At 42.2% G+C, this 137,877-nt stretch overlaps 1 protein-coding gene across 5 annotated transcripts; it reads left to right on the top strand.

Moving 5' to 3' along the window:
* The first annotated feature begins 33,997 nt into the window (after positions 1 to 33,997).
* CEP120 (centrosomal protein 120) lies at positions 33,998 to 110,733 on the top strand. 5 transcript variants are annotated; one of them, XM_074995010.1, is made up of 21 exons: positions 34,185 to 34,343; positions 36,080 to 36,236; positions 37,484 to 37,598; positions 40,530 to 40,671; positions 42,826 to 42,974; positions 44,572 to 44,769; positions 46,160 to 46,387; positions 46,641 to 46,857; positions 55,133 to 55,246; positions 57,350 to 57,521; positions 59,858 to 60,007; positions 61,363 to 61,545; positions 65,122 to 65,218; positions 65,305 to 65,454; positions 66,866 to 66,955; positions 68,057 to 68,149; positions 68,981 to 69,142; positions 70,700 to 70,822; positions 95,273 to 95,371; positions 106,928 to 107,073; positions 108,056 to 110,733. In XM_074995010.1, the coding sequence occupies exons 1-21, from the start codon at positions 34,295 to 34,297 to the stop codon at positions 108,294 to 108,296; spliced, it is 3,075 nt and encodes a 1,024-aa protein (XP_074851111.1). In that variant the 5' UTR covers positions 34,185 to 34,294; the 3' UTR covers positions 108,297 to 110,733. The 5 variants fall into 5 exon arrangements, with proteins under 5 accessions (XP_074851107.1, XP_074851108.1, XP_074851109.1 ...); XM_074995006.1 differs by lacking the exon at positions 55,133 to 55,246 and having other exon boundaries at positions 33,998 to 34,343; XM_074995007.1 differs by lacking the exons at positions 55,133 to 55,246; positions 95,273 to 95,371; positions 106,928 to 107,073; positions 108,056 to 110,733 and adding an exon at positions 87,438 to 88,095 and having other exon boundaries at positions 33,998 to 34,343.
* The last annotated feature ends 27,144 nt before the right edge of the window (positions 110,734 to 137,877 follow it).

The raw sequence follows: 137,877 nt of genomic DNA, 5'->3' as shown, positions 1-137,877 counted from the left end.
AATGAACGTAGTTGTGGTGGTGGTGGTGGAGGGAGGGGGAGCTTTTAGAGAGACTATGGAGTGCCTTTCAATGGCTGCGTCTACACTAGCCCCAAACTTCGAAATGGCCATTTCGAAGTTTACTAATGAAGCACTGAAATGCATAGTCAGCGCTTCATTAGCATGCGGGCGGCCACGGCACTTCGAAATTGACGCACCTTCCACTGTCCGGCTTGTCCCGACGGCGCTCCTTTTTGAAAGGACCCTGCCTACTTCGAAGTTCCCTTATTCCTATGAGCAGATGGGAATGAGGGGACTTCGAAGGAAGCGGGGTCCTTTCGAAAAGGAGCCGTGTCAGGACGAGCCGCGCGGCAGCGAGGTGCGTCAATTTCGAAGTGCTGCGGCCGCCCGCATGCTAATGAAGCGCTGAATATGCTTTTCAGTGCTTCATTGGTAAACTTTGAAATGGCCATTTGCGTGGCCATTTCGAAGTTTGGAGCTAGTGTAGACGTAGCCAATATGTTTCATAATGTTGCTTGATTAACATTCTTCCTCAATTACAGTCTTAGGTGATCAAATGAAGCATAGGAATACTAGTGGCTAATGTATTCCTGTACTATTTTTAACCCTTGGCTTTCTGTGGACAACTATTTTGCTGCCTTAAGGAATCACCTGCATATATTCTGTTTTCATCTGAAAAGGGGTTGGTTTTCCCTGCAGTAGATTTCCATTGATGAACTCCCCTTTTTGCCAAGAGAGCTAATTTGGTAAGATTATAGTTGCTTTGTATTCTTTGGAATCACACCTTAAGAAATAATTCAAAAAAAAAATCTTGGACTCAAAGATTGTTGAGAAAATCAGGTTTCATCAAAGTCAGCAGGAGCTGCAAGCACTCAGCATCTGTTTGAAAGCCAAAGGCTTGGCTTAAACAGTCCTATTCCACATTTCAGAGCTACACTACTATTTATCCAATGAAGTTGCAGCGTGCAATAAAGTTTCAGTAGACTCACATAATCATAGCTTCAGACTTCAAGGTCAGAAGGGACCATCTAGTCTGATCTCCTGCACGTTGCAAGCCACAGAATTTCACCTACCAACTCCTGACTACATTTCTCAAGTTGTCAAATCATGATGTAAAGTTACACCATTTACACTCGTTTAAACCTTTGTGACCCAGACCCCATGCTGTAGAGGATGCTAAAAGTAGATTTTTATTGAAGTTGGCATAGATCTCTTACAAATTAGGTTAACATATTTACAAGCTATATTCAACATAAACTGTTTATATTTTTGCCATATTACACTGACTTTTGTAAGATAAAGTATTTAAATATAATATTGTATTATAGAGACACTATATTATGTAATGAAATAGAAAATTTCTCTCATAGCCAATATGTTACCAGATTTGCAAAAACTCTTGCTGCATCATAGAAGGTGAAAGGTAGTAAGAAAGGTTTTTGGTGAGTATAAACAAGTTATGTAAAATTATTGTTGGGGGGAGGGGAAGTACAGAATGGACTCAAAAGAATCATTGAATGCAAATTTCTCTGAATTAAGACTTTCTGATTTGCAGCTTTCAAAGCGCAGGATGAGTATACAAAATATCTTAGCAAGTGACTAAGATGTCAAGTGAGAGGAACTATGCGTTATGAACAGGGTATTTTAATTATTCAAGGTTGCCACTCTTCCCGAACATTGATTTTTCTCAGAAATGACTCACCTTGTTTCAGGCCTGGTGACAATTGGCTTGCTGGTGACAGTGATAATTAACCAGTACATCACATGCTTTTAGCATAGTTACAATCCCGAAGCTCCATGGAATGACTGTATTTACAAGGACCACCTCTTCATTTGTTCCCAGGAAAACAGCTCACTTCAAGGAGAGCCCATAGGAGATTGAGGTGCCCCCAGTTCTGGCATGGCTCTGAAAGATTGCTAGCCAAAGGATTTTATAATAAGTGAAGATGAAGTGGCCCTTTGTGAACTGGTTTATTAAAACCAAAACCATAAAGCTGAGAGAGTCCATAGTGGAAACACATGTAGTTTTTGGATGACACCATTAATACTCATTAAAGTCAGCAGAGAAGGTTCAGATCCCAATCTTGCAAAGAATTACACCAGAGCTAATTATGTGGAATCTGTTGGGAGTGACTGTTTGGCCATATGTAAAGTTTTTGCAGAATCTAGTCCTAATGTTTAGTTTCTGATTTTATTTACTGTTATCAACAATCTACAGTAAAAGAAAAACATACAGGGATCAGTGGAATAACCATTCCAACTATCCAAAGAACAAGCAGAACTGACCATGGAGTAAAATAGCTTTATTTGGTTAAACAGCAGAAACACATATTTTGTTTTTCCAATATGTTACTGTGCGTCTTTCATCACTGAAGAAATTGATATGACTACTGCTGCTGCTTCCCTGATGTTATTTACCTTTCACTTGGGTGTCCATATTTTTTCTTCCTGTAAAAAGGAAAACTCTAGTACTACTCTCTTTTGTCACTGAGCTTATAATTGAGGTGCTCATGCAATACAGTTTCCACCTGAGCATTCTTTCAAAACTTTACCATGTACTACTCCAGTCATGAGTAAACTTTTTAGGTCATGCCCACCCCCACCCCCTTTAGGCTCTGCAATTAGCTGTGGGCTCCTCAACTTGTGGAAGGACCACAGGAAGGGATGGGGCAGGATCAGAAAAGGACTGCTCACATGCGTTAAGGCTTTCAGGGTTTGCAGGATCAGGACCATAGGTTTTTATTGTTCTTCTCTTTTATTTAAACAGAGAGCAGGAATTTCTAGAACTAGGAAATATGAGCTGCAGCCATGGCAGGGTTGGGAACCAGAGCCATGCCAGCTATGGTGGGACTGGGAGGCCCCTGCCCCCAAGAGAGGGACAAATAAAACAGTGTTCTTTAAAAGGTAAACAATTCTGTACTTAAAATAATTTTTTCCCTTTGTTACACACAACCTTACTACAGCTTGCTTCTCTGCCATGGGAGGAGGCTTTTAAAGGTCAGACACTCTCCTTAACTGGACTCAGTCATCTATAATTAACCCGTAGGAATGTTTTTCAGTTCACAGGTGGAAAAAAAGGCTTTTACCACTGTAAAACTGAAAAATGTGCCTTCAATTTCCATTTCAGAACAGTCAGGTCTGGTTTCATCACTGTATATGTGGACCCTCTCTTGCTAGACCATCTCTCTTTGTAGACACAACCATACTATAAATTAATTTATATTAAGTTAATGTTTAAGGATCCCATTTTAAAAATAAGAGTCAGAAACAGATCTAATAACAATCATACTTCTTCCCTTTCTGATCTTGAATAATAATTTTTCATTCACGTTAGAAAGCTTTGTTTTACACGTTATTGTAATTTTCTCTGTTACTTCACTTGTATAACACTTTACCATTTGATTCTTTATCAGGGAAAAAGACAATCACAAACTGCTGTGGAAAGAAATCGTTTACAAATTAATAAGATGGAAACATGATACCATCTGGAAGAAAACTAGTAAATAAGCTGTTAAATGTTTTCTTTCAGACACCAAAGCTGCATCAATTTTGTCCAATTGTTTCTTTGGCCTGGAATATCAAAGTTGTTTCTTTGGCCTGGAATATCAAAACATATGTCAGAAGATATTAACTCACAGTTCAAATATTTTCTCAAAAGCTTCTTCCACTTAAATAGTCAGAATAGTAACAGAGGGGAAGCTGTGCTAGTCTGTACACTATCAAAACAAAAAGCAGTCAAGTAGCACTTTAAAGACTAGCAAAATAGTTTATTAGGTGAGCTTTTGTGGGACAGACCCACTTCTTCTTTCCCAAAGAAGTGGGTCTGTCCCACAAAAGCTCACCTAATAAACTATTTTGCTAGTCTTTAAAGTGCTACTTGACTGCTTTTTGTTTTGATAGAGTGGAGTTTCTTTGGAAATATCACAAGGAAAGTATCTTCTCCGTAATTTTTAATGCTATTCCATTTAACTATGTAAAATAGCTCCAGCATTTTCTTGGTGCTGAGGGGCAAACATAAATGTGGGATTCATCAGAAAAAGCTATAGTGTACTAATGCTCATATAACAATACTCCTCTGTGGTCAGTAAGATGAAGATGATGATGATGATGATGATGATTCACATAATAGAAGTCATGGAAGTTTTTCACACAGTTGTATTTAAAATCTTTTGCCAACCATTCCTACATATATAGGGCAAAATTGTAACTCTAGCAGCTTACTTAAATTCTAGTTTGCTTAAGTACATTGTGCTTAACTGAAAGTGTCTTTGTGGCTTTAAATGGATAAGGTATTTCTGTTTTGTAATCTTTTGTGCTTTTGAACAGTTGCCAGGTTTTACTCGAGAGAGGTAGGATCCTACATGTAAATTTTAGATTGATTCTTGCTGCACTTTGGATCCTTTAAAGTGAAAGTGCTATATATATGTGTGTGTGCAATTATTAGACAAGACTATCACACAAGTGTGTATTTTAATCTGTGGTCTGTGCTCATGCCTGGTTTCAGACAGTGTTGAGGACAACCTGAGCTTTAATGCCTTGTGATTCCTGCTGCAAATACAGTCACAAACACAGGAAAAATATTACAGTGTTTATAAAAGACTAGTTATTTAAAATTGACAGAATGTTTTAACTGTTTTTCCTTGAGATTTTTACATGTTTTTCCAATTTGATTAAACCCGGTGTGTTCAGTTATTAACCATTTAGGTATGGTTAAAAATTGTATGTAAAATGCCTCATGAATTCATAGTCTGTAAATACTTTAAACACACACAATGAATGTTAAATAATTGTACAAATATTTATCTATAAAGCTCCCTTTGAAGTCAAGGGAAAGACCCCTCCTGATTTCCAGTGGGAGTTGAAGTGAGGTCCTTTAATCCCTTCTTGCTGGTATGGGGCAAATACCAGGTGCTAGAGTAACTTCAGTTCTCAATTCCAGCCCAGGACTGATATCCAGTCTGTCTTGCACCCAGAAAGAGATCCATTCAGTAAGATGTGGTAACAGCACAAGCAACGATGGCATAAAATCATTGAGAGCTCCAAAGGGGGTTTGGGAACTCTCTCACTCAGGCACAAGTACAGTTCCAAACCACCATAATAAAAATAATACTTATCACATCTTAGCCGTGTCTACACGTGCACGCTACTTCGAAGTAGCGGCACTAACTTCGAAATAGCGCCTGTCACGGCTACACGTGTTGGGCGCTATTTCGATGTTAACATCGACGTTAGGCGGCGAGACGTCGAAGCCGCTAACCCCATGAGGGGATGGGAATAGCGCCCTACTTCGAAGTTGAACGTCGAAGTAGGGCACGTGTATATGATCCGCGTCCCGCAACATTGAAATAGCGGGGTCCGCCATGGTGGCCATCAGCTGAGGGGTTGAGAGACGCTCTCTCTCCGGCCCCGGCAGGGCTCTATGGTCACCATGTGCAGCAGCCCTTAGCCTAGGGCTTCTGGCTGCTGCTGCTGCAGCTGGGGATCCATGCTGCACTCACAGGGTCTGCAACCAGTTGTCGGCTCTGTGGATCTTGTGTTGTTTAGTGCAACTGTGTCTGGGAGGGGCCCTTTAAGGGAGCGGCTTGCTGTTGAGTCCGCCCTGTGACCGTGTCTGCAGCTGTGCCTGGCACCCTTATTTCGATGTGTCTACTTTGGCGTGTAGACGTTCCCTCGCAGCGCCTATTCCGATGTGGTGCTGCGCAACGTCGATGTTGAACGTCAACGTTGCCAGCCCTGGAGGACGTGTAGACGTTATTCATCGAAATAGCCTATTTCGATGTCTCCATATCGAAATAGGCTACTTCGAAGTAGGCTTCACGTGTAGACGTCGGTCTTGAGATTGCTTATAAACACTAACATGTCCAAGTGGCAGGTAAATACATATTATCTCCTTTTGAAAGGTGGCAGGAGGCAGACAGGTTGCAGCCATTGGAAATTAAAACTATTTTTAGGATGGAGCTGCTGAGCAGCACCTCTTCCGCATCACCAGCTGTTTGTACCTATCACTGTCCCAGGCTCAGCTCATGAGGACTGCCAACTCTCCTAGACTGTATGGACCAGCCACTATTGTTACAAATGATGTCCGGTCCAGGATAGTTGGCAACTGAGCCACAGCTGGAGGCAACAACAGAGCCCCAGGTGGGTGGCAGGATCCCAAATGGATAGTGGCTGGACTGCAGGCAGCACACTCCAGGTGTGTGACGCAACAAGTGAGACTCAGGAGGAGCAACCCAGGGCTGTTGGAGTCAACTTTAGGTCAGCAGCAGGGATGGCCCCTGGGTGCAGGGAAACTGGGGTGGAAAATATGGGGGTGTTGCAGCGCTTCTGCACCCCTACTTCCCATGCCTACAGTTAAAGCAAACATTTTCAAAAGTGGGCTCTGATTTTTTGAGTGCCAAGCTTGAGACACCTGGGCCACATAGACAGATCCTAAAACCCCCCCAAGGAACTCAGTGAGAGCTGTGGGTGCCTCTGACAAATGAAACAGTGTCTGGAAATTGGGGTTCCTATAACAAGAAGCTAATTTTGAAAATGTCTCTGTATGCAGTGCAACCCCTGACAACAGAAAGAATCATGATCAGTGAAGATGAGGGGACTAGAGTGCAGACTTCTTTCTTAGACCACTTGACTATTAATTCCTACTGCCTATTACACAAATTGTGAATTACTGAGAATCATCTATGGCCCAGTATATTTATTTTGAACACTGATTTACTGGAATTTTTCTTATGATAAAATACTGAAAAAATCATTTGAGTGGAAACTTCATCTGAAAATTTCCAGCTGATTTTTTCCCCCCTCTTCCAGCTGCCAGTTGTTTTTTAGAACACAGCAATAAGTCTACTGGGTGTCCTAGTCCTCCACCTAAATTCCAGGGAGATCACAGGAAGAATTCTGAGACTTTTTGAATTTACTACCAGCAAAGTGAAAAATTTGTTGACATTTAAAAATAAAATCTGAATAGTCAACTGAGCTTCTGCATATATAAGAGAAATAGATACAAGATCCCCTCACCTTTATGTGTATTATAATTATTGCTGTGGCCAGTTTTGAATGCAAAAATCCTTCCTACATGACTTATTTTTAGCTCCCAAGTGATAAAAAACTACCTTGTATTCTTCAGGAACAAGAATTCTATTAGTTTCTAATATTACTATGCAGAGAACTAAATGTATTTGATGTGTTTCACTTTTGAAGAGAGAAGATCTACCACTGGCATTTTCACTGTAAGACAGCTGGCATAGAGCCAGGGTGTGCCAGTTACCACAACTGTCTTATCTCTGTGAATAATGAGTTTTGAGGAAGCTGCATCCAGCTTTTATTCCTACAGCTAACAGACTAGTTAACTCCACTGCTGTCATCTCTTATTTATGATACGTGTTCTATTCCCACCACATCCCCCCCAAAAAAAAATCTCATATCCATGTCAAATGTGTCTGGCATGCAACACTACAATAAAAGCAGCCTGGAGTCATCATAACTTTTCCCTGCAGTTTAACTGCATATGACAGGTGATTTCTACAAGGTCACCTACATTTAAAAATACTTCATTTGCCTTTCTGTTCATTTAAGAGTGCTAAAAATGAACTTCAAATTTCCTAGACCAGATTAAGATATTTTTAATAATTTATTAATAAACAGTCTTGTCACACTCAAAATTATAAATATCTAATGAAAGCAGCAGTGCTTTTAAAACATATATGCATGCATTTATATTGCTGCTACTGCTCTGCCATGCAGGGACATGGCATCCTAGTAGATTCAAAATGATTGCATATTATTATGCAAGCAAGAAATTAGTAAAGAGGGAAGGTATAACTAAAGGTTGCAAAGGACTGGAGAGCAACTATGAAAATGTAATATGAAAACAAATATATATAATCATTAGATTACCACCACCAATTTCTGAGTAGGACAGACATTTTTCAGAATCAAAGCAATGATTATCCCAATCAAAACAAGGTTTACAATGGTGTCAATAGCACCATGGCACCAGGCCCACGCTCAGAAGGCACTCTGGAACCCAGACTATGGTCCCACTCCTGTTCTAAGAGGTTATGCCCTTATTTGGCCCCTTCCACCTGAGACCTTGCCCAAAGCTTGCTCTTCTCTGTCCTCTCCCCACCATGTGAATGGCAAGTGAGACCTCAGGAGGAAGAGGTTGAGTGAGGGACAGGACCACAGGCCAGACCCCTGGGCTCACAAAAGATTAATCCAACTCTGACCAGAATGAAAATTTGTTAGGATGCCAGTTATTTACTGGAATCTTCATGTAAACACAGGTTGAATCTCACAGGTTCACCACATTTGAGACCCCACCAGTCCTGAACCAAGGAATTTGCCGGACTCGGGGAGGTCAGTGCTGGCCTCAGGCTCTGCTTTCCTGGTTATACCACTGCCCTGCTCTACCCCTGGGAACCTGGGGCTCTGCTTTCCCCTTGGACACTGGGGTTTCCACTTTCTCCATGGTAACACTGCTCCCAAAGAGGGCTCCACTCAACTCCAGATGCCCAGGGCCTCCACTTTTCCCCTTGATATCTTCACCCCCCCCAGGCCTCTGTTCCCCCCCCCCAGAGGACTGGGGGCTCTGTTCTCCTAGCCCCCTACTCTGAAAACACTTCTGGCCCCAGCCTCCAGGTTTGCCCCATGAGTGTTCGCAGAGCGTTGATGGTGGACAAAAGGTGTTGCCGGATAAGGGAAGTCCAAATTAAGGAGATCCAACCTGTACTAATATTCACATAAGTCATTAATCTAAGTCAGTATATATAATTCTATCAACCTTAATTCTTAGATAGCAAGAACTGGAATAGCACTATTACAGAGTAACACATTAGTTATCATGGGCTGCCAGTTCCATTTCAACAAAAGCTGGGGAGGGAAGGAGGATTTAGCCCAAAATAAGTATCAATGCTGCCTGGATCAGAACTCCCCTTTTGTGAAAAATTTATGAAGTGAAGAGTTGACATATTCATCTGTTTACCTTGAGGAAGCATGTTGATGGGGAAATACAGAGAAGTTAGTAGTGAAATGGGGGGGTGGGAAAGTGGTGGTGTTTTTTCTCCACCTCATAATGAAAAACACAAACAAACCTGGGGCATGTTTCACTAATGGGCAGTGTGAGAGGAAACAGTATTTATTGCCATTTGACCCATTCTCTGCCAGTCTTTATCTTGACAAGCTAGCTTTCACCTACCATATTTCTGTCTCCCTACCACATATGACACCAGTTCACCAACACCTCATTCTCTAACTGACTCACTTTCCCCCTTTATTCAGTCCTACCAGTCCAACCCTTTCTTGGTTTAGAACCTTCCCAAGTCTCCTCAGTTTCCAGTCGAACACAATTTTCCCTGACAAAACACCATAAAGGTGTGTTGTGGTAAATGGGCCTATATATGGTTTTCTAAAAATTGCAAGATCAAATATAAAAAAATATGAAAATCATAATATATTTGTAAGCAAGTTCAGCAGTGAGTGGTAAGCCACCCTTGTGATTTAACAGTACACACTACGCACACACAGCACATTCATCAAGAATATTATTAGTTCTTGCTTTATACTTCTGCTACAGCACAAGGGAACAGCAGATAAATTGGGCCTCCATCCTGCTCGTTAGCCCACCTTTTCACACAGTTTGCTTTCTTCTCTGAGCTAGGCAGCTAATTAGCTCATTAGACTCTCTACAAATACAAGCAATTCTACTCAGCTTTTTAACCCAATGAGACTATCACGTTCCCTTGTCCTCTAACTATACTCAGTCCTCTACATGTTCTGAGCAGCCAGGGCAGTGGGTCCCAAAAACAGCTCTAAACGTCACCCTAGGTCACAATTACCTAAATAACCAGTACCGGGAAAAAATAAATCAAGCTGTTTTCAATAATGAATATCATAAACAGATGCAAGAAAATGAGCAGAGAAACTGACTTACTCTAAACAAAAAAGGGCCTGATAATTAAACAAAAAGGACCTTAGTCTAAACAAAAAAGGACTAGGCTTGGTAACAACAGGAAATATGAAACCAGAAATTAATGAATCCAAATTTGTGCGTCAGATATGAGGCTTAATTGATGATCACCATAATGAGAGAATGGGTGAGTCCACCCATTATTTCCATTTTCTTTAGAGAAACACAGTGTAAGGAAGACAGAAGAACAGATGGAGGTTATTGAAGCCAGGTGCACCATCATGACTGTCACTCCCACTATCTCCTGTGACAATGAGCCGTTGTCATCCCAATTATAAAAGTCATCTTAATCAAATGGAGCCAGAGAGAACATGAGGAACGCAGGTGGGCCAGTCTGTGTTCCACCTTAGTCCCACCAATCACAGAATCCATTTAGCTTCTATCAATATGTCTGTAAATTTATTTTCTAGGTTCTGATCTGATTTTTGAGGTTGCAATGCTAGCTAATTAACTAGACTATTAGGGATTAATTCATTAGATGATAATTAAATGATAAATTATGTATGACCCATTTCACAGCAATTTGCATATGTGTCTCATGCTATATGCACTGCACTTAGTTTCAAAGGGAAACATTATGTTCAGTTTAAGCATGTAGCAAAATTGGTAAAAATATAGAACCCATAAAAGTAATGTTTTATTTAACTAATCTAAGACAGGATGCTATATTTGATAAACTGAGCTTTGCTTACATCTTACAATATCCCTGTTTAATAAGGGATCACCTGGTCTATAAAATAGGTTAGAAATACAGCATCTCATGTTTGTCAAGTTGTTTCTTTTCCAATGAGGAAATAACGCTCTTTGGAGTCCATTTTTTTCTGACACCTGTGAAGTTGAGAGAAGTAAACATACGATGTGCACAATATTCAAATTAAGCCATAAATAAATTATTTTGTTCATTGGCAGTGTGACAACATGTTTAAATCCATACTGCATCTAAAGAAACCCCTGGTTGATTTATGGTTAGTAATTTTGGAATGGGAAATTATTTAAAATATAAGATTCATTCTAGGGGGAGGTTTGGTTTTTTGTCAGCCAGCTAGATGTTAAAATATAATTGGACCCATCTGTACTAAAATTCTAACACGTCTTTGTTAAAACATTTTAAATATTAACCCTTTATCTTAGCCCTAGCAAACCCATACATGGCATCCTGAGCCATTTTGTACCTACCCTTACATAGATTTAATCCTTTCACACTCATATTGTCACAAAGAAAATCATTCAATTTTTTAGAAAATGTACAGTCTATATAATTTATTATACCTAATTCATAGTTGATGAACACAGCACTTTAGATACTCCAACTGCTAGGAAAGGGTATTCTCTACTGTTTCTGTTGTCATAGAAATCTGTTGGTATGAGAGCTTCATGTTTCAAGTACAATCATGTTTCAAGTACAATTTATACAATCTAGTAATCAGATCTGATTTAATCTAGGATTACATTAATTGTTGAGTTCCTGCATTGACCTGACATTAAATCTACAGAACAGAGATTATGAACTGACTCCAAATATTCTCTGGTGCACGTAGTACATAGCTATCAAAATAACCCCTTCTGCATAAATAAAAAAATCAATGTATTAGTTGGCTAAACCACAGAAAGACACACACTTAACTCATGTAAGCCTGCTGAGATTTGATTTCTTGCTAAGTAAATTGAAAGACCATTTTATGAGAAAAATGGAAGAAGGAAAACCACTTTGTGAACTGTTGATAGCAGTGCCATATTCCTGAATGGACTTTGGATAGTTTAATAATCAGTTGTACAAAATCATGACATGAAAGAAAACTGTAAAGTGAGCACAGTAGTGATACTAAATCAGCTGAGCTACTCAGTTGCCTAATACACCTCTTATTTCAGGTGAATCAGAATCAGGTTTTCAACTATTATCTATGTTCAGCAAAGAATTTAAGAACTATGATTATTCTGAAGTCCCTTTTGAAATAATCCTAGTTTAATATCTTATTACTCAAGCATTTATCATGAACTCATATGGAACCATGACCCCAAACTCACCTCAGCTAAGAAGGAATCAATAGGGGTGTAGTACTGGTTTGCAGTTTGCTCAATCACTTGCAGCCTAACACTAATTATCTTGGTGCCACTCTTGCGTAGTGTAGTCTGAAAATCCTTTCCATATACAGTAGATTAGTCTGGTTTGTTAAAAACAAAGATGATTGGGGCCAAATTCTCATCTGGTAAAGCTCAGCGTAGTTCAACTGAAGTTAAAGGAGCCACGTTGATTTAAATAGCTGAAGATATGGTCATTCTCTATATTGGTTTTTGGCTCAGGAAACCAACCCAGACTCAAAATTTCATTGACTTCATTGTAAATCTCTTTAATGGCCAAAGAAGTCAATTAAAACATTTATATTGACTGCTTTCTTTTGGAGAGGCCATATACTTTGACTAATATACGCTTGATACTGCATTTTAAGCCATCAGTGCTGAATCATTTCCAAAACATATCACCTTCTGAATGATTCATAGAACAGAACAGAAACCGAGGCAACACAATAACAGTCCTTCCTTTTCAGATAATGATGTACAGAAGACAGGGTGGGCGTGTGCATTTTGGACCTGATCCACTGACAATTTCAGTCAATGAAACGAAACCCATTAACTTCAGTGAGCATCAGATTAGATCCTAAATGAATTGACAAAATAGCATTAGCCAGTCTACTGAAATAGGAGTGACCTTTTGCAATTCTATATGCAAATGTCTTGTGAACACCCTGAGATGTTAACTAGAAAACTTTTTTCTGAGAAAAGGCCATTTTCTTTTTTGGGAATGCGCTCTCACTAGAGCCTGAAAATTAGGGAGCCTAATTGTCTGGCTTCCCTGATTGGCTGATGGGAGACAGGAGGCTTGCTCTGAAGTGTTTGTAGCTATAATTGCTGCTGTATCTGCCTTGTTTCAACTTTGCTTCATTTTTGCTCTAGCACTTCTTACGCTTGATTAAGGCTCTGACTTTTGACTCTGGTTCTTGGCTCATGTTGCAACCCCTAGTAATGACTGCTCATATCTCAGGATGATGTTATTAGATCTTGAGATGAACATACAAAACATTGTTGCAACCACTGTTCTATGACTGCACCAAATTTTGTGCAAAATGGTCCAAATGAGGTGTCTATTGAAAGCTTATGATTCACTGCACCTGTTTATAATGCTCATATGATTCTATCACTTTTATATTTGGAGTTATAAGAATTGCCATTGTATTTCAAATTTTTGTTTCTAGGAGACCTCAACAGGAGAGTTGGCAACTTACTGTGAAAGGGTTACTAGTTAAGTGAAGCAGTACTTGACAGAGAAAGGAAGGCTTTATCTGGTTTCAATCAACATCTGAGGAATATGGCTGTGAACATGCAATCCAGTAGACAGGTAATGGCTGGCAGCCTAAAAAGGACTTAGACAGGTGACCACATGTGACAGGCTCCATCTTGGATATGCTTCCACACAGTGAGAAAAATGGAATTTCCTCTACACAGACAAGCTTATAAATCAGGCCACAAGATCTCTTCTATGTGTCTTCATTCCAGCTCACCACTTCATAAGCATCTTTTCTATGAACTTGGACCTAGAAGAATTGATGACTCATCCTAACAAGGAATGTATTCCAGAGGCTTTTAAGTTAGCAGCCTACTCAACCTCTGCTGCAAGCCTGCATCAAGAACTTCGTATTGGTGTGTGTAATTTGATTGCTTTAACAATTTTACTCTTAACCTTTTATTTCTTCTTTTTTAATAAACCTTTAGATTTTAGATTCTAAAGGCTTGGTACAGTGTGATCTTTCAGATAAAATCTGAGCTATACATTGATCTGGGCATGTGGCTCTTCCTTTGGGATTGGAAGAACCTGTTTGGATCTGGTGAGTTTGGTTTTTATAACCCGAGTGCGGGTTTTGGAGGTCAGGGTGGCTGAACTGGAGAAGCTAAGGGAGGCAGAGAGCTATGTTGATGAGGCTTTCTGGGACATAGTAGGGCTGTCCCATCTCCAGCCTGACAGCCCTGATGCTGTTAAGGAGGATGAAAGGCTTGGGGAAGGAGAGCAGTCAATGAGAGCAGAGGGAAACCATCCCGTAGTTGGAACCCTCCTTTCAGAGGGTGCTATGTTATCCTCTTGTGCCGAGGATACCTCTCCGTGGGAGGAAACGCCAGTTGTTAGAAAGAGGCAGGTGTTAGTAGTGGGGGATTCGATCATTAGAAATATAGATAGTTGGGTTTGTGATGACCGGGAGAACCGTATGGTGACTTGGCTGCCTGGTGCGAAGGTTGCGGATCTTTCGAGGCATCTAGATAGACTTATATGCAGTGCTGGGGAGGAGCCGGTTGTCGTGGTACATGTAGGTACCAGTGACATAGGGAAGGGTAGGAGAGATGTCCTGGAAGCCAAATTTAGGTTACTAGGAAGGAGACTGAAATCCAGGACCTCTAAGGTGGCATTCTCAGAAATGCTTCCAGTTCCACGCGCAGGGCCAGGTAGACAGGCAGAGCTTCAGAGTTTCAATGCGTGGATGAGACAATGGTGTAGGGAGGCAGGGTTTAGATTTATTAAGAACTGGGGACACTTTTGGGGTAGGGGGAACCTACACAGGAACGATGGGCTCCACCTAAAACAAGGTGGATCCAGACTGCTGGCATTAAACATTAAAAAGGTCGTAGAGCAGTTTTTAAACTAAGAGATGGGGGAAAGCCGATTGGTGCAGGGGAGCACGTGGATTGGATGGAGACTTCTCTTACGCGAGACTCCATTGATAGAGATTCTCTAGAACTCAGTCAGAAAGAGAAGATGGGAGATGGTAAAGTATGGGCCAGATCAGATGAGAAACAGTCACATATAAAAAAAAATCCAACGCATCAGGGAAGGGCAGACATATAGATAGTGGTAGTTTTTTAAAGTGCTTTTACACAAACTCCAGAAGTCTGTCTAATCAGATGGGTGAACTAGAGTACCTCATATCAAAGGAGGAGATTCACGTAATAGGCATCACAGAAACCTGGTGGAATGAGGACAATCAGTGGGACACAAGCATACCGGGATATAAAATATATCAGAAAGACAGAACAGGTCATGCAGGTGGTGGAATGGTACTATATGTGAAAGACAATATACACTCAAATGAAGTAAAAATCCTAAATGAATCAAATTGCTCCATAGAATCATTATGGATAGCAATTCCTTCCTCTAATAGGACTATGGCACTAGGAGTATATTATTAACCACCTAACCAGGACAGCGATAGTGATGCTGAGATGTTAAGGGAGATTAGAGAGGCTATCAAAATAAAAAATTCAGTAATAATAGGGGATTTCAATTATCCCCATATTGGCTGGTACATGTCACCTCAGGACGGGATTCAGAGATAAAATTTCTCGATGCCTTAAATGACTGCTTCTTGGAGCAGCTGGTACAGGAACCCACAAGGGGAGAGGCAATTCTCGATCTAGTACTGACTGGAATGCAGGATCTGGTCCAAGAAGTAACTATTACAGGACCGCTTGGAAATAGTGACCATAATATAATAACATTTAATATTCCTGTGTTTGGAAGAACACAGCAGCAGTCCAACACTCTGGCATTTAATTTCAAAAAGGGGAATTATACAAAAAGGAGGAGGTTAGTTAAACAGAAATTAAAAGGTATAGTAACTAAAGTAAAAGCCCTACAGACTGCATGGAAACTTTTCAAGAACACCATATTAGAGGCCCAACTTAAATGTATACCCCAAATTAAAAAACACAGTAAGAGACCTAAAAAAGAGCCACCGTGGCTTAACAACCATGTAAAAGAGGCAGTGAGAGATAAAAAGGCATCCTTTAAAAAGTGGAAGTCAAATCCTAGTGAGGAAAATAGAAAGGAACATAAAACACTGCCAAATTAATGTAAAAATGTAATAAGAAAACCCAAAAAAGATTTTGAGGAACGGTTAGCCATAAATTCAAAAAACAATAGTAAAATGTTTTTTAAGTACATTAGAAGCAGGAAGCCCGCTAAAAAAGCAGTGGGACCCCTGGACAATAGAGATATATAAGGAGCTATCAAGGAAAATAATGCCATTGAAGAGAAGCTAAATGATTTCTTTGCTTCAGTCTTCACGGCTGAGGATATTACAGAGGTTCCCAAATCTGAGCCGTCCTTTGTAGTGACAAATCTGAGGAACTGTCTCAGATTGAAGTGTCAGTAGAAGAGGTTTTGGAACTAATTGATAAGCTAAACAGTAACAAGTCTCCAGGACCAGATGGCATTCACCCAAGGGTTCTGAAAGAACTCAAATGTGAAATTGCAGAGCTATTAATGGTGGTTTGTAACTTATCCTTCAAATCAGCTTCCGTACCCAATGACTGGAAGACAGCTAATATAACGCCAATATTTTAAAAGGGCTGTAGAGGAGACCCTGGCAATTACAGACCGGTAAGTCTAACGTCAGTACCAGGCAAATTAGTAGAAACAATAAGCCGTGTCTACACGTGCACGCTACTTCGAAGTAGCGGCGCCAACTTCGAAATAGCTCCCGTCACGGCTACATGTGTTGGGCGCTATTTCGAAGTTAACATCGACGTTAGGCGGCGAGACGTCGAAGTCGCTAACCCCATGAGGGGATGGGAATAGCACCCTACTTTGATGTTCAACGTCGAAGTAGGGAACGTGTAGTCATTGCGTGTCCCGCAACATCGAAATTGCAGGGTCCTCCATGGCGGCCATCAGCTGTGGGGTTGAGAGACGCTCTCTCCAGCCCCTGAGCTCGATGGTGGCTGCGTGGAGCGGCCCCTTAAAGCTCCCCGCCCCCTCCCTTCCTGTGCAGGAAGCTGAGAGAATGTGCAGGCAGGAGCCCAGACTCGCGGCCAGCCTGCATGTCCCTCAGCCGCCACAGACACCACCCCCCAGCTGCAATGGCCGCACGCCAGCCCCCTAAGCGCCCACAGGGGACCCCCCCCCAAGGGGAACCAGGGCTCCCAACCCAGCAGCCAGGCAGGGAAGCGGCAGCGGGGCTCCTCCTGGACGGAGGCTGAGCTTCAGGACCTGCTGGGGCTCTGGAGTGAGGAGGAGGTGCTCCAGGTAATGGGGAGCAAGAGGCGGAACACGGATGCATTCGCTCGGCTGGCCGAGAGCCTGGCCACCCGGGGTTACCCTGCCCGCACTCCAGATCATGTCCGGAGTAAAATGAAGGAGCTGCGGCAGGGTTACACCCGGGCCCGGGATGCGGCCGGCCGATCTGGGGCCACCCCCGTCACTTGCCTCTTTTACAGGGAGCTCAGGGACATCCTGGGCCCCCGGCACATCTCCTCCCCTCCGGCCACTCTTGATACCTTGGCCAAGGAGCCCCAGCAGGCCCCGGAGGTGGAGTCCGCCCCGGAGGCAAGCCCTGCACCCCGGGGGCCCCCCCAGGAGCCCACCCCCGGGGCACCAGAGCAGGAGGAGGAGGAGAGGGACTCCTCCTCCAGCGACACCGGCCTCCAGATCATCCTGCCATCAAGGAGCTCCAGCCGGGCGTCCGCCCCCCGGCTGTCCCCCAACCGTGGGAGTAGACCGTCAGGTATGTACCCCCCCGGTGCACACCCCCGGGGTTGAGGAGCGGGGGTAATAGATATGACCAGGGCCCTCCACATGCCCAGATGACCATGGCCCCAAGGACAGCAGTGGCATGTCCCTCAGAAGAGTGCATCAGCCCCTGCCCCCCCAAGCACGACAGTGCCATGCCCCATCCCTGGGGCTGGGGGGAGCGGAACCTCTAGGATCCCCCAGGGGGAGGGGGTGGGACACCCAGCAGCAGCAGCAGCATGTGATGGAGTGGGGGGAGTGCAAATGCGAGACTCAGGCTACATATGAGAAACAAGCAGAATAGCGCCCAGTGGCTAAGGATGATCCTGGGGCTACAACTGGCAGGTTACACCTCTGCCCTGAACAAAGAGGAGGGAGGAGCCGAGCTGGGTTTGAATCGGGGGCAGCAGTTAGAGGCTAGGGGAAGGGAGAGCTAGAAGGCAGCCAGCCTGAGGAGGGGGAAAGCTATACCCCAGAGGGGCACCCCTCAGGGTCTTCTCCCCAGGACGGGTTGGAAGGACTGTATCTGACTGCTGTACTGTCGCTTCTGTGAGAAACTGGGCATCTGTTGCCTAATAAACCTCCTGTTGTACCTGCTGAGTGAGAGTCACTCCTGCCAGCGGACAGGGTGCAGTGCAGGGGGACCACTGAACCCCATCACAGCAGCATCTCCCAGGGACGGGGATGGGGAACCTGCAGCAGAGGGGTGGGGGGACAAGGGCCACGGCTCGGGGCCCACACTAACGGCTGTCTCCATTCTTCTTCCCCCCCCTCCTGTGTTCCACAGCTGCACCATCGGAAGGACCGGAGAGCGCCGGCGAGGCGTCAGTGGTCCCAGACAGCCCTCTGGGGCCATCACTCCAGGCCAGCCCCTCGGCAGAGGACCGACCAGCCCCACGGCGGGGAAGACGGCGGACCCAGCACCACCAGCCGACAGCGACCGACCCCCAGCTGCTGGCCCTCCACTGTCGGCAGCTGGAGGTCACCAAGCAGCGGCTGCAGGTGGAGGAACGCCGCCTCCAGCTGCAGGAGCGGGCGCTGGCCTGGCACCAGGAATCATGGGGTGCCTACATGCAGACTTTCAACCATATCGCGGACTACCTGGCCCCCCATGCCGCGCCGGCCGCCACTGTGCCCACCCTGCCTGCTCCACCCGCTGCTCCACCCGCTGCGCCGGCCGCCGTCGCACCGCCACCCGCCACCGAGGGCCCTTCCGCCGCGGGGGACCTGGGGCCAGCTGACACCCGCTGTCCATATCTCCTGGTCCGCCCGGCCCCCAGCCAGCCCCGGCCAGGGCTGAGGCCAAGGCGGGGATCCCGGCCGCCCACCCCCAGCGCTGGACTTTAGGGGATGTGGGGCCCAGGACGTGGCCCCCCCCCTTTGTATATATTCCCCCCAGTTTTAAGTTAGTTTGTTGTAAATAGTTTGTATATTTGACCCCGGTTACTATGCTGATCCTTACCCCCCCATGTAAATAGTTCTCCTCTTCCTTGTCTTCCCCTTTCATCTTATCCCTATTTATAATACATAATATATATATAAGTTAGATTTTGCCTGTAAATAGTTAGTCTTGTTGATAATAATAATAAGAGTTCTACAGATATTTGAGTTGACGAACAACTGTCTGCTTTTATTTACAAGAAAAGTCGGTGGGGGTGCTCTTGGGTGCTCTGTGGTGTGGGCGTAGGGGCAGGGAGTGTTGTGGAGGGTGGGGGGCCTGCCAGCGTTCACCCCGTGGCCTCATCAAACTGGGCCCGCAGGGCCTCCCAGACCCAGGTCCCTTCGGGGTCCACCTGGCGACTGGGGGCAGCGGGTGGCTGCACATCGGCCCTGCTGGCCTCCACAGCCCAGCCCTGAAAGAAGGCCTCCCCCTTGCTCTCCACCAGGTTGTGGAGGGCGCTGCACGCGCCCACAATCTGGGGGATGTTGGTGGGGCCCGCATCAAGGCGGGTGAGGAGACACCTCCAGCGCCCTTTGAGGCGGCCAAATGTGCACTCCACCACCTGGCGCGCGTGGTTCAGGCGCTGGTTGAAGCACTCCTGGCTGGCAGACAGATGGCCCATGTACGGGTGCATGAGCCAGGGCCAGAGGGGGTATGCCGCATCTGCGATGACGCAGAGGGGCATGGTGGTGTCCCCCACAGGGATCTCCTGCTGGGGGATGTAGGTCCCTGCCTCCAGCCAGCGGCACAGGCCCAAGTTCCGGAATACCCGGGCGTCGTGGGTGCTGCCAGGCCAGCCCACATAAATATCCAGGAAACGGCCCCGGCTGTCCACCAAGGCCTGGAGGACCACCGAGTGGTAGCCCTTCCTGTTTAGGTAGCATCCTCCACTGCGCTCCGGGGGGCAGATGGGGATGTGAGTCCCATCCAGAGCCCCGAAGCAATTGGGGAAGCCCAGGGTGGCAAAGCCCGCGATGGCAGCATCCGGGTCCCCAAGCCTCACGAGCCTGTGGAGGAGCAGGGCATTGATGGCGCGGACGACCTGCAGGGGAAGCACATGGGAGAGCACCAATGAGGGGTGTGCAGGGTGTGTGTGGCCCTCCCCTGCCAGGGCCCCCCTCCCCTCCCAGGGCTGCCTCCCTCCCCTCCCCTGCCAGGGCTGCCTCCCCCTCGCCCCGTGGGTCCTCTTACCTCCACGAGGACAGCCCCGACGGTGGCCTTGCCGACGCCAAACTGCTGGCCCACGGATCGGTAGCTGTCTGGAGTGGCCAGCTTCCAGACAGCAATGCCGACCTGTTTCTTGACGCTGAGGGCACGCCGCATGGCAGTGTCCTGGTGCCTGAGTGTGGGGGTGAGCCACTGGCATAGCTCCAGAAATGTCTGCCGGCTCATGCGAAAGTTCTAGAGCCAGCAGTCATCGTCCCACTCTCCGAGCACCAGCCGTTCCCACCAGTCAGTGCTCGTGGGGTAGCTCCACAGCTGGCAGCGTGTGCAGCGGGGGGGGTGGGGGGTGGGGGCGGGGTGCTGCAGGGTTGGAGGTTGCGTCCTCCTCCCCTGCGGGCAGCTCCTCCTCTGTGGCAAGGAGGTGCTCAGCTGCCTCCTGCATGGCATGGAGCAGGGCGATCACTGCTCCTGCAGGGGTGGCTGGGTGAACCTCTGGCTGCTGCTGCTGCTGCTGCTGCTGCTGCTGCTGCTGCTGGGGGTCCATGACTGCGTCGCTCGAGGTGTGCGTGCCTATGGCTCGGCAGACCGCGTGCTGTGCAGGCTGCGTGTGTCTGGGAGGGGCCCTTTAAGGGAGCGGCTAGCTGTTGCCCCGGAAGCACTAGTCAGCCCTGTGACCCTGTATGCAGCTGTTTCTGGCACCCTTATTTCGATGTGTGCTACTCTGGCATGTAGACGTTCCCTCGCAGCACCTATTTCGATGTGGTGCTGCGCAACGTCGACATTGAACGTCGACATTGCCAGCCCTGGAGGACGTGTAGATGTTATTCATCGAAATAAGCTATTTCGATGTGGCGTGCACGTGTAGACGTAGCCATAGTAAAGAATAAAATTGTTAGACATGTAGAAGAATACAATTTGTTGGGCAAAAGTCAGCATGGTTTCTGTAGAGGGAAGTCGTGTCTTACTAATCTGTTAGAGTTCTTTGAAAGGGTTAACAAACATGCAGATGGGGGATCCAGTGGACATAATATACTTAGATTTCCAGAAAGCCTTTGACAAGGTCCCTCACCAAAGGCTCTTATGTAAATTAAGTGGTCATGGGATAGGAGGAAAGATCCTTTCATGGATTGGACACTGGTTAAAAGACAGGAAACGAAGGGTTGGAATAAATGGTGAATTTTCACAATGGAGGGGGGTAACTAGTGGTGTTCCCCAAGGGTCAGTCCTGGGACCAATCCTGTTCAACTTGTTCATCAGTGATCTAGATAAAGGGGTAAGCAGTGAGGTGGCAAAGTTTGCAGATAATACCAAGCTGTTCAGGATAGTCAAAACCAAAGTAGATTGTGAAGAACTTCAAAAAGATCTCAGCAAACTGAGTGATTGGGCAGCAAAATGGCAAATGAAATTTAATGTGGGTAAGTGTAAGGTAATGCACATTGGGAAAAATAACCCCAATTATACATACAATGTGATGGGGGCAAATTTAGATACAACAGATCAGGAAAGGGATCTTGGAATTATAGTGGATAGTTCTCTGAAAACATCCACGCAGTGTGCAGCGGCAGTCAGTAAAGCAAATGGGATGTTAGGAATTATTAAAAAAGGGATAGAGAATAAGACAAAGAATATCATACTTCCCCTATATAAAACTATGGTACGCCCACATCTTGAGTACTGCGTGCAGATGTGGTCTCCTCACCTCAAAAAAGATATACTGGCACTAGAAAAAGTTCAGAAAAGGGCAACTAAAATGATTAAGGGTTTGGAAAGGGTCCCATATGAGGCGGGGCTAGAGAGACTGGGACTTTTCAGTCTAGAAAAGAGGAGATTGAGGGGCGATATGATAGAGGTATATAAAATCATGAATGGTGTGGAGAAAGTGAATATTGGAAAGTTTTTTACTTGTTCCCATAATATAAGAACGAGAAGACACCAAATGAAATTAATGGGTAGTAGGTTCAAAACTAATAAAAGAAAATTTTTCTTCACACAGCGCAGTCAACCTGTGGAACTCCTTGCCAGAGGAGGCTGTGAAGGCCAGCACTCTAACAGAGTTTAAAAAAGATCTTGATAAATTTTTGGAGGTTAGGTCCATAAATGGCTATTAGCCAAGGGTAAAGTATGGTGCCCCTAGCCTTTAGTCAAAGGCTGGAGACAGATAGCAGGAGACAGATCGCTTGATCATTGTCTTCGGTTCACCTCCTCTGGGGCACCTGGCACTGGCCACTGTTGGCAAACAAGATACTGGGCTGGATGGACCTTTGGTCTGACCCAGTATGGCCGTTCTTATGTTCAGTTTTCCCTTTCCCTAAGTTATGAGTTTGCTCTTCCTGAACATTAGCATGAACCCTAGTTCCTTGCTCGAGGATAGTATTTATATCCTATCACATTTAAACTGTACTTTATATACACTGTGTAACATGTTATTGAAGTTCTCTCTACTTTATGAAAACAAATAGAACAAATCTCAGTTTCTTCATGAAGCTGTAAACAACCCATGGCAGTCTGAAACAGCAAAAATTGTCCTTCACATTTTTTGTATCAACAGCTCTATTCATAAGCACCAGAGCACAAAGCAATTTACAATGTTCTGTGCAAGGAAATTGAAAGTTAGGACAGACAAATCTTACTGGTCAAAGTGATCTATAAAAGTTAAAGGGACCTGAGACAGGTTAAATAAGAGCTAAGCACTAGATAATCAATTAATATCTAGGCAGTGGTAACTTACTCATTCCAAAACAAACACAGTCAGCCTTGGAGCTGAAAACAATGGGGAACAATGTAAAATTAAAAGCATCAGCATTCAGTGTGGATTTGCAATGCTGATATCTATGTCATCCATTGTGAATGAAACTGTATACACTTTCAAAGCAGAGAGGACTGTAATGCTAATTACAAGACAGGTGAGTAGAAATAGACTAATACAGCTCAGTTTAAATTTGTAAGGTGCCTATTATCAAGTATGATCATGAAGATTAGTATATTCTGCTCCTTTTTAAGTTAGAAGATTCCATTCCTAATTGTAAATTGCTTCCAGGTGGCTACTTCACCATCTTTTTTTTCTTTTTTCTTTTTTTTTTTTTAATTTTTGAAGCATCAACTATTGGCCACTGCAGGGGCACAACACTGTTGCTGATGGATCAATGATCTCACATGTGATGGAAAAAACAATGTTTCTAATTTGTGAAAACTAATAAAAAATCAAGCTCTGTAAGGGAAAGGTCAGCTGCCTATAGAAATAAATAGCATTAACAGATTTTGGGGTTGGTTGTTTTTTGGGGGGAGAGATTGGTCAAAATAAGGGTTGCTTATGCTCTTCCAGAACATCAAGTTCAGTCAAACTCAAATTTCTGAAAAACTAAAATACACAGTTAAATTAAATGTTTGTGCGACCTTGACTCTGCACTTGTCCATGAACCTGTCCAGAGTTGGGGATTATCTGCATGCATTCTAGGCACATTCAGTGTGCTAGGTATAGCTGTGTTGAATAGTAAAAAAATCAGCTGGAGCCGTTTGAAAGAGATAGGGTTGTGATATGAGGAGATATGGGTCTGTGTGCTCCTCACTGTGTGATAAACAAAGTCCCAATCTGCATCATTTCAATAGAGAATTGGGTACATTGTGTCAGTAGCAGGGCAATTGGTTCTTCTTTTCACTGCTGTTCTCAGGGGTGGTTGATCTTCCTGAGTTCAGTTTTGCCACATGTGCGAAAACGTGCCAAAATCGATCTCTCCAGGCTTAGTCATCAACCCTGGTACTCCACGCTATTGCATGGAGTAAGGGACATTGGCATGAGCCTAAAGAGCCTGGATCTACACGGGCAGGAAGTCAATCCTGATACATCACTTCTAGCTACACTAATGGTGTTGCTAGAATTGTGTATCTGGGGTCGACTTTCTGCCCTTTTGGGCTGCGTCTACACGTGCACGCTACTTCGAAGTAGCGGCACCAACTTCGAAATAGCGCCCGTCACGTCTACACGTGTTGGGCGCTATTTCGAAGTTGAAATCGACGTTAGGCGGCGAAACGTCGAAGTCGCTAACCCCATGAGCGGATGGGAATAGCGCCCTACTTCGACGTTCAACATCGAAGTAGGGACGTGTAGACGATCCGCGTCCCGCAACATCGAAATAGCGGGGTCCTCCATGGCGGCCATCAGCTGGGGGGTTGAGAGATACTCTCTCTCCAGCCCTTGCGGGGCTCTGTGGTCACCGTGGGCAGCAGCCCTTAGCCCAGGGCTTCTGGCTGCTGCTGCTGCAGCTGGGGGTCCGTGCTGCATATACAGGGTCTGCAACTAGTTGTTGGCTCTGTGTATCTTGCACTGTTTAATGAAAGTGTGTCTGGGAGGGGCCCTTTAAGGGAGCGACTTGCTGTTGAGTCCGCCCCGTGACCCTGTCTGCAGCTGTGCCTGGCTCCCTTATTTCGATGTGTGCTACTTTGCCGTGTAGACGTTCCCTCGCTGTGCCTATTTCGATGTTGGGCTGAGCAACGTCGAAGTTGAACATCGACGTTGCCAGCCCTGGAGGACGTGTAGACGTTATTCATCGAAATAGCCTATTTCGATGTCGCAACATCGAAATAAGCTATTTCGAAGTTGGGTGCACGTGTAGACGTAGCCTTGTAGACCAGGCCTTAGTAGTGAGGTTGTTTGGAGGTTTACTGTAGGGTAGGGGAAAACATAGGTTTAGATAGTATCTTGTGTGCAAGTGTGAAGTATTACAAAAGGATGTCAAATTTAATAGCCACCTCATATTTGTGGTATATTAAAAGTATTATGCTCAGTGACTAAGGGTGGGACAGGCACAGGAATCAACTATTTGTTACAGTGGAAAGGCAGCATGAAAAGTTGGGGGTTGTGGAGCATCACTCAAAGAGGGCAGGGATGTGGGTGTTAAAGTTGTATGGTTATTTCATGAAGAGTGCTTCCTGGTTTTCACAGATTTGAATTTGCCAAACTTTCTATCATGGGACAACCTTAACTCTGTACTGCTAAAGTGTTTATTTGGGGGATTTTTGCCATTTGATTTCCTAGTTTTTTTAAACAGAAAAATATGTTTGTTGGTGGGAGCTGGTATTCATTTGGACAGTTGTAGTTCTTGCCCAAATTTGCAGTTCATATGCTATTGTAGCGAAGTAATAATGAACAGACCTAGCTCTTACCAGTCACAGAGCAATGAGGTGACTTGACTAAGGTCACCCAACAGACTAGTAGCTGAGTGAGAAATGGTGGCAGTGCAGCGGTCTTTTCACTAGCCCAGATTAAGATTGGTGTGTATCTTCTCCTCTACCCTGCACCCCCAACTTCCTTAAATAGGTAGCCGTCTTGCAACTTTCCCAGGTCTCCTCTCCTTTCCATCCTATGAAGACATTAGTTGGCACAGCAGGAACTGCTGGCAATTAAGAAGCAGCTCCTTGTTGTCTCTTGCCCTGTGTTGCTATGTATACATAGCACAGGCAGCACATTACAGGAGAGCTGAACACTACCTTGATTATGTAACCTGAGCTGAGCTCCTCATTTGCACTCTTCATCCTCAACTGGAATTCTCACTCCTGCCTCAGCCAGATTCCCTAGCCATGCCCCAGGTCCATCCAGTCCTCTGCTCCTCAAAACTGAGCCCCTGTCACACACACTCTGGTAGTTCCCTCATCTAGCCCAGGGGTGGTGTCTATCTTAACTGCTCATTTTCTTCAGTTCAGCTGTTTCAATTTGTGTTGTCTTCGGTCCACTCCTCACTCCGATCCAAATCACATAGAGGGGCAGGAGCACACACAACTCAAAAGGAGCAGGGGTCCCCCAAACAAATGCCATGAGAGGGGATGAGGTCCTGTAAAAGGATGGAGCTCCCATATATTTCAAAGCGCATACTGCAGGGACAAATTCACACACACACACACACACACACACACACACACACACACACCCCTAACCTCATCTTGCACTTCACATGTTCCAACCCTTGCACCCTCATTCCCTCTCCATAACTCTACCCTTTATACCCTTACATGAGCCTCTGAAAACTCTTCCTCATCTTACCAACCATTCCTCTTAATCCTCTTCACCACAATACCTTAAAACCCTCAGCTCACAATCATCACAAAGGACAGCAAATTCCTGACACAGGCTGATTTTCCCCAAATGTTTACAATTCTTCCTCAGATTTCTGGTCAGCATTGGCTTCTGACTTTGACGAACGAGTGAATTTAACAAAATGCTGTTTCTCTTCTCAGGGCTGTGTCTCAAGAACCTTTGATCAAAACCCTACCCCGTATTCCCTTGAGGCACAAGAAATTTCAAGACAATGTGTGCTAGCACATGGATTTTAGAACACTTGCAGGAGTCATCCTTTGGACAGGAAGAGCTATCCAGTCTTAGTTAGTCAGAGTTACAATAGTGTATGAGATTGGAGGGAGGCTGGAGAGAGGAGATCTCTGCCTCCATCAGCACTGTAGCAATCTGAGGTCTGAGGGGTTCATTCATCTCAATGAGATGTTCTCAGATGGAAGAGAATACCCCATGGCAATGCATGTAGCCAGAAACAACAGCTCTGAGGTGTGTAATAGCTCCATTCATGTCAGTGGGTGTGAGCTGGAGAGGCTGTGACATGCATTAAGTATACCCATTCTCAACTACTCACTCCTGTGTCACCAGTGTGCTGTTGGTGCATGCTCTGAGCATGCTGGTCCTAAACGCCCCATCCTGAAAGTCAGGGCTTCCCCAGATCCTGGCTCACAGTCATAGGGGGAGTGGTTCAGAGATTGTCTCAGACCCACTTAAAGGGACATAGCACTCAAAATCCCAGTTCAAACAGCGTGCTTGAGGTCTCAGACCTTTCTAGAACAGCAGCCTCCCTAAAACCTGGTTCACATGAATGGGGCCTGGATGGGGTCAGATCCCCATAGATGACCAGAGCTCCCCAAGATCCGGGCATGCGCAGAAAGGAAGAATGTGGGGCTAACAGGCACCCCAGATCCTGTTTTCCCCCAGTCCTAGTGCCTCTCATGCCCAGGCCTCCTTTCCCACTGTCCCACCTCCTTATCGCCTGCCATTCTAACCATCCCCACTTTTCCCCTTACTCACAGTAGCTCCTTTCCCTGCAGCCCCTGAACTCCCTCCCCCCTATTCTTGCCCACTCTTCAACTCCACAAACCTTTCCTTACCACCATACATATGCAGGTGCAATTTATTTTCTTTCCAAAATGGTTCCAGCAGCCTCTACATATTCTGCTGAACTCAGATTACAGTTCCTCGAAATGACCCTCCCCGCTTTGACAGAGGCAGACTGGGACAACATGTCTGCTTCTTTGAAAATGTCAGCCTTTTGTCTCGGGGTAGGTTTGCAGGCACAGTGCGTAGTTTGATGCTTGTATTTGATGCCTTTAAAATACCCTTAAAGCCACCCAGTTCTTGTGAGCTATAGGTAGTTTTCCAAATAATCAGCCCTTCTCTACATGCATGTGCAGTGGAATCCCTTACGTGCCTGACTATGCATATGTGAGCCATAGGATTTGCTGACACTTATGTCATGACAGACCAGCTGTAAGTGTAGACAAGCCCTACTGCCATGTGCAGTGAAGATGCTACCTACATGGACAGAAGAACTTCTTCCATCAGCATAGGTGCTCCACTTCCTTGAGAGGTGGTAGATATGTTGATAAGAGAAGCTTTCCCATCAAAATAGTGATGCTTACAATGGGAATTAGGTTGATATAACTGCATCCACACCTCTGAGGAACATAGTTAGAGTGATAAAAGTTTTTAAAGTAGTTTGTGACTCGGAGTGGCTTGGTGCATACCTAACTGGAGATGCAAACTTTTAAAATAGTGAATCAATTTAATTTCCCCCAAAGGGCTGTAGGCTTTCACTGTGTTGGGGTAACCATCAGGCATCACCTGATGTGACAATTGAGGCCTGATTTGGTCTGTATCTAGGAGAGGAAAAATAAAAGCCAGAAGGTGCCAACTTTAAGGCTACGTCTAGATTAGATGGATTTGTCAGCAGAAGTTTGTGTGGAAGATCTCTTGTGACAAAACCTCTGTCAACAGATTGTGTCCAGACCACAGGGCAGATCAAAAGAGCAACCACCTCTGTCAACAGAGAGTGGCCAGACTGACCAGCCACTCTGTCAGCAAAACAGCCACCAAGAACCACAGCAGACAGGGTTGCATGGTGTCCTGAAGGCCTTTTTTATCAGCATAAGGCCCCCGGAACATCTGGGCTGGAGTTTTCCATCCTTTCTCATGGTGAGTGGTATACAGATTTTGACAAAAGTGTTGTGTTCTGTCAACTTGCTATCAACAGAACACACTTGGCAATCTGGATGTTCTGCAGGTTTTTGTCAACAAAAAGATCGCTTCGTTGGCAAAACCCTGTAGTCTAGATATAGCCTAAGAAAAGTTGTGGTGGTAGGAGGCTGTATCTATGGAACCCCTTGGTCAAATGGCCTTAAATTTGGACAATCATCCAGACCGCATGTCCAGCTCAGTAACACACCATTCAAGACAATCGAAGTAACTGCATGAATTTTATAACAGTTTGAAGAGTCAAACTGAAAACAGAAAAGACTTTTCATCCTTGACTATAGCAGAGCTGAATGAACTTGAGGATAATACAAAGGCCATCATGTTCATTACTTTTTTAAAAAACCCAAAAATCCTCATTCTACTGAACATGCATCTGTCTATTAGGAGAAAACAAGTATGCGACATGTTAGTCACATTTCTTAATGCACCAGGGCAGGGGTGGGCAATAAGTGGCCTGCAGGCCAGACATTGCTTATCAGGGTTTTCTGCTGGCAGACTGACAGATGCTTTTTTCTACCAGCAAGTCTGCAGGTATGGCCACTTGCAGCCCCTAGGGGCCACAGTTTGCCTTTCTGGTCCAGTGGGAAGTGTGGAAAGCAGTACGGATGGGGCCACCACTTCCCACAGTTCCCATTGGCCAGGAACAGTGAACTGCAGCCACTGGGAGCTCTGAGTGTCCTTACCTACAAGTAAACAAAGCATCAGGTGACCCCCCAGGGCTAACCCTGGTTAACTGCATCCAGCCTGCAGGCTGCTTATTGCCAATCTGTGCACTAGGTGGCTGGATACTACAGTGATAAGCATGGTAAAAAAAACCTATATGGAAAAGAACAGAGAAAAAGAATGAATTAAAGTGCAATTATAGAAAGAACTACAATGCTCTTTAGCGAATGAGTTAAGTTCAGGACTGCATAAGGTTAAAACATGTTGCAATGCTTTGAATGGAATTAAAAATGTTCATTAAGCTGAATAAAGAAGAGATGGCAAATTTAGTAATGAGCCTTGTAAAATGAGGGATATATTAGAGGACAGGTGCAAAATTAGAATGCAAGATCAGTGAAAATTGAAATTGCGGGGGAATGCTCACAATTAGAAAGAGATACTGTAGCAAAAGAGCTTCTGAAATTGACAGGAAAAAACAGTGAAACTGCACGACAGTCTTTAACAGTATCCATCAGTCATAATTTACATATCTATGTCATAATTAGTCAAGCAATAGAATGTATGAAATGCATTAACTAGTAGACATAAAATTACATATAATTAATGTTTATTTACAATCTAAGTAAAAATTTGTAAAGATGTATTTTAAAGCATTTTTCCCCTTAGATCCTTGATGAGTTAAAGTAGAAATGACACATGGAATAGTAGAGGAACTATTTGCTACATGCACATTTTATTATAAAATGATAGATGTTTAAACTCATGTCATTCTATTTTCATTACTAGATGAGGCAATTTGTGTGTAGTTTGTAGACCATGTGCATTAAAAGAATTAAACCAATGAAGTGGAAAGATTTCAGTGCCTATGTTATGTGGGGACTTTAGTAGTTACAACATTGACAGAAACCAATGGTTGTGAGGGGGCAGAGGTTGACTACTTACTGAAGAAAACACTTTGGTTGTTCTTAGTGATTGTAGGGCCATACGTTTGGTTCAGTTTGGAACAGGGCTTTTTTTTTGTGGCAGTACATGCGGGTCCTGCATACTGGAGCCTACTTGCCCGGGTTCTCCCAGCTGGGGCTGCTGGTAGGGCTCAGCGCCCCAGGTGGCTCCCAGCTGCTGGGCTGCTGGAGCCCCAGCCGGCTCCACATCAACGTTGGTGATGGAGGCCTGCATGGCAGCCCCAGCCATGGGAGCCCCCAGCCAGAGTGTGGGGGTCCCCAACAGCCCTGCAGAGGAAAGCTAGCTCAGTACTGGCTCCTCTTCTTCTACAAAAAAAGCATTGGTTTCATGGAATCATAGAATCATAGAACCCTAGGACTGGAAGGGACCTCTAGAGGCCATCGAGTCCAGCCCCCTGCCCCAATGGCAGGACCAAGTACTATCTAAACCATCCCTGATAGACATCTATCTAACCTGTTCTTAAATATCTCCAGCGATGGAGATTCCACAACCTCCCTTGGCAATTTATTCCCCTGTTTGACTGCCCTGACAGTTAGGAACTTTTTCCTAATGTCCAACCTAAACCTCCCTTGCTGCAGTTTAAGCCCATTGCCTCTTGTTCTATCCTCAGAGGCCAAGAAGAACAAGTTTTCTCCTTCCCCCTTATGACTCCCTTTTAGCTACCTGAAAACCGCTATCATGTCTCCCCTCTATCTTCTCTTTTCCAAACTAAACAAGCCCAATTCTTTCAACCTTTTTTCATAGGTCACATTCTCTAGACCTTTAATCATTCTTGTCGCTCTTCTCTGGACCCTCTGTAGTGAATGCTAGTGGAAAAGGGGTAGGTTTAGAAGATCAAATAAAAATAGAACAAGTTCAAAATCACTTAGGAAAGTTAGATGTATGCAAGTCACCAGGGCCTGATGAAATGCATCATAGAATATTCTAGGAGCTGATGGAGGAGGTATCTGAGCCATTAGCTATCATCTTTGGAAAATCATGGGAGACAGGAGAGATTCCAGAAGACTGGAAAAAGGCAAATATAGTGCCCTTCTATAAAAGGGGGAATAAGAACAATGCAGGAAACTACAGACCGGTCAGTTTAACTTCTGTGCCAGGAAAGATAATGAAACAAGTAATTAAGGAAATCATCTGCACACACTTGGAAGGCGGTAAGCTGATAGGGAACAGCCAGCATGGATTTGCAAAGAACAAATCATGTCAAACCAATCTGATAGCTTTCTTTGATAGGAGAACAAGTCTTGTGGATAAGGGAGAAGTGGTAGATGTGGTATACCTAGATTTTAGTAAGTTATTTGATAGGGTCTCGCATGATATTCTTATCAATAAACTAGGCAAATACAACTTACATGGGGCTACTATAAGGTGGGTGCAAACTGGCTGGATAACCATACTCAGAGAGTAGTTGGTTCTCAATCCTGCTGGAAAGGTATAACAAGTGGAGTTCCGCAGGGGTCTGTATTGGGACCGGTTCTGTACAATATCTTCATCAACGATTTAAATACTGGCATAGACAGTATGCTTATTAAGTTTGCAGATGATACCAAGGTAGGAGGGGTTGCAACTGCTTTGAAGGAAAGGGTCAAAATTCAAAATGATCTGGACAAATTGGAGAAATGGTCTGAAGTAAACAGGATGAAGTTTAATAAAGACAAATGCAAAGTGCTCCAGGTAGGAAGGAACAATCAGTTTCACACATACAGAATGGGAAGTGACTGTCTAGGAAGGAGTCTGGCAGAAAGGGATCTAGGGGTTATAGTGGACCACAAGTTAAATATGAGTCAAAAGTGTGATGCTGTTGTAAAAAAAACAAACATGATTCTGGGATGCATTAAAAGGCGTGCTGTGAACAAGACATGAAAAGTCATTATTTCGCTCTACTCTGCGCTGGTTAGGCCTCAGTTGGAGTATTGTGTCCAGTTCTGGGCGCCGCATTTCAAGAAAGATGAGGAGAAATTGGAAAGGGTCCAGAAAAGAGCAACAAGAATGATCAAAGGTCTAGAGAACATTACCTATGAAGAAAGGATGAAAGAATTGGGCTTGTTTAGTTTGGAAAAAAGAAGACTAAGGGGGGAGGTGATAGCGGGTTTCAAGTATCTAAAAGGGCGTCATAAGAAGGAGGAAGAAAACTTGTTCTTCTTGGCCTCTGAGGATAGAGCAGGAAGCAGTGGGCTTAAACTGCAGCAAGGGAGGTTTAGGTTGGACATTAGGAAAAAGTTCCTAACTGTCAGGGTGGTCAAACACTGGAATTGCCTAGGGAGGTTGTGGAATCTCCATCTCTGGAGATATTTAAGAACAGGTTAGATAAGTGTTTATCAGGGATGGTCTAGATAGTATTTGGTCCTGCCATGAGGGCAGGAGGCCGGACACGATGACCTCTCAAGGTCCCTTCCAGTCCTAGCTAGCATTCTATGATTCTAGTGTAGACATAGCCATATTGATTAATACAGTTTTTACATTCTACATACTTATTTTCTTATACGTGCTGAAATTTTTTTTCATACAAACATCACCAAAATTTCCATCAGTTTAGAATACATTAGACAAATTGAAGGGGCCCTGCTAATTGGAGGCATGAAAAGTGGGGCCTGATATAAGAGTTTGCTCATCCCCATCTATGCTATTTCATTGTGAGCTCGTCTACACTACCACCCTCCTTTGAAGGAAGGATGGTAAGTAGTGTGTTGGGAGTTTACTAGTGAAGTGTTGTGCTGCCTATACAGCACTTCATTAAGCAAATTCCCCCCCACTCCCGCAGCAACTTCGAAGTTTTAAACATCAAAGTACTAGCTCGCGTCTAGCCATGGCTTACCTGCCAGTACTTCGAAGTGCTGGGGCAACTTCAAAGTCCCTTTACTCCTCAAAATTTTGGGGACTTCGAAGTACTCCCGGCACTTCAAAATTCCGGCAGGTGAGCCATGATTAGACGTGAGCCGATACTTCGAAGTTTAAAACTTTGAAGTTGCCGCGGGGGGGAATTTGCTCAATGAAGTGCCGCATATGCAGCACAGCACTTCATTAGTAAACTCCCAACACCCTACTTACCATCCTTCCTTCAAAGGAGGGTGGTAGTGTAGACAAGCCCTGTGAGTCTCAAGATACTTCCGTTTTGCTCCTGGCAAAAACAGCGCTTACACTATGTTGTGGCTGACAGCTTGTGTAGTCCTAACATTATTTACATGTTCTTAAAATAGTTTCTCATATCACTTCAATGCTATGTTTGTAAATATTAGGGAAAAAGTTACTAGATAAAACAAGTAAGTTGTTTTTTGCCTCCCGTTTCTATATTGCACAGTTATTGCATCTATAACAAAGAATACATATAAATATGATATGCATGTAATTTTAAAAATAGAAATGTAATTACTTTGAAATGTGTTACTTTTCTTAAGGAAGTCCTCAACATTGTGGGACCTCTAAAGCCACCGAATTTGTGTCTTTTAATCAATTTCACTGAAGGTTTTAGCTGAATTCTTTCTTCAGGGTAAGAGGTTGTCCACAGGTGGAAATTTACGAAAGTAAGTGTAGGATAAAGGTACCGCTCTTGTAGCAGTGGGTAATGCTACCAACGTAGCAATCCCCTTTCCTGCTTTGGTTGACACCACCCTCAGCACAATACAGCAAGACTGCAGTAGCTGGTTGATGATCTGTATGCAAATGGATGCTGCTAACAGTGCCAGCAATCCACCGCCCCGGAGGGATCCCATAGCCGCACAGTCCCGTTACTTCTCTTGCTGTGCGTTTGCCCCCACCCTCAGAGCGGCCGGAGGGTCGTTCTCCTTTCTCGGCCACAGGCGGCGCTGTTCCGAACACGCCGCCTCCTCGCACCCGGATGGCCGCTGGGAACGCCGCTCTGTACCGTGGACGGGAGTGGATCCGACACCGGAAGCGGCGCTCTGTCCTCCTTCACCCTAGTCTTTGTGTTCCTTTGTCCTCCAGGGCCGCCGTCAGACGCTTGGTTGCTAGGCGGAAGTGGAGCGGCAGCGGCAGCGGTTTGATTTATAGAAGCGTCCGAGGCGGCAAAGGGCTGCGAGAGGCGGTAGCGCGAGCGGTCTTGGGCGCGGTGGTCTTTTGCTGTGTCCGCACAGAGGGGGAGACGCTGCACCTTGAGCCCTCCAGCTCGGCAGCCCCGGTTTCAACCCGGACCGGGACATCAGCAGGGCGAGGAACTCCCAGGCTGCCAGAGCCAGGCCGGTGACATCCTTCCCTGGGAACACCGATTGCACAGACAGCCCCACGGCAGACATGGTCTCCAAATCCGACCAGCTTCTGATCGTTGTCTCTATCCTGGAAGGTAAAGCACTGAGCCTGCCACTGTCCTCGGAGCCCAGGGTTGGCTCTTGCCCTTGTCCCCATTGCACGTTTGTCTCCTGGCGTCTCTGCGCTTTCTTCATCCCTCCCTTTTAACGGCGTAAATTTTGAAAGAGATAGAGTGATGGTGGATTTAGTAATCCTTAGAAATAACAAGCCAGAATGCGGGATTGCATTACCTTTAAGCAAAGTTTATGGGCTTCCTTTAACAGCAGCAGATGTATTTTTGTCTCTGTTGTCAATGTTAAAGTGCGCCATCAGAAATACACAAGAAGAGTTTGAGTACGGAAGTTACATTACACTTTAAAGCCACAGTCTCCGTTTTAATAAAATCAGAATCACTTACATTTAAATAAATGAGCAGTTATTCATTAGTTTTATTGGAAGCTCTGTGAACCAATGCTGATTCAAGTGAGCATGTTTCTCATTGTAACTGTCTTAATGGCAATAGTGGTATAGGGCCAATGTTGTGGGTTTTGTTTTTTACACACACATGCACACTTCTGTAAATTGGTAACATTAAATAGAAAAGGTTAAAGTAAATTGGTATCTTTCTACAGACATTTCTTTCTGAAAGTCCCTAACAATCTACCGTAATTCAGAATTTTTTTTATAAAAGTATGCCCAATATGTGTGAGGTTTTTTTGTATGATTATTAACCCATCTTTCTATAATTACTGTCTGCCCCCTTTTAATGTTGTTATCACATTTGATAGGTGTTTATGTATCACCAGTTTAACAGTTTTGTTTGTTTATATGTGAAAGCACTTTACAAATAAAAGCAGAGGAGACTTGGGAAAAAAAAGTGGTGTGGTGGAAGGAGAGAGAAATCCAAGCAGAATCACTGCAAGGTTTCGTATGTGTTAAAGACCACTAAAATTTTCTGACACTGTTGACATTCATGGCACTCAACTCTCATTAGCTGAGTGTTTTTAATAGCCTGTTATGAAAACTAAAATAAAAAAATTAAACTCTCACAAGAAATATGACTCCATCTTCATTTACTCTATGCCTGATTGTTTAAAAAAGACCTCAGATCACATTACAAGCTTCCATTAAGATTTGCACTAATGAACCTCTAAAGAATAGGTAAAATTCTCTACCACCAATATTCCTGTTGTGTAGCTGACTGCATTGTCTTTTCAACTATAAATGAAAGCTCTTTGTCAGGGAATAAATTATCTTGTTTATGATAGTACCAGATGCTACTTTTGTGCAACAAATTATATAAACATTGAGCCCAGGTTCTTGAGATAAAATTAGAAAATATTGCATATTATGCTAATTTAAGCGACCCAGTACGCTTCCAGAACTAATGAAAAGACAAAATACCAAAGTAAGTGCATGTAGGAGAATAAAGTTGTTCATTTGAGTAGTTGAATTCTATTCAGTAAAACTACTCACTAGTAAAGGACATGTTTCCAAGATTTGGATGAAATTAATTAAAAACCAGTTTCTCACTAAAAATTTATCACCCATATTATCTCTGGATACTTTCCTACCTGGTGTGTATTGAAGTCCACTATCTACTTTTTGGAATACCAGAAAGCAAAAATACCTTTCTAAAATTAAGATGTGGAAAGTATATTAATACACTTGAAAATAATTACAAGAAGAATGATACAGAAAACTTATTTGTATGTTGTTTGTTTTGTGACAAACACAAGTTTTCATGTTTTTAGCAGAGATGCATGATTAGCTATTTGAATATTTTCCCAGGACGCTATTTTCCCAGACGTGCAAAGCATATGCTTGTGGTAGAAGCCAAGTTTGATGGTGAGCAGCTAACTACTGATCCTGTGGATCACACAGACCAGCCAGAGTTTGCCACGGAATTGGCTTGGGAGCTTGACAGGAAAGCACTTCATCAGCACAGGTTACATTATAAAATCTACAATTCTGTCATTGTTTTTATCTGTACAGTCTGTGAAAGCTGTATGTTTGGTTTCTGAATTTTTTAGATGACAATAGTACCATCTGCTGTTTATAACTACGGTATATATTGTAAGTTTTCTACCGTGACATGGCTGCTGTAGTACAAATAAGAGGTAATGTGAGTGACACTGAAAGAGTCCAAAATTCAAACGTTAGTTTAATTTTTTTAAAAAATCTTGTAGCAGAAGAGTATTGTGCCACAATATATACAGTGGACTCACATTATACATATTATGAGAGAACTTGAGCCTAAACCATATTAAATGGGGGGGAAAAAACCCTATTATCATAATGTTTTATACTAAGAAAAGTTTGGAAACTGAGTTATGCGTTCTGTAGTGCTTGTCAGTTTACCTTGAGCATATAGAATATTGTATGTGGCGTCAAATTTATGCGTTAATATTAAAGCTCAATCTGATAGAATCCCTACACTTAGCTACTTTGCATTTTCAGTAGTAATATCACTGTTACCAGAGAAACCTTTTCACACTCGCTACTGACAAGAACATGAGTGTCCCTGCCCAAATTTATTGATAATGGATTGTGTACATTAGGGGACATTTTCTGTAGCTATGGTCACAGATGGTTGTATGTGTGGGGAACAACTTCGAGTGTTGAAGCCATTAAAAACAATGGTGTAGCTAAACTTACATCCTGCAAACATATATGAAAATAATCACAGGACCTAATCAAGTATTTAACTCAACTGTCTATTTTGCATATTTGTATCTTTTTAACCATTGAATTAACACTGAGGTGAAATTCCAGTGGAAAACCATTGTGTTGCTCATTTTGTGTATCAGTTTAACACCATACATCCAACTGTTAGCCTGCAATTTAAAAATAGGTGGTGATGAACGTTGTGTGGCTGAGAGTGGAATGCGAACCTGCCTCTCTTTCTGGTGAGGAGTAAGTTCATATAATACTACATTATCTCATCCATGAATGCTTAGACTTTAGGAGGGCGTGTTGAGCTAAACCCATTTAAAAATGATCAATATTATTGCTTAGAATAGTATTAGTTGTTTAATAATATGTACCATAATTGGATCTAAACCAGTCAAACATTTGCTGTATTTTCATATTTATTTTACCCTCTCATTTCCCTTGCTGTGAAACTCTTCATCAGTGTAGCCTGATTACAGAGATTTTTGGCATACCTTGGATGTCATTGTGGTATTCTTTCAGGCTACAGCGTACACCTATCAAACTCCAGTGTTTTGCTGTGGATCTTACATCTTCAACTAAGGAGCATGTAGGCTATATTGTACTAGACTTAAGAGCTGCTCAAGAAAAGAAGCAGGTATGTTATTTCTTATGAAAAGATGTGAACTGACATTTTGACTTCTTATTACATTTTCCATTTTTGCCGAGGTACTGTAATAATTCTTGTAAGGAACTTGCAGAGCTCTCAAATCCTACTTGAAGGACTGTTGACTCATCGGAGCACATAGTTCAAAATCTTTTCAAAAAGGGGTTCAAAGCATAAGCAAAGTACTTAAACAGTTCAATCAATCATCTCTCAAAGTACCTTCTTAGGGAAAAGATACTGGACATTGAAGGACAAATAATGGCTGTGAGGTGAAGCCAGTAAATTTTAACTAGGAATAAGGTAGACCAGGTGATATATAAGGTGAGGTAATATCTTTTTGTTTGCCCAACTTCTGTAGCTGAGAGAGACAACTGTAGGGTTGCTTTGAAAAGCTCTGTAAAAGCATGTCTCTATCAGCAACAGAGGGTGATCCAACAAAAGGTATTACTGCGAACACTGGTCTCTCTCCTATCTTGGGGCCAACATAGCACTATGACAGAAATAAATACATTTTTAACACTATGGAGTTGGATTAAACAGCCAAGGGAAGTAGCAGATTTTCCATCTCTTGATATTATCAAATCTCAGCTGGATGGATTTTTGGAAATTCATGATTTAGCTGAATGTTGGATATAGTGCTCATTACACGTGTAACTCAGTGAAATTTAATGTCTATCATATAGAAGAGGCCAGGCCAGATGATCTAATGGTCCATACTGATCGTAAACTGTGTATATACTACACCATGACTGGTCTTATCTTAGCTTGGATTCCCTTGAACCCCACATTCCCCGTCTAGTGGATTGAAGGAGACCATTCTTCTCAAGACAACTTGTGTTTCATACAGTCTTACTGCATTGGTCTGTCAGATGAGACCTTTAAAAATCAAGAATTTTCTCTATTGCAATCAGTGGCTTTATCTTGTTGAGTATGCCCAAGTATCGGAAGGAACATGTGCAGCTTTTTTTCTAGGGCTACATTTACACAAGAGGGTTTTTCTGACAAAACTGGGCTTTTGTTGGAAAAACCTGCAGAGCATCTACGTACAAAATGTGCTTTGTCAACAGTCTGTCAGCAAAACTCGGCACATCTGCCAGCAGTGTTACACCTCTCTGTGCTAGGGTATAACCCTTTTCTCGACAGTTTCCTGTCAGCAAAACAGCTGTGTAGATGCTCCAGTGTCCTTCTGTCGATAGACAGTGCATCTGGTTCACCGGGCAGCCCTATTTGCAGAGCTTCAAGTCAGCCGTTCCGTCGAGAGAGGGCTGGGCAGTCTGGCCACTCTCTGTTGACAGTGGATTGCTCTTTCCTTCTGCTTTTATGTGTAGGTGCAATCTGTCAACAGACATTTTGCTAGGAAATCCCTTCTGACAGTCACTGCTGTCGACAGATGCTTCTTGTGTAGATGTAGTCTAGGAGTCTAGCCTAAAATATAATTAGCTAATATGACTTCAGGTATATCAGTCTGTGTCTTGAGGCAATTCTTCAAAAATAATTTTTCATACCCTCTGTCCACTAAGAGAGGGCTTATGTGCCTCACAGAACTTCTGAGAGTCAGGGTGCAATCTGTTATGTAAATAGGTAAATTGATATGCAAGGAGAGGTAATGATTTGCAAAAGGTTATGCAGAGAACTGGGGCTAAATGAGGAATAGACTTCAAGTATTTTGACTCCTGCTTCTCCTGATACAGTCATTAAAAACCACCATACATTTAATCTTGTTTTTTTTTTTTTTTTTCCCTTTTTAACATTTTTCTATCTCTGTTCCTCTACATCTTCTCTGAGGTAAGCACCTCTGGTTCAGAGATCAGTTTTTACATGGATGGCAGGGATCCATCTAAAAGCTTGCTCAGAGTTTCCTAGAGTGAGGGGTAGTTTGCCCCAGGATACCTGCATCAGAGGTCTCCTAACCTTGTGGAATTTGAACACCTCGTATTGTGACCTGGCACACAGAGTCACATCACCACTTAGTTTTGGCCCAGCCACCCCCTGTCATGATGGGAAGGGTGGCTGGGTCAAATTTAGGTGAGTGGTGACTCCATGTTCCAAGTCATGAAACCTGGAGCAGTTAATCATGCCCAGCCCTGTGGGATGGCAGGTGCCTCTACAGAGTATGGGACACGCTTGGTCTCTACCTCCTGTTTTCCTCCTGCTTCCAGGTATCAGATGGTGAGGGAGAAGTTCAGTTTCAGATTTTGCTGTGAGGCCCTGTAAACCTCGGTGATCTTGCTGTAATTTGGATTTTTGCTCCACCTTAGCCTTTTCAAATGCATAGGATGTAACAAAACCAAAGCTATTATGGTAGAATGTTTTAGTGTCACAATATAATTTTAAAATAAACACTGAAGCAGGTCTTAAATCTCTTGGCAGTTAGCCTGCAGCAGAATTAATACATCCTGTAACCACATTATGTTCTTTTGCCATTCTCCTCTTTGGGCTTGTCTACACTACCACCTTCCTTCGAAGGAAGGAAGGTAATTAGAGTGCTGAGAGTTTACTAATGAAGTGCTGCCGTGCGTAGGCAGCACTTAATTAAGCAAATTCCCACCCACAGGAACTCCGAAGTTTAAACTTCGAAGTACCGGCATGCATCTATCCACGGCTCACCCGCCAGTACTTTGAAGTGCCGGGGCAACTTCGAAGTCCCCTTACTCCTCAAAATTTGGAGGAGTAAGGGGACTTCAAAGTTGCCCCAGCACTTCGAAGTGCCGGCGGGTGAACTGCAGCTAGACATGTGCCGATACTTCGGAGTTGCGTGTGGAATTTGCTTAATGAAGTGCTGCCTATGCACAGCAACACTTCATTAGTAAACTCCCAACACCCTAATTACCATCCTTCCTTCGAAGGAAGGTGGTAGTGTAGACAAGCCCAATGTTTCTTATTTTTGGAGCACATTTTATCCTCCTTTTTAAAATTCTGCAGGCACCAAAATGGTATCCTCTGCTCAGCAACAAATATACTAAATTTAAATCGGAGCTACAGATAAGCATAGTGTTGGAAACTGACACAAAAGCACCAGTGGATGGCTTTAAAGCAAAAGAAGCACCTCCCAGAGAAGGGAAAGGTTAGTAGCGTAATAAAAAAATTCATTACATTTTATTCAGAAAAGTTGTTTCATGTGCATGAAGAATGTACAGTTTATTGTAAATGATAAATTGTGTTTTGGGGCACAAGTGCGTTTTGCTTTAATTGCAAATATTTTGTATAAAAATGCTTTCTATTGCAATGCTTATAGGATATATAAAGGAAAGGATTGAGTGTGAGAGTTATTTAAGAATGGCTGTCCAGACATGTCAAAATCCTGTAGTGCATGTGCTTGTTTTTGGTTTTTTTTTTGTTTGCTTATTGTAGTAGGATGTGTATGAGGTTTCTGACATTAAAAACCAGCTGCTTATTTCCTTGACAGAATGTAGTCTGGTAGTTTATACTTTATGATTTTAAATATTGAAATTGAATAGTCCAGAAAAGAAGCACTAGAAAACAGTGTATAGACTAGCACAGCTTCCTCTCTGTTACTGGCAAACATGGGTAAGAGTTGATCAGGAAAATATAATGCAGATGATGCAATGGATTTTAAAGCAGAGGGTGTAACTTTATTAATTCCTGGTTTAAGCTGAGAGAGAGAGTGTTCTCCTGCTCAAAAACCAGTGTGACACAGACTGCCTTGGCAAACGATCCTCTTTGTAAATACCTCTTGCCTCAGATCTGACAAACTCACTGTTTTTCTATTGTGAGTAACACGTATCTCCAAATGCTTGTAACGCGTCGAGTCAAAATCTTTTTGAAACATATGTAGAGGAAAACATATATATAAAACATATGTATAAGGAAAAATATACTAACTATGCTTTTTATGGAGTGGGAGTAGAAATATGTCACCAGGAAACAGTGTCTTGTTGTCAAGTATCAGAGAGGTAGCCATGTTACTCGATATCTTCAAGGACAACAAGAAGTGCTGTGACACCTCATAGACTAGCAGATATTTTGGAGCATAAGTTTTTGTGGGCAAGGACCTGCTTCATCAGATGCATGAGTTGGCAGTGGGGGAGGGGGTTAGGTGTTTTGGGTGCTCTTGGTGTTGGCTCTTTTGGGTAAGGAGAAATTGCCACCCCAATTTGTTCTGTTACATCACTGGCCAAAGAACTTGGTTGTTTGGGCCTGCATAATACTAAGACGTTGAATGGGAAACTAGCATCGGCAGCAAGAAATAATCAAAACTACTTACAGTTTAAAAAAAGAGACTAAACAGACAAAGATGAAACCCAGTCAACATGTAACTAGTCTCCAAAGGCTCTTTTCAGTATGTCATAATGTGGGGAAAGAAACTTCCTCCATTCATTGAGGAAACCTCTTCTATGCTGTGGTCACACTAGCCCCCTTCTTTCGGAAGGAGCATGTTAATGAGGGATTTTGGAAGATACTAATGAGGCACTGACATGAATATGCAGTGCCTCATTATCATACTAGTGGCTGCACACAATTTGTAAGTGCCATTTTCAGAACACACACAGCCTGAGTAGATGGGGCCTTTTGAAAGGACCCCCTGACTTTGAAAGCCTCTCCTTCCTATTTGGTTTTAGGAAGAAGAGGCTTTCAAAATCAGGGGGTCCTTTTGACAGGACGTTTCTTAGATAGCAAAGGTAGCAGTTAAGTGTAAACCCAATTTTATGCTTCAATTTTTAATTGTAACCACTTGTTTTCACCATTCTTTATTTCTAGTTAAATCCCCATTCTTTTTGAAAACTGCTTTTGTTTAATTGTAAGTGCTCATAAGCTCTGTGTGGTTTACAAGAGCTATGGTTTAAGGTAAAATTGGGGTACACTACATCTTTGGGATTTCTCTTGACTAGCCGGGGCTGGATATACCAGGGGAATGATTGAAGGCACTCAGGGACTGGGGTATACCTGTTGCTAACCTGCAAGGCAAAATTAAGCTGATATAGCCCAGAGCAGACAGACCAGAGCAAACTCCCTTACAAAGCCTTGGGATTCCAAGTGAACCAAGTCTTTCAGTTCCTCTACTTATACCAGTCTGGCTTTAGCTCAGTCAGCCAGCAACTACACTGATGGCTGAGATGGATATCAGTCTGATGTCCCATAATGTAATTTCAGGGGGGGGGCGGGGTTTGAGTTGTTTTAAGTTAAAGAACCAATACAAAATACACAAATCTGGTGATCTGGAAGAACATAACCAAATAAATTCTCTTTATTTTTGAAGTGCCTGTTCTGATTTCTGGACTAGATCCTAAAAATATTGTACCAGTCCTGAATGAGGAGGAAGGCTATCATCAAATTGGGCCAGCAGAATACTGTAGAGAATACTTTGTTTTGTCTGTGACTATAGCATTTGCCACACAGTTGGAACAGGTAATGATTATTATTCATCTTTAAGACTATCATGTCAATGAAACTGTTGCAATATGTGGAAAAAGTAATGATTTGGCTATTTTCATTTCCTGTATTCTGGTATAAGACTTAATCTTCTTATGGTGAAAAAATAGTATTCATTTTGGGCCAGATTTAAAGTTGTGTTCTGAGGAAAGTATGCATTACTTTATATTTAATAAAACTATTTTTACTGTGTGGACAGTGTACGTTTTATCAGATCAAACCATTCATTTATTTTCTTTCAGTATTTGGGTTTGTTAATGCTGAGATAAATGTATTAAAGGTATGTTGTCATTGAGCAACCTTGACAGTTTTCTAAAATAAAGTGGGTTTTTGGGGGGGAGGGGTGTGTGTGTGTTTTATTTTGGTTAATTTGGAACTTGCCAAGTTGAGTTTTTAGGTTTTTTTTTTCTCTTGTGATTCTAAATTTAATTACAAAATCTAATCAGTCTACTCTTGTAACTGTAGCTGCAAGTTTGCATATGGATAACTTCTCCTGTCCCCCAAATAAAATGTTACTTAGCTGAAACTTGAAAACTTTTGGTCCTTCATCTTCAGAAACAGAGTTCTGCCACTTAAATTTAAGGAGGCTCTGTTTGCTGTTTCTTACAGAAATAACTCTTAAGTTATTGCTAAGATGCAAGCAGTTGAAAAAAGGCATGTTGTCCACGCAGACATGTTGTCAAAACTATCCATATGATATCTTTCATTAAATACAAACTATTTTTCAAACATAGAGATAGGTAAACTTTACAGAGATTTAACAAATGGAAAATGTAGTGTGTTCACAACAAGCTGCTTTTTGAACTACAAGGACACATCACTTTTAAATATAAGTAATACTTTCTGCCTAATTTTTAAATGATCTGTAACCCATGTTGTTTGAATTTTCTTTTAACCTTACAGAAGCAGTCTTCTTTTTCCTCAAGTAAGATTGTCAGTTTTCTGTGCCGGAATCATAGGGAAACAAAATTAGAACTTTAGAATGGAAGCTGGTTGCAATCAGAGGTTTTTGCTGTGCTGGGTAGCTTATTTGAAAGTTATAAGATCTAGTCTTTGGGGCACTGAAACGGGAATCAGGAGACCTGCGCTCTGTTTCCATCTGTACCATTGACTTGTGTGGCTTTGGAAAAGTCATTACATCTCTCCCTGTCTCTGCTCTCCCTTGCTTGATTAGATTTAAGATGCTTTTGAAACACTCTTACTACATATTTGCGCAGTTCCTACCATGTTGGGTCCTTGATTTATGTTGAGTCCTCTGGGCACTAATGTGTAATGCAAATTAAAGCTACCCCACAAATAGTCCCATTGAACTCTTTAGGATTATATATGGAGTTAAGTGCTGTGAGGCATGAGTAAGAGTGGCAGGCTCTGGCCATTAATATGGAAAGAGTTTTGCCTCTCCATCTTATACGTGGATAATAAAACATTCTTGTAGTATGGAGTTAAGGTTAGTCTGGTCTTCTGGAGTTTGAGACAGTTTTATCTGTAATATTTCTAATGCTTAGCAGATATGCAAAGGCAGCTGTAATTACTTGTATGTATAAAACAATTTTTTTTTGTTTCCCACAATTAGCTAATTCCTAGTACAATGAAACTCCCAGAACAACGGCCTGAGTTTTTCTTTTATTACTCATTACTGGGAAACGATGTAACAAATGAACCTTTCACTGATTTAATCAATCCAAACTTTGAGCCAGAGAGAGCATCAGTTCGAATACGCAGTACCGTTGAAGTCCTTCAAGCTTATTTTTCTGCTCAGCCAAAAATACAGGTAAACCATTTCTTTTTGCCTGTGGCAACCTGCATTTTAAAATTCTATTCAGATCTAAAATTATCACTCTAGAAATTAATGAAGTAAACTTCAAAATCAGTAATATTTTATAGACTGCTAATTTTTTGTCCTGTCACCTTAATTTTTTTTTAATATTATATTTTAAAATATCTCTTAGAGCTTAATTCAACTGCCACTGAAGTCAAAGAAAAATTCTCAAATGGGAGGAGTGGGCCCTAAATGAGACAGTTGATGAGCAAGTCATATGGCGGACATAACACATTTTATTTTTTCTTCTTCTGTTCTTTAAATGTGAAGTGTAGAGCAGATTTGTTTTTCTTGTTATACTTTTACTTTATTGAACTTTCAGTTTTTTTTAAATTGGCTTATATATTATTACTCTGTATATTAATTTTATTTCAGATAGTTGCATTTCACAGTAGAATAGCATTTGTTTAAAAAGAGTCATTAAACTTATATTTCTGCAGATAGGACACTGCTTCACTGGCACATTGGGAATATTTAACCCTGATGGCATCTTGCCTTGATGCAGAGTGTTTTGTTCCTTTTATATGTCTGGCACATGTTTTATAATAATTTTAAAAACTAAATTCTCATTGTAAGAAACTTTGAATTAAGCAGAATAGGCTAGATCCTCATGTGGTGTACATTGGTGTCACTCCATTGATGTGAATGGGACTATTCAGCTTAAAGTGAAGCACATACTGAAGTGCTTTACTGGATTGATACGTTGTTTTGCCAAAAGCTTTCATCATTTGCTGCTAAGGCCTATTTATTGCTAAGAAGAATCAGGTTTATTGGTAGGGTTTAATAAGAAGACAAGAAAGAGTAGCTATTTTCCCCAGGTAAACTAGATATTTATAGAAACACTTTACTCACGTGTGCAAAGCAGCAATTCTTTTTGAAATCTAGAGATGGGGGCATATATTCAATTACAGAGTAATAACCGTAAGCAAGGAATTAGAGGTGTAGAATTCAACTGGTAAGTCTAAAAATAATTATTTTTAGGTTTTTTTAAAAATAATTATTTTTAGACTGATATTTTAAATACTATATATTGGTGCATACAGATACAGTATCTTATTTTTTAACCTTGGCGTATGACACTGTGGTATAGGTAATTTTTGTATCCTGGCTATCTACTACGGTGCCTGCGTGGAGAATATCTTTATCCAGATTGATACAAAAGTTTTAAGGTCTATTTACACCACTCCAGACCTTTTACACAGTGTAAAGAAACTCGGCATGGCTGGATCTCTCAATCTTTCTCCCCGTTTTTTCTTCTTTAAGAGGTTCAGTTTCAGTCATTTAGCAGTGGGAGATGCAAACACATTTTTAATATTTTTCTGAATGCTTCTTTTTCCAATAGATCCATCTTTGCTGTGGGGACCAATCTCTTGGAAGCACAGAAATACCACTAACTGGATTGCTGAAGAAAGGAAATGTAGAGATTGATCAGCACCCAGTGGCAGTTGAAGGGGCATTCAACCTCATCCCACCAAATAGAGCCAAGCAAAAATTGCCATCATTGGCCATAGATATGGCTCCTACAGTTGGGGTATCAGTAACCTTACAAAAGGAAGGCATAAATACCCAGGTACAGTCCACTCATTTTGATTATGATTCAACTGCTGGTCTGAAAGATTAAAAAATAAGCTTAATTTTGTTAACCCACATTTTACACTTTAAACCATGAGCAGAAAAACTTTAACAAACAAGCTATAGTGTATTTGTTACTCTTCATTGCTTCATTTCTCTTTAACTATGCCGTAAGTGTAATCTCAAATTCTGTATATACAGTAGAGATTTTCAGTAAAATTATCTTTCTAAAAATGGTTTATTTTGTTCAGTCACTGATCAATTTAGACCCTTTGAGTGAGCCAGAACAGCCTCTGAAAAGAGTTTTCTCTCCTACCCGGGATAAAACAAAGAGTCCACAGCAAAGATCTCCAAGTACCCCTTGTGCCCCACTTCAGAATGGCCATTCATCTCCCACAAAAGATGAAGCAACAGATAGTGAAGTAGAAAGTCTTCAGTATGACAAGGGCACAAAACTAAACAAAAAAGGTAGGTGATTTATAAATTATAAATATTGATAGGCATAAACCAACTACTATTAAATGTTTTCAAAGCATAGACCACACACTGCTTGCTGGACCACATCCTCTCATATTTGCAATCATATCCTTGTGGTACATAAACCATTCTTATGTGATAAGAGTATTTGAAAAGTAGTTAATGTATTCTAGCTGCTTTTTTTTAATGCATATTAGCAGCTGAAAATGAGCAGAAGAGCCAACCCCTTGTGACTAGTGTTCCTTAGACCACCATTAGTCTATGGACAGAAATTTCATAGAATCATAGTACAGAAGGAATCTTCGGCAGTCAAGTCCAATCCCTGCACTCATTGCAGCCCCAGCCACCATCTGGACACCCTGACAGGTGTTTGTTCAATCTGTTTACTGATGGAGATTCCACAGCCTCCTTAGGCAATTTATTCCAGTGTTCAGCCATGCTGACAGTTAGGAAGTTTTTCCTCATGTCCAACCTAAACCTTTGTTTCTTCAATTTAAACCCATTACTGCTTGTATCCTGAGAGGTAAAGGAGGAAAACTATTCTCTCTCCTCCTCTTGGTAACCTTTTATGTACTTTAAAGCTGCTATGTGCCCTGTTAGTCTTCACTTCTCCAGACTAAACAAAGCCAACTCTTCCAATCTTTCCTTATAGGTAATGTATTCTAAACCTTAATCATTTTTTGTTGCTTTTCTCTTGGCACTTCCCCAGTTTACCTGTATCTTTCCAGAGATGTGCTGTTCAGAACAGGACACAAAATACTACAGTAGTAGTAGTAGCATCCTTCATTCTGTGTAGACTATGGATCGTGCCCTTCATAGTTCCGTTTGGCATCCTCATTTGCAGCGTTGGCTGTGACTGTGAAGACCCACACGAGAGTGACAGTCCTTGCTGCATCTGTTGCATATGTAATGGGTGTCTGGCAGGTCCTTGCTGTGCTTTCTGTGGGCTCGCTTCTCCTTTGCTAGCTGTCTGATCCTCAGCTCACCCTTCTGAAGGCCCTTGTATAGTTCCTGCCTCCATCTGCTGCGATCGTCTGCCAGCTCCTCCCAGCTGTCTGGCTTGATGTCTACTTCTCTGAGGTCTCTCTTGCAAACATCTTTGTAGCACAGCTGGGGGCGTCTGGGAGGTCTTTTGCCAGAGGCTAGCTCGCCAAACAGGATGTCTTTTGGGATCCTTACATCATTCATCCTGTGGACGTGGCCAAGCCAGTGGAGCCGCCGCTGCCTGAGGAGGGTGTGCATAGCTGGGATTCCAGCTTGCTCAAGGACGGTAGTGTTGGATGCTGTGTCCTTCCACGATATTCCAAGGATGCGCCTGAGGCAGCGCAAGTGGAAGATGTTCAGCCTCTTTTCCTGGTGGGTGTACAGGGTCCAAGTCTCGCTGCCGTAAAGGAGGGTGCTGAGGATGCAGGCTCTGTAGACTTGCATTTTGGTGTGAGTGTACAGCTTGTTGTTATTCCACACTCTCTCGCTGAGTCTGGACAGAGTTGTGGCTGCTTTACCGATCCTCCTATTTAGCTCAGTCTCCAAGGATAGGGTGTCAGTGATGGTGGACCCGAGGTAAACGAACTCGTGGACTACCTCTAACATATACTTGTCAGTGCTGATTGATGGAGAATCAGCAACGTCCTGAGCGAGTATATTTGTCTTCTTTAGGCTGATAGAGAGCCCAAAGTCCTTGCATGCTTAGGAGAACCGATCCAGCAGCTTCTGAAGCTGGTCTTCTGTGTGTGACATGACAGCAGGGTCATCTCCGAACAGCATATCTCTGATGAGGACTTCCCGCACCTTAGATTTAGCTTTCAGCCTTGCAAGATTAAACAGTTTCCTGTCAGATCTCGTGTGCAAAAAGATGCCCTCTGTTGAAGATCCAAAGGTGTGTTTAAGGAGGAGTGTGAAGAAGATCCCAAACAATGTCGGAGCAAGGACGCATCCTTGTTTGACGGCGCTCCTGATGCTGAAAGCATCCGATAATGTGCCATCGTATTGGTTCCTCTCATGTCTTTGTGGAAAGACTGGATCATCTTGAGTAACCGTGACGGACAACCTATCTTGTGGAGCAGTTTGAACAGTCCATCCCTGCTGACCAAGTCGAAGGCCTTGGTTAGGTCAATTAAGGCAATATAGAGTGGCTTCCTCTGCTCCCTGCATTTCTCCTGCAGCTGCCTCAGAGAGAAGACCATGTCAATGGTAGATCTCTCTGCGTGGAATCCGCACTGTGATTCAGGATACACCCTCTCAGCAATCTTCTGGAGTCTGCTGAGGATGACACAAGCAAACAGTTTACCTGTGATGCTTAGGAGGGAGATTCCACGGTAATTGTTGCAGTCGCTTCTATCTCCTTTGTTCTTATACAAGGTTACGATGTTAGCGTCATGCATGTCCTGTGGAACCTCTCCCTCTGTCCAGCACAGGCACAGTAGCTCATATAGGGGTTCCAGAAGAGTGTCTGTGGCACACTTGATTACCTCTGGTGGCATACCATCTGGGCCTGGGGCCTTTCCTACTGCAATGTTGTCAATGGCTTACTTCAGTTATCCACAGTTGGTTCCTGATCCAGTTCATCCATTACTGGTAGGAGTTCGACGGCGTCGAGGGCTGAGTCGACCACAATGTTCTCGCGTGAGTACAGCTCGGAGTAGTGCTCGACCCAGCACTCCATCTGTTTGGCTTTGTCAGTGATGACGTCACCAGATTTGGATTTTATCGAGGATGTGAGTGACGTAAGAATAAATTTGAATATTGGTTAGGCTAAGTCAGTCACACCAGAGCAATGGACTGGACTAAAACTAAGTCCTTTCCAATGCTCCCAGGATTTTACCCTGCGACCCTGCTCGTCGTCTACGGTGGGTCTAGTCACAACGGGGTTTCAGGGTGTGTGAACTGCGCTGCTGCGGTGTGTTTACCCAAGGAAGAAATACGGACAAGGTGTTAGGTTCAAACAGGGAGAAAGGGTTTATTTAACAAAGTAGAAGTGTGGATTATGGTAAGCTAGGTGACACAAAATATATGGACCCTTGTTTTTCTGAAATAAGCACAGGATTTGAATACTAATTGGCTTATAGCCTTAAACAATAGGTAACTGCTATAACAGCACTGCTATCTAACCCCTTAGCTACTTACTGCGCTTCTGGGACGGGCCGTGCAGCCTTCGATGCGTGCTGTAAAATGGAAAGGATAACTTCAGAGCTGAATATTGTATTTATTTATTCCTGGATCTTCCTGAGGTTCACCAGGTCGCTCAACCCTTGGCCGACTACCGCGGGGAGCAGATCTTACTTAGAATAAGAATTTGCCTGCGCTAAGCTAGGTCAATTCTCTAGTTAAGTGGGTTGCCCTGCTGGCCAAGCAGGGGAGAGCCCAGTATATGCGGGGTTTCCTTCTGAGAGGTTGTCCCCTTAGTTAAATGGTGGGGTTTTCCTAGTTAAAGGTTATCCCCTCAAAAAGGTACTGCCTATTTTGACCACCTTGTTATGGTAGCCCTTTATTGCAGACCTTCATTACCCTTAAAGGGTTACTAAGAACACCAGGGTTTTCCTTTTATAGGGTTATCCCTGACCGCTCTACCCTCCTAAATAGGGGGGGGCTTATAGCTCTGGATTTTAATTATAAAGCAGTTTGCCTAACTACCCTTCTGTGTGCATGTAATAGTTTTAGGCTAGACCAATAGCATTGGCCTCCTGTGCCTTTACAAAGAGACAAGGGGTACAAAATATAAGACGCAGATCATGGACTTGGGGAAGTCCCAATCCACTCTCTGTTACAAAACTATATAAAAACATTAACTGCTCACCTAATTACTTATATTAGCCTTAAACCCAGACCACAAATACCTCCTTATTCCTGCTCTGTAATCCAGGCGCTGGGCCTGTAGTTCTCTTCGAGCTAGGAAGTTATGACCCTCACGGCGCGCTTGTACGGCAGCCGCGTCAGGTCAGATAGTAAAGGAGGAAGGAAGAAAAAGAGAGCCAGGAGGAAAACCGGCTTGGTTAACAAAACCTCCTGTCTTTTCAGGAACGACTGTGATATTTCAGACACCGGCCCAAGCTAAGGTCGGTGACTGGAAGGGCAGGGTCGCTGCTGTGGTTTCCCCGTGCAGGGCACCGTTGTTTAGGCGGTGCGGTCTGCCGGGCAAACCCTCCGGATAAAAGGACCAGAGCCTTACTAGTGATTTTTGCTCTTTGTAGACTGGAGCTCTTCTGGTCTTCTGGCTGGAACTCTTCTGTTCTTCGTCGGCCCACGGCGGCTAGCGAGCGATGACTGACACGCAGGTCAGCTTCGGCTCTTCCGCCAGCGATGTTCGGCTACAGGCTCAGTCCAGCTCTTAGCTCAGTCCTTCTCTGTAGTCTTCTTTCTTCTTCATCTGTTCTCCTCCAAGGTCTGGTCCGGAATGCCCCAAGCAGGCCTGCTCTCCTGAATATATGTTGCCTGGGTGGACCTGTTTGACAACTTCTGCCTGCTAGGTCCTCCTCAGTGCCACAATGTATCAAAGGGGCATTTGACTACTACATATGTATAAGGATTCTAAATTAACCAATCAGTTTGAAACCTTTCAAACCATAACTTCATACATATTCATAGCCCGCCGAATATTAATTGCAACTGTCCTTTTCCAGCGGCCATTTTGTGTATCTAAACACCATTTTGACAGTAAATATATTTTACAATTTATCTAATTTTGATGTGGTTTGTGAGGGAAATATGTGACCACTGCTGGTAAAGCAGATTATAAATTTTAAATGCTCAGCTTAAAGGCTGTTTGGTCAGGATGCAGGGCAACCGCACAGACACCACGGCTCATGGACAGGGACATATAAATCACCTCAGAAGAGGATTTTTCTACAGATTTCAGAGGTGCCATCTTGTTCTGGGTGAGTCCTAATGCCTTCTTGATGCTCTCGTACATTCCCCTGAGGTTACCAAAGTCAGCACTGGTCTGGATGCTGCTGCATAGCTCGAGCCAGTAGTTGTTGGCACAGCGCCTGGCTGTCTGCTGTACTGTTTTTCTGGCTGCTCTGAGCGCTTGCAGGGTATTCTGGCTCGGTGAACGTTTGTACTCCAGGAGCGCAGCGTGCTTTTTTTCGATGGCTGGAATCATCTCATCGGAGTTAGCTTTGAACCAGTCATTTGTGTTTCTAGCTCTTCTTCCAAACACCGACAAGGCCGTGTTGTACATTGTATCCCTCAGATGCTGCCATCTGGATGTCACATCGGCACCCCCAGGGTTGCTGCACAGATTCTCCTCGAGGGTCGCTCTGAACTTTTCAGCTCTCTCTGAGTTAGCTGTCTTTCTGGCATCGATGCGGGGCCTTCCAGTTGGTTTAGAGTGGTGCAGCTTCTTGGGAATCACCTTGAATTTGGAGCAAACTAACGAGTGATCTGTATCGTAGTCAGCACTATGATAGCTGCGTGTCAGAAGGACGTTTTTGAGGTTATCACGTATAGCGATGACCACGTCTAGTTGATGCCAGTGTTTTGAGCGTGGGTGTCTCCATGACACTCTGTGCTGTGGCTTGGTTTGGAAAAATGTGTTTGTGATGCACAGATTATGGTACGTGCAAAGTTTGAGAAGACGCTGACCATTTTCTTTCATTTTTCCTACACCGAAGTGACCTAAGCAGGAAGACCACAAGTCACGATCGGCTCCAACTCCTCTCATTGAAGTCACCCAGAATGTACAGTTGTTCACGAGCAGGTATTTGCGCTATGGCAGCACTAAGCACGTCATAAAACTTGTCTTCTACTTCCGGGGCGGCGCACAGGTTTGGGGCATAAGCGCTGATCAATGCTACAATTGAGGCCTAATCAGTGCAGAGTAGAGCAAAAGAATTACTTCTTGTGCCTTACTTAGAAAAATTGTGCTAACATATCCCAGAATGGGATGGAGGGGAGTGCGTGTGTGTGGTTTATGTTTTTTGCAACAGTGTCACACTGAGTCTCATTTAATTTGTGGTCTGCTGTGACCAGAAGGGATTGGACTTGAGGCCAGTTCTGCTTAATATCTGATCAATGATTTAGATAACGGCATAGAAAGTATGCTTATCAAGGAAGGGGGTGCAAGTGCTGTGGAGGATAGGGTGAGAATTCAAAACGATCTGGACAGACTGGAGAAATGGTCTGAGGCAAATATGATGAAGTTCGGTAAAGACAAATGTAACGTAGCCCACTTAGGGAGAGACAATTTTTCCTAGTCTTTCAAAGAAAAGTTCATGGAAGACTGGTATCAAACCCCTTATTGAAGTCTAGATATACCACATTTACCACTCATCTTCATCCCCCCCCCCCCCCCCCCCCCCCGCATCCACAATGCTTGTTGTCTTGTCAAAGCAACCTGAGAGCTTTCTTTGACATGATTTGTTCTTTACAAATCCATGCTTTTTATCACTTTTAGTATCTTCCCGGGAGTGGAGTAGTGCCCTACTTCAAAGTTTAACTTCAAAGCAGGGTTTGTGTGGACGCTCAACTTTGAAATAATTTTTGTAGTGTAGACACAGCCTAATAGATTCGTAAGACATGATTTGCCTTTACAGAAACCTTGTTGACTTTTGCCCAAGAAATTATGTTCTTCTACATGTCTGACAATTTTTATTTTTTTACTGTGCTTTCAACTGGTTTGCCCAGGACTGACATTAGAGTTCCTGGCCTGTAATTGCTGAGATCGCCTCTAGAGCCCATTTTAAAGATTGGCCTTAGGTTATCTATCTTTCAGTCATTGGGCACAGAAGCTGAATTAAAGGATAGGTTATACACCACAATTAATAGTTCTGCAATTTCATATTTGAGTTCTTTCAGAACTCTTGAGCAAATGCCATCTGGTCCTAGTGGCTTGTTACTGTTGAGTTTGTCTCTTAGTTCCAAAACCACCTCTGACAACTCAGTCCTGGACAGTTTTTCACATTTGTCGCCTACAAAGGATGGCTCAGGTTTGGGAATCTCCCTCACATCCTCAGTTGTGAAGACTGAAGCAAATAATTGATTTAGTTTCTCTGTAATGATGTTATCATCTTTGAGTGTTCCTTCTATATCTCCATCCTCTAGGGGGCCCAGTGGTTGTTTAGCAGTCTTCCTGCCTCTGATATACTTTTTAAAAAAATTTTTTTTTGGCCTTTCTTATCACATTTTTACATTTAATTTGGCAGTGTTTGTGCTCCTTTCTATTTTCCTCAGTAGGATTTGACTTCCACTTTTTAACAGATGCCTTTTTATCTCTCACTGCTTCTTTTACATGGTTGTTAAGCCATGGTGGGACTTTTTCAGGTCTCTTACTGTGTTTTTTAATTTGGGGTTTGATGAGAACCATCACATTCCATGTACATCTCATAGTCCCTTTACTTTGCTTTTAAGTTCTGATAAAAAGAAGCTGCATACCCAATTTGATGGTCTTGGCTCTTCCCATTTCGGAGTAGTTCTTAAACAAATAGAAGCACAAACTCTCTCAAAGAGCCGGTAGATTAAAGCTGTTTGGAATTCTTTGAAATTTGAAACATGGTCAGAAATAAAAACGAAATGATCATGGCCCTTTTTGGACCAGCTCGGTGAGTGTTAAATACTTTACTGATTGTAGTACACTTCGGTTTTGGGAACACATCTATGACTATAAATGTACATTAATTTGTCTGTAATTTATGGTTATGGTACTTTGCATTGTCCACTTAAAGCATTTTTGCTATATCCTAAACATTCAGTGATGTCATAAAAACATAGACAAAGGAGCCCTCAGCTAAGGTGGGTGTGAGGGAGGTGTTGTGGAAAGGTTTTGCAGTGCAGAGGATAAAGGAAGATACTGTGTGTGTTCATTTTTAAAAAAAATCCAAGAACAAGACCCAGAAGAGAAAGTGAAGTTGTCTTTTTTTGAACACTATTCAAAATTTTTCAGAGGCACATTAGTCGTGCAACATGATTGGCTGAACTTCCCAAGACAATGCAATCAACAAGAACTTGGTTTATATGCTGGGTGGACTTCTTGTTCTGCTTTCTGAGAATCCTCCTGTATCATATTGTGGAAAGAAACTCAGGGTCAGTTCTGCTCCCCTTATTCGGGCAAAACCCTTTGATCATTAATAGTTACCCTAAGAAAAGTCATTAGGAGTGGGCCCTTAATCTGAAGCATAATAGAAAAAATCACGAGCAAAGATTCCATCTGTAGTTATGAGGAAGACTGCAGGGACGTAATTGTTGTTTTGGTTTTCATTTTTTTGGTTCAGTGTAGACATTTCTGCAAGAGTGGAAATAGTTGCTCCTAAGTAATTTCACAATTATCTTTCAGAGATGGTGGTTGAATCTTGCAAAGAAGCTAACACACAACAGTCTGAAGAGCTGGCAGTTTTCAAATCACAAAACAGAGTAAAGTCACCTGTACAGTCAGAGCTACAAAATTCATGTAATACTCACTAATGTTCAGTCATAGAAAAATAATCAGGGCAGCTGTGTTTAAAAACAGAAAATAGAAGTATTTGTTTTCATGTACCCCTGATAACTTTATTCATTTTTTAAAATATTGTAAATGATAAAAGAATTGTAATCACTATGGATTTTTAAAGTTTTGTGGTGACTCTCATTCTGGCCAGTCATTTTAACTGCTCTCAAACTATTATCCGTGGATCACTCTATTAAGTAGCATATTTTGAAAGCCATCGTTAAACTTTCTCCTGCACCTTTTTTATGTTACTATTGTTAATAAACACAGACATAAGCTAGCAGAAGATGGCTGAGTTTTTATTTTACAGGTCGAATCTCTCTCATCTGGCACCCTCAGGACCTGACTTGTACCAGACGAGAGAATTTGCCAGACCATGGGAGGTCAATGTTGTCTAGCACATTACCAACACTTCCATTGCTCATAGGCTTTTAGAAAATAAGGGTACATTACAGTTAAATAACAGGACAGAACACTGAGAACTAGGATTAGTGGCTGTAAACAAACTTTATGGGACCACAGGAAATTTGGCCACACCTATGATAAGTGGTCACCGAGCTAACTAAAATCATGCTGGATTACAGATGTTGTTTTGAATTAGTGTGTTCCAGATTAGAGAGGTTCAGCCTGCACCTCTTTATTAGTATGAGACTTACATTCAAAAACATAGCAGAAAATTGCACCAGCTTTGAAAGAATCAAAAGAACCTATGTTTGGGAATATGTTGTAATAATAAATTAAAATTCATTTAAATTATAAATGATAACGCTGTACCTACCTTAGATCATAAAATAGGTTGTGGAATGCAGACACACCTTTTGAGATTCGGTAGCTCCTTATACCAAACCCACAACTACACCTGGTATTAGCTCCCTGGAGGAACATTTGGGAAGGAAGTGTCCAGATGGTAGAGCTCTGGACTAGAGCTCAGCAAGCCTGGCTAGCCAGCTGGTTGGTCTTGCATAAGACACAGTCTTTAAGTACCTCAGTTTCCCCACATGTAAAATGGAGACACAACTTCCTTTGATGTGCTTTGAGTCCTGAGGATTAAAAGGTTTTTATGTAAAAGAACATTGGCTGTGTCTACACTAGCCTAAAACTTTGAAATGGCCATGCAAATGGCCATTTTGAAGTTTACTAATGAAGTGCTGAAATACATATTCAGTGCCTCATTAGAATGGTGGCAGCCACGGCACTTCGAAATTGGCGTGGCTTGCTGCCACACGGCTCGTCCAGACGGGGCTCCTTTTCGAAAGGACCCCAGCAACTTCGAAATCCCCTTATTCCTATCTGCTGTTAGGAATAAGGGGATTTCGAAGTTGCCGGGATCCTTTCGAAAAGGAGCCCCGTCTGGACGAGCCACGTGGCGGCAAGCCACATCAATTTCGAAGTGTCGTGGCTGCCACTATTCTAATGAAGCACTGAATATGTATTTCAGCACTTCATTAGTAAACTTCAAAATGGCCATTTGCATGGCCATTTTAAAGTTTTGGGCTAGTGTAGACATAGCCATTATGTCTTAATCTAAGCACTTTCATTCCATACCCAGGACAAGCCTGGGTGTTTGCTTCTCTCCAAGCAAAGGATCTACCCAGTTTATTTAACTGATACATCATTCCTTCTAGACAAACTTTTTTAGAATCTGCCTCCAACTACTTTCCTTGGTAATTTGCACGTGGCTAATATTTATGGCACATGCTTTTACTAAATTCTTAGATGTCTTTAGAAGGTTGGATGCTCTTTAAAATCTCATCAAGCTCTAAAATTAGTGCCAAAAGGCTGTCTGTTTACCTATTTTGTCAAATTGATTATACTTACCTGTGTTGTATAAGTAATGAATACCCATTTTAAAGTAGATATTAAAGTGGCTTCCCCTTTCATATACATTCTTTTACGCATTTTTAATATGTGATCATATTGGATTTTATCATTAGATTGTAAAATGTTTCACAGTGGCTGCCTGTTTCTATTTAGAGAGCCAGGCACGTTTTTATATCCTACACAAATATTATTTCAGACAAAACAGGATAAAACTATGTGTAAAACATCCTGTATTTATATTTTCAGCTTTGAATCCTCTGCCCCCTGTTTCCCAACCTGGAGCTGTGTCCAGTGCTTCTGAGTCTACTTCAGTGCAAAAAATTGCAGTTCCAGCAGCATCGCATCATTTTTGCTTTTCGATAGATTTACGAAGTATTCACAATCTGGAAGTTGGGTTTCCAGTCAATTGCATGTTAAGGTATGTTATAGTTTGGTTGACCTTACAGTAAGGCTATTGGATTTTTGTGTTGCCCTCTCATGTTTTTTTTAAAAGAATACTATGCACCGTTTGGACTATCAGCATTACAGGCAACCTGATGCCTTTTCAAGTAGCTGCCTTTAAACACTTCGGTCGTTTCTACACAGGCCACTTCCTTTGGAAGTGGCACGCTAATACAGGGAGCGAAATATGCTAATGAGGCACACCTCATTAGCGTAACATCACGTGATTTGGAGTCCAGAAGACCATTCTTCCAGGCTCCAAAACGCCGTGTAGAAGCGTGGCTGCCTGGGGGACTTCCAGAAGGAAGTCCTTCTTCCAGAGGCCCCTTCTTCCCGAAAATTTTTGGGAAGAAGGGTTCTCCGGAAAGAGGACTTCCTTCTGGAAGCTCCCCTGGGGCCGCGCTTGTACACGGCGTTTTGGAGTCCAGAAGAACGGTCTTCTGGACTCCAAATCGTGATGTTATGCTAATGAGGTGCAGATGCACCTCATTAGCATATTTCACTCCCTGTATTAGCATGCCACTTCCGAATGAAGTGGCCTGTGTAGAAACGGCCTTTGAAATATAAGGCTTGTTCATTGGCAATGGAAAATTGAGTGTTCTTGTAGAGTATAAAACGTTTCCTGTTGTGCCTCAGCTGAAAATTTCTGACTGTGTGATACAGACCGTACCTCAGCCCTAAGGAAAAAAGAGTATATTTATTATGTACAAGTCATTTTTATGCTTGAGTGGGAACTTCTGCATTTTAAGGAACACATTGATACAAAACATTATTTCCTATTTAGTATATTCCAAAATAATTGTGCTGATGCAGGAGAGGATGGTTTTCTTTCAGACCTAAAAAACAAACAAATATATTGAAACTAGTACGTAGGTATGTGTCATTGGTTACAATTTCTGTGCATATTCTTCAGTGAAATAACATTTCAGGTCAAAACTGACTTTTTAAACATCAGTATTTACTTGTGCAACCAGAAGAGGCTGGACTTTTAGCAGCAGCAGCAGCTGAAGCAGCATTTTCAAATACAAATCTGGAATTGAGTCGAAATCTAACTTGCTGGTTCACGTGTGTGTGTTTGCTTAAACCCTGAAAACAATAAGTCCTTAAATATGATTGATTGTAGTGTAACAGACTGATTGGTAGTCTGGTGGAAGTTAAATGTACTGGCCATTGAATGAATAGTTTTCTGTTCCCTGAGTGACCAGGGCAAGGGTTGTTCCAGAGCAATCAGGAACGTACGAGGACTAAGTCAGTCAGGCACCATGGCTGTGTCCATACTACAACGTTCTGTCGACACAAGTCATTGTTGAGAGAGATTTCCCTAGAGAACCTCTGTCAGCAGAACACTTTCATGCCTAATAGAGTCCCCCTCTGTCAACAGAGAGCGGCCAGACTGCCCAGCCCTCTGTCGACAGAACAGCCGACCAGAAGCTCTGCAAACCTGGTGAACCAGAATCTCTCTTTGTTGAAAGAGGGGCCCCTGGAGTGTCTACACTATTTTTTTTTTGTCAACAGAGGCACTATACCTCGAACGTTCATGACAGAAGTTTTACAGGAATAGAGTAAGGACTGTGAAGTAAGGGAAAATTTGTGTAGACTCTCTGGTGGCTACTTCAAAGTTAGTTCCTCATGTAGATGTACCCTATGAAAAATTAGATGTGTGCCATAGTTAATATTTTTGTCTAACTTCTATAGTCTTAAAGAATAGCAAAAGCTATAAAGCGTGTTTGTATGCAAATAGTAATACATTTCAGCTTTGACCTAGCACTGTTTAAGTAACTGGGAGCCATTGCATATCAAGGACCAAATTCTGAGTTTTGAATATGCCTGTACAACTGACATTGCACATGCATATTACAAAAATAGATTTTGGTTCTAAGCTGCTACAGGTTGAACCTCTCTAGTCCAGCACTCTCTAGACTGGCAGTATCTGGGGTCCAGCGTGATTTTAGTTAGCTGGATGCCCACTTTCCAGGGCTGTGGCCAAGTTTCTTTTGATCCCATAAAGTTTGTTTACAGCCACCAGTCCTGGCTGTCTGTGTTCTGTGCTGTTATTTAGCTCTAATTTACCCCAAAATGTCTGCAAAGAGCTCTATAAGCAGTGGAAGTATAGATAATGCTGTTTAGACAATATCGAACTCCTGTGGTTCAACAAATTGTCTGGTTTGACACCAGCCAGGTCCTAAGGGTGCCAGACTATAGAGGTTCAACAAGTAGTGACATCAACTAAAGATGGTTTTTCTTTGATTTTTTTTTTCTTGCCTGCAAGAATATCACTTGAATTCAACTTACATTTTTGATTTTTCTCATTAGGTACTCATATCCATTTTTTGGTAGTGCGGCACCCATTATGACAAACCCTCCTGTAGAAGTGAGAAAAAACATGGAAGTTTTTCTACCCCAGTCATATTGTGCATTTGATTTTGCAACTATGCCTCATCAACTTCAGGAGACCTTCCTCAGGTAGCACTTGTACTTTTATCTTATTACATGGATCATTATTTATCTGTTTTTAATATAGAAAATATTTGAGTGCGTGTGCGCGTGTGTGTCTTAGATAATTTATGTAAAAGACAAATTCAGCTATTTGAAACCAAGGATAGTTTATTTTTCTTGGGCTTTGGTTTTTATAGTCTAGCATTAAAAGGTCAGATTGTGCAAACCTTATTCATATATGTGAACATTTATTTAAACATTAAGGCTATATCTGGGTTAGAAAGATCTGTTGACTGAAGTTTTTGTTGGAAGATATAGTCTGACAAAAAGTCTGTCAGCAGATCGCAGCCAGACAGCAAAACGGATCCCTCTGTAAACCCACGCTTCCGACAGAAAGTAGCTAAACTGCCCGGCCACTCTCTCATCAAAATGGCCGCCTAGAACATTGTCAGATAGGGTCATGTGACTAGCAATGCCTTCTGGGAGCCCTGGGAAGACATGCCCGTAAGGACCCCCTTCCCCCAGACACCCATTCTCGGACCTTTCTGAGACGTGCCTACTCCACAAGGGACAGCACAGCTGCTAGAGCAGGGCTTCAACACTTTCTGGGGGAGACAGCTCTTTCCAGTGAGCCATGGTGCCAGAGCAGGCCCTGGGCTGTAGACATAGCCTAAATGTGGTGGTATCAGTTGAAACATCTGTTTGAGTTAATCCTTATCAAAGTAAGGGCTACATAAGGTGGCCTGAAAATATCAGTTTTTCTGTAACAATGTCATAGTAAGTAATCTAAGTGAGTAACCTAGTGTGACTGACCAAACTTGAAATTGGGCAGTCCAACCAGTCAAAACCCATCAAGCATAGTTGCTGTATGGATTAGAAAAAAGTAATTGTTTGTGGTGGAATATTTCCTGTCAATATTGTTTCCTGTTGTAGTTACATTAATAAGGTAAAGCATAGCTATCACAAATACTCCCACTATAAAGCCTAAAACAAAGTGGTATTTTGAAAAGAAGGGTAGAAGAAAGAGCTTTTGTAGCTGCAGTAAATAAATTATAAGTTGATATTTTCAGAAGTGGAAAAGTCCTGTAAGATCACCCAGTTCATCACCATGTCCATGTTCACTATATACAAACTGGAAAAGGGGTAGTTATCTAGCCAGACTAACTGAATAAAGAAGATGCGGAGTTGTGAGTCAATGGTTCTTCTAGTGGAAATGAGAGGTATCAAGGGTGTATTTTATGTTGAAGTAAGAATGAGTTCCTACTGCTAGATGAGTTTGAGAAATTTTTTCTCTGAAGAGGGGAGCTTCCCTCTCCATGTAGGTGAATGATTTTTATTTTGTCTGACATATTAATATGAAATATTGTTTTTTTGCATTTCAGACTACCGCTACTGGTTGAATTGTGGCACAAAGACAAAATGACTAAAGACATACTTCTGGGAATTGCAAGGCTGCAGCTTTCAAATGTTTTGGGCTTGGAAAAAACCCGTTTCTTGGGTACTAATGGAGAACAATGTTGGCGTCAGACTTGTAGCGAGACAGTTGGTGTCATGGCAGCACAAGGGTAAACCCTTTTTTTTGAAATTATTTGCATTTTAGCACACTTTTTAGCACCTTTTTAATTGTATTTGTTTTTAATGTTCTCTCTCGATGAAAGATTTCCTTCCTCCTTCTGTCTACTCCTCAACACATGGGTTGCACCTACCTCATCTCACATGAGGGAATTTGTAGGACCAAGGGAGGTCCCATGCCACCAGCTCCATGCACTGCTGTCCACCCTGTCTCTGGCTCCCAAACTTGAGCCCAAGTGGCTACTTTACCTCCAGCTAGGACCCTGCTGGGCTGATGCGGCCATGGCGCTACATATGGCCCATTTCTAATATTTAATGATAAGGTGTGACTACTGAAAGAGGGGAAATTACATCTTGTGGTGACCTAACCACTCCCAGTCTCTATTCAGACCCAGTCTGAAAGTGTCAAGTTGGAATATGAATAGATGAATTCTTGTTATGCGTTTCACACTGCAGTGTGTTTTCAAAGGTGTCCCCCCGCCCACCCCATGAAGTATAATAACTTTCAAGCTTTATGGAGTGTTCCGGGAGATTGAAGTGCTCTCCTACTGTTTCTTTAAAGTTACCATTCTTTGATGTCTGTCTGATTTTGTGTTCACATATTATTTTTGCATAGAGGCAGTCCACTTTGGCCAGTGTGTATGGCCGGGGGCCATTGCTGGCACTTGAGGGCACATATCATATTAGTAAATGTGCAGGTGAATGAGCTGCTGATGTAGTTGGGTCCTATGATAGTGTCATTTGACAAGATAGGCAGATAGAGTTGGTAATGGAGTTTGTTGCAGGGATTGGTTCCTGGGTTAGTATTTCTGTTACGTGGTGTGTAGTAGCTGGTGAGCATTTGATAATATTGCATAAAACTTAATCGCCAGTAGATGGCAAAGAGGCAGTTTACCTGAACATCTCATCTTTTTTTTTGTGAACTACTTACATTCACTTTTCAAGGTTATCTTAAATATTCTGGGTTTTGTTTTCAGAGAATCAGAAGTTTAGACATTTCTCAGAAATTAATATAGTATGCTTACATACTCCCTGCCCACATGTAGTCAAATTCTTCTCTTGGAAAACAGACTATAACATAGGTGTAATAAGGGTGGACTGATTTTTAAATCAGGTTTCCCACTGAGACTGCTTCATGTATTTCTTATACCATGGTGCAAATTTGATCACTAAAATGTTAATTTACAACACAGTACAGTGTTTTACAACAGCTAAAGTGGTTTGCTTTATAATACTTTAGATAACTTGATGTTCATTAATGTAGGAAATAGTACCTAATACTCATCTGTGTCAAGCTGCAAATGCAGCAGTAGTACGTTAGGAATGGTAAGAACTAAATCATACCCAGATGATAATAGCGCTTATTTTATTAAATTAAATCTTAAATGTTACGTCACATTTGCAATTGCAGCAGTCTGTGTTGCCAGCTGACATATTACTGGATTATTGCATATATTATTCCATCCACAAAGGCTTAAATTGGCTAATTTCCCCTCCATATTTCTTACAGTGTATGAGAAGGAACAGTGTGCATTTATCATCCTTCCACCAATGTCTGCTCTACCAGGTGGAATATAGCCTGGTTGGAAGGATTCAAACACATCAATGTGAAAAAAGAGAATTTGTGGCATAACTAGGCAATCTTTTCTTCGATGGTATTGTGTTGGTATTTGCTGGTCCTTACTACAAACCCATCCACGAAGGTGGTTTTACTGGGTGAAATCTTTTGCTTGCTACTGATACTTTGTTTTCTGAAGTGTGTTTATGTGGAACCCTGCTTCTAAAAGTACAAACAGATGAATCTAAAGTTGTTATAGAGAAGCAGTTTAACTCTTAAACTTACATGGAATCCTGAAAAAAATTCAAAAATGATTTTAAGTAGTTATTCTTCTCACTCTATTATTCAGTTAATCATTAACGTTGCCCCACTCCACCCCACCCCCAGAAAGGATGCAGATCTAATTCCAAATTACAAAAAAGCTAAGACTAACTGCGCTTAGAGTGCACTTACTTTTGGAGTAAGCTCCATTAAAGTCACTGACACTTCTGTTTTTTGATAAAACAAGTACAAGATGAGTTTCTTTGGAAAAACTGAGGTATGATGAAATAAAATAGGGAATAGATTTATGATCTCACCATTATGGTCTGTGGCTAGGATATTCCAAAATAAGGGCTAAGTATGTATTATGTAATATAAAGTAAGAAAATGACAGTGGCAACTGGTAACTCTAGATTTCTTTTACTGCAGCTTTCTGTACTGTATCCTTAGGTGATAGATTCTACACTTAACTGATTAAATAGGCAGTAAGGATTAGCTAACTAAGGTAAACTTATTTTTTCCATCAACATAGCAAACAGCTTTGGAATTTATTTGTTAAATCACATGTATCCTAAAAGGCAGAGACCTCATCTTGAAGAGTATCGTATTGTAAAGTGAATTATTAAATTTACTAACCAGTTTATTCACATAGTTCTTCAAACATAGTCACATCATTTTCTCCCAATATGAAGTCTTCCTTATGATATTTAATTCTTGTAACTAGACCCTGCTTCATCTTTCACTGCTTATACTTGACGTTTTCCTCTTTTACCTGGGGAATGAATTTCTTCAAAATATTCTCAGATAGGATCTTTCTTGCACCCAGAAACCATAATAACAGTATTGTTGTGGCAAAAGTGGAATGTGGAGAGGGGGAAAATGTAGAAAGGTGTTTGTGTCCTGAATAATGTCTTCCCTTTTTCTTTCTTGTCCACTCCACTGTTCCTTCCTGTGCTGCCTCCGTCCTTTCCTGTACATTATGGCTAAGACTATACTATATTGTTTTGATTTTAGGATACATTGGTGTTCCAAAATAGAAACCACATAACCAAACACTGTGCTTGAAATATTAAGGCTGTTCTGAACATGGTATTTCTTTCCTGGTAAACCTCATCATGCAATGGTTACCGGGGAGGTCAAATTACGCACATAATTAAGACTACACTGGGTTCAAAATACAATGCTTCAAAGAAAATCACTCAATTTGTGCAATGCAAATTGTGTAAATTATTTTGAGCTAGGGCTACAGTAGCCCTGGCCTACCTGTGTAACTCCTCTGCTGTGCATGGCCCAGCTCCACCACTACTTGAAGCGAGTATATTTTTCAAATTGGAGATTTCAGATTGTTGCCCCACCTGAAGCATTTTTATAGTGTTATGTGTAATGAAAGTAACTTATTAGTAAAATAGGTTCACAAATAGCTGATTTTTCTTAAGTGACAATCTTAACTGTTCTTGAAACTTTGATAAGATTATGTTTTTATTGTAGGTCTGCAAATTGATACTGTTCTAGCACTTGCATATGCAGACTGCTATGATTTGGAAGTGATTTGAACAGACTATACTGTGAGCTTGTTAAGCCTTTTTCCTTGCTCTTCTGCACTATTTTGCTGAAATAAATTTCAGTATGCTATGGAAACTTCCAACAAAAATGAAGAATAATCAATCATTCTCATGAAACAAAAAAGCAGTCCTGGAGCACTTTAAAGACTAACAATATTATTTATTGTTGTTATTCATGTAATTTGTAGGGCCAATGACAGGATAGCAGAACTTTCTTACACTGTGACTCTGGAAGATTATGGGCTTGTGAAAATGCATGAAGTTTTGGTGTCAGATTCTTCTCAGGTAAGTTGTACATTAACATAATCCTTTTTTTTTCAAGTTTTACTTTTTCATTAAAATTATTAAAATTACATTATTTTCATAATCAGTGTTTAGGTGCTGGGCAGCAGCAAGTCCCTCTACCTCAGCCTCATCGTGTCCCAGAAACTGAGCCAGAGCCACGAGAAACTCTTGAATACAAAGCAGCACTTGAGTTAGAAATGTGGAAGGAAATGCAGGAGGACATCTTTGAGAACCAGGTTCCATTACCTATATTTTTATAGCAAAATTCAGACTGCATCTCTTCTTTAGTGACCATAATTAGACATATGACTACATTTAAAAAGTTAATTAAAAAAACAAATTTAAAAATTGGCTGATACGGAATCATATGACATCACTGTTCTTCCTGATCAGTAGTAGGTTACTTCTTATCACCTAGCAATAGACTGAAACAGGTTTTATATGACCCTGTTAGCTAAAACAGCATTTCATAAACTGTGGGTCATGACCCCCCAAAGAGTACCAGGCATTTGTGAGATGTTGGGAAAGAGGAGGGAGAATCCTCCAGTGTTGTTCTCACCGGAACATATGGCTAAGAGAGTGAACCCTGAATTCATTTCCTTCCCCATACACAAGGATGGGGGGAGAATCTGATGTAGTGTGTAAGATTGGACTAATCACCTGGGTTGGGTAGGAAGCACCAGGTGGAAACAGCTGGCCCAGGGAGGAGTAGAATTAGATCATGTGGCCCATCACTGGTGGTGAGAAGGACAGGGCACGGGCAGCTGGGTATGGGGCACAGGTTTCCGCTGCTGAGGAGATAAGTGCACTAGGTGCTATCTATGGGGGAATGAAGTCACTGGCTCAGTAGCTCCCCTTGCTCCTCCTTTTATCCCAGTGGTGGTCTAAAATATGTTTAAAGGATGTAATAAAATTTATAGATTCTTGAGGTTGTACTCTTAATAAATACTGTAAGCCCTAGAGTTGAAAAAATGACCAGTGTTAGGTATTATTTGACTTTCTTTTACTATTCAATGTGCATTTTTTTAATGTCTATCTAAACCTGCTGCTTAGGATTTCTTGTCTGTTGCTGTTGTTGAGTTCATGAAGTCATGTTTATATCATAGGCGTTGTTTCAGAAATAATTGTAATCATTCTTATAAATGTTCACATGCTGTTTTTAAAAAAAAATTAAAAAAAAAGGATAAAGGACTGTGGGTTGAATTAGGAAATTTTTTGTCTTAGCAGATATAAAAGATAATTATTGCATAGCATTTGCAATATGTGTATATGTTTCAATATCACTGCATGTGTTCACATCCTTAAATCGGATGCAAAATGATTCAGTGTATTCAATAACTTTACAAAGTGTTGTTTCTGGCATTCTCTTACTAAAAGTCCTGCATGGTCAATATTCTGCGGTCTTGAGAGGTTATCTCTCGCTAGGTGTTCTGCTTGGGTGAAACCGGAATATTTAATAAAGTCTGCTATGGGGATCTGAGAGCAGCATTTCTTTCTTTACCTTGGTAGCTTACATCACTCTTCAGGAAGACTCTTGTAAATAATTAGTTTATAGTTGGCTAGCTATGCATTTCATTTTTTTCTGTAGCCTTTATTTTATTGACTTACAAAGGTGAAGCGTGTCTCTGGTGTTTTTCTTTTTGTTAGCTGAAAAAGAAGGAGTTGGCTCACATGCAGGCTCTTGCAGAGGAGTGGAAAAAAAGGGATAAAGAAAGAGAAGCATTAGTAAAGAAAAAGGTAAGGAAAGTGACCCTTACCAATTCTTTTGCAGTATAACGACTTAAACCAAGAGTGTAGTTGTAGATGATGTGCGACTATTAATGGGTTTGACAGGTTGGGACCCTCTTGGGACTGTCACCTGATGTGCCGAGCTCCCACTGAGCCTGTTTTCCTTGACAACCTGGGCACCCTGTAACCCTATCTTTTTGAAGTCAGCTCTCCAGCCTGCTTCAACTGAGACATACTTCTCAAGGTTGCAGAAGTATGCTGTAAGCAGCACAGTGTCAGACCTTTTTCCCAGCACTCAAATATACTGCCATTCTGGAGCTGAATCCCTGATAAATTTGGAACGCCGTACAGAGTAAGCTCATTTAACATTTTTAAATGAGCTTACTCTTTATAGCATTCCAATGTAAAGAGGGCTATACAAAGACTCCTTGTTCTCCTTTGGTAACAGTTATTTATATTGGGTTTTAGTAATCAAAAAAGTGTGTTTACTTGGTTGTTTTTTAAATGTGAAAGGTAGGTATTTAAGTATGCATAAGAGAACACACAGAATAAAGTAGATTACTAAATCAAATGGGACACGCAAACTAAGCTTAATCTCTAATCTCTCCAGCCCTAGAACAAAGGCCACTGTGCTGCCAGTCGTGGTACTGAGGTAGTGTATTCGAAAGAGAGAAAGGGTCTGTGTTATACTGAGTAAATTCTGTATTAGCTAGCTTTAATATTTGGAGATTGACTTGCCTTGTGTGCAGAAGTTAATCTATGATTTCTGATCCTAATATATGCATGTTTTATGTTACATTAGTGTAACAGCAGATAGTAATAAGGGGATTTCGAAGTTGCCGGGGTCCTTTCGAAAAGGAGCCCCGTCTGGACAAGCCGTGCGGCTGTGAGCCGCGTCAATTTCAAAGTGCCGTGGCTGCCAGCATTCTAATGAGGTGCTGAATATGTATTTCAGCGCTTCATTAGTAAACTTCGAAATGACTATTTGCATGGCCATTTCAAAGTTTTGGACTAGTGTAGACATGGCCTGTATGTATTTGGACCTCCTGGCTTATCTAAACCGGGATTTTATAACAAGAAAACAATCAAGAAATCAATGCTTGTTTTTAGGTAGCAGAATACACAAATTTGGAAGAACAACTCCAGAAAACCTTGACAGATTTAGAGAAACGTGAACGACAGCTTGTCAGTGCAGAATCAGAGGTAAAAATTACTAATCAGTATGTCAGCGACTGTTCAAATTCCTAATGCATGTGCACATCATCTTGAGCTTTTCTGTGGGGCCAACTTTATTTCTGATGGCTGGATGGCAATTTCGTTGATTATTTGTGGTAATAGACAATCTACGTTGTGACCTTGGCTATAGTAGTATGTGTGCAGAGAAGACAGCTTTCTTTTTGCTGCCTTGCTGGGTACTGACTGGCTGGCTGCCTGCCTCTCTCACTGCTGATCCAGTGGCTTTGAGGACTTGTCGACTGCTCTTTTACTGGGGTGGGGTGGGGCAACGTCTTCCCATAATCATGTTCCAGTCAGTGGGAAATTGTGTGTGTGTGTGTGTGTGTGTGTGAGAGAGAGAGAGAGAAGGTTGAGAACTGTTGGACTGAACTTGTTTCAACCTTAAATTTGATCTTGCTATTGTTGCTCCACTATAATAGGCTCCGATAAACTCAGTTCTTTGGCTTTTGATGGATTTGAAAGAGTATCATCTCTGGACTATGTTTAGACAGTAAAATATTGATATCTTTGCTCCACAACAGTCAGGTGAACTAGAGGAGAGTTAGGTCTGTGTCCAGGATGTAGTAATGTGAAAATCATTATTTTGAATCTGGGAAGGAATAGTGGATGGCTATAATTCATATAGGAAATATAGAAATCAGGGAAGTAAAAGAAATACCTCACAAATATAAGCCATAAAGAATAGATCCAAGTGACATGATAATTCATTAAAACAACTAGTAGAGGTTGTAATGAAGGCCTTCAACCAAAGATCTGAAACCAGTCTATTATTGCATTCAAAAATGTTTGAATTAAAAGCTACAAAGGACAAAGAGAGAGTTGCAAGGACAGCATGAACGAAATGTTCAAGAAGTACAGGACTCTGTGCGGCGAGTCAAAGAAGAATGTGCACATCAAGTTGAGCTGGAGAAGTCAAAGATGAAACAGCTGGAAGAGGAGAAAGTCCGCCTGCAACAGCAGGTAAGTAAAGAAATTAAATTACTTTCCTTCCTGTGGGGTTGAGTGGAAATAAGTATGTAAATAATACTAAAAAGTTGCATATTGAGACACAAGTGCATTTTGGCAACTTTGTTCCCAATCATTCAGTGAGCTTGAAGCAAGCATAGGGATCAGCCTATGCACAGAGCAGGGCCTTTGTTTTCCTGTGTATGAGTGATAGCCTCAAAAAGCAAATAATGTTTAAAACCAGATCGACATTGTAGAGGTATATTGTACTTGGGAGTGATATGACTGACGTGTTAGTTGTACAGGTTGGACCCAGCACCTTTGGGACCTATCTGGTCCCGAACCAGGGATCTTGCCAGACCAGGTCAGTGCTCCCCTGCTAGCCGCTGGCCCTGTTCCTGGCCTCCCCTCTGGGCCATCGGCCCACTCCTGGCTGCCAGCTCCAGCCACCACTAGGTCTCCCACTCTTCTGTTGGTGTTGGCTTCCCAGCCCAAAGCTGTGAAGGCCTGGCCACAGCTCCCTGGCTGCTGCTGGCCACCATGGTCTGGCTCCCACTGGCTTCTTGGCCCTGGAATGTAGCTGCCCAGAACTCCCAGCCAGCAGACTCTCACCTGGCTTCTGCTTTGCTGAGTATGCTTCTGAAACTTGTGTTTATTGAAGTGAACCAAGTAAGTTATCTAACTGGATAATTTTCTGAGATACTAAGTTACATACATTATTTTGTATACACCTGTTCCCAGTAAGCAGTTTGAACTGTTGTGCCAGACATTTTCTCTACATTCCAATTTGCTGTATTGAAATCCTTAATTTCTTAAGCATATATGATTTTCATAGCTCTCATGATGGAGTTATATATTGATTAAGACACCATCCTGGAAATTATCAGGATTTTTTCCCCCCCCTCAGAGAAGAAAAAAAATCCTGTCTTCCTGCAACTGTACTAGTATATTATGAGGGCAAAGGTGCCACCATTTGAATCATTTGCTACTGAAGTCTTGCTGCTTCAGACCTTTAAATCATTATTTTGCTGAACAGAATATTATTTATTTCCTCTTCCAGACATTCCTGGACCAGTTATGCCGGTGAAGTTGAAGCATTAGTTAGAGCTTAAATTATTAAATTAAATTAAATTAAATTAGTTAAAGTTAGTAATACAGTTGACTTTATTTTTATTTTTAAAGAAGCATCCATGAGCACAAACTTGATAAAACCATATTGTTGGTTTTTATTCTATAGAATTACAATCTCACTTAAGAAAATTGCTAAACAGCTGTAATTATGCATTTTAGTTTTCATACAAGAGAGAAATAGGACTTTCTTTTTCTGTGTAGCCAAAACTTTCCTTAAACTTCATTTCTGTAATGTTCTTGATTATGGGATATAGTAGGGAATACATTATTTATAAATGTGAAGCTTTCAGTGCCTGTTTGATATCAGTTATGTAACTGAAGTAAAATGTTAGGTCTGGGGACTAATTTAAGTTCTGTGATGCGTTAAATTCCCTGCGCACTTGCTTTATTGTTAAATTAATGTATCCCAATGGGTTTAATATCTGGGTGTTTTTAATGTAGATTTGTGAAGCAGAAAACAAATACAAGATTTTGGAAAAGGAGTTCCAGCAGTACAAAGAACATCAATGCAGCAAACCAGAAATCCGGTTACAGTCAGAAATAAATCTTCTCACTTTAGAAAAGGTACCATTGCACTTCACTGATCTTCTATAGTGGTGTTCTCATTGGGTAATGGAGATGGAAGAATAATCTGTTTCCAGGATGTAATGGGTTTTCTTTTTGAACAATTTCTTCAGCCACTAAAATATTTAGAACTCATTTGTAAGTGAAACTCATTTTATGGAATAGTTTTGTAACTTTTTTGACAGATTGTTCCTACAGACCGAACCTCTCTTGTCCAGCACCTTCAGGACCTGACCAGTGCTGGATGAAGGAATTTGCCATACTATGGAAGGTCAATATTGTCTAGTACATTACCAGCACTTCCACTGCTTACTGGGAGGTTTAAAATAAGTTGATGGCTTCAATTAAAATATGTCACTGAACAGCCATCCTATATAGTGACTATTTTACTATGAACTTGAGCTTTGTTCTAGGAAGCAATGGATTATCTTTGCTAATCCACTGAACCACTCAGTCCCATATTGTCTTTTTTCAGCTCAAACCATTGAGCTCTGTTTTTACTGCCATGAGAGTATGAATTGGGCCCGACTATGATGTTTTTTTTTCCTGAGGTTCATGGTTTTTAAAAAGGTGAGAACAGAGGTTTATGCACACACATAATTCAGTATATTTTTTCCCGTTAGAATATAAGCCCACTTTTTGAACATTTTGGCCTTAAATGTTTGTTTTTTCCCAGCCAGTTTCATTTTGAGATCTCTGATCACTGTGTGGTAATTAATTTGGTAAAAATCATAAATCTCACTCAAAGTTTCGGCCTACTTGGTTGGAATACTTACCCTGTTCAGAATGGAGCATAACAGGCACTTAAGGTTAACAGCCATTAAATTAAGACCCATATAAGATCCTTTTTATTTGTCATGCAATTAACTTGCTGACATAAGATTTTGGGGTAAATAGCTTAGCAAATGACAAACATGTCATGTACTATGAAAGAGATTTACAACATCTTCTGAAGTATCTGGGAGAGACAAGGTACGTGAAATACTATCATTTATTTTGTTGGAAGATACAGGCTTTTGAGCTTCACAGAGCTCTTCACGTCTGTATTTTACTGTGAGCTTGTTACCTTTTCCAAGGTGGGACAGATTAGGAGTAAGGCTATCTCTACATTACAATTTATGTTGGCATAATTTATGTTGGGAGTGGATAAATCCACTTCCCTGAGCAACATAAGTTAAAGTGACTTAGCACTGTTCGCACCATAGTTACATTGGTAGGAGAAACTCTCCTGCCGACGTAGTTTCTGCCGCTCACAAGGGCTGGAAATGTTAAGCCGACAGAAGAGCTCACTTCTGTTAATTTAGAATGGCTACTTTGGAGAATTTATAGCTGCACAACTGCGTAGGTACAGTTGTGCCTCTGTAAATGCACTATGGTAGCCATGCCATTTGGGCTTAAAATGGAGCAAGACAGTACTTAAAATAAGTGGGCAACTAACATCTCTGCAGTCATAGGACAAAGGAGGGTTAGCAGGTTCCAGATTACTGTAATGAGTCATAAAATCCATGCCTCTGAGATCATGATTTTATTGTCTAGCAGATTTAAGAATTTAAATTCCCAAATTAGTCTTTTGCAGGTGCCATGTTGGTTTCTTTGGAGAGCAAGGACTGAGGGGTGAGAAATGCAGTGATGGCTTTGTTCACAGGTGAAAAGGTGTATTTGTCGTATCACTTTTCTGTTCTCTCAAGATTGGAGTGATAGATGGGTGAAACCAGATTAGTTGTCATGACATTTGATGTGTTGGAGGAGGTGTACCACATTGAAATAGGCATATGTCAAACTCATATGTCCTGAAAAGTTTTATGTTGTGGAAGTTACCACAGCAGTGAAGTATATCTGCAGGTTTTATATTTGTTATGGAAGTACCTTGGGCCCCTTTGAGTTGACTTACACTAGTCTATGGGCAGCTTACTTCTTATGACAACCTTGGATGAGATTGGGGGTGTTGTTCAATTACTAGAATTGGTGATTGGATAAGACTTCTTTCACGATGTGGTTCCCTTCTAGAATGGCTGTAATTGATGGCATCTGGTATGGATTTCAGTATGGGGTTGTAGGTGGCCACAAAGACTATTCAGTGGTGGAGTTTTTTTCTTAAGCGTTTTTTGTTTGTTTTATGTTCTTTTCTTGTATTGAAGCAGGCCCTTTCAGGGTATTTAGGTGGCCCATTTTTTGACATGATCTAATTCTCTGATGGAATGTCCTTTAAATATGTATCTCAGACTTGGAGCATGTTCTGTGGTGCTTGGCTGAATACAGCAGATTTCTTGGTTTGTTTCAGTGATTACTAGATTTGTGAAGGTTAAGTGTGGTACTCTACTGAGAGTTGTCTTTAGGGTCTCCATTAGTGAAGGTGATTTTTGGTGTTTAGGAAGTTAATGGTGAAGTGGGAGTGCTCTAGAGAAAATTTTGAAGAATGGATGGCTGTGTAGAAATCTGAGGGAGTCTGGGTAGTTGGTTTGGAGGATGAAAATATTGTTTACCCCACATATATAATGAATTGATTTAATGGTGCATTTGTCCAGAAATTTTCTCAGTGTGGCTCATGAAGGTTGAAATATTGGGGGATGCCATCCTAATATCTGGGGCTGTCTCCGTGGTTTGAACAAACTGTTTGTTAAATGTAGGATAGTGATAGTTGAATATGAAATGGCTATGTTTAGGGTGGATACCTGAGGGTTGTCCATTGTTTGGTAAATATTTGTGACAGGGAGCAATACTGTTAGTGTGAGGGATATTTGTGTTAAAGGAGGTGAGATCATGGTGGAAAAGATGGTGATGTTAATGTTGCAGAATTTCTGGAGGAAGCAGGCCTTTCTATGGGAAGTGGTTTGAAGATGGTTACTATAGCTGTGTCTAGACTGTGGGGACTGTTGGCAAAAAGAATTGTGCATTTTTGCCAACAGCTCTTTCAGGAGAGGCTTTTTCAACATTTGGCCCATCCACATGGGGCCATATGTCAGAAAACTCCCTCTTGTCAAAACATCCCTTCTTCCTCATGAAACAAGGTATGCAGGGATGTTGACAGAACACTCCTCATCTGCAGATCTCTTCTGAGAGATCTGCAGTCTGGACTAGTGCTCTGTTGACCAAAATTTCAATTGATAGAAGTTTTTTCTCTTTGACAGAAGCTTGCAGTATAGATATAGCTTATGTGTCCTGATATTTCCTTGGAGTGCCCTGGCCAGTATGATGGGACTGTTTGGGTTCTCTCTCTCTTTCTCTCTTGTTAAATTTTGGGAAAAATATAGATGGTTCCATGCATGAGGGGTTGACGAGAGGTTATGGTAGAGATTCTCTTGACGTGGTTTGGGGAAGGAATAGATTATATCCTTAAATGTCTCTGGTATGAGGTAGTCTTTGAGTTCTGTGAAGTAGGTGGTGTTTATTTGAATGTTGGTTAGCCTCATCAGTGTAGTCCTCATGGTTGGGGACTACAGGTTGAACCTCTCCCGTCTGTCAACATCCATAATCTGGCATGATTTTAATTAGCTGAATGAGCACGTCTTCGAATGATTGTTCATGTGCATTCCAAGTTGGGGTGTGCACTGGTGCATGCCCAGCTGCCAGAAGCTTTTTTACTCTAGCCAGTAGCCATAGGGTCAGTGTGTCACCTGCATGGCAACCAATATGTTCACTGCCCACCCTGCACAACTCTTCCCCCCCAACCCTCCCGCCCGGCTCAGTCCCTTCTCAGCGCACTGTTGGTTGCCAGAGCTCTCTCTTTTTTTTGTAGTTTGGCTGGTAGCCATTACCTGTAAATTAGTTAGTAATTGTTAGTGTAAATAATTGTAAATAGTTTAGATAGTTTTTTTGCTTAGTTGTCAGAGAGTCAGGGTGGGACTTTTAACCCCTCTTGGTGCTTCAGCACCAGGTAATGCCTTGCTCTCCAGGTTTCAGACCTGTTCAAAATGTGGCAAACAAATGCCCAAGGGTGGCTCGCGCAGGACTTGTTTAAGTTGTCTTAGTGAGCCATCGGAGGGCTCCCAGCATTAGGACCAGGAGTCGGCACCTAACGCTACAAGGCAACACAGAAGTCAGTCCCCAGTGCCTCACAAGAAAAAAAGGCATGAATGGGGCTGGTCACCAGAGAGAGTAAAGCGCCAAGAACCCTCCAAGGCATCTACCAGATCACACCATGAATTGGGTCATGAAGTGTGGGCATCGACGCCAGTGCAAGGTGGGAGCCCACGCTCTCCGAGACTGCCCTCAATGCCAGATGCATTCAGTCTGCTGCAGGGCCTGCTACAGATCATGGTGCTGAGGCCAGCACTGCACCAGGAGTCCTCGTCTCCACCAGAGGGACCACCCCAGACACAGGTGCCAGCGCAGAGCACCGGGCAGGAGTCATCCTTATGGCACAATTGCCATCCCTGGCACTGAACCAGCTTCCAGAGGGCAGACCACCTATGATGACCCCCTTTATCATGCCTTACCATGTGGCGCAAGGGCAACAAGAGTCTGCACAAGCCCTGGGTCCCATGGCACTGCCCTGGTCATCAGTGTCAGAATCAGTATCAAAGTCTGACTCTTATTATCCTAGCTCAGCTAGGAGACAGGAGCATGAGGACATTGCACTGCAGTGGGCACTGGCACAGGAGCCTTCACCCTGCAGATGAGGGGTGGCAGGGGTCCTCCCAAGGCGCACCCCAGTGGCCCTTTTGGACCCCGTGGACAGTCCATGAGATGCAGCGGAAGGTTGTGGGACTGCTGCCAAGGGTGCCTGGCACTCCCCAGGTGTTGAGGGCAGCGCTGTCAGCATCACTGAGGGCTCCTCCACCGGAACAGTCACAGGGGCTGACCGTGGTTGGAGGCCCCTTCGGTGGATTTGGCACTGACCTTGGCACCGTCACAGGCGGCACCAACCCAACTCTGGGAACCACCTGTGCAGGCACCAGGACCCGTGTCACCATCGGTAACAGCACTAGTGAGCCCATTGATGTCCCAGGTGCTGAGTTACCCCAACGTGCCCCTAACGCAGTCTGCTTTTTTCTCTGATGCTCTATCCCAGGCGTCGGAAATGTCACCATGGGCCCTGGTGCTGGGGACTCAAACAGGAGAATTAGGTTTACCCCTCTTGCCAGTAGGCATGGAAGGGGTAGGTGCATCGCCTCATCCTGCCCAGACGAGACCTTGACTGGGTCCTCGGCATACCCAGTCATGAAGGATGGTAGAGCATATCAGCAATTGCTGTGCAGGGTAGCCCAGGGCCTGGGTACACAAGCGAAGAAAGTCAGGGGTGAAACAGACCCACTGACAGATTATCCGCTCGGCATCGGGGCCCACAAGGGTAGCACTGCCGTTATTAAAATAATTGCCAATACAGTAAAGACAGTGTGGCAGACCCTGACCTCTGCCCTACCCATGGCCAAAAGGAATGAGCATCAGTACGTTTTTCCTGCCCAGGGCAATGAGCACCTCTTCACCCACCATACCCCGACTCCCTCGTTGTCAGTGTGACAAATCATAGGGAGAGACAGGGGTTTCAAGGCTCATCCCCTAAAATCAGAGAGGCCAAACGTCTGGACTTGAATTGTAGAAAAGTTTATTCAATGAGAGGCCAACAGTTAAGGATTGCTAACCAGCAGTCTGTGGTTAGCAGGTATGTGTACAACATGGCCAGTTCCTTATCCTGCTTCTTGGAGCTGGTTCCACCAGAGAATAAGCCTGATTTTAAGGTTGTGATGGAGGAGCATCAGCTCATATCCAAGGCAGTGCTGCAGGTGGCGCTGGACACAGCAAACGCTGCCACTAGGCTTATGGCCTCAGGGATAGCTGTGCATAAGGGGGCATGGTTACACGTTTCTGGACTCCCCTACGAGGTCCAACAAACTATCCACGACCTACCCTTTGAGGGGCCATCCCTGTTCTAGGAAAAGACAGACAAAAGGCTTCACAGCCTGAAAGACTCAAGGGCCACCTTTTGCTCACTTGGCCTGCACACCCCTGCAACCCAACGTCAACCCTTCGTTCCTAGGCCTCCGTTTAGACAATTCCCTCAACAGCAGAGAGATATCAGTAGGAGTCAGGCTTGTACTAATAGAAAGTGCCATGGCTAGCGGATTCAGGGCCAGTCATCAGAAACCCCCACTGTGGCCTAAACAACAATTTTGATGCTGCTGTCAAGAGCGACACACCAGTCACTACCCCAGTTCCAGCTCGGCTTTTGTTTTCATTCCACCTGTCCCCGCTTCTACTGTGCCTGGTGCAACATAACTTTGGACCAGTGGGTCCTATGCACGGTGGAAAGGGGTTACGCTATCCAATTTTCTTCATACCCACCTTCCCAACCACCTTCCTCATCCATCTTCAGGGACCTCTTTTACGAGACTCAGTCCCTCCTCCAACATGGGGCTACAGAGGAGGTTCCCCGTCAGTTTCAGGGACAGGGCTTTTTTTCCCATTATTTCCTAATCCTGAAAGCAAAAACAGGGCTAAAGCCCATTTTGGACCTGCAAAACTTACAAAACCTTATTTTTTTAACTAATTTGTTTATGATATCCCTGGGCCTAATCATTCCGATGTTGGAACTGGGGGATTGGTTAGCTGCTCTCGACTTACCGGATGCATATTTCCACATCACAATTTATCCACCTCCCTGGGGTCCTCTGTTTTGTGGTGGGAAAGGACCGTTTTCCATTCACAGTCCTTCATTTCAGCTTGTCTTCAGCCCTGAAGGTCTTCACCAAATGCATGGCAGTGGTGGCAGCCCTCCTACGCAGGCCCAGGGTACACCTCTTTCCGTACCTGGATGATTGGCTGGTTAGGAGTCACTCACAGCACCAGGTAGCACAGCACGTGCAGCTGATACAACAAACATTAGACACTCTCGGTCTCATGGTAAATGAGACGAAGTCGGTGTTGACCCCCACTCAAGTGTTGGAGTTTGTGGGCCCCTACTGGATGCGGGGCAGGCCAGAGCCTTCCTACTGCAAAGCAGGTTTCAGGCCATGATATCCGTTATCCATGAGTTGATCGAGTTCCCCACCTCGATGGCCAGAGGCTGCCTAAGGTAATTGGGTCACATGGCGGCATGCACATTTGTAGTCCAGCATGCCAGGCTGCGAATGCGTCCCTTCCAACTGTGGCTCACCTCAGTGTACTCGCCTGTCAGAGTCAACGTAGACGTGTTGGTGACTGTCCCACCACAGGTGCTGTTAACCTTACACTGCTGGCTGGACGCTCAATCAGTCTGCACAGGAGTGCCCTTCAACCCCCCACAACCCTCCCCCTCTCTAGTCACAGATGCCTCAGACTTCAGCTGGGGAGTGCACCTGGGAGAGCACCAGACTCAGGCCCTGTGGAGCAAGGAGGAGGCTCGACTACACATAAATGTACAAGAACTCAGGGCCATCAGGGTCGCCTGTGAGGTGTTTCAGGACAGTCTAAAAGGTCAGTGTGTAGCTTTGAGCGCAGCGATACCACAGCAATGTACTATATAAACAAGCAAGGGGTGCACACTCCTCTCTCATGTGTCACGAGGCCCTCAGGCTCTAGGAGTTTTGTATTCAACATCAAATTCTCCTGAAAGCACATTATCTACTGGGGGCCCACACTCCCTGGTGGACCATCTCAGCAGGTTATTTATGGACCACGAGTGGTCGTTATTCTTGGACATGCTGTATTTAATTTTCCAGAAGTGGGGGTGCCCCCAACTAGACTTATTTGCCTCCCATCTCAATGTGAAGTGTTGAACATTCTGCTTGTACCAGAATCTGAGCCCAGGCTCCTGGGCAGGTGCATTCAGCATTCACTGGTGAGGCCCTGTGCTTTACACCTTCCTTCTGGTGCCACTCATCCACCAGACCCTACTCAAAATTTATTCAGACCGGACATCGGTCATCCTAGTGGCCCCAGCGTGGGCTTGGCAGCACTGGTACTCGACCCTCTTGGAGTGGTCCATCTGTGACCCAGTGGCACTCCCATTATGCCCAGACCTGTTGACACAGGAGGAAGGGAGACCCCAACCTTCATGCACTACACCTCACAGCACGGAAGCTCCATGGCAGAAAGCAGTGGAGCTCTTGTGCTCAGAACATGTCTGCACAAGGGCAAGATACGTAGCGAAATGGAAAAGATTTTCTATCTGGGCAGCTCGAAAGGGGTTATCCCCAGTACAAACTGCGATACTGGTTATTCTGGACTACTTGTTCTGGAGTCAGGAAGAGTTATCACTATCCTCTATCAAGGCGCACTTAGAGGCTGTTTTGACCTTTAACCCCAGACCCGATCTGTCATAGGTCTTCTCAGACCCTGTGGTAGAAGAGTTTTATGAAGGGCCTGAAAAGGGTCAGACCGCAAGTACGACCCCCCCTCTGCTGATGTGGGACCTCAGTCTGGTATCCTTTCCAACCCCTTGCTTCCTACTCCCTCCTAGCTCTTAGTTACAAAACAGCATTCTTGGTGGCCATTACTTCATCCAGGAGGGTGTTGGAACTAAAGCCTCTGACGGTGGACCTGCTCTGTACGGTGTTCCACAAGGCCAAGGTCAGGTTGAGACCGCATCTGGCATTCCTACCACAGGTGATCTCCCCCTTTCATATTAAACAGGACATTTTCCTACCTGTCTTTTACCCAAAACCTCGTGCCTCCCCTAGGGAGCAGCGTTTACATACTTTGGATGTTTGAAGGGCGCTGGTCTGTGCTACATTCCATCAGGGGTTCCGACCCCACCTCCTAGGCATTGGCTTGTATTCACCCAATTTGGAATATTCATGAGCAATCACTTGAAGAGGAAAAGACAGTTGCGTGTTCTGTAACTGGTATTCTTCGAAATGTGTGTCAGGGATTTTTTATCCCTGGGGCCTATTTGCCAATGTGTGTCAGGGGAAACAAGCCTCTGGCTGTGGAAAAAACAATACAGGTACGTGGAAGAACTAAAGTCTCACAGGCTGCCATTTCACAGCTCCACCAACGGTCACTCTGAGGCAGTTGGTTTCCATGGTAACTTGAACTCATGAAGCCAGGATCAAAATGGAGCCCTCCGATTGACTGGAGGGGAAGACCTTCCAGAACCTTCGGCCAAAAGGAGGACCTGGTTGAAAACCGTGGCACAGAATCATAAGTATGCTAATCAATTCATAAATAATCATGAGAACCCTCTATAAATTCTGAGCCCTCAGCTCAGTCACGGCCCTTGGAGATTCAGATGAGAACCCTGACATCCAACACAGGGAACCAAGGTGGCACCAGCCACGTTTGCTAGACCCCTGAGGCCCAGCTTCAAGAAGAAAAGCGAAAAAAGAGCTAACAAGCCTGCAGCCTCCCTCAGGGGGAGCTGCCTCAGAGCTGACAATCACTGTACCGGCAGTCTGCCTCAGAGGGGGCTGCCTGAGAGCTGATTACCACAGCTGCGGCTTCCCTCAGGGGAAAGGCCTAGGCAGCTGTGAAGCGGTGCCATCGTACAAGCACCCCCACCTTCCCTAGCCTCGCGTTTGCTTCAAGGAGCGGCAAGTGGGTCTCCAGGCGTACTCACCGGGTGGCGAACTGGCCTGTGGCTCCAGCTACGAGAACTGTGTACCCGGTGAGGAAACCGGGGGGGCCACCAACGTCATCCAGCCTTCCTTGCTCCTCCGGCAGCTCCACCGCCTGCGCATTTACCTCAACGACCTCGCACCCAAACTTGACTACTGGACATGACCCTCTTTACCAAATTCGACTACCGGACACTACCTTCTTTACCGGCTTTGACAACTGGACACGACCACTCACCTGATCTTGATACGTAACTAAACTAAACACCTCATTTAAACCCACCTAAAACATCGGGGTCCCCATTGGGGAAGCATTTGGTTGATATCTTAATTGTATATAGTTATTATTTGCTTGTTATTTCTTAGTTAATGATAGTTAAGTAGGTATCATAGTTAAGAGTTATATAAAATGTTAATGTTTATGGTGTAGTGTAATACATGTAATTTGTAGGCTATAGTATAAGTACTATTAATTACCCTATCCTAGTTTTGTTGTCCGCATTCCCATGCTATTACTGTTGCCCGGTGAGTAAGCTTAAGTGCGCCTCCGGGTGGCAGGGTTGGTGTGGACGCATTACCGGGCACCAGCCTGGGTCGGGTTTAGCACCCCGGCCCCAGGGATTCAGATGGGGAGTAGCACCCCCACCTGCCCACCAATAACCTGGAAATCTGGACACTTGTTCACAGTTTCCTATTTCCCTCAATCAGTGTATATTTGTATATTATAATATAGCATAGTATAGCAGTATAGGGATTTTAGTGTTGAGTCGTCATAGTTAATATTATAGTTAACATAAATATATTTGTATAAGTATATGACATCCTTGCTGTTAAATTGTGTCCTCCAATAAATCCCCCCAGTTTTTGCTTCCTTTAACTGGTGTTTTCACTCTCCCTCTCCCTCTCTCTCTCTCGCGCCGGCCACTGTCCGCCAGCGTGGGTTAGCAAGTTCTAGGCAAAGGATACGTGCCCTACCGCAGGTTCCCCCACTCGTCTGGGGGGCGGGGTGGGTCTGCACTAGCATCCTTCCTAGAGGGTAGGCTCCCGGGGTTCCAGACGGACGGAGCGGGCGGTGAGGCACCTTTTAGGTGGTTGTCCGCTTTCCGCCCGCAACAATGTATTGTTCATGTCCATTCCAAAACCCTCCTGCCTTCCCCACTGTCGGAGTAGCCAGCAAGAAGGAATTGAGTCGGGGGTGGGTCAGGTAGTGCATATATTGATTGCCATGCAGGCACCACTTCAGGGAGTACCGCACCAACCCAATGGCTGCTAGCTAGGGCAAAAAAGCTTCTGGCAACTGGGCATGCGCCAGCACACACCCCAACTTGGAAAGGACATGAGCAACACATCTGGAGGAACACCAGTTACAGAAACATAACTATCTCTTATCATTGGTGTGGCCTAGTTTCCCATGGTCCCATAAAGTTTGTTTCCAGCCACCACTCCTGAATCTCTGTTCTGTGATGTTGTTTTGCTGTAATTTGCCCCAAATGTCTTCTAAGAGCCCAGTGGGCAGTGAAAGTGTTGGTAATGCTGCTAGACAATATGACCTCCTGTTGTCCATCAAATTCTCTCGTCCAGCGCCAGTCAGGTCCCAGTGGCATCAGATTAGAGAGGTTCAACCTGTGCCATGATTCCCCCTTTGTCTGCTGATTTGATCACAATTTGGTGGTTAACATTTAGGGACTGTATAGCAATCCTCCTAGTGGTGGAGAGAATATGCCGGATGTGATGTTCAGAGAGTTCAGTTTTTTGTTTTCCTTGACACAATCAACACAGCAAGCAAGTGTGTGGTTTTTGTCCCCTGGGAGGTTTCTGATCAGGTATTTTTCTTGTGACTATGGATGGGGATGCATTAATGTGGGTGGTGTCATCTTTGTTCAACAATTCTTTGAGTGAAGGAGTTCTAGTTTCTCTACAAGTTTGTGATGGAGCAAAAGCTCAAGCCTTTGGAGAGTACAAATTATTCAGTTCTTGATTGATAGATGATGTTTGGATGTAGTGTTCTGTGGATTGTGCAGCTGTAATCGGTTCCACTTTTTTGTGTTGGATGGCTGTCTTAAGGTTTTTTGATAGTTGCTTTGGATTTCCTGCATGTTTTCCTGTTTCTTCCCCACCCACCTTTCATTCTGTGGGAGCACCTGATGATTTCGTGTAGTATGAAGTTTAATACTCCTATATATCATGATAAACTTCTTTGATTAAATGTAGATGATTCATAGTCCTAAAACAGTGGCATTTCTTTGTATTGTATTCAATGCGCAGAAGTGGAATAGCCAGGAGACAGATTGTTCAAATACAGAATTGTTCAATGTCTTGTTACAGATCCTAGAGAGTACTCCTTGGCCACCCACTAAGACCACAGAGCGGAATCCAAGCCTCTGCTACTGGGGACCGCTGATGTGTTTCAAGCCCTGGGAGCCTGAACACAGTCTAGCCATTGCCCCAATCTTTGTGCTGATAGGCGCACTCTAGGTGCAGACTTTCTATCTGACACCTCTCATTTGAGTGTTGCAATCTGCTGTCCAGCCACCAGAAGAGTTTAGGTCATACAAAGCAACAAAATGTCTTAAATACAGTGTCCCTCATTAGCTCACCATTCTCTTGGGAGTGTTTGTGGGATCCATCTGTGTTCTGTCAGGTAAACAGTCTGGCAAGGACAGCCACCACCACCTCGCTGGCCTTTGTTGCTCCAGCAGCAGCTTTCCTCAATTTAATCTAGCACAAAAGGCTTTCTCTCAAGATTCCCTTATGAGAGTCCCATTATGGATTGCTGCTGGCATTTACCTGCTTTTTTTAGTTCTTAGTTTAGTTTTTAGTTCAGCGATTGAGTGCATATGACTCACCTGGCAGTGATTTGACACAACTTGGCTAATACATGGTGTATCCTCATATTTGGGCTTTCTATGACAATAATTTTAAGGTACAATTTTACAAAATCATCCACAATTCAGAAATGATAAAATTAGCCATTCTGTTTGTATCACAACTGATCCGATCAGATGAGAATTAGAGTTTATACTGAAGCTTGCACAGATTTTTTCTAATGAGTTAATAAAACTCCAAACTGTATATTGGTCACAGTACTTAATTTGGTGCTTAGTTTGAGACATTGTGGCAGTGCATTCCTGAACAGTATCCAGGTTGTCTTCAATGCAGGTATAACTGATAACTTAGGGCATGTAAAAATAATATAGTAGGTTGTTGGGAAGCTAGTCTACAGAAACTAAGCCACTCCGCAATGGACAAGGAAAGATGGAAGGAAATAGTGAGAGAGGCATCAGATACCAGTGGGCACTGAGCCCACAGTTTTTGGTGATGATGTAAAAATAAATATTTTATATGAATACCAATGCTTAGTTGTCTTCATATATCTCAAATATAACCTGGAAAAGTATTTGCCTGTAATTGTAATTACCTCATACCATGTTTTACCATTCTGTTTGTTAAGTTGGTTTTATATCTTTGTCAACGGCAAGTTCAGCAACAAAATATTTTGCAAAATTCTTGAGCAAATTTGCCCAGGTACAAAGGATGATGAACATGAAACCTCGGCCAGCTTTCCTTAACACACAGGCTGTGTCTACACTTGCATTCCTCTTTCGAAAGAGGCATGCAAATGAGGGAAATTGAAAATGCATATGAGGTGCTGGTTTACATATCTGGCACCTCATTTGCATATTCTTTCAAAAGAGCTTCTTTTGAGAGAACGAAAGCAGTGTAGATGCAGCTCTTTCGAAAGTATACCCCATCTTCGAAAGAACCCTTCCTTCATTTGCATTTTTGATTTCCCTCATTTGTAAGCCTCTTTCAAAAGAGGTATGCAAGTGTAGATGCAGCCACACGGTCCTCCTGCCCCCTGCCGTCCATCAAAGGTCCAAATTCTGCCTTCTGTGACATATCTTTCTTACTTGGGCTACGTCTACATTATGAGATAAATTTGTCTTTTAATAAATTCAGTTATTTAACCTCGTTCTTATGAATTCCAATGTATGTCCTCAAATGTTCTGGAAATTCAACCCACCATTTCTCCATGTCAAATTACCATGTCCCCATTGCCTTATCCAAGTCTGAATGTATGAGCACTGCATTGCAGGTAGCTATCCCACAGTGCATTAGCCCTGTTGCTTTCTAGGGGTTTTGTACCAGTGAGTTGTGGTTTTGTTTTGTTTTTTTTTAAAGTGCGATGGTTGCTTGTTAGGTGTTTGTCACTATCCCAGAAAGCAAAGCATTGTCGCAGAATTACGAGCACCCACTAACTGTGAGAAAATGAATGGGAGATCACACCATTTTTGCCAACACAGCACAAGTGCAACCATGGATCCTCAAATGCTTCAAGTCATTGCATACACCATTATTGCAACTTCACAGACTGTTGTGCACTTTTTCTTTTAACTACAAGGGCAGATGATGGTGGAGGAGGAGGAGGAAGATTTTTGAAGAGGAAATTGCTCAACTGCAGTCCAAAAACTCACCAATGCTGGCTGCCCTAGATGCATTACTGAGAGGGGTGTGGTGGTTCTGGGCTCGTACGAGCAGCACAGAGTTGTGGGACCACATAGTTTTGGGCTCCTGGGAAGACCAGCAGTGAGTTCAGAACTTTGCACGCATAAGTCCATTTTTATGGAATTTTGTGATCTCCCGTCCCCCACCCTGCAGAGCAGCAATACAAGAATGAAGCCGGCTTTAACAGTTCAGAAGTGAGTGGCAATCACTCTCTAGAAGTTTGCAGTGCCTGACATTTACCAGTCAGTGACAAATGAGTTTGGGGTGGACAGATCTGCAGTGGAGACTGCAATGGTGCAAGTAGCCATGGCACTCAGGAGATGCCAACAGAGGAAGACCAGGACCCTGGGAGATGTACAGCCCATAGTGGATGGCTTTGCTGCCCTGGGGTTTTCTAACTGTGGTGGGCAGTAGATGTTATGCACATCCCCATGATGGCCTCTAAGTATATAAAGAGAAAGAGGTACTTCTTGATAGTGTTGCAGGTGTTGGTAGAGCGCAACGGTCATTTCACCAACATCAACGTGGGATGGTTGGGGAAGGTTCACAACGCATGCATCTTCAGAAAGTCTGGACAGTACAGAGAGCTCCTGGATGGGACGTTTTTCCCAGACTGGTAAATCAAGATTGGTGATGTGGAGATGCCTATCATAATATTGGGTGACCCTACTTGCCCTCTGCTCCCTTGCCTCATGAGACCCTACACAGGAGCCCTGGACCGCAGCCAGTATAACTTTAATGTGAGACTCAGCAAGTGTAGAAGGGTGGTGGAATGAACCTTTGGCCCTTTAAAAGTGAGGTTGAGGTGCCTATTCACCTGTTTGGATCTTTCAGAAACTAATGTCCCTACTGTGATAGCAGCATGCTGTATTTTGCATAACATTTGTGAATCCAGGAGGGAGACTTTTGTGAACATCTGGAATTCTGAGGCTGAGATCATGAGCAGGGCTTTCTCCAGTAAACAAGGCCATTCTTCAATAAACATGCTGAGGCTGCAGAATTCAGGGAGGCTTTGAAACATAATTTCATGAATGATCTGCCAGACACACGATAGCAGTGTGTTTCTCTGTTTTCTTAATACCACCCACTACTCCCCAGAATGATGTGTGCTCCCCACCCAAATGAGAACCAATAAATCAGACCATGCCTTTAACAGAAAGAATGCTGTTACTTGGTGGAAGGGGGTAAGTTGCAGAAAGAAGAATGGAGGTGAAGGGAGGGTTATTTTCCAAAATAATGCCAGGCAGCTGAACTCTTGGGTCCCTCCAGCCATGCCTGGGTCCCTCTGCCACAAGTCCTCTGTTGTCCTTAGCTGTCCCCCATGAGTCTCCACAATGATTTGTGCACCCCAGCACACATGGGTACCAAAAAATCACACCAAGGTTGTCATAAAGAGAATAAGTTCTAATTGGGCGTGAGAGGATTAAGCGGCAGACAAAACAAGCATTGTCAAGGGTGGTGGAACAGCCTTTTGCAGTGGCTTTTGGAACTAGAGTGGCAGGCTGTCCTTGCACTCCCTCCCCGCATTCCGGGACCACAATGACAGGGGGTGGGCAATTTGTATTCAGGGGAGTCCAGGCAGCAGTCAGTGGAACCCCCAGTGCTGTGTTGGGAATCCCTCTGCATCTCCAGTGTGGAGCACCGGATCCTCATTTGGTCACTCTCTGCCATTATTAGCTTTGCTGCATCTTCCCTCAGGTGCACGATCATTCTCTCTGGAACTCAAGCATACTCTGCTGCCACTGTGCTGTGTCCCTTTTGGTTTCAGTGGTTTTGGCTTGAGCCCACTCCATGTGCTGCAAGATAAGATACCGCTTGGACCTTTGCATTTCCTGTCCCTGTCTCCCTCTCTGGAGATGCCTGCTGAAAAGGAAGGAAGGTCCAAATTTGGATACAATTCACACAGAGCACTTATGTGTGGAACGACTGGGTCTCTGTCTGTACTATCAGTGAGGCTTTCTTTTTTCAAGGTCGCTCAAGGGTTCTTAAGGATGGGATTCAAAGCAATTGTCTACTTTACAAGTGAGGGGGAGGAGGCAAAGCAGGGAAATCAGGACAGTGTCCTGAAGCAGGGGAAAAATTGTTTTCAGCAATCTTCTGCAAGCAGCTGGGTCCACAGACCTCAGCAGCTGTGTGGCAAGCGGGGAAGGGTGGAGAGGGGTTTGATTCCAGAGGCATGTTTGGCTGGGTGGGTAGGGATCCCTACAAAGTGAGAAGAAATACAGGGGGCGGGGTAGTTTTCCAACCATCTGCCAGTCTGGGGCGAAAAAACTTTCTCGGCAGCCCTGGGAGCAGCCCTAAGAAGGTGAGAAAAAGCCATATAAAGGAGGGCAAACCGACCTGTGCTGGACATGCCAGTTTACGGTAGCAGGGTCCGCAGCCACGTGGGAAGGGTAGAGAGGGGTTCGATTCCAGCAACAGGGACAGCTGCGTGGGGAGGGATCCCTGCAAAGTGAAAGGAAATGTAGGGGAAAAGGGAAATGGGACGGGAGAAGGGCTAGAGAGCCTGCCAGCCGCACGGAGTCAGGGAGACGGAGCACCCACCAGCCACATGGTGCAGCAATATGCTCCAAGTAAATGTAAAAGGGCAGGAAGCGTTGCAAAGAAACACAATCCAAATTTCTGTGCTTCTTTAGGTTGCCATCACCCTCCTAAAACTAAAAGACAGTAACAAAGAAGAGCTTCTCATCCTGTGGATCCATAAGCCTGGAAAATTTGCAAAAATGCTGTGTGGTGCCATGATACCAGATTGCTGTCCGGTTGGCTGGCATAGCAAGGTGTGTTACTGTGGAAGCCGCACTAAGTCAGGCCTGTTCAAAAACCTGGTGCAAAAAATACAAGAGTGCCTGGAGGAGGCATTCAGGGCGATCTCCAAAAAGGAGAAGCGCTTCATCCCCAGAAATATTAACATGCTGTTCTGAGGGGCACAGTTCCATAGAAGACTTAAAGTTGTACCAACAGCTATACCCAGCTGCAACCTGCATAGCATTCAGAAAAAAATACTCACCAGAACCTCTTGAGTCCCAGGAGCCTGGGGACCGGCATAGAAGAGACCAGTTTCAGGTTTATGGTGGAGAGCTCCAGGCTGTTGGGAACAGCTTCCTCAGGCCTCTGTTGGTTGCTGCTGTCCTCCTCTCCATTGGCCTCTTCTTCCTGTCCCTCCAGCTACTCTAAGCTCACCCCAGACTCCAGACCAGCGCTTCCACAGGTGTTGAAAGGAAGAGTGGGCAACATGGTCTGGTCCCTGCCAAGAAGTACATGCAGTTGTTCATAATAGCAGCAGGTCTTTGGAGAAGACCTGGACTGCTGTTTTGGAGACCTGGACCGCTATTTTGGATTCCTGGACTTTTTGATACACATGCCAGAGTTCTTCTTTGAGTGTCCCCATGGGTGCTCCACAATAGGTGTTGGGCTCGCCCAGCGCCGCAGATCGGATTTTTCAAGCAGTTTCTGCCGGACCGCGTGTGCGCCGCTCCCCTGTGCGCTCCTGGCCACGTGCGCGATCCGGTCCCCGCCAGTTCCTCTTAACCGCTGTCAGCTGCAGACAGAATCCGACTAGGCTACGGCCAAGTTAGCGTATTCAATAGTTTTAACTGTTTTTTCTTTAAAGTTTTCAAGTTCTTAGGCTACTGTTAAGTTAGCCAGTTGTTATTTTCAAAAAAAAAAAAAAAAAAAAAGAAACAACAAGCGGGACGGCATTCAGTCCAGTCCTAGTAACAAGCGGAACACCGGAGGCCAGGAGCCTAGGGCCATTAGCCCTCCTGCCGTGGCAGGCCATCGAAGAGGGGGAAAAACGGCACAGAGAAGGTGCTAAGTACCCATTAACAACTGAAAGACTCACCAACAATGTCCTCTTCAGGATTTAAGAAATGTGAGTCCTGCCGAGAGGCAATGCCAGCGTCTGATGGGCACAGTCTCTGCATAAGGTGCCTGGGGGAGTCCCATGTCACGCAGAAATGCTCCTTCTGTGCAAAATTAACAGCCAGAGCAAGGAAGGACAGGGAGATGCGGCTTAAAATGCTGCTCTTCGACAAGGCCCTCCAGCCAGACATGCCGGAGCGGCCACAGCAGGAGGGACCCTCTGGGGCCCATCAAAGGAAAGCCGCCTCCCTCACCCCATCAGCGCAAAAACGGAGGAAAGCCTCCCCAGCCCGATCCCTACTGGCAGCAACAGCGAGCGGGACGGGAGGAGCGCGCAGCCCCCAGCCGCAGCAACAGCTGATCGGCGGCGGCACGGAGAGCCACGTGGGGGCGGCTCAGCCTCCAATAATCAAACAGCCGCCCCGCACCGCAGGCAGGGCGGTGGCTAAACAAGCGCCGGTACCGGCGGCACCGCAAGCAGCGGCACCGACCCCCGGGGAACCAGCGGTGCAGAGCGTGCAGGCACGCAGCCTGCAGGCACCGGAGGACACCGCCCGTGCGGCACCACCCATGAGTGTGCCGAGCACGGCGCAGACGGGGCCGAGATCCCCTACACGTCAGGGGGCAGAGTTACCGCCTCAAGGGAGGGGGAAGGCTGCACACAAAACGAGGCACCGCAGCCCCTCTCCAGACAGGGCTGCAGAATTGCTTTCTCTCAGCCCTCCGCTTATGCTGCAGACTCCAACCAGAAGGCAGGGGTCCCCCCTAGCCTACCCGGAGCCCCCGTCTCCATTTTTACAACCAGCCTCGCCCTGGCTGGGACCACCTTCACCCTTCCTGGGGTTTGAGCCGCTGGAATACTATCACAAATCGCTCTCTCCAGTGTCCCAGATCTCTCGATGATCTCGCTCCCCCAGACGCAGAGGGTATGCACCAAGGGAGTGGTCTAGGTCACCTTCCCAAGAACAGTGTCTATAGTGCCATGGTTGCCCCTATCACGTGGGGCATAGACACCACCGGCAATCTACCAGGGAAGGATCCCCACAGACGGTCCCGTATCCCCGAGGGCAATCGCGAACGGGGACAGAGACTCAAGTATCTCAGGGGGAACTGGTTATGGAACCCCGAGATTTTCCCTTGCAAGCTTCCAGCGAGAGGATGTACCATCACCAACAGGAACCGGAAGGGTCCAGAGAGGCATACCCTAGTGGTTCCTTGCTCTCCTCCCCAGATGAGGCTACGGCCCCGGGGGACGTCCATCCTCCGGACGATCTCAAACAGTTTCAAGAGCTGTTTAAGAGGGTGGCCTTCACGCAAGGCATCCAGACAGCAGAGGTGCAAGAGAAACACCATAAGCTCCTCAAAAATCTGAGACCTCCGGCCTCCTCCAAAATAGCAATACCGCTTGATGAAGCAATCTTGGAGTCCGCCACTATGATATGGCAGACTCCTGCGACTATTCCGCCTGTCCACAAGAGAGCGGATAAGACATACTTCGTGCCGGCGAAGGGCATGGAGTTCCTGTTCAGCCACCCACAACCAAATTCCTTGGTGGTGGAGTCGTCGCAACAAAGATCAAAGACATCTCAATTCAAGACAGGGGGAACAGACAAAGATGCCAAGAAGCTAGAGCTGTTCGGCAGAAAGGTCTATTCCTCCTCCACTCTACTGTTGCGAATGGCAAATTACGCAGCGCATTTAGCGAACCATAATTTCGACAACTACACTAGGTTAACCTCCCTCATGGACTGGCTTCCAGAGGACAAGAAACCGGTGCTCAAGGCTATCGTGCAAGAAGGCTACGCGGCCTCGAGGACGGGAGTTCAGATCGCCCTGGATGTTGCGGACACAGCAGCACGTTCCACAGCTACGGCAGTGGTGATGCGAAGGGAGTCCTGGCTCCAGACTTCGGGTATACCGAGGGATCTGCATGCAAAGATAGTCAATCTTCCCTTCGACTCACAGAAGCTGTTTGCTGAATCAACTGACTCGGTCCTTCATTCCAGTAAAGATTCAAGAGCCACACTTAGGACCCTGGGGATTTACACCCCTCCATACAGAAAGAAAAAGTACTACCCTCAACAAAGACGGTACCAGTACCAGCAACAGCGTCCCCAGTACCACAGGGGTTACAAGCAAGGGCGACATCAACAGCACCAGCAGTACAGAACTCCCAGGTGACGTTCCCAACAGAGCCGTGCGTCCTCAGGGCAGGGCCAAAGGCCACAAGTTTGACACACAGATCCAGGGCTGCGCCATCACTACCATTGCACAAGGTCATCCGAAGCGGCTATTCCACCATCGCCTCCGACCATTCTACGACCAGTGGCAAAGGATCACCACAGACAAATGGGTGCTGGAGATCATAGCCACGGGGTACGCCATCCCCTTCCAGTTGCTCCCACCACCACGACCTCCACCCAGGCCCCACCTCCAGGAGGCCTCCCACGTAGCGAGGCTCAAGCAGGAGGTAGACCATCTCATGCTCATAGGGGCAGTGGAAAGAGTGCCGGAGCAACTGCAAGGAAAAGGGTTCTACTCGAGGTACTTCCTCACGGAGAAAAAGACAGGAGGCTGGAGGACCATCTTAGATCTTCGAGGCCTCAACCGGTACCTGCGCAAGCAACGCTTTCGGATGATCACAATCGCCTCCATCCTTATGGCACTGGATGATGGAGATTGGTTCTCAGCCCTCGATTTACAAGACGCATATTTTCACATAACTATCCATCCGGCTCACCGGCGATTCCTCCAGTTCATGGTAGGCAAAGAACATTTTCAATACAAGGTCCTACCGTTTGGCCTTTCCTCGGCCCCCAGAGTCTTCACCAAGACCTTGGCAGTGGTGTCAGCCTGCCTGCACAGACAGGGGGTATTTATATTCCCGTATCTGGACGACTGCCTACTCAAAGGGGCCTCGAAGGAGGAGGTACTATGCATGATACGCGTCACAGCAGGCACGTTCTCTTCGCTCGGCCTGGTTATCAATCTGGCAAAATCAAAGATAGACCCCACACAGGACATAGAGTTCATAGGGGCACGCATAAATTCTATTATAGTGAGAGTGTATCTACCAGAGACTCGCTTTCGGGCCATCGGCTCCCTCGTGCAGGTCATCACCTTCAGCCCTACGGTGCTGGTCCTGACGTGCTTACAGCTGCTGGGCCACATGGCAGCGGCGACGTTCGTAGTACAGAACGCCAGGTTACACATGCGCAGCAGAAGTGCGCAGATCCCTGCAATGGTGGGTAAACCCCAAGAACTTGCTAACAGGGGTACCCTTCCACCAACCACAAATATCGGTTTTTCTTACTACAGATGCCTCCCTCATAGGGTGGGGAGCACACATGGGCGAAGAGGTGACTCAAGGGCTGTGGTCCTCCACGGAGCAGTCACTGCACATAAATATACTGGAGCTCAGAGCAGTGTTCAACGCCTGCAGACACTTTCGAGACCATATACAAGGCAAAGTTGTTGGGATCAGTACAGACAATACCTCCACCATGTTTTATATAAATCGGCAAGGAGGAGCTCGGTCCCGTGCCTTATGTGCGGAAGCAGTCTGGTTATGGAACTGGTGCATCGCCAACAATATAATCTTGAAAGCCTCGTACTTACCAGGCGCTCACAATGTGAAGGCAGACCAGCTGAGCAGGCGTTTCGCACTCACGCACGAGTGGCAGATCCGTCCCGATCTGCTACGACCGATTTTCCACGAATGGGGTTTTCCCCAGATAGACCTGTTTGCCACTCAACACAAGAAGTGCCCACGATTCTGCTCCAGGGCAGGACTGGGACGGGGGATCCCTGGGGGATGCATTCACGATCTCGTGGAGGGGCCCCCTGCTTTACGCTTTTCCTCCCACAGTGCTGATCCACAAAGTCTTGCAGAAAGCCAGGAGGGAAGGAGCCCGAATGATCCTGATAGTCCCAATGTGGGATCGACAGCAATGGTTCCCCCTACTCCTGCGCACGTCGGACCATCCACCGATGCCCCTTCTGGTGGCGCCGGATCTGCTCACGCAAGCCCAGGGGTCCATAGTGCATCCGCACCCCCAAGGCCTGCGACTACAAGCGTGGTTAATCCATGGCTCAGCTCCCTAGAGAGCACATGTACGGAGGAAGTGCAGCAAGTCCTAGAAAGTAGCAGGAGGACTTCCACCAGGAAGACCTACAAGCAGAAATGGACTCGCTTCACGGCATGGTGTTCTACCAAACAGCTAGCCCCCCTTTCGGTGCCTATACCTGTGATATTAGAGTATTTACTGGACCTCAAGAGAGGAGGACTCTCACTAGCCTCGTTAAAGGTCCACCTTGCTGCCATTTCGGCGTTCAGACACGAAGAGGAAGGGCACACGGTGTTCGCCCATCCCGTGGTTACCAGGTTCCTCAAAGGGTTGGTAAACCTATACCCCCCTCGGAAACCGCTTCCACCTTCGTGGAACTTGGACCTGGTGCTTAATGTGCTAACGGGACCACTGTTCGAGCCCTTGGCCAAGGTTTCCCTCCGCCTCTTTACGATAAAGACGACCTTTCTTCTCGCAATCACGTCAGCTCGCAGGGTGAGCGAGCTTGCGGCAGTTATGGCAACGCCACCCTGCACTGTTTTTTCCAAGGAGGCGGTAACCATACAGCTGCATCCAGCCTTTGTTCCTAAAGTTTCTTCTGAGTTTCATATTAACGAACCTATTGTTTTACCCTCGTTTTATCCAAAGCCTCATAACTCTAACAAAGAGGCGCGCCTACACCTCCTGGACGTGAGGAGGGCGCTAGCCTTCTATATAGACAGGACCAAGTCCTTCCGGAAAACGGATAGACTCCTAGTCTCTCTCGCTCCCAAATCGAAAGGAGAAGGTCTCTCTTCACAGAGAATCTCAAAGCACATTGTATCCTGCATAAAAATGTGCTACGAACTCAAAAAGACTCCTTTACTGGCCACTCCCAGGGCTCATTCCACTAGGGCGGTGGCGACATCAACTGCCTTTTTCAAGGGCGTTGCGCTAAAAGACATTTGCAGAGCGGCGACCTGGTCATCCTATGACACCTTCGCCAAACATTACGCCCTTCACAGGGTATTCCAAGAGGATACCCGTCTCTCGACAGCGGTCCTCTCGGGGACAAGCTGCACATAATCCGATTACCCACCTTCTATCTTGGGTTACTGCTGGGTAGTCACCTATTGTGGAGCACCCATGGGGACACTCGAAGAAGAAAGACAGGTTACTCACCGTAGTAACGGTGGTTCTTCGAGATGTGTCCCCGTGGGTGCTCCACTACCCGCCCATCCTCCCCGCTTCGGATCTCTGTTTAGTGTTTTGCAGGAGCATCCGAGGCGGTTGGTCAAGGAACTGGCGGGGACCAGATTGCGCACGTGGCCAGGAGCGCACAAGGGAGCGGCGCGCACCGGCGCATGCGCGGTCCGGCAGAAACTGCTTGGAAGATCCGATCTGCGGCGCCGGGCGAGCCCGACACCTATTGTGGAGCACCCACGGGGACACATCTCGAAGAACCACCGTTACTACGGTGAGTAACCTGTCTTTCTTTCACCTTCACCCGGCATTGCAGAGAGTCCCATCAGTAACCTTTGGCAATCATCAACTGCGAAATCTTATCATATAGGCATACCTTTCTCTTGGACACCTGAAGTCTGCTCACCGCTGATTTTTCTGCCCAAACTGCAAGAATATCTAGAATCTCTTGATGGCTCCATGGTGGAGCTCTCTTGTAGCCCTGAGAACTACTAGGCAGATTGCTATCGTGAGTGCTCATGATTGCAAGAGATGGCTACTGATGTGATGGCTACCAATGCAGTATCACGTGAAGGGTAAAAGAAATTCTAGCTTACGGGCGCATCTTGTATTTCCAGGGGTTGTTGATGAAGAATTCAAATTTGCAGGCTTCCTGCAACCTATTTCCTACACATCCAGAGAGCAAAGGAGATGAAAGTGGCCGTACATGGCAGGTAATCGTATAGCTTTGTGGAATACGTATAGGATACTTCTGGAGACTAATAAATTTGATTGTAAGACATGGCGTTTCCACACTGGTCTTTATTTGAACTTTTAAATTCGAACTTGACGCTACTCCCAGCTGGTTTCAACGATGTTATGATATCGATATTCATGCTCCTTAAATTGAGGTAAAGGTATTTACAGTGAAGACGGTCATGTTATAATTATAGAGCTAACTGCCTTAAATTTGAATTTATCTCGTAGTGTAGATGCATCCTAAGTCAGTAGAAGCTGCCTGCACCTTTTAAGGCCAAGACTTGGCCCTAAGAGTTTAGAGTGCCCCTTAACCTGGAATGTTAACAATTAGAGCTTATTGTAGAAAAAACAATGCCTTTGAGGCTCTTTCAATCAATGTTTACATTCATGCTCCAAGACAGCTAATCTAGTTCCTTTTTGTATAGATGGATAGGCCATTAAAATAAGGCTATAATTTTAAACAATAAAATGTTCATGTGCCATAATATTTACATAACAGCTTTGGATGATATTGTATAGTATGCTGCAAAATCACTTTTCTTAACTGGACTCTGTGTATAATCTTTCATTAATTGTTATCATTAGTATAGTGTCTCAGCTGTTACAATTTTAATTGCCATAAGGTTGAACTTGAACGAAAGTTGGAATCTGCTACTAAGTCAAAGCTGCACTACAAGCAACAGTGGGCAAGGGCCTTGAAAGAGCTTGCAAGACTAAAACAGGTACGTAAATAGCGTACAGCATATGCACAATAAGGATATAGTCATCTTTTTCTTTATGGTTCTGTGATAGACAGTTTATTTATTTTATATGCTGGTCATGCCTGCTGTTGTTGCATATTGACATCTGTTATAATTGCCAGAATCCATTAAAACGGTCCAAACTTTCCTAAACTATTAGCTTTGGGTTGGAATTTTTTGTATCTGGGCTTTGTCTGACAGGGACTTTTGGCAATATCACTTCTTCTATTTTTTGAGATTTGGGAATGTATAAAAATATATTTCCCAAAGTTTTTTTTTTTTTTAATTTTGACTGTCATTTTTAAATAACAAGGATACATAACACTTGGCAAAAGCTTGAAACTTTAAGTTGGATATAATTCCCCTTGTTGATCAGTGCCTTTGCTTGACTTGGAACTGGAATGATTTTTAAAAAGAAAAGTCCTTTCTAGGAATGCTCAGTAAGCATCTGCCAGAAAAAGTTTTTTTTTTTTAAAGTGACAATGGTTTATCTTGGCCATGGTGCACTTCTTGTTTTATGTTTTATGCCAGTAACCTGTAATATTTAGCATTTAGCCATATCTGGAACTGACCCGGAAAAAAAAGAGTGAAAAATACCGTGCATGAACAATGCAGGTTAGTTACTTGTTGCCATTAGAAGCTAAACTGGTATTTCTTCTTTCACACCCTACTTTAATTGTCCAAGTTTAACACTGCGTTCAGGTCCGCATCAAGAACATCTCAAGTGTACCATGCAAAGTCATTCAATAGGATAGAGAAACAGAGCATTCATTCTGAAACTTCTGCACTCACCCTTAGCTGCAAAAGAAAAAGAATCTCAGAAAATTCTCTGCTGCCAAGCCTCCTATTGAATTTGCTCCTAATTCCTTTACAGTGTCAGGTGAAAGGGTAGAGGTATAAATCATGTGTTCATAAGTAGTGTATAGCTGAGAAGTAGACTTTGTAATAGTGGGTGCAGATTTCCTGCTAAACAGGAAGTGATACCTTTTATGTCTTACCTAGAATTGTACTTTAGTTAAATATACTTTCTAGGTGGCTCGGCTTATGACAGTAGGGCACTGTCAGTATAAAAGATTTGTATGGCATATCCTGTGGTACTGGAACATGAGCAATAAACAATTGCACTTTAATTTGTTCCTGGTGTGAATGAGGCACCCAGGTGCTTGAGGAACCGCTATAGATTTGTGTTTGGCAGTATTAACTTAGTTAAATTTGTTAAATTGGTCTCTGTTTTTTATTTTCTGTATTATCCAAAAGAGAAGTGAGTGAGCATAAAAAATTGCTTGTGTGTTTAAAAATTTTTTAAACTTTAACACTTACAAATTCTGCATCCTAAATGTGATGTATTTAGTGAGAAGTAGAGGTAAATGCTCACCGTTCTTGCCACTGTTGGTTAGAGAACAAGAAGGTGGGTTTTGTTTTTGTTTTGTGTTTGGTTTTGCAGAAAACTGACTTAACAGGCATTAATTAGTACATTAGTTTACACTGTGAGAGCTGGAAGATCATAAAGAAAACACTTAAGCCCAGATTTACAAAGGTTTCTAGTAACAGAGAGTAAGCTGTGCTAGTCTATACACTATCAAAACAAAAAGCAGTCAAGTAGCACTTTAAAGACTAGCAAAATAGTTTATTAGGTGAGCTTTCGTGGGACAGACCCACTTCGTTCTGGTCTGGATATGGTCTGAAGAAGTGGGTCTGTCCCACGAAAGCTCGCCTAATAAAGGTTTCTAGAAGACTAGATTTCATTTGCAAAAGGGTTTCAAGCAGTTAGGAGCCAAAAATCCCATTGCTAGTAGGATTTTGACTTCTAAATTCCTAAACCAGTTTTGAAAATGAAATTTAGGCTCCTAAGTGTGTTAGGTACTTCAGTGCAGGACTGCAGCACCTACCTATCTTTAAACATCTGGGCCTCAGCTTTTAAAAACAGTATTTGTAGACTATTACAGAATGCTGCAATGGTATGGAGATCCTGAAATCACGTTACACATTTTTTTCTGCCTCTAAATTTTCCCATCTGTGATGCCAATAGGGGGTTTATAGGTTTGTTTGTTTTTGTGGATTTTTCTGCGGGTATGTCACTGAGGCATTTAAAAGCTCTCTTAGGCAAACATGTGGCAGTTCATTCTTCCTCTGTAATGCATATACATGTCAGTATATTATTTTTCCTTTACCTTCTGCCTTCCATAAACATGGTATGGGTCAGGCTTGTAATAATTTAAGATTCAGTAAGCACTTCCATTAGGTATAGTCAGAGACACTAGTAAAAGTTTAAAAAAAAAAAAGAAATTACTAATCCCTAGATCAGAACAAAGCCTGAAGCAGATTAAAAGTTTGAGAGTTCAGACAAAGGTTTTCATATTTTTGAACTCTGTCTTCTCTTCTTTTTCCCATCCTTTTTCCCCTATTGATATGGAGCCCCACCTCCCATAAAGCAGAGGCAATTCTAATTCATTCCAGCATTAGGAATAATCTTCACAGGATAAGTGAGCACCTCAGGAACCTGAATCCAGATCTGATTCAACAGGACTCCATAATTCTTTGGATTATGTTCCACCGCTTTTCCATTTCAAGGTTTTGAAGTGTATGCTCCAGGTTGCAGCATTAAAACTGCCTTCCCGGTATTTCCACAAGATTTGAAGTGGAAAGAAAAGAGTTCTAATCTCTCAGGCTATGAACACCCAATTATAAGGAGATGTAAGAAGGGAGGGCTAAAATCACTTTTTCGTGCAACACAAAGATCTCTCTCATGTATTCTACCTTAAAAGTGTAGCTTGGTACGATCTACTGGAGACATTACTGAGAAAGGCCAGTCAGTTCTTCTTAGAGAATTACCTATTTTTTCCAATATGTGGATTGAAAGGACAGTCTACTGAATTGGGCGGAATGAGGTACATGGACATATGTTTAGAAGGGGACCCTCTGTCTGCTTATGGGAAGAGATAAACAGGATGCTGCTACTTCTCTGCCATTCCCTTTCCTCCTTTCATGAAGAGAAAATGCAATCTGAAGTATAATTTAAGCTTGAGGAAGACCTTCAGGGACTGTTGCATGGTCTGTTGAGAGGAGAAAAGAATTTTGGGTCCTAATCAATGAGGGAGATGGAGCTGGGGGCAAGCTCATGTCAAAATCTTTTGGATAAGCCAATGAATTTGAGTGGCTGTGTTCAGATTTTGGACATTTGAGATCCCAAATTCTCAAGTGAGAGAGTCCTCCTTTCCTTCTTTACAAGTGATGAATAAATCAAAGAAATTTAGAGCATCCTGTGTTTGATAAAAGCTAGAAAATCAAAGGTTCAGTTTTATGTGCTGTCATTTGTTTGTGTGTTTCTTTCTTTCTTTCTGTCTAATTATTGTAGGTGTCAGAAATTGGCATGTAATGTTTCTGAAATACCTGTGCACAGCAGTGCAATCATTTGCTTCTCTAATCTTTTCAACCTAGAAGCTGGAGTTTTTTCCAAAGGAAGCACCAAAATATCCTTCGGCTGGCATTTTAGACTCCGGTTACATGTATTTTAAGGCTTTTGCCTTTAGTTCACTGGTTCAAGTCATGCCAGATCAGTAGTGACAGAAACCATCAATAGCTAATAAGTTTGGTAACTTTAAAGTAATAGACCAGAACCAGATGAAACCCTTGTTAGACAGCTGAACTATTTAAATGAATGAGCATCAAGACCAAATTATACTCCCCTAAATCTTGATCCCTAAAAGCAATGCACTTAAAATTAGATGAAGACTTTTGTGGGAAATAATATGGCAATGCTTATGCTACTGTTGTTAATGGTGTACTTACTGATAAACACAATAGTTAATCTGGCACTTAAAATTCAGTAAAAAAAATTTAAAAAGCAAAAGTCATCAAGAAACCCATCTGCTGTGTTTGAATATGAATTTGGAAATTTAGTTACCTCCAGGAATTCCACATCTCTTTAGTTCAGATGATTTGTGCAATTGCAATAGTTCATCCAATTTCTTGTTTAAATTGGATTACTACCATGTTAATTTTGTGTTGCTTTGGGTGAATAGCCACAGGCTTGTAATCTGTGCCAGTAATTTGTCACACCAAAGCCCTCTGGAGGACTATACAAAACATTTGTGTAGTGAGGATTAGACGTTGAAAGCCATATCTTAGATTGTTAATAAATGTTAATGACAAAACCCAGCTGGTAAGTCTTGGAAATAAGATCTAATGCTTTGTGCCCATTGCCAAAGAAATGTTTAAATAGAGATTTCCATTACTCAAAGGTGACCTAGTACAGCCAATTTATGAAATAAAGAAGCATAATCAACTGGCTAAGTATTTAGAAAAATGGTCTTTTCTTCTGATTTTCAACTTTAAAGACAATGTTTCCTTATAGCCTTTTCTTTTTCTTTGCAAACTAATTATGTTAGAACACAGCTGTGATGGCTGTATATTCTGTAGAAAATGAAGTATGACAAAGGCTCACCTTGAAGTATGAAAAATACAAAATTATACTTTATACATCATAACCACATCTATTAAAAAGTTTATAGAATATTCCCAGATCTTTTTCCCTCACATCCATCCACTTTTTTTCTGGAAAGTATTCACTGTAACTTTTTATTTGTACTGTTTAATAAAATATTTTATTCAAAAATGAGACCAAAAGTTCAAAAGTGGGCACATTTGGTGCAAAGTTTATTCTTAAATTAAAATTATGTACATTTTAGGAGAAGGGGGTTTTATGGTAGGATTTAAGTCTCTTACCATATTTGTACACTGCAGATTTGTTCAAAGCAGAGCTGATGGATTTGTTTAAAATAACACAGACCTTATTGGCTGACATTGGCTCTATCTTGTCCAGCCTTCTGCTTATCCACTCAAAGTAATTAATTTGATTAATTTATAAGTAATTTAGCCAAGGATGGGATGTAAATCTTTGTTTTAAAAAAACAGTTGGAGGTCCAAGTCTTGGTTAAAAACTGTGTCTTGAAACCATCCAGGCCCTCCTACTGACTTGTCAGCTCTGGGTTATTTTCAGAAAACTTTACTTGAGTTCCTTAGCTTCAATCGTAATTTTTTTTCCCACAGACTAGTATGGTATGTGTGAGTGGGAGAGTGAATAGTGGCTCCTATTTAGCCATTGTTTAGTCTAGTGTATGTATGTTTACATCTCCCCTTTGGATTTATAGACAGCTATAGCAAAATAAAGATTGTACTCTTTTGATTGAAGAGCCTCTTAACTAGAGCACCTGGTGGCATGGAGTGATTCTTTTACAGTTTGATTATTTTTCTCTATTACTGATTAATTAAAGAAAGTTTAGATTGCTCTAGTACCTGAAGGCCCCAAATCCTAGTTTAGAGCCCCACTGTGCAAGGCACTGTGCAAACCTATAGGAAGACACCACTCCTGCCCTGAAGAGCTTTCAATTTCAAGACACACAAAAAGAAGTATAGGGGTGGGAGAAGATACCATAATTAAATGATCACAGCTGATTGGCACATCTCTTGTTAGCTAGACTTGTTTTGTTTTGGCTTAGTGATGATGGAGAATCATTGGTGATTTTTAACCTGGGACAGGAATGTGAAAAAAGAATAAATGATTATTGAGGGGAAGAAGAGAGAAAAAAGTGAAAGGAAAGGCTCTTAGAGGTCAGCACGGAAGGCAGGAGCGATATTTTCAATGGGAAGGGAATGATAGACTTGTGTTGGACCAGATAACCAGTGAATGTAAAAAGATCTCTTCAACAATTTTGAAACAGTTTGCTGGCATCATGGCCATATGGTCTTCTGAGGTTACTGTATCCCATTGGTGCAGTGGGGAGCTGTTGCTATTTTGTGTCCTGGCAGCAGGGTTTTTTTCAGTTCAGAGGCCCCATCAGCCTTCATATCTCTTGTCGCACTCTGGGAGTATATATTCATCTGTGGAAATATATTTCAGGAATGTTTTGTGTTTTTCCAGCCCTCTAGTGAAACCAATTAGCATTTTCCTGGGTTCAATCATTAGATTTTAAACTTCATAATGTGATTATGTAGTGATATGAAAATTAACCATCCAGGCAATGTAACTATCTAAGCATGCTTACCTCCATATGAGGAGAGTAATAGCTGAATAAGTAATGAGCGCAGTGTCCCACCTAAAAATGCTCTTTATTTTGTCCTCCTGTCCTCAGGTTAGGAGTATTACCAATGGAATGTTCACATAATCAAATATTTTTTAAAATATATTAACCGTGTTTTTTTGTTTACGATAAACTGCTAGAGACAGAGTGAGTGCTGGTGGTGCTGCTTCTGCATGAGATTTTTATCAGATACAGGCCATGTCTACACTAGCTCAAAACTTAGAAATGGCCATGCAAATGGCCATTTCGAAGTTTACTAATGAAGCGCTGAAATACATATTCAGCGCCTCATTAGCATGCGGGCAGCCGTGGCACTTCGAAATTGACGCGGCTCGTCCAGACGGGGCTCCTTTTTGAAAGGACCCCGCCTACTTTGAAGTCCCCTTATTCCTATGAGCAGATAGGAATAAGGGGACTTCGAAGTAGGCGGCGTCCTTTCAAAAAGGAGCCCCGTCTGGACGAGCCGCGCGGCGGCGAGCTGCGTCAATTTTGAAGTGCTGCGGTTGCCGCATGCTAATGAAGCGCTGAATATGTATTTCAGCATATTCAGCATATACATATTCAGCGCTTCATTAGTAAACTTCAAAATGGCCATTTGCATGGCCATTTTGAAGTTTTGGGCTAGTGGAGACGTAGCCACAGAGTTTACAGTTCGGTTCAATGGCTTTCCTGCAGCCCCACCCACCCACGCCCCCTCTGTATAAAGCAGCAGTTCCCAAACTTTTTGAGATGGGTGCCCATTTTGACAATTCAGGAAGACTGTGTGACCCAAAGCAATTCAAAACCAGGGGAGGGGAGGGAAGGAGGGTTCTCCCCTGTGAAAAACACACCCCTCTACTCCACCCCACCCCCCTCCCAGCTCAAACCCCTCTCAGCTAGGGTTGCCAGATTCTTGGAAAGGTTATGCAGGACAGGCAGCCCCATGCCTGGGATCCTCAGCCAGCACTGCCAGTCCTGCAAAAGATTTCCAAAAAACAGGGTTGGGAGGCAGGGATTCTGGCAGCCCTGCAGTTGGGAGCCTGCAGAGACTTAGCCACCCTGGCCCCCCCACCTACTTCACAGGGAAGTTCCAAGCTGCTGCTGACCCCCGCTGCTCCTTTGTTGGATTGCATCCTGTGCCCGGCTCCCCCAGCCATCCTACTCCCTTCCCCCACTTGCAGCAGGGCAGTTCCCTGCCCTACCACGTTGAAATGGGACTCAGTTGAAGTAGTTTAATGGCAGGATCCCTCCTGCCAGCTGTTAAACCAATTAAATTGAGCTCCCTTTCAGCACTGCAGGGCAGGGACTGGGGAGCCAAGGAGGATTCAAGTTTCTGCAAATGGCTTCTTAAGAGCCCAGCTGGGGACCCTTAGAAAATCCAGGGGCAAACCATGTTTGGGTCCTGACCCATAGGTTGGGAATCCCTGATATAAAGTGTTCCAGCAACCTGGTAGAGGTTATCTAATATTTTGATTCATCTTTTCATTAGCATGTTACTTCAAAATATCAGTGTTAGTGTAAATGTTTGCAATGGCTGTTCAAGTGTCATGATTTCAGCAATGTAAATAAGACCTTTGTTCTTTTCGCATATTAATATATAGTAGATATATACTGAAAATATTGAACATTCTGGAAACTGCAAAAATTTAACTCTGTCCTAATGAAGTATAGATAATGTAAATAAAGGTGAGAATGCTGAATCATTTAAATATCTCTTCTGGTTTCAAAAGTAATTTCTCACCAATGCCCATTAAAATTGAAATAGTTGTTTGCAATAAATACATCAGACTTGGTTTAACATTGTGTGGAAGGATTGTAATGCAGTCAGTTCAGTTAAGATTTGCTTGTCTGCTTAGATCAGAAATGTGTTACAAAAATTATATTGTACCCAGTTAACTAATCTTGACACTTCTGGGAAGTACTGTCCACAGATCTCATTGGGAATTGATCTCCAAAAACCTTTTTTTAGTTTGTATGGGCAGGAGGCACTTCAGCATATGCAAACTAAGCTAGCTCCAGAGCCATGCTGCAGCAGCTCATTATTTCACTTCTCTGCCCAGTCAGAAAATATTGCTTTATACTTCACCACATGTATACCAGATCTGTTTCCACATGCAGGCTGTGTCTACACTAGCCCAAAACTTCAAAATGGCAGTGCCAATGGCCATTTCGAAGTTTACTAATGAAGTGCTGAAATACATATTCAGTGCCTCATTAGAATGCTGGCAGCCCCAGCACTTCAAAAATGACACGGCTCGTCCAGACGGGGCTCCCTTTCAAAAGGACCCCAGCAACTTCGAAATCCCCTTATTCCTATCTGCTGTTAGGAATAAGGGGATTTCAAAGTTGCCGGGGTCCTTTCGAAAAGGAGCGCCGTCTGGATGAGCTGTGCAGTGGCAAGCCGTGTCAATTTTGAAGTGCCGCAGCTGCCAGCATTCTAATGAGGCGCTGAATATGTATTTCAGTACTTCATTAGTAAACTTCAAAATGGTCATTTCGAAGTTTTGGGCTAATGTAGACGTAGCCCCAGTGTAGCTTTGCTTCAGCCTGCTTGCAAGGCTGGAAGGCTTGATGCAACCTATTCTTCCAGAATGAAATGGCCAATGGAGGACAAATGTAGTGTCCATGTAGGCCTTGTTTCTCCACAAGGTATCTTTCGTATTGGCTTCCACAGGATACATCTGTGACTACAGTACTGCTTGTACCTCATCTGTGGCCTTCAAACTGTCAGTGATGATTTTCTGTATCAAGAAACTTCTGAACCTGAGCACTGTTAGCCTATTCCAACATAAAAGAAGACCTCCAGACTTTCTTTTGAGTAAGGAAGAATCAAGAGGTTTCTAGCATGTGCCTGGTTTGTTTCCACCAAGTCAAGGATGACTCTGGTCCATCAACCTCAAAAATGTGTACTTTCACATTTTAGCACAGTTAAGTCATCTTTGTTTGCTTTCAAACTGACACTGGCTGCTTCTACACTATCACTTTCCTGTTGGAGGTGCCATGGTAATTAGGCAATTTGAAGGAGGCTAATGAGGTGCTAACATGCATATTCAGTGCCTCATTAGCATATTGGCAGCTGTGCAGACTTTGAATTGCAGATTGACAGTGAAGATGGGGGCAGCTTCGAAATAAGCGCCCCACTTCGACATTCCCTTACTCCAGTCTAGTTCTGTACTTCTGTTCATGCCATCCATAGCCATCTGACACTTTCTTCACCTTCCATCCCTCATGATATTCTATGATAGTATAAATGTTATTGTGCCTGGATAGGCTTCAGTCCCAGCTTTTTCTGGCTTCTGTGCTTATAAGGGACTACCAAGAAGAGAATGTAAATCTATAGCACCTTTCTAGCTTGTTGTGTACTGAGATGGACAACTTCTTCCAATAACCTACTTCAAGTGAAGTCTTCCCCAGTATCACACGCATTCTGAATCTTGCGAGAAACAAGTGTGATGAGCTGGGGTACCCTACTGAACTCTGTATGTGACAGGAGCAGCAGGATAGAAAGAGGTTAGTTAAATGGACCTGAGGATCATTGGATATTTCTTACATAAATTCAGTCCTTCCCCAGAATCCATAACAATCCTTTGATGATGATGACTGGGTGCTGGTGATATGATACAAGTTGAAAGGGAAGAGAGAGGCTCTTTTTAAAGGCATTCAGAATATTCATGTGGGTTGAAAAGAGGAACATCATCCTCCTGTGTACAAGGCGCTTTTAACATGTTGGCTAGCTCTCAAGTCAGAGGAGGAGGGTTTAAACCAATGGGTTCTCTCCAGTACCTTAGCCTTCTAGGCAACCTCTCTGATAGGCACAGCTGTTCTCTACAATCACAAAAATGATCCTATGACTCTCAAACATGACAGGTTGAATCTTCTCTCTGCTGTGATCAGGTGAGGGTCTTCTGTATCTCTCTTATCATGTGAACAGAAAAATCAGATGGGACTAGATGAAGTATTCCTGGTTGTTAGGCATTTCATCTTTTTGTTGATGGCTGTTTTCAAGGAGTTGTCTGTGAAACAACTTCAGGTTTACTGTTACGAAGAGTATTCTGAAAAATTACCAGGTTAGTAATTTGAATGGTAATTTCTAGACATTTTCTGTCTAGCAAATGAGAGGCTGAGCCGCCTGGATTTATTTTATTCAGATTTTGGATAACATCCTGAAGGCCCATCGAAACTGTGCAATCAAGATTTTAACACTGTCTGTGTGCAGCCTTATTTGCGCCTATGAAAAATAACACGGACAGCTGGAAACAGACTTAAACAGGTCGTAAAAGGGGGCCACAGTCTAAAAAGTTTGCTCACTTCTGATTTAGATCCTTAGTCAGAAAATAACAAGAAAAGAAAGAATAGTCTTTATGGTTCAGGTAGGTGAATAGCACCAAGAACTAGGTGTTGTCCCTGATTTTGCTATAAAACGTAATCTTTGATGCTAGGCAAGTCGCTGTATTTTAGAGATTATGGGACTTTGGCAAACCCTGGAAGTAATTGAACCAATTTTAAAAAGTAAAAAGTATATAGTGTTAATTTTTGTTCATTTCCTCCTACCGTCTCTCAAATTTTACTCTGTTTGAAAATAAAATATATTTAAGAAGATACCTGAATCTATTTTTAGATTTTCATGCCAGCTTTAAAAGCTCATCTATGTGACCATGTAGTTGCAACAGATTGGCATGTGAATCTACCCAACACTAGACTCCAGTTCTTTAACTGCACAGCTCATTCTTATGGTTTGATCTGCCCAAATTTGAAGTAGGAGTAGATTAACGTACACTGTTAGTGTGGATCCTGCTGAGACGCATTAACAAATAGTGTATGCCAGATTATTGCAGGGTAGGTTCACATCCAGTCTTGCAGTGAATTAAATGTTCATGCAGACATGCCCTAAAATGGAACATCAGTTTAGAAAGTAGTTTTTTTCACATTCTAAAATTACCTTTTCTGAACAAAACTTTGTGATGCTATGCACTGCAGGTTAAGCAGGGTGAGAGAGTCATGTACTGCTAATTAGGGTTTTCAAATTTTACTTCTCAGATCATTATCAATACTAAAACTCAATATTCTATCTAGGTATTTATATAGTCCCTTCACTTTAGTTACTTGAGCAGTATTCAAGGCTGTAGTCTGTGTTTAAAAATGTAAGACCCATGTGTATCTGCTCTAAAATACACTCCTTTAATATTGTACCACTAATTGACCTGGTGTCTTTGGCCTCAGATTTGGTTTAAAGCTGTCCTGGACAAAAGTTTAGTATGATTTGATTGAAGCAATCTTTTGTCTCAGTCCTATTTCATTTGTGACTGACATCAGAATTAATCTTATCTACATAAAATATTTAGTGTATTGATTCATTTTGTTACTTAGTTTCTGCCTCTATTATTACTTAGGGGTTCTGAAACACTCCAAAGTTAATTACAGTTAGCATTTTTATGAGTAATATTTAATGTCGGGTTTTTTCTTCCCGTCCCCGCCTTAGCGTGAGCAAGAGAATGCTATGGCCCGCCTTAAAAAGCAGCAACAGGAGCTGGAGCACATGAGACTACGCTATTTGGCAGCAGAGGAGAAAGAAGTGGGGAAAACAGAGCGAAAAGAGCTGGAGGATATCAGAAATGAATTGAACAGGTATTCTAGCAGTTGTAGGATTTTCTCCTCTGCCTCAAAATAGGGGAAGGTTCAGTTAAATCAAATTTTAATTGGCTGTCAGTCCGGTAAAAGAGCACAGTCTAGCATCCCTCAGGTAAAAATCGCTCATTTATAAAATGTAACAGTCCTGTGTTATAGAAAATCTATGCCAAAGGCCACTATATCCAGTTTTTGTCATGATTGTGCTTATACTACAGCAAGTCTTTTTTACCCTCAATCCTAAGCAGAACAGCTCATAAAAAAGACTACACTAAGAGGCATTCTTTCAATTCTCCTCTTGGCCTACATGCTTATATTTTAAGTACATCTAATGATGTACTCCACCTGTTGTTATGCTTCCTGTAATTTTGAATCCTGAGTTTGGTCACTTCTTTGGGGTTTTAAATGGCATTATCTAAGTAGAAATCTTTATGAAATCATAGGACACAGATAATTTAAAATATTCTTGAATTCAGAAGAATTCCTTTAGATTTCATCAAGCCAGGGTTAGTTTGTATTACTCCGTCAGTAAGTAATTTCAGTACAAATCCATTTAGAACAGCGTTTCCTGAAGTGTGGTCTGTGGCCCAGTACCAGTCCTTGGTGGGGGGGGAAAATCCCCATCCTTATCCTTAGAAAATATCACTCACAATCCTATTAATTTGGTACATTTTGTATTTTCCTGAATAATTAATCTAATAACAGTAAGTTAGGCACTAAAGTATTTTATATCAAGATTTATATTTTGTGCTATTATTATGGTGAATAAATAATAAACAGTGAAAATTTATTCATTTTTCATTCACTTTTTTTTAATACGCATTTATATTTTTGGCCCACAAAAAAAGGTACTGGGAAAAAAAACAGGTTCCAACTATATGAAGTTTGAGAAATCCTGATCTAGAACGTATTTAACAAGACAGAATTTCTGTGTATCCTCTGCTTTATATTATGTCTTTTTTTTTTTTCTTTTAATTATCAGGCTAAAGCAACAAGAAGATGACAAAAAACAACCACAAGATTCTAGAGACATTTCAGTTGAGCAAATGGGTAATCTTCATATTAGAGAAATAAATGAAAGTTTGGATGATTATCTCACTCGCTTGATAGAAGAGAGAGATACATTGTTGAGAACAGGTGTGTATAACCACGAAGACCATATAGTAAGTGAATTGGATCGCCAAATCAGAGAGGCTCTCACAAAAAGAAGTAACAGTAAATAGTACAATTGGGATTTTTTTTTTTATGTTGTCTCATATCCTACGTTTCAGCATAGTAGGATGATTAATTTTATAAACTAAGGCCATGATCCTGAAGAGATATAGGCACGTGATACATTTTGAAGTTCATGTAAATGTTCACAGCCCATGACGTAAAGTATGCATGTCAGTTTCTGAAGGATCAGAGTATAAGTTTTCTCTTTTATAAGCACGTTTTTGTTAAAATATATTTATATGTAAATATACTTTTTTAAATTTTCTGTTTAAATATTTTCTCTCTCTCCCCATCACCCTGTGTGGATTTATTTATAATATCATTTTTTAAAATACCTACTATAAGCTTCTATTCAGTATTTTTCATAGTTTGTTTTATAGATTTCTTTCAGAATGGGGGTTTCAGTAAAACTGCGAGTGAAAAGTGACTGTAGCAATTTCCAGTGATGAGTTTTGTAAATTCTTAGCTAAAACATGTGCTACACTTCTTCAAATGCCCTGTTATATTGGCAAATTTTAAACTGCGTGACCACAGGTAAAACAGTTTAACCATAAGTTCTATAGCTAACCATTCTTTTTCAAACTTGTATTTTAACAATTGTGATGACAAAGTATTTGAGAGAGAACCAGAGCTATAATTTACCAAACAAATTGCGTAAGTTATTAGGTAGTTCCAAGTCTGCTCTTGTAACGATTCTTCGCGTGGAAATGTCTTTGCATTCAATGGGAGTTTTGCACGGAAAGGGACTGGAGGGATTAATTGTTCATGAGGAAGGTGAGGTCCTAATTCAGAAAAACATTTAAGCAGGTGCTTAAATCCATCCTTAATCCAGAAAGCCCTAGGCTCAGTGGAATATAAGCACATGGTTAAATGTAAATACATATGTTATGCCAATACAATTTTATAATTAATGTTTTTGTAAACAGAAATGCTTTTTTAAGTGAAGGTCCAATTCGCAGGGGTTACAAAGTTGTTGTTTTTTTCCCCACCATCTGTAGTCTTCAATTTTGTGTGTGTGTGTGTGTGTATGAGAGAGCGAGCGAGCGTAAAAAATAGGGTGGTGATAGGTTTTTGTTCTTTGTTTTTGTTTTATTTTTCTGGCAGCCACAGCTTAATAAGGGCCATTCTGCATTTGGGGGGAGGCCTATGGGATTGCTGGACCCCTGGGCAGGGGAAGGGGGTGGCAGCAATTCCATACTCTGAGAAGGAGCAGGACTTGGGTAGAAGGGGCAGGACATGGTTAGTCTCTCTCTGCAAGCCCTTCAGAGCCATCTGGGGCACACCACTCAGTGCTCCAGTGGTGGTTTAAAGGGCCCCCTGGCTCCGATTGCCCCTGCTGTGGCAGTAGCAGTGGCAGCAACCAAGAGCCCTGGGACCTTTTGAATCGCCAGGCGCCAAGGCAGCTGCCCCTTTTGTGCCCCACCCCTACCTCCCATTGGTGGGCCTGTGTGCATTATAAACCATTTACTCTGTCTCAGCATGGTTAAAATTTGTAGTGTGGGGAGGGCTGAAAGCTTAGACTTAATATCTTCTCCCATCAATGAATGCTTGGGGGTGGGGATGGGGGTGGGAATTGGATATGTCTCCTATTAACACACGTTAGTGACTGATGCAAATATCATAGTAGTGAAAACACATTTCAAGTCAGTGTCACTTCAAAGGCGAAATACTACAATTATTGAGTAGACTTACATTTTTTCTTTAAAATCACTGAACTTTTATGGTACCACGGCTGTGTAAGTGCCATACTCTTGTTCTGGGGCTTCATTTTCATGGAATGCTGACTTTGTATGGGGTTTGATATATTTAGTGGAGGGTTATTTGTTTGATCTTTGTTTTTAAGATCACCAACTTTTTAAAAGTCTTTTTGCAGAAAAAAGTGAACATAAAACTTTCCATTAGATGTGGTCATTTTTCCAATAAATAAGTTGATTTCATAACAAAATGATAATACCTAGTGAACTGGTCAGTTTTTTGAAAAAAGTGTGTTGTAAAGGATTTAAAGATGCTAGTTTAAAAAAAACAAACAAACAAAAAAAAAAAAGGCCACCACACCTGGCAATTGGAGTAACGGTTACCTGAGCATTCTTTTAAATCCATGGAGAATTGTAGACATGTAATTATTGTTACATATTCTGTATCAATGATGTATGATTATATGCAAAGATAGTCAAATAAATGTCAGCTGTTTTTATTACCTTAAAGTGAAGTTTTTAGTGTTTGAGTCCTCTTTCTCAAAAAGTTTCTTCATTTGCTGGGATTATAGTATTTTCTAACACTAGATGGAGCCTTAGGCTAATAGAAGACAACTCTCTTAAAATACTGAAATGCAATTTTCTTTGGCTTAGGTGACTATAACGATTCCCACCTTTAAACTTGTAGTATTTTAAATTTTGTGATTTTTTTTCATGTTTTTATTCTGTAAGAAATAAAATCTGAATATAAACTTCACATTTTACAGAGGCTGGTTTTTTTTTAAATTTATTTTCAAAATGTATATTTGAGGATAATGTTTTCCTTCAACTTATTGTTACAGAAAATCTATTCCTAGAGTTTTGGGTGCTTGCAATAATATATTCAACCCATGACAATGCTGGCAAATTCAATTTGAAAACATTTGTTTCTAATTCATTGGCTACTTTTCAGTGTCTTTAGCAACAAGAATAAAAGTGCTGAGGGTACAAGAATTTAAGCACTCATCACCAGTAACGTTTTTCATTTGTCAACTAAAATATTTTTAATAATGCACAAAGTGAGGACATTTTTTAAAACTTTTTGTCGACCTGTTACCTTAGATGTTCAAGTCCATCTACATTTTAAAAAAAACATTGCAATAAGGGGATACATACATTATGTGGCCCTCTAGAATAAAAGCTTTAACATATATTCTTGTTAGTATGTATTTACAATAAGTTATATCAGTATTTTGACCAGGATTGAAAAAGATGTGGATGGGCTTTTAGTCTTGGTATATGCAGAGTTAATTCGACATTTTTCAATCTAAAGTATTTGTTATTTCTGGTACAAATACATTTTTTCCTCTAGGTGTATGACATACTTGTGCGTGTTGTGTTCCAGACCTGCTTCTAAATGCATTAGATTAACTCAAGATCTGATTGTGTCCCAGCACATTAGCAATCCAGTGAGACCAAATATACTTTAATTCAGTTCTAAAATGTTTAAGTGAGGTAGGAAAAAGTCACTCCCAAACACACAAACACAAGATACTTGGAGTACATTTGAGTTTTTCCAAAAACTGAAGTAGGTTCCCTGGAAATCCATATGCACCAGCTCCAGCAAAAACTTACATACATGGTTAACAACCTGGCCGCATCCATGTCCCTGGCAAAACCTCTGTTAATTTCAATAGGGTCAGGATTTCACCAAAGAAAATACATGGGATTCATGTCTGTAAATGTTTACAGTGTTAGGTTAATGGATTGAAACAGCTTTAAGGGGTTCCTGGACTACCTCAATGTTGCGACCCTTTTTGGGGTCAGCTTTGTTAATGTGACTCTTGGGGTCTGAGATGTTCAGGGGCTGAAAATTAAAAGCATGGGAAAAAATGAGAGCATCAAGAGCCTCCAAAAATGATAGTAGTGTGATCTACATTTTATATGAAATCATAAGTAGGGCTGGCACCTTTGAGGCACAGAAAATCTAGACAACAGGCACGAAGCATGCCCCTCTCAACCTTCTAAGCTCCTCTCAGGCATCCATGCCCTCCCATTACTTCTCTCCTCCCCATTCCCACGGGAGTCCTTTTGACATCACCTAGACACAAGTGTCCGTACCTTCCCCATCTCATGTTCCTCTACATCCATGTCTCATCCCCTAGAGCAGCCTTTCCCAAAGTGTGGGCTGCCTCCCAGTACCAATCCTTGGAAAAAAAAAATATCGGTCCTTAGAAAATATGCCGATTATTGCTGTGTACTATTATTATTGCGAATAAATAATAAACAGTGACAATTTATTTTTTTCATTTTTTTTTAATATGCATTTATATTTTTGGGCTGCAAGTTTGGGAAACCCTGCCCTAGAGGAAGTTCCAAATACTGTTCCCTAGTAAGCCTCCAGTCCCTAGCACTACAGCCTTTCACAACCCTCTTCTCCTATTCTCCCACCCAGAGTTGTGACCCAGTGCTGTTGGATAAAGGTATAAGGGTAGACATGTAATAAAAATGTTTTTATACGCCCACAACTACCAGTGGAGTTTTGACAAAGGTTTTGGTACTTGTTCAAACAAATGCACAAATGTGTCTTTGCTAATTATTAGAAGGTTTATCTGAAAAATCTTAGCTTTAAAAACATTCATAACTGCAGTGCCATAGAATTCAGTAGATAGACATTTGGCAGATGAACTATATAAAAGAAAACAGCAGTGTTGTGCTTTGTAATTAGATTTTTAAAATATAGTTGCATGGTTTATTCTTCTACATATTGCTTTTTGTTTAGTGTTTACAGGAATTGTACTACTTTTTCTATAATTATTTAAATTGTTTGACAATTTGTTAGCCACTTCCAAGAACTGTGCCTTTTCTGCTCTGGTAACAACACTGAGGTGTCATGTATTCACCCCCTTCCCTTCACTGAAATTAAGATGGTTCTCCTTTACATCCACTGAGAGACCCTAAACCCATGACACAGTGAGCAAGAATGGACATTCTTCATCACATCTGTTAAGTGCTACAGAATTATGTCTATACTAGTTCATACATATGAACTTAATTATTTATTTTGCTACTACTGTGCTTTAATGATCATGACCTGTGTCAAGCCTCAGGTAGGAAGCACCAGCTCTGCTGTTGTTAAAGACAGAATTCCAAAAAGGCGCCTATATACTTAGATTTCATTTCATTTGCTTGTCCAGGCAGTTGTATTAGTAGTGTTTTCATTAGAAATGTTTTTACAGATGTTGGCTGTACAGCTATGAAGTCTCTGTGGTGGAGAAGCAGTCAGGAGCTTGGCATCGAGGATATAATTAAAAAAGGGGGGGTGAGAAAGAGCTATGAAAGGATAATTTTGTAGAAAAATAATTTGCTGGCTTTGACTATAACTGTACAGTAAACCCATGTACGATAAAATTAATGAATTCTTGCAAGTTCAGAAATTGTTTTCTAAATTTAAAATCTCCCCACAAATATGTCTTTATTCATCATAGCAGACTAAAATATTGTGCTTTAATAATGCTCTTGGGAAAGTTTCACTCATTAATATAGGCTGTTTTTCCCCACAAGCAAAATACTTGCAGTTTGATAGGATTTGGAGATTTTTGTGTGTTATGGAGAAAAGTTTTGCCTCACAAGTGTACACATAATAAAGCAGTATAGTAGTGCAAAGGTGTGCTGAATGAGCAGATGTTATCTCTGCATGTGTTCACAAAGGCACATTTCCATTGACAAAATAATTCATGATGAACATTGAGTATACATGAAGACTTTATGGTATGTTCATGTTTTAGGATTCCAGAACAACAGAATCTGAAAAGTCAAATGATCATATGGGAGTGGTCATCTTGTTTTTACACAGTTTGGTTTTACTGTGAGAGAAAACTATTAAAATTATTTTCAGAGACATGGTATCACTAAAAGTCACAACATTCTCAAGAATGTGCTTCATTGTCTAAAATGCTAGATAATGTAAATCAAGTTATAAGGGTACTGCCAACATGGGTCCCTTACCCTGCGTTATGTATTTTATACCAAGCTGCTGATTTGATACTAGGTGTTACAGATGTCTGATACGTTAGCCTTTTACTTCAGGACATCGTTCAAGTTCTGCTGTTTGGTCACCAATGGGAAATTGAATTTGTTGGTCTGAAATTCTAGTGGAAGTTTACCCAACACACAGAACCTGGTAATACATTCAACACAATTAGCTATGTTTGTGAAAGAGAAGTCCAGGATTTGAGTAGACCAGATGTTACAGATCAGGACTGAGGTGTATTGGCAGGGCTGTGATTAGAAACAGCTCTATTCATTTATATTACAGTAGTATCTAGAGGCCCTTTTCAAAGGGCATTGTCTTATTTTATTAGGCACTATATACACCTTAAGTAACCAGTTTTCTCCTTAAAGCACTTACACTTTATATACCTTGTTAGCTTTATTTTTATGTGCAGTTATTTAAATTAATGTTTTTAATCTCCATATTTTTATGAGTAGTCACACACCTATCAGCATAGAGAACTGAGTTCGCACTACTTCTCCAAGAACCTTTTAAACGTGTAGAGAAATGAGTTTTTCAAAACAAGTTTCATGTTTGTCAAGGTAGGTTATCAGGTTTGTATAACTTCTATAATATATTCACTTAGGAAACAATTCCTATTGATAGTTTTCCAAAGTGCAGCTGATGTTGCTTGAAACATCATATTTTTATTTCATTTCTCTGGAGATGTTATGCTTAGCCTATAAACCCAAACATTTCTGCTCAAAAAATGGTAAGTTAGTAACCCAGAATGACCTGAAGCAAATTCATAAGATATCAGCAAAAACACAAGACAGCTTACCCCACACACACCATAATGTGTACGATATCTGTGCCTCTACCAGGGAGGGGAAGCTACCACTTGGGAAAGCTTGCATATACGTCACCCTCTATATCCAGCCTCTAAAGCTACATCTGCATCTGGGAGTTTTGTAGACAAAACTCTGTGTCCTCACTAAAAATGCGATCTGTCGACAGTAAATCAGCAGAACACGGCACTTTCATTAACAGCCTTCTGCCTCTCCTCCATGAGGGAGAGGCCTTTCTCAACAGAATCTGTCAACAAAAGAAGCCGTGTGGATGCCCTGGGAGCCCCTCTGTCAACAGAGAGGGCTTCTGGGTCACTGGGCAGCCCTGTCTGCTGTGCTTCCGGTTGGCTGTTCTGTCGAGAGAGCAGCCTGGTCGTCCTGCTGCTCTCTGTTGACAAAGCAAATCATTTTTTCAATCTGCTTTACTGTCTGGCTGCAATCTGTCAACAGAAGTAACAAAACAACAAAGGATGGTATTTCTAATATAACTTCTATTGACAGCTCACTGTAGTGGAGACATAGCCTAAACTGGGAGAGTTTTTACTCACCTGTTTTTTTCTTGAATTCCTTGGCTCTCGGTTTCCTACCACTTTCACTCCTATTTTTTCATCTGGTTTTGACCCACTTCTAGATTTCATTGTACCAGTTTATCATGAACAGTCAGCTTGTACTACGTGAGCCTGGAGACTGTATCCGAATCTATACACTTGTCCTCATGGGGACTTCTTGCCTTGCTCTGTGAATGCCATTGAATAGCACTGGGACCCTCAGGGAGCAATGCACACAGTCCCTTCAGGACAGGTGAATTTTTGTGGCTCCGGGATTGTATCTTCCTACTGCATACATGTTATTGATCCTTCACCATGTATCTAAAATAGTCTGATGCTAGTCAAATATGGAGGACATTTAGAGTCTCTACCTCCCACAATGTTATGCCCACATCATATAGTTAAAAGCACATGAGTGCATGCGTGTGTGCGCATACGCATACACCTGCGCAATGTAGACTGGATAAAAGGAGGAGTCTAAGTCCAACCAAAGTAGCAACCATATGCTGGATGTTGTCTTCCAATATTCAGAGGTGGGTAGTTTGGCAGGATAGGGGATAAAACCTGCATACTTCTCTGTTTTGAAGCCTGCAGCAACTCCTTTTCAGGTTGAAAGGGTAGGAAATGAAGGCGTGGGTAAGCAGGATGTCTGAGTTGTGCTCATTTCTAAACCCAAAGCATCATGGTAATGTTGGTTAGTTTGCAGTCCCAGCTTTTGTCCCCACATATAGGAAGTGATGTAGAGACATGGAAGGAAGGTCCTTGTCAGAATAGCTCAGAGATGAAAGAATCGCTTACTTGGTAGATCTGAATTATACTTGTATTGAGTGTCACATTTGCTGATTTTAGCAATAAGCTTTTTTTCGTTACCATGTATTTCTGCTTAACTCGGCAGAAACAACATGACTAGAAGACTGAGTTGCCTGTTGAACTAGGTATCATCAGCAAAAATGAAAGGCTTTAAGTACATGGCCAGCATTGGTTCTCATTTGTTGTTGATGAGTTTGCGTGTGTGTAACTGAGGGGAGTATTTGGATTGAAGAATCATTTAATTTTTTTTTTCCTGTTGGTGATACGTGTGCCAGAATAAATAAATCTTGATTTTCAGATGCCAGATTGTGGTTGCGTGGAATAGGTAGCTTTAAAAATTACTCCTTTATTAGTTTAACTTAGCAAATCTGAACTGGAGTCATGGTGACAGTGTGTATGGTCCCCCACAATGCTATTTTTAAGAGTCCCTTTTAGATTAGATCCAGCCTGCAAATTATTGAAATCAGTGCTGAAATATTCCATTCACAGTGAAGTCTCTGTTTTTACCACTCCAAAGATTTAGTGAGTATAACGAATTACTTCGGCAACATCAACCTCTACTGCCAAGGAGCTTTAGCAGTTGTTAAAGCTGTCTGAAAGTCTAGTCAAGATGATGATTGCAGTCATGTAAACTTAAAGCTTCAGCAGCCAGTTCAGATTTGTTTTAAACAAAAATAAAGGGGTTTTAAATCATTAAAGAGTAAAGAGTGATTTTTTTTCTGTTAATTTTCACAGGTTACCAGAGATGTTGATGAAGCATAACAGAATATAGATAGGATTAGTAGGAGGAATCAACAAAAGGGACATCCATACAACAATCACACAAAGTGAAGCATCCATTTTAATTGCTTCAGTTAAGATCTGACATCTCTTAATGCTCCTAATGTTACAGCGGGATGTGCAACATGAGGTAGTTTCCCAAGATTATTCACTAAAGAAACCTCGTGGCTAGCACATAAGACTGGACCTACTGGGTGACCTCAAGCAAGTGATCACACCTTCTTGTGCCTGAGGTTCCCCATATTTAATGATAATGAGCTTCTTTGTAAAGTCTTTTTAAAGGCCTGCAGATGAAAAGCAACACTTCAGAGCTGGGGTTTTATTATTCAATTATTAACTCACAAAATGGATAGAAGGCTCTACTGGAACTGATTTTCTCAAGTCAACAGAAGTTGCTTCTGTTACAGTTTCTTTTGGTACAACAAAGTCCACTATTACTTCCTATACTATTAACTAGGTATAAAGGGACTTTTAACACAGAATTTTAAGCCTTTCACATAGTTATTTCATTTCTAAAATTGAACTTTTTTTTCACTCCTATAATTTCTCAGGAGAACCTGGGCAGTTTGCTCTCTTCCTAGACAAAAAGGAAATGGATGTATAGCACAGAACACAGTGTGCGCCAATGACAAACAAAAGCATTCTGAATCCAGTCATTGTTCTACCACTAATTTACTGTGTGGCCTCTGAGCAGCTCCACTCTGCCTCAGTTTCCTACTCTGTAAAATGCAGATGATGTGTCTGAACAGGGGTGTTGAGCATCAACTAGCTAATGTTTTATGGCACTTTGTAAGGCTAAGTGTTGTTTAAGGCAAAGTATTATCATCATACCCTTCTGTGTGAATGGATAAGTAATTGAGATGTTTTAGCAAATTCTTTTATGGGAAAATCATTTCCTAACTTATTAGTATTGGAGTACTAATAAAATTGAATCCTTACTATCCTAACAAACATGACAGATAATGTTCAAAGGGAAGTCTCAAGGTTCTGGAGGGAAGCATTAATACACTAACCCTCAGGCTGTTTGAAGCCAAATGTTTCCCTCGCAGAGACACACATTTTACCCCATCAGTGAGTTTAATTCCAATGATAAGGCTATAAATTCTCTAAACTGGCCTGGAGTTTAGTATAAACACTCAGAGGGTATGCTGGACCACAGAGAGAGAGAATCAGGGAATGCAATTGCTTAGCTCCGTCTGCTTGTCTTTTGCAGAGAATGCTCACTATCAGCTGCTGAATCACAAAACCTAAAAAATCTTGGTATAGATCAACTAGTTACCAGCATTCTTGTGATGGTGGGAAATATCTGATCTCTTTTAGGGGAGATAGAAAGCGGATGGTGGAGAGACAGATGCACTTTGTTTAGGCAAGAACTAACTGCTGCTGCAGAGTCCATTTTACAGTCCACTCTCCGTTTTGCCGCTTACTCCTTGGCTAGTGCTCTAGAGCTTAATTAGAATGAAGAGTCTGTCCATGCTAAACTGGGTGATAAAAAATGAAAAAACTGATAAACCATGCTCCACAAGGGAGCTCTGTGCCCCCGACCCCCTTTTCTTTTCAGAGTGTACATACAAGGAGCGAGGCCAGTTCCTCTTGCAAACAGAGATTCATGTTAAAGCAATTGTTACTAAAGAAAGGTAAAAATGGTGGGTAAATGAAAAAGAGAAGCTTCCTGTTTGTGTTTACCTCACAATCAGATTAGATGAGAGCATCTGTTTAAAAATAACTATCAGAAAACTGTCTTCCCAAAAAATTCTCTAGTGTGTTAATTTTTTACTTGCACTTACAGACACTCAAATAGTGGTTGGCAAATAATTTGGCAGTCTGTGTTTCCCCAGCAGTCATCAAATAAATTATCCACAAAAATTCCTTTTCATTTCTCTTCGCAGTTCTACTGGAAATACTCTGCTAAAGAAGGAAATAATGTACTCTAGCCCTAACAAATACTTGTAGAATTAAAAAATAAATGGCTTTTCATATCTTTATTTTTCTGCTGCTTACTTTACCACTCAAGTTTCAGATAAAAACATATTTCATGCTGTAAGGAATGCAATCTGTTGTTGAGGATGAATGACATATTAACTTGTGTACCCCAAAATAAGCTTATGTGAATAAGGGCAAGTCTGCTGTTTATGTTGCTGGAATCAAACTTTGATAGATAATTTTTGGCAGTGAAAGCACCAGACTTTATCTGATACTTAATACTGACTTAAATTTTATTAAAAAGGAAACCTCTATTGATGGACTCTGAAGTATTAGCTTAACTGATTTATTTTCTAAGGGGTGTCTTTTTTAATCAGAGGTTTAACCAGACATTTGTTCCATTTTCATAAGTTATAGAAGTTGCTGTAGCCTTTGCAAACATTTGCTTTTGAGGGAACAGGGACAAGATCCATTTACGAAGGGATGGAAGTATATAACAAGCATAGCACACTACAGGAGTCTTTTAAAATGTGCAGTTGAGTAGTAGACTGCAGCTTTGATAGGCGTTAGTTAGAACATCTTCAAGATGGAAAATATGGATTTTTTTTTTCTCCCTTCCTGTGGAGCAGCATCACAAAGAAGAGGGCATCAACATTAAATATTGTAGTGATTTTAATGGCAATTGATATTCCATTCATTGTTGGAAATTAAAAGTCTTGTTGGAGAGAGGATTAAAGATAACGTCTAAAATGAGCCTTTCTTGAGCTGAAATTCCTGGCTAGCACTAATATCAACTTTTGTTCCCGTTTCCTTCACCTTTTTTAAACACCACTTTTGACAGTTTCTTAATGGACGATTTAAAAGCCTACATTTATTCATGCATCCTCATAATACATATTTTTAAAATATCACAATCTAAACTACTTTTTCTAGTTCCATTTTTGTTATCATGGTATCTGTTTTAATGGCTATTAAGCCACAATGTCCGTACCTTATCTTTGTCAGTTAATGTATCTAATTCCACCATTCCCGAAGGGAATAAACCTGAAACTAAAGCCTGCAATATATTAAAGAATCAAGAACGCTTATGCAGAACAAACAGAGGATTTAGCTTGGATAAACAGCAGAGAGCTCAGTGTCTTTTATGTCCAGAGCTCAGAACTGGAGGAAGAAGATGACTATAAATCATTGCAGTGAAACAACATAACATAAATGTTGTATGTTTATTTAAAACTTTATACAATCATTTATCTGGGCTGTAGCTCAGTCTCAAAAAGTGCTCTGCTGTAATGAAGCTAACCGTGAACAAGAGTAAAAAGATATATAGTCTTCAACCAGAATTTGCTTATGGGGAAAAATGAAAAGCTCTTAAGCAGACGAGTATCTATAATTGGTAGATCAAGCAAGATGATAGTGCAATAATAACAAAAACTTTGAGAATTTTTTTCTTGTTACTCTTCAAAATATCATATTTCTTGTAATGGAACGTTGTGTTGAGAGTTAAGAGGAATCAGGTTGTACCTTAATTTTCACACTTGACTAAAGGCAGATTTGTTGCCATTTGTCAGAACTATGATGTTCCTTCATTAAAAATTAAAAGAAAAGAGGGCAGGACTTCCTGTTAACTTGCATTCCAGAAGAGGAACTCTTTCAAATGTACAGGTGTTTGCCTTATGTGTAACAATACTTACAACCCAAAGATTTTTGTGAAAATGTCACCAGTAATTGCTAAATTTCTAAAATGTGCTATGCATAGAAGATTAGAAAGCCAGTAATTATATGAAACTAAAAATTCCAGCTATTAATGTAACATTCATTGCAAATGAACAAATGCAGCTTTCAGTTGTTCACAGGGCCAGGCTGCGTGACTGCGGCCCGCACGGAGTAGCACTCGGCTGTATGAGTGAGGAATAAGGTACTGTTCAGTATGACATGTCAGAATCTAGCCCACAATGGTGCTGATCCTGCAAGTATCCAAGAGTCCTTCTCTCCCCTATTGTCCAGGAAGGGTTCTTAGTACACTGCAGCACTAGGCCTGTATAGTGTTTAGAATCTAATAGTTTGGGTGATGGGATAGTGACGGTGGTATTTAAATAAGGGCTACAATGTTGACATAATTTTTTATTGGTGTTATGGTTTCAAATTTTCAGCTCCAAAGTGCCAGAGGCAGTGCAGGGGTTCTTCTATGCGTGCATGCGTACACTCCGATGCTTTTCCCCTTTTTATTTTATTCTGGCTGTAAAGTGAAATTAATGCAACTCCTGTGATATCAGCAAATCCCACATTTCTCTGTGTCCTTGAACTTACTTGTCGGCTAGCAGCAGATGAACCACATCCTGTCATCCCACCTATCCCATTGCACAACACTGTTTCTATACAGACCCAATAAAGTCATGGCAAGTTTCAATGTCTCTTTAGTGACAAATGGTTTTAGCCCTGTGGTGGGTAATTCTTTCATGACCTGTGCAGCTGATCAACTGAAGACTTAAAGCAGAAGTTACTTTGATGAATAGAATTGTCATTTTTGCATGCAGAGCAGCAGATATTAGCAGTGATCATAAAATCAGCTAATTCTTTTAAAATCCAGTACAATAACTGTCTCTTGATTTCATTTTTGCTTTGCTGCCATAAAACAAGTGGAGTTAGGGAAAGTATTGTAAACCCATATTCTAAAACATAATAACTATGTCTACACTAGCCCTCTCCTTTCAGAAGGGGCATGGTCATGAGGCACTGATATGAATATGCAGCATCTCATTAGCATAATGGCAGCCACGTGCAATTCAAAAGTGCCGCTTTCAGAATGCAAGCCACCCGTGTAAATAGGGGCCTTTCAAAAGGACCTTCTTGACTTCAAAAGCCCCTCCTTCTTCTTTGGTTTTAGGAAGAAGGGGCTTTTAAAATCGGGGGGTCGTCTGGAAGAGCGTCCGTCTGCATGGGCAGTGTGCATTCTGAAAGCCAGCACTTTTGAATTGTGCATGGCTGCCCTTATGCTAATGAGGTGCTGCATATTCATGTCAGCACCTCATTAGCATCTTCCAAACTGCCTCATTATGATGCCCCTTTGAAAAAGAGGGGGCTAGTGTAGACATAGCCAATAGGTGAATGATTTCTTTCCTGTATTACCATTTTGACAGTGTCCCATTAAAGCAGAAATATTTGTGCTATAAACTACATGAATGCATATATAGTTCTGTTTAGGCAGCTACGTATACTTTCAAATATATTTATGTCTAAATATACATTAATTATTCAATATTTTGTAATGACCGTTGAGCTGTTACGAATTAGCACATGAAGAAATACTTACTTTAGACAATTAAAAATGTAGATCAGTTCCTTGGCAGACTGACACTTTCTAAGAACTGTTTATTCATGTTAGCTTTATTTACCCCAGTAACAAGTAAACATTTAAAAAAATCCTATATTTCTATCCACAGAATATTTATCCATCCATCCAAAAGCTCTTACATAACACTGCACATGGTACAATTTTTAAAATGTTTGTCCAAGATGTTAAAACAGGGCATGAAATAAACTAGATAGTAGAACTCATTTTATTTTTGTAATTAAAACCACTCAGATGTTCTCTTTCAATTGTTGCCTTTTTTGTTTTATTCACAGTAAACTCTTTCATATCTGGCATTCTATCATCCAGAACTCTCAAATAACCAGCATTTTAACCATACGTAAACTTTAGTAGCTTTTCTGTAAGTACAGTATAGTGAAAATAAATACAAATATAGCAAATAGAGTATAAGTTGACAGTACAATACTACTGTTGGTAAATTAAGTACTCTGCATTTATTTTTTTGTTTCTTAATATCTAATCTTGTTTTTCTTTAGTGTTATGCATTTCTAGGTATACCTTTCTATTATCAGAATATTTGAATATCTGGCAAACTCCCAGCCCCGGAGGCAGTTGGATATGAAATTGTTTACTGTAAGTCTTTAAAATGAAGAAATGCTGTACTCCTTCATTGCTGGTATTGGTATATAAATTGTTAGACTGTGGAGGACTGTAACATATTGCGTTATGGCATGGTTTGTGGAAAAACTAATATGACCTCTTAACTAATGCAGTGACAGTTGTGTTACGAGCACTGCTTTAATATTTTCCCAGCAGGGACTAGAGGCAAAAACCACAGTTTAACGGAGGAGTGAGAAACACATAAAGTCTTGGAGGTGGCATCTGCGGGTAGGGATATGGTTAGTGTAGGCATACATATATCAGAATACCTACAATAAATAATGTCTAGGAGGCTTCAGTGAATGCTAAAGCAGGGCCAAAAACAGGATTGAAAGCCGTGTGAGATTTATTCTAGTTAGTTTTGAACAGCAGCATTTTGCATAATCTATTTTAAGGGGTGTGAGGGGAGGTAGTTTCTGTCTGTCCTGTCCTGTTCCTGTCTGTCCTGTCCTGTTCCTGGAAGAGTCATAATACAGAAAAGAAAAGAGATTCAGGATCTTGAAATGACCAAATTGTTCAGGTCCTTGTTCAAAGTGGGCAAATTCTGTCTGAAATCTGTTTCTCTCAATAAAACACTACACACACTGGGCCAGATACTAGAACAGAAACCACATTACTGAACTCCTGTGCCCCCAAGTTCCATTAGCATTTTTGCCTGATTAAAATTTCAAATTAGTTTTTTTTCTTTTAAAAACAAAAATCCTAGTGCTTCATTTCAGTAAAGTTTGCCTGAAAGAGTAACATCAGCTCTTTGTGTCCTCTGTAAAGTATAATGTTTCTTTTCCTTGGGTCCCCATGCCATTACAACAAAACAAAGCTACAGGGCTACGAGGGTCTTGTTGAAAAGAAAGACCATGTAGGGGTAAGGTGGTTTCACCTACTGGTAACTGTAGAGAGAAATGCTCACCTCAACTGAATGTGGTGGGTTTTGGCTGGCATGGAAAAGCCGAAAGGTCCCCACTGCATTTGGATATGAGGGAGAAGAAATGGGGATGGAGTTGCCTGAGCAGAGTAAAGGAGGTGAAAAGGAAGTGGCTGGATCAGATGGGGGGCACTGAATCAGCATCTGCACTGCAGGTGGACTAGAAGGCAGAGAATGAGATATTTATACACTCCTGCTCCAGAAGGAGCTTTTTCTCTCTTTGATCATATTGTTGTGAGGTAAAGAATTGTCAAGTGTGTAAAAACTGGGTGTGTAAGAGGTATCCAACCTAATTGCTGCTGTCTCCTTGTTGGGGTGTCCCATGCAGCACTTATTTAGCGGACAGCTTATAGCAGAAGTTGAAAGTAAGTTGGGGGCAAGGCCTCCTCAAAGTTAGAACTCCTACCATTTGCTACAGTGGGAAGATATCCTTAATACTCATACAACACAAGTAGGAGAGTGGGGACTCAGCAGTGAGATGGCTGGAAAGCGAGTGGGTTGATGGCAGCCTTCTGAAATGGTTGGAAAGGATTAAGGAAAGAAAACGACCTGCACTACCAGGTATTCACAGATAGGCCAAGTGGATAAAATTCCAGCCAATTAAACCACATCAATCACACCTTGTCTGCCTCCTGTGTAGCCAGGGCAAAAGAACTGAAGTGACTGGGACCACCTCTCCCTCTTAGAACTTCAGCAACTGAACATTTGGCATCTTGCTGACATGGTCTGTAATAGGCACAACTTTCTTAGAAAGTTCTGGAACTCAACAGCTGCTGGACTCCTTTTCCCAACAGCATCAATAAGCAGAGGCAGCAGCAGATGGGAGTAAGTAATCCCTCCTTTTGTCTCTGTAGCTCAGCTTGTAGCTATTGTGCTAAAAGTTACCCTTGTACACGTAATCACCACCACTGTGCTTGTGCTGCCTATAATTACTTACTAGTGAGGTTTCCCACATTGTTTTCAGTCCAGCACAAATGAAAAGCGCACCCCACTCATTTCAGTCGCTTCAGAAGTTACTTATAACATACAACTAAATGTTTAGGTATGCAGAGGACAGCTTGTCACAGACAGCTTTGTTGCTAATGTATACAAAGGCTGGTATGGCTCTGGCCTTCTTCCCCCCCATACACACACATACACACACACACACGTATATACCCCCTAAATAAGCTGATTTATTTGTTCCAGTTATTTGATAAGTGCACCATACCTCAAACCCTAAGAAACCACTTTAGGAGGATTACAAGTTTTATGATGTGAAAAGATTACCCTGAGTATAGTTTATATTCAGGGATTCTGCAGGAGTGGAGTTATTTCCAAAGGGTGCCAGGGTGGGAGTTGGGACATACAGAAGAGAAGTTTTCTTTTATTGGTGTGTTTTTAGGATTTCAATGAAGTGGCTGGCCCATCCTCATCAAGTCTCCAAAATTATTTGATTTCTGTATTACAAATGTAAACACCAGGGTTTATTCAAAGAACAATAAGTGCAGCAGTAAAATAGCGTAAGAAAAACAGCCACAGCTTTTTGTGTGCCCTACAAGAAATAATCTGTGCATGTGTACTGTGTTGTGTGACAACGCAGCCTACATACATGTATGATGTGGTGAAGGGTCTGTCATGTGACTTGATTTTTGCAATGGGTATGGAAGCCATTTTAGTGTATCTATTGGCCCCAGATATTGAGCCAGGGCTGGGGCGGGGTGGCTATGTTTGGTGTCTAATGAAAGCTGAGGCTTTTCTGCTGCTTTATATGTCTGTATTGTGTATGCAGTAAAGTACAAGCAAAGCCTCGTTCTGTGGGGTCTTGATATTCTAATCAACAATCAGGCATCCACGCAAGACCCCACAAAACAAGGCTTTACTTGTATGCAGTAAGGTTACAGATTTTAGCTATGTAGCTGTAGTAGAAGATGTTTTAGTACTAAGCTTCACAACAGATGCGAATTCAGCCCTAGCTAAGACATTGGGCTAAACAATTAGGTGGAAACCAGGCACTTAGACATTGAATCCACATCCCAGATGCTTTGGACTTGTCGATGGAATGCAGCCCACTGGTCAGGTGACCTGGTTTGAGCAAAGGAATTGAAATTGGATGCGAAGTCTTCATCCCACCTGCTATGTAAATGACTGGGGCATACTAGCAAAAGCAGCAATCAATGGAAGTTTGCCACAACAGCCCACCTGACTCAGGTGGGGGCAGACCCTCAAGGGACTATGGGAAAAAGAAGGAAAGGGCTTTGTCCCTGGAACAAAAAGGATGAAGTGTACTTGGCAGTGTCCATCTTGGACCTTTTGATGTTTTGGTACCTGTGCCTGACTCCTAGGGTCCATGTCCCAGCATGTGGACCTGAGTGGGCTGGATCTACAATTCTCCAGTAACTAAAGCTATGTAACCTGAAATGGATTTTCAGAGATTTTCAAAAATCAGCAAATAACACCACTGGCCTGCATCAGTAGCTGTAATTTATGTATGTAAAGTATTGCTTTAACAATTTTTCCCTCCTAACTCTGTTCATTCTTTTTTATTAATAAACTTTTAGATTTAGATCTGAAGTATTGGTGTGTGAGGTGATTTGGGAAAGGTCCAAGTATATATTAAACATGGTCTGCGGCTGGACCCTTTGGGGTCCGGAAGAATCTGTGTGGAGTTGGTGGAACAGGTTTAATAACCTCTCACCTAAGTTTGGGCTTGATCTGGGCTGGTAGAACAGCTTGGAAGTCTGTGGGTTTGCTTGTGTAGCTTCTGGCTGGACAGGGCTGGCAGAGGTGCTGTTGTGGCTTGTTGGATTTGCCGTAGTGAGCAGGAAATCGCAGCCTGGGGCTGAAAATAGCCCGGATTTTAATCAGATACCCTTGATTAATTTCTCTAGCTGTGCCCAGAAACCCCCACCTATTACAGGGTCTAACACATGCAAACACCGGGAGGAGTGTACATATATGGTTTTGTTTTTTTTACTGCGTAGTGAACTAGTTGTTTTAATGTAAAGGCTTAAAAACTTTGGTCTAGACAGAGCAAGAGTACAGTGTGCTGGCAACCTACAGACATAATTTAGTACCTATGGACTGAACCAGGCATACATCAAGCAGGCAATATTCAAGCATCCCACGCATTTGTGTGAAAGCCTTGCAACTTGAAGTTTTGCCTTAGGCTATTGAGCAAACATTAGTTGTGGTGCTGAACCATGTGGTATTTATGTAAACATGCCATATCCATCTATACTAGGAAATGGGGTGCCTCCATTTTAAAGTGCCGAACATTAGAAACCTAACAGAGATCTGATTTTCTAGTGTGAGTGCTGAGTATTTCCCGTATATCAGGCCATCTTTTATGCATCTAAATTGAGGCATACAAAATTGCCAGCTACTTTTAGAAACGGAATATGAATTTGTATCCATTCTCAAGCACTAGTGCCTATTCTGCTGGAGACCAAACACAGGCGCTTTTATCACAACGTCATCTAACCTTGCTTAAAACGCCTGTTTCTGGTTTATGCCAGTAGAAAGCAGTAAAAAACAAAACCAAAGTGATTTTAGAGCTAACTTATCTGGCTACTTAAATTCAAGCAGGAGTTTAAAGTTCCTGTCCTAAACTGGTACGCATTGTTGCTTTGTGCTCCATTTGTCTCCTTAAACTCCAGAGAAGTGGGGGATGAAAGAAATCTGTGTATTGTTTGTATTTTGGGCTTTTATTTTTATAATGTTTTGTGATTGAAAGTGTTATATAAATGCAAAGTATTATTTGAATAGTTGTTATTATTTTGGTACCATTCTGGGGTTTATTTGGAGATGCAGTGGTATTTGTTGAATGAGAATCTCTCCTGTTTACATTTAACTCCCCAAATGGTATGAAATAGAAGTCTACTCATGTAAACACTTTATTTAAAAAAAAAAAAAAACCCTAGGAAAAGGCCTAAGTCAGGCAGGGCTACAGGAATATAGCCAGGGTAGTGGCTTGATATTAACAGAGGAATGTGTTAAATAATAAAAGATTCACAGAACACAAAAGCCAGTTATTTAGCCCACTGAAGTCAATAGGAGTCTTTCCACTGACTGGAAGAGTTTTTTAGATCAGGTCCTAAGCTAGTGTTCAGACTGAGTGCACAGAGGATTTATTTTCCTCTGAAGTGCACCAGGACCTGACTTCACCCTAACCATAACAGCTGCATTTTGGAAAGCTTGCTGGATTGGAAACTACTCCATTCCTCTACTCTCCTAGTGCCTTCACCCCCCACCACCTTCCCCAAATACACACATACCCTTCTAACCCTGTTTAAGTCCATTAATGAAAGCGCTAATGTCTGGCTAGATGTACTCAGTAATACTACTGTTACTAGAATGGCATTTATATTATACTCTGTCTCCTGTATCTTTCATAAGGGAGTTTTTATGTGTCAAGAGAAAATACTGGATAGCACTCTTTATTAGCCTCATGGTACTATAACCCATCAATACTTGTCTAAGCCTGATGAGGTCATGCTGTGATTGTTAATCAGAGTGAAAGAAGAAGGTGGGGGAGAAAAATACCTTTAGAAAAAATCAATTAAAAACTGATTGTTGCAGGTATGTATGCACAATATTTTCAATGTAAAACAGAAGACTGTAGTCTGTTGGTTAAGCTCAACCATAGTAGCACTGTAATATCAGACATTCATTGCTCAATGAGTAAATAGATGGTATATTTGCAGTGTACAGACCAGTGGTTCTTTTCCTACCTGTTGTTACAACAGACATCTGGAGATCCCCTATTCAGGAAAGCAATTATGTGCACACTTAGCTATGAGCACATGTAGTGTTAGTAGGGGATGTCTCATTAATTCTTCAGTAAGTTAAAAGATGTAGACTTCAGTAGACTGTAGGCACTTGGTGCTGTTTATTATTCACTTGAAATTTTGCTCTGATCTTTCAGGGTCCCTCTTTGGCAAGGAACAATTTAGCAAAACAGAGTAAACTGTTGTGACTGGTTTGTATAGTCCTTTTAATAACCCTCATGCATCTCAAAAGCAGAGGGAGAGAGAAATCATTCTTATTACAGCAAGCTCATTCATATCTGGCATTCTATCATCCAGAACTCTCAAATAACCAGCATTGGAACCGTAAGTAAATTTTAGCTGTGTTTTCCATAAGTTCAATAGAATGAAAAGTAAATACAAATAAATACAGGAAATACAGTATAAGTTTACAGTGTACAATACTCCTGTTGTTGGTAAATAAAGTACTCTGCATACATTTTTGTTTCTTTCTTAATCTTTAATCTTGTTTTTCTTTAGTGTTATGATTTGCTAGTTATACCTCTCTCTTATCCAGAATATTTAACTATCGAGCAACCTCCAGTCCTGGGGCTGCCGGAAATGAAAGAGGTTACTCTACAAAATTCATGCAGATTACCAAGTTTTACTGAGCAAATATTTACAACCAATTCATAGCCAAATTGCATAGGGTAAGAAATAAAAACAAATCATCTGCGGAACAGAGGTGGGTTGCAGCAGTAACAAGCACTGAACATGGTTGACAGATGTACATCATAGCCTGCCTTGCCCCGGATACCTGTGGTGGGAAGATTAACGTTTAAGCCAAGGCCAGTGCTCTGCTTTAGTTGTGCCAAAAATTTCCCTGCAGGAGTGAGCACAATGATCATTGATATCGTAGGGCCATTTCATGTTACTAGTATTTGGGGTTTCAATAGTACTTTTCATCTTCATTATGTTTTCACCACACCAGGAAGAAGCAGAAGTAAATAAGATAAATTACTTGTTCAAGGCAACAAAAGAAGTAATCAGAACTAAGAATGGAACACTGGCATTATAGAATCATAGAAAGTGAAAGGCCATCTAGTCCAGCCTCGGATACCAAGACATAACCACGTGCCTGATCCTGGCTCCCAGTCTTCTGCTGGACTGGTAGAACATGCTTTCTATAGTATTTCAGAGAAGTGATGAGAAGAAGTAAAAGATCAGATCTTGTATCTATTCCTGAAAGAAAACTACATCAGATAAGAGGACAATCTTGCTCAGAAAATAGGGCATGAAATATATTCAGTCTTGCACACCAGTCCGCATCTTTAAGTCAGTCCAGATCGGTAGTGGTGAGTTCTATGCCTGGTGTTCAGTAGCTTATTTGTAATGAGTTGCTTCTCTAACTGTAGTTCCAAGTAGACATATATCCATATCACAAAATCTCCTCTCTGTCTGTTCTGACAATTGCAACACATTGGCCTGGGATTATACATGGAAGTTGACTTCTCACCCTGTAGACAACTGTTCCTTTAAAGACCATTAAGTGCCATTGGCAACACTGTGTGGATGTGGATGTACTGCTTGTACTCACTCTATTCTGAGGATTAATGGATGACTTCAGTTTTTCAGTGCTAACCACCTGGTGCCTTTCTCCAGCTCTAAATTAAATTTTAAAACCAGGAAAAATTAGAAATTCTATTTCCTCATTGTTAGCTCTGTAATATCCCCTGGTGATAAATTGTTGCCTGGGACCTCAAATTCTGGGACATGCACATGTGTTTAAAAAGTGCTGATTAAAAATAACAGAACGAAAAATGGGGAAGAAAAGTAAGTTATGTATGTTTATAACACTTTTGGTGCATCTACACGAGGAGCTAACTTCGAAGTTAACTTCAAGTTAGGCACTATTTTGAAGTAGCCTGCAGAGAGTCTACAAACATTTTCCTGTACTTTGAAGTTAGCTTCGCAGTAAGGGAGCCCAACTTCAAAGTTCTTACTCCATTCCCAGGAATGGAGTAGTGCCCTACTTCAAAATTTTAACTTCAAAGTAGAGTGTGAGGAGACACTCAGCTTCGAAGTCTGTTACTTCAAAGTTGTACTTTGAAGTAAGGAACTTCAAAGATATTTTTGTAGTGTAGACACAGCCTTCCTGTTAATTTGTTCCTTCCAAGATGTAGTAAGAGTGTAACTAATACTTGCGTTGAAGAGTAATTTAGGATACAAAATTCCTTAGGGCAGGTCTTCAGGTGATATCAGAAGGCACATTTGTAGTTATTTAAGCTAAGCTATGACAATGTACACAAGGTGAGGACCTGCCTCTGTTTTCCTAACTGTCATGAATAACTGCATAAAGAGGCAGGCTATCCTTTAGCAACTCGGAATTGTTTGTGTTCTTGTAGAATTTTGAATATATATTTCAATAGGCAGGCCCAAACTTCTCCTAAACTACTAGGTTTCCTACTCTTCATCTTCCTTCCCTGGAGGGCAAACACTAATCTAGTGGTGCTCCTAGAACTGCAGCTGTTTGGGGTCCTGGGTTTTGCTGAAGCCCTAGTAGCATGGGATATTTATTGCTCATGCTTTTGTGCTATATAGCTTGGAGTGAAGAGCTTCATGCTAGCCCAGAGGTTCAGGTTGTTGACTGGAAGGGACTGATGATGGGAATATCCATTTGGGTGGACTCCCCAGTCTGACTTAAAAGTTCGCACCTTTCTCTTGGCCTAGATTTGAGATGGTTCTCAGGATTCCCAGTGATCACACAAGCAGCATGGTTAACAGTGTTGATGGTTTATTTTTAGCAATCTGATGATATTAAACAAGCAAACACTCAGGAGTAAGAGATACAAATAGAATGATATTGAGTTACAGAACAGGTGTCCAATTACAAACAAAATTAACTATTCTAAAACAGCTTGCTCAACTAACCACACTTACGGTTCGCGCTTATGCTATGAGAAAAACCTACGATATTTGCTACCTCCTCAAAGCTTTAGAGATGAGGTTGCTCCACACCACAGCTGGCGAGGAATACGACAGTAATGAGTATAAATGAAGTGTATGAGTATAAATAAAGAATAGATTTAGCAAAGAAAGTCTGTATCAAAGATAAGGATGGAGATACGCTTAGAGAAGTCCATTCTGCCTTGGGTGGGACTTGCCGCTTCCTCATGGACCAAAGCCTATTCATTACTGTGCTTAAATACCCACGCTAAACTAGGTATCCACCCTTTTGGAATTCTGGGATGCGCAGATTTGATTGGGGAAACTAATTTTAGGGTAATTGATGATGATCATACACCTATGCAAGAGGTGTGACGTCAGTCCTCATGATCAAATTTCAAGAGGAGGTCAGGAAAGTACCACAGAATGACATTATTTACCTTTGACTATACTTTCTGAGTTGACAGAGTGGTAGCCAGTTTTTGCTATTACATCTGCCTGGCGATAGCAGGTTCTGAGCAGAAAATAAGAGGGAAAATTAACACAAATAAAAATGTTTGTCAGTGCAGACTAATCTATTCTAAACAGAGAAAATTGGAAAATCTTTAAGGGGACAATCCCTTTGCAAAAGCCTCTTTTTGCAGACTTCTGCAGGTTTCTTGTGGTTACAGCTAAAATAGACAAAAATAGGCCTCCCTTTTGACCTAAATCACTACAGTACAATTAATGCATAAGCTTCTAAGATCAGTAGATATATAAAAGCATAAGCTTTAAGCAAACTAATATGCTCTATAAACTAACAGGCTGCAAGGTTGAAGCAAGTCACAGGGCAGACCCCCTTCAATGTACCACATACTTAATTGTCCCCATAAACCCACCTTGTCCACCTCCCTCTGAAACAGACCATGTCAAAGCAATTTGGGACAGATAGCCATTGTTTCTTGAGTACTCTTACTGAAGGGCCTTAGCCGTCACAAGCATTTGGGACTTGAACCACATCCAGGCCTTAGAAGCAAGGGTGACCTGTGCATGCCAGAAATGGGAGGGAAGGCAGACATGCATGCAGAGTGAGGACGCCTGGCTTCAGCAATTATGATCTTGGGAGCCTTTTGACCCCCATGCATCACCTATGCTCAGAAGGGTGTTCTGCTACTTATAAGATCTGTCCCTGCCCCCACGAGTGAATGCTTTTAGAAGCATTAGTTAACTCAGGGTTCATGTTGAAGGGAAGGATTAGGTAACACAGAACATACATCCCCTGTTCAAAATAGCACATGATTTTAATGACTATGGAGGTAGGTTATGAAAACAGAAAATGAAAGAGGGAAATTATTTCCATTTCTGACTGGATATGACAAAATGCCTGTAATGATTTCAGAGCAGACACTATCATGAGCCAAAAAAGGCTAGGGGAGTTCCTCTTTTCATGAATAGGGTTTTCAGTAGATGGAATTTTATCTAAACCTGCATTCAACCAAGAATGTTGTGAGATGTTCTGGCTTATTTTCTGTGCATCTATTTTTTTTTTATTTTATTCTGATGCAAACAGGGACTGTACATTCAACAGTAGCAGCCCTTAAAATAGAGGCACTAACTTAAGCAGCGTCTCCCCTTTTGAGTCCTGATGTAAATGACAGCCTTGGGCAAGGGCTGAACAAATCTGTTTAAGAGCATAAATTTACTGCCCATTGATTTCCACAGCTCCTGTGTGCCCTATGAAATCATTTTAAATGAATGGCAGTTGCAGGAAAAAGCTGAGAAATTGAATAAAAGCCCGATCGGTGTGAACTTCACTCACTGCTCATTTTGCCATTGGAGGAAGTTTACTTGTGTTTACATTTCATTGTAGGAATTGTGCTGTACCAGCTTATGGTAAGGCTAAGGCAAAAGGGAAAAATACGTTTTAAAGTAATACATTGTCAGATTCATAGCCTATAAAACCAGAAGGGACCATTACATCATATAATTCTGACTTTCTCAAGACATTAAATGTCACCCACTTGCCCTGCATTGAGTCCAATAACTTGTTTGACTAAAGCTTGTCTCCCTAACAGGCAGCTTTTATGTTTGAGTGTATGTGTGTGTTCAAATCCACCATGCTTACTGTGGAATCAATGGAGTAGAATACATCAGCTTGGCACCTAAGAAAAATTCATATTCAGAGCAAAACAGCAAAAAAGATAATATATTAGTTATAAATGTTAAATAATGTTGTTATTATAGACTCAGAGGGGTAGCTGTGTTAGTCTGTAGCTTCACAAATAACAAGCTGTCCTGTAGCACATTAAATACTAACACATGTATTTATTAGGTAATGAGCTATCATGGTTCAGACCCACATCACAGCTTTATGAGTCTATCTACTGACTTCAGGGAACTTCATCTGTTTACCCCAGGTGAGAATCTAGGCTGTGTTTGGGTCCCTTCTCAACATTCATAGCAAAAAAATGAGAATATTTGTTATAAAAGGTAACTTGCAGTTGGCTAAGTATGGTGAGCCAGTCCCAGCTAGCAGAAATACAACTGGCACTGATGTCCTAAAGTCTATTTTTTGGCCTCAGTCTTAACTGCCTGATTTGTAGATGAAGTCAGTTTCCTCGGCATCCTCTGAAAATCTGCAAGTTTGAGGCAAAGAGGGAGCTAATGGAGGCACCTCTTATAGCAATAGGAAGATGAGAATAGTGATTTACAAGAAAAAATACTGTGTCAAACGTTCTGTGTGATTATCTTTTTCACTATACAGCAGGGAAGAGGAATAGTTCCTTTTATACTCTTCCCTTTTCCATGTTTATGAATTCCTCTGGTTAGGTTATTCTGACTTCTCTAGAAAATCACTGAAAGATCTGGGAAATGAAGCTCCTTTTCTATACAACTTTCTTCACTGGTTTCACACCACATATAGGTTGTGCTAATCTTGGGACAGGAGCCAATTCATGTGAGTGAACTTAAGATGACATCAAATTAATTTGTCCACAATTTGTGACACTTGTACAGGAATAAGAATATTAAAATAAATGAAGTGATTGTGTTACTTTTTGATTGTCATTACACCTGAGCATTTAGAAGGAATAAGTGTCAGTAACTCCTTTAGTATTTTAAGCAAGTTATCCCCCATGTAGAGGATCTGAAATACACCACATCAGCTGTTTGATAATTGCTTTCAAAGTAGGGTGACCAACCGTCCTGTACTGGGCAAGACAGTCCCGTATTTGGGATGCTAAAAAGGCATCCCTACTTATTTTTTAAAAGCGATGCACTGTCCAGTATTTAGACCTTCGGGGAGTGGAGACAGGAGCACCCGCAGCCTCCACTTTCCCGAGGTGCCAGGTGGTGAGTGCCCTTGGTACAGCCAGGAGGAGCCTTCCCACCCCTTACCCCGTCACAGATCTCCCTGTCTTGTATTTGGGACAGAGAGATATGGTCACCTTATTTCAAAGAGTTTAAAATTGCAATTTACTTGTCAAGTGTACACATGGGAGAGAGAGAGTGGGGGCTGCTTAGGCAAGTTCGACTTTTTTTCTTTAAATTAACATGAATTGAACATTAACTCTAATTTTATTTTCTTTGAGAGTTTTATATAAAAGTGTTTTTCATACTTTGGTTTAATCATTGCTGGACACAACATGACTTCTCCCAACAAGCAAGTCTTCATGGCAGTGAGGTACCATTTGTTACTGTGAGTTGATGTGAAAGTAATGATTGATTAACCATTTTTTTGTGGGGAGGAAGGGGAAAGGGAACTTCATCTGAGGCCAAAAATACTGCTTCATTGAAGCCCTTAGCTTGTAATACCAAAACAAAATACTTGCCCCATATTCTGAAATTGCTTAATGTACTGACACCGAATTCAGTAAATAGACCTTAAAGTGTTTTTAAAAACTTAGTGGATGCAATATCCTAATGATCACAGAGCCAGCCACTGCCAAAATATAAGATTTGGCTAAGCCAAATAGAAATTAAAATGGAGAATGTTATATTTTTTTGGCAAAAAAGTCCATTTTGTTATTGTTCTGCATATTGTTGTTCTGAACGTCCCATATCTACCCTTCCCCCAATTTAACAATATTACTGTACATTAGTTTAAAACAAATTTAGAAAACTGTGTGACATCAGGGACTTACAATTTTTGTACTGCTGGGAATTTACTGCAGCATTATATGGCTCTAAGGTGGTTCCCATCATCAGCTAAATGTGAGTGTACTGTTAGAAAACACTTGAAGGCAGCTTCAAGATGTCTGCTGCTCTTCACAAAGAATCTTAGAACACTAGAACTGGGAGGATGCTTAAGAGGTCATCGGGTCCAGGCCCCTGCCCTCACACCATGACCAAGCACCATCTAGACCATCCTGGATAGACATCTGTCTAACCTGCTCTTAAATATCACCAGTGATGGAAATTCCACAATCTCCCTAGGCAATTTACTCCAGTGTTTAACTGCACAATGACCAAAGCAATGAGAAAATAGATTTTTTTCAATTTTTCTAGCTCTTCAAGAGACCTCTTAGGGAAGCAATGGTACCATAGAAACAATGGGTAGGGGATGAGATTATGTGTTCTGGTAAGTAGAAACATGACATTTCAACCATTATCCTCTTCCCAAGTATCTAGGGAGGTCACTGCACAGGCTTCCTAAGTCACTCATCCTCATCAGTCAGACAGGCGCAATGTTGTTTTTCAGTCATTTACACTGGTATGTGTTTGCATTTCTCATTAATTTGTCAGCTTCCATTTGGGAAGCATTCCTGGGCAATCAACAAAAGTCAGCAAGAAACCCAATCATTTTCACAGATCTTATACCTAATGAGATCCTGCAGTCAGCTGTTGAAGTATGTGTCACTGAGAACAAGAATGCATCATAATAACAAATGGATACTCAAGAAAATATATGTCCATACACATACATATCTCTGTAGATACATGGGTACACATTCACAAATTAAATAATGCCTGCAAGCAACTTAAAAAAGGGTTTTATGTCATAAGGAAAGACTAACCCTAAATTCCACGTATGACTAAAAATAATTAAATGATTTATATGCAATAAAAACCATAGAGCTGTGTTGCTAAGTTGTCAAAAGTCGTATTGTAACTTGTCAACTGTAAAGATTTCTAGGAAGCCTGGTTTCTGAGTAATGGCTTTTGAAGAAATGCACTTATGTGAAGAAAAAGAATTTAATAGATTTCTGTAAATCAAACAGCAGCCAAAAAGCAGTTCCCCTGTACCCATTCCTACTTAACCACTTTGAGAATTATATTGAGCTAAGTCTTGGTGTTTCAATCAATACTATTACTGATTCTGTATAAATACCTCAGGGATATGAATAAACACCTGCCTAAAACACAACAGCAGAATTTTCCCACCAGTATATGCTAAAATTCACTGTATTATGCCCACGATAACACTGGCGCACTCCCAAATGTTTATTAGTGGATAACAAACACTCAAAATCCATGTTCTCTATAATTTTTTCCATCCAAATTTTAGGTGCACCAAGGCTTGTGGATTTGCACCACCAAGAGAAACACATGCTGCCAGCTGTGGGCAGCTGTTGGTGTTCTGCTAATCAGCTGGGCAGTGCCTGAATCTCTCCTGGGATGCTGCCCAAGAGCTCAGTTTACAGGGAACAGGGCTCAAGATTAACCTTATCTATTTCTTCCAAGCAGCAGTATAACTTGTTCATAAGAACAGAGTTCTCCTTGGTGTAAGTCCCCTAAATTTTCCATTATTATGACGATGAAGTGATACAACGCTCATTCAGTGACACGGTAAGAGACTATATTCACCATCTCCTATGTTTATCCAGTCCCCAGCGAAAAGAATGTGTCTTGTTAATGAGGGTAGTACCCAATAGCACTGCTACAGTTCAGTCTGTCGATGTGCATGTTCTAATTCCCATTTGCAATCAGTGCTGTTTTAGGTTTGTTTGTTTTTTCATTCACCCCTTTCTTATTCACTTTGGGCCGAAATAAAGCACTGGCATTCTCATCTGTCCTGAAATTTCACTTTTTGTAACAATTTTTCACGAAACAGTTAAGCTGCTTCTCATTCAAGATAGTGAGTCCCCTTAAAAAGTGCATTTGTGGTAATTCCCTAAATATAGGGGGTACCACTAAAGTCAATAAGTGACAAAAAGGCACTAGAATGAAGTCCCAATCAAAATCCTGGATCAGAACTTTGTGAAAGTATGGAGCTGAATCCCTGTAACAGGCTACATCCCTACCACAGATTCAAATGTGTGAAACTTTCTTAAAGTTCAGCTCCATATCTGGATATTGAAGCTTAGTCCTATTTACAATGTGCTTCCGCCTGGTCTCTACATACTGTTTATGGTTAGAGAATTTATACTAGATCCAGAACATCTTTTTAAACTGTTTCTTGGTTCTTTTAAAAGGTGATTACCCACAGGAAATTTTATTATAAAAGCTGAACACTAGGTTCATTTTCTAG

This window comes from Carettochelys insculpta, chromosome 5 (assembly GCF_033958435.1).
Source record: "Carettochelys insculpta isolate YL-2023 chromosome 5, ASM3395843v1, whole genome shotgun sequence".
Lineage (NCBI taxonomy): Eukaryota > Metazoa > Chordata > Testudines > Carettochelyidae > Carettochelys > Carettochelys insculpta.
This window is presented reverse-complemented; position numbering and strand designations above follow the sequence as displayed.

Coding starts and splice junctions, on each gene's coding strand:
- CEP120 (XM_074995010.1), top strand. CDS start 34,295: ATGGTCTCCAAATCCGACCAGCTTCTGATCGTTGTCTCTATCCTGGAA. Junction 36,237..37,483: donor AAAGCACTTCATCAGCACAG/GTTACATTATAA, acceptor GTATTCTTTCAG/GCTACAGCGTACACCTATCA. Junction 95,372..106,927: donor AGCTTGCAAGACTAAAACAG/GTACGTAAATAG, acceptor TCCCCGCCTTAG/CGTGAGCAAGAGAATGCTAT.